Source organism: Thamnophis elegans, chromosome 2 (assembly GCF_009769535.1).
Source record: "Thamnophis elegans isolate rThaEle1 chromosome 2, rThaEle1.pri, whole genome shotgun sequence".
Lineage (NCBI taxonomy): Eukaryota > Metazoa > Chordata > Lepidosauria > Squamata > Colubridae > Thamnophis > Thamnophis elegans.
In genome coordinates, this window is record NC_045542.1 from 50287129 (window position 1) to 50431307 (window position 144179).

General features: G+C 40.7%; 2 protein-coding genes across 6 annotated transcripts in view; one reads left to right on the forward strand and one right to left on the reverse strand.

Moving 5' to 3' along the window:
- ANKRD40 (ankyrin repeat domain 40) overlaps positions 1–9036 on the forward strand; it is an 18206-nt gene extending 9170 nt beyond the window's left edge. Inside the window, exons 4-6 of one of the 2 annotated variants that reach the window (XR_004254862.1) lie at positions 2636–2817; positions 5734–5871; positions 6176–6262. Coding sequence is in view for 1 of the 2 variants with exons in the window: in XM_032212069.1 (XP_032067960.1) it covers positions 2636–2817; positions 6176–6322 (329 nt within the window). In the remaining variant the exon portion in view is untranslated. Of the gene's footprint in view, positions 1–2635; positions 2818–5733; positions 5872–6175 lie in introns of both variants that reach the window. The other variant, XM_032212069.1, reaches the window with a different exon arrangement.
- Positions 9037–17899: 8863 nt separating this feature from the next.
- ABCC3 (ATP binding cassette subfamily C member 3) lies at positions 17900–103683 on the reverse strand. 4 transcript variants are annotated; one of them, XM_032210243.1, is made up of 31 exons: positions 103218–103683; positions 81356–81532; positions 77472–77597; positions 75555–75692; positions 72589–72714; positions 70391–70452; positions 68534–68665; positions 63313–63531; positions 61938–62115; positions 55510–55671; positions 54114–54206; positions 52202–52405; positions 50560–50706; positions 48847–48934; positions 46671–46737; positions 42632–42758; positions 42358–42534; positions 39078–39245; positions 36758–36941; positions 34607–34712; positions 34352–34496; positions 32869–33076; positions 31108–31418; positions 29808–30007; positions 29585–29711; positions 26732–26833; positions 23139–23285; positions 22323–22481; positions 21198–21364; positions 19357–19551; positions 17900–18313 (listed from the first exon to the last, which is right to left on the reverse strand). In XM_032210243.1, exons 1-31 carry the CDS (start codon positions 103245–103247, stop codon positions 18205–18207), a joined length of 4581 nt encoding a protein of 1526 aa, XP_032066134.1. In that variant the 5' UTR covers positions 103248–103683; the 3' UTR covers positions 17900–18204. The 4 variants fall into 4 exon arrangements, with proteins under 4 accessions (XP_032066134.1, XP_032066135.1, XP_032066136.1 ...); XM_032210244.1 differs by lacking the exons at positions 17900–18313; positions 19357–19551; positions 21198–21364; ... (8 more) ...; positions 34607–34712; positions 36758–36941 and having other exon boundaries at positions 39091–39245; positions 42366–42534; XM_032210245.1 differs by lacking the exons at positions 17900–18313; positions 19357–19551; positions 21198–21364; ... (9 more) ...; positions 36758–36941; positions 39078–39245 and having other exon boundaries at positions 42380–42559.
- Between the last annotated feature and the right edge of the window lie 40496 nt (positions 103684–144179).

Below are 144179 nucleotides of genomic sequence, written 5' to 3' on the forward strand. Positions count from 1 at the left end.
GCTAATTGCCAATTAAGTCTTTGGCAGTGTTTCAAGGAAGATAAAGGTGGGCACTTATCAGCCTTATCCCAAATGTGAATGAACATAATTCACAGCCTTTGAAATAAAAAGAGGGTTTTTGGGACTAAGCGTGTGCTTTTCACTGTATCAGGAAGCCTAGGTCAGAACAGTTTGCTTCCTGCCCCTAATTACAAACAATTACAACATTTAAAAGAAATGCTGCATAACACATGTAAGTATTAATAAGTAATTTTCTTAAAGAGGATCTCTATAGTGTTTTTGCAAGGCTATCCTGGTTGCTTTGAAATGTATACATGGTTGGTGCACAGGAAACCAGCTGCTTAGTGTTGCAAAATATTTTTTTCAGACACCTTGCTTAGCACTTCAATGCAATTTTCTTTTAGCACGCGATGTCACTCTTCACCTACTTATCAGAATTAGTTAGGACCTCCCAAATTAATCAGAGTGTATTTGTGGAGTGCTATTTTCTATATTTTATTGCTTTTGTCATTTCAATACATGCCCTTGGTTTTTGGTCAAAAAAATGAACCGTACTTTAAAAAAAATGGCAGCAATGATTTTTGCTGGAAGCATTCCTGATAGAAAGTAGAAATAAATTTGGTTATGTTTATTTAAAGGTTATTTGTTCACTTACCTGCTACAAAAGGTCATAGCAGCTACTGTGAGGAGCTCCCTTCAATTTATCCCTATAATAGCAATTCTGGGAGGCAGTTTGAACTGAGAGGGAATGATTAACCTCCAAGTCATCCATTGAATATACATCACTAAGGGTGATTTTAACCTGGGCCTTCCTAGTCACAATCAGCACAGCAATCTATTTATGAATTGGATCAGTAATGGTTTTCTCATAACTTCGCTACTGGTTCTGAACTGGGAGTGCTTGCGCACGGCGTCTGGGTGCCGGGGCGAACCAGCAGAATACCACCTCTGAATTGGATCTCATAGCAGAAAGGAAAAAAGGAATCCAGCTCACTGCTTTTAAATATCTTTAATCTAAAATCTGCTCCCGACAGTAGCAAGGGACAAAAGGGGGAAAACTGGATTATAAAATATAAAATATTTTAGCTTGCTTTTTTATTGTGCTACAAGATTTACAATAATTAAAACATTTAAAAAACATATTAAAATCTAGGTTTCTTTACAAAAGTTGTACAAGCAATACAATCTCGTAAAAAACTAGTACTGAAAAACGTTAAATGAAACCTCTTTGGGAAGCCCATTCTGAAGTCTGAGCACAAATGTGACATGATTTTTGTTATCGAAGATAACCACTTGGACTATTGTGTATTTGATAGATAAGATGTTGGTATTAAATGCTGTTCAGTTAAGATAGCTATCATCTTCTGTAGGAACTCAATTTTCAGAGCTTTTAATAAAATATTTATGGCCAACTTCTAAATTGAAGACTGTCAAGGTGCCAGTGATTCATTGCAGTGATTTTCCATTTCTCCAAAGAGCAAAGCTCACAAGTCTTTATTACTGTTGTTTAAATTTGAGTCACATTTCTGAAGTGCAACCTTTTTCCTACTAAGAACAGAGTTAGACTAACAATCAAAGGAATGATTCACCCCCATTCCCACCCCACCATAATGCTTGCCAAGCACTATCCTTGTAGGATCCACATTTCCTTCTGTGAATTGTGGGCTCCCATTGCTGCCACGATAAGCCATCAAATGTCAACCAATGAATTGGGCCAACTGAAAGCATCAGATGTACTTTGACATCATGATCAATGCTTGCTTTAAACACCATGGATGTTATTACAGGTAGTCCTCGACTTAACAGCCACAACAGAGCCCACAATTTAAGTTGTTAAAGGAGACATTTGATAAGTGAGTTTTGCTCCATTTTATGACCTTTCCAGACACAGTTGTTAAGTGAATCATTGCTGTTGTTAAGTTAGTAACACGTTTGTTAAGCGAATCTGGCTTCCCCATTGACTTTGCTTGTCAGAAAGTCACAAAATCTGTTCAGATGACCTTAGGACACTGCAACTGTCATAAATATGAGTCAGTTGCCAAGCATCCAAATTTTGATCAGATGACCATGGGCAGTGGTAGGATTCAATTCATTTAACAACCGGTTCTGTACCCTAATGATTTCTTCCAATAACCAGTTCACCAAACTGCTCAGAAAGTTAACAACCGGTTCTCCCTCCGGGAATAGGGCGGCATATAAATGAAATAAACCTTTAAATAAACCTTTAAACCTCCCGAAGTGGTGTGAACTGCCTGAATCCCACATCTGACCAAGGGGATGCTGCAACGGTTGTAAGTGTGAAAAATGGTCATAAGTTGCTTTTTTCAGTGCCGTTGTAGCAGTCACTAAACGAACTGCTGTAAGTAGAGGACTATCTGTTCTACAAATATAACCTCTTCTCCCCCACCGCCCACTCCAGTTAGAGAAACTGATTTTTTTTCATATGTTGCTGATCCACAACATAACCCAAGAGTGAGTCCCACGGCCCGCTTTCTATGGTCTAAGGTTGTTTTGGGAATCTCACTGGCATGCCCTTGTCAGAATAAATAGGGCAAATTGTTAAAATGGAATCCAGATTGAGAAAACCGCTACATGTCTACTAATGGCAGTCTTTCTATGTGTGTATTTTAATTAGAACTGGTACTTAAGGTCAGAATTCAAAATCGTACCCTGAAGGAGAATGACTTCATTGAAATTGAATTGGATCGACAAGAATTGACCTACAAAGAACTGCTTAGGGTGAGCTGCTGTGAATTGGGTGTTAACCCCGAACATGTGGAGAAAATCAGGAAGCTTCCAAACACAGTGTTAAGAAAGGTACTTTGTTTATTTCAGGTTATTTATGAGTAGCTTGGAGAATTTATGACTTTCAAAGTCAAATTCAATCCAGTCCAGCAGATATGCATTTTGGTCTGTTTAGTATTTCACAACTGCCTTGCTTTAGAAATCTCAAGAAGATTGCACAAACCTAGAAGCATTTGGCTAGTCTAGCCAAAACGTCTAGCTGGAGAGCTGCATTTCACTTAGTGAATCTCATTTGGCAGCTTTTGTTATATATTTAAGGGCTACATTGAATATATATGTGAGTCTGAATGTATGAATAGGTAACAGCATTTTGATTCCTCCTTTATATGAGGGGAAATCTCTTTGAATTGTTTATTAAGATATTTTCAATAATATAAGTGCAAGTAGTCCTCCACTTACGACCACAGTTGGGCCCAGAATTTGATTGTTGAGTGAAGTGGTTGTTAAATAGGATGCTACATGATCACTTGGCTCAACAACCACAATCTTGATTCTCCCAGTTGTGGTCATTAAGTGACCATGCAAGTTGTTAAACAGTGCGCAGGAGAGAGCCCCGGTTTCCCTGGCATGGTGGAGGGGGAGAGGACCTAGGCCTCCAATCACACCTGAGAGGTCTGGGATCCCTCTCTGCCCACATGAGAATGATCATAGCAATAGCATTTAGACTTATATGTCACTTTAGTGTGTTTTACAGCCCTCTCCCAGCGGTTTACAGAGTCAGCTTATTGCCTCCAACAATCTGGGTCCTCATTTTATCCTCCTTGGAAGAATGGAAGGCCGAGTGAGCCTGGTGAGATTCGAACTGCCAAATTGCAGGCAGCTGGCAGTCAGCAGAAGTAGCCTGCAGTAGTGCATTCTAACCACTGTGCCACCATGGCACATGAGAAGTTCATGAGGGTAAAGATGATGGCATTTGCTCAGATGCTAGCAAATGTTAAGTTTTCTGAGTTTTTCCAACTGTAGCGTTTGCTGACATTTTCCCTTCTAGTGAATGCCAGAATTCTGAGCCTTCAGAGTGAAACACATTCACTAGTATTTTTGTCAGATTTAAGGTCAGTTTTCATTGGGATGGAGGGCAAGGAAATTTTGGCTTGCTGGAGAAATGGACCTCAAAACTGGCAAAAATGCTAGTGAAATGTCATTGTTCCGGAAGACTCAGAATGCTGGCATTTGCTAATACTTTGGTGAATGCTCTCATCTCTGCACCTCCAGAAGAAAAAATGCTAATGAACTCCAGTATTCTGAGTCTTCTAAAATAATGGCATTAGCTAGCATTTTCACCAGATTTGAGCTGTGTTCCTCCAGTGCCTGAAAAGATATCCTCTCCCTGCACAGAGAGGCATGTTAATCCTTCAGTGTGCTGGGGGAATTAATCTAAAATTCATTGTCTCCTCTGCTCGCATTCTTCCCTGCCTGCTTCCCCATTGTTTTGCTGGGGAAGCTGGCAGAGAAGATTGCAAATGACAATCACATGGTTGCAGGCCACTTGACAACTGGTCCTAAATGTGAATAGTTTGCCGAATGCCCAAAATGTGGCTACGTGATGGAAAGGAGGGGAGACATTTTGCAATGGCTAGAAGTGTTGTAAACTGTGAAGCACCCATTCTGAATGCTTTTATGGACGGAAAACCATCTGTTCGGAAGCTGGTATGATTGTGAATGGTCATTAAACAACTGGTTGTAGGTCATGAGCTACTTGTATATGACTGCTCTATTGGTCTTTTTGTCAGTCTCACAATAGATAACACTGCACTTTGTCATTACAAGCAACCTAAAGTTGAATTTTATACATAGTTGCTGCCATGGGAAACAAATCAGTATGTCAAAGATTGTTTACCAGTAATTAGTTGCATATAGTGAGGCATTTCCCACACAGAAATGGATTAATTAAATATCAATGTAATGGATTACTAATAAACCTAATTTCTTCCTTAGTGATCACTGATCACTTTGGAGCTCATAATGTTTGGTGATAATGCCAAATGTCAGTATCCAAAATACTGTGATATACATAGCACCTCAGTTTATAAAGTCTAGAAATGGAATTCTTCTATAAAAGTAGCTAAAAGCTGAAAGATTGGGATGCAGTCTCAGTAAACATTCCTTTTTTTTAATGAGTGGATTTGTTAGGCATCAATATTACAATCTTTTGCTCTGCTCAAGCTCTATTTTATTTTCAGTGAACTCTGTAAGGGATTTGTGGATATGCGAAATGCTGCAACCTATGAGCATGAAAATTCTCAGCAATTATTCCCAGAGAAATAGACTTGACATTTGCAAATGCTGCAAAATTAGAAGACATGGGAGAAATATTGTCATGGGAATAATAATAATGTTTGTTCTGTGTTGTCCAGTACAGACTAAGCTGTACACAATACACCCATCTTTTAAAGAAATGTTGTCCTTCAGCAGTATCTGGAGTTATTGTCTATGGTGATACTTACAGGGCTCTTTTAAGGTTTTGCAAGCATCTCCTTCCAGATAAAGCTCATAACTTGTAAGAACAACAGATCAAAGAGCTGAAACTAACCCCAAAGGCATTCACAATAACTAGTGCATATCTGCATAGCTATCCTTTTTTGGTTATATTCCACCAAAATCTTGCTTCAGTTATTGCTTTCCAACTCCTATTAAAATCCATAGGCTAAATTTGCCATTTGTTTGACTCCAAATTAATTTCGCTGAAAACTTCTTAGAAATTCATTTAATCACAACTAAGTTTTTCATATTGATTTCAGGAGGATCTAAGTGCAAATTCCTAAATACCTAATCTTTGTATTTATGAAGAACATAAAACTTATTACAAAAGCTCCTAAAAATTGGAAAAATCTAGTTCAGAAAAATCTAGGCTTGCAAAAGGAGAAGGGGACAGAAAGAAGATGGCAACAAGCAATGTTTTTTTTTTCTAATTATTTAATATTCTTCTAGATCAGTGGTTACCTGTGGTCCATGGAGCCCTGGGGGAGGCTGCAATGTTGTCACAGGGGGTCCGCAAAGACCTGAAGGAATGTATGATTTAAATCTTAAATCTTGGGGGTCCATGGCCTTGGCCCCTGACCACAAAAGGTATTTAAAGGGGGTTGTTGAAGAAAAGATTGATAACCACTCTTCTAGATTGCCAGGCTCCAATAAGACTCCCAGAGATTTATAATTTTCCAATTAAAATAAAAATTAAACCTCTTTAATTATACACAGAGTATAATTAAAAGTCTAACTAAGAACAACTGCTGAATTAAAAGAGTTTAAAGAGGTGCAAAATGTCTGTTCAAGCCAAGCAGATCATGAAAAAATTGGGTCAAATGTTTTGGTACTGTGTGCCTTGTGATGACTCTAGGCATTGCTTCTAATTTCCTCTGTTTATTTCTTTAAGGACAAAGACGTCTCGAGGCTTCAAGATTTCCAAGAACTGGAGCTTGTTCTAATGATGAGTGATAATGACTTTATGTTTAAAAATGCAGCACCAGCACTGACCGAAAGGCCTTGTTATAACAAGAAAGCATCAAAACTAACTTACTGAATATTGAATTAAAAGTTTCATTCTAGTATTTAACTATTAAACCTAGAACGCTCTAAGGGCTATAACCATTAACTTCTACTGTACCGTGGAAAGTATAATTAAACAGACTGAGCATATATCTTTGAAAACAAGCTGAAACAGTTGGACTTGTTTTTAATTTAATATGCTAAAGGTGAAGATATCATACTTGCATTTCATAAACTGACAGGTGGAATACCCTAACCTATGAATGATCTTTCTTAAAAGGAAATTGTTTCTTCTTGGAGTACAACAAAATAAAAGTTCTCAGGGAAATAAATTAATTGTCCTAATAATTGCTACTAGTAAAAAGGAGGCATTGAAAGACTGAATATGTAACGCATTTAATGCTGATAACAGGATATTTCAAATGCAGTTAGTTGTCTAAGTAGATCTGAATGTGCAACTTGAGAAAACGTGAGACAATTTTACAGGAAGGAGAAAGGAGAGATGTAGACTTTTGGACAATAGCCTATTAAATCGAGAATTACTTTTACAGTAATCACACTAATGCATATTTACATATTGTTGGCAGCAGCACCTTGCAAATATATAAGTGAGGTGTGCCTTGCCATTGCTGATGGCAAGAGGAGCAGCTAATTTTGTGATCCCAGAGAAAGACCTATTTTGCTACCTTTTCCTGCTTGGGGCAAAGCATCGAAGAGCTTCTGTAAGAGACAGAGGCTGTACAATTTAGAAATTAAGGAAGCGGTTCCTTCCACTTGTTGATATAACAGTGGTATAAGGGATGCTGCCAATGTTCTTAGGAAAATCTGTATTTCAGAAAGAAGCACATTGACTGGTTAAAAAATCTAGCCAAGTAAGTTAAATCAGCTGTGATTTCTTCGAAATGGTGCTCAGATAAAATACTAGAAAATATACTTTACTGTATTAATCCAGACTTTAAGGGTAGTGTTAACCAAAACTCTGTGTATGTGAGTGTAACCAAGAACTGCTTAGCAGTAAACAATGCAGAATGTTTGGTACTGATTTTCCTTCTTTGCTTTTCTTTTGTCTATTTAACCTTGAGAATTTTCCTGAGGAACAATCAGGATGTCTACTTGGTAGCCTGGTTCCAAGGTGACATTAGCACAAGTTCTTCTGCCTCTAATTTTTATCCTATTTATCCTCAGGTTCTTTAAAACTGTTACTTATTTAAAGGAAAGCTTGTAGCATCTTAGATAGGAGAAATATTTTAATATCGAGATAAATAATACATCTTGGAATTTCTATGCATTTTTGACAGTCTTGCTTGCATTTCATATACGCATGTGTAAACTTTTCATCATCCTGCTAGTTCAAGTTGTGTAATAATATTTTGATGCCAAATTCCAGGGGGGTGGGTGGGTGGAACAGTATGAAAAAGCATGGGAGGCAGTATTACAATTAAGAATTAATTATTAACCTAGTTTTAGGATTCTGTATAGCTAGTGGATTGATATCAATTCATTTATTTGTAGTCCAACGAATACATGCTATAATATAGATGGATTATACAGCTACCTGGGCAGTTAGGATTTAACAGGTGTATTGAGTTGCTAATTTCAGTTGCCAGATGTCAGAGTTCCTTGTCTACAGATTCAGGAGTGTGTGCACAAGTGCTGTGAACTTAAATTTAAGCCATTGGTGTCTGGAAAAAAAAAGATTGATCCAGAACATAAGGAATTAAGATAGACTGAAAGAAGTAACCTGTATAACATTTTTTAGAATACCCAGTGAAAAAAACAACAAATGTCAGAATTGCCAATCCAAGTCCTGAGTTGTGATTATATTTGCCAGGTTTTAAATAATGAATTTGGAAAACTAATTCAATCCATGTCTTCGTAGTAGGAAGAGTTACACTGTATGCTCTGCAGGATTAAATTCGGTTTTCTCCTTGTGCTGAGTTTTCCAGTTTCTATCCTCTCCATTCTACCTTAAAAAAGGAGTGGGAAGGAAGAGTGCCTTGGAGGGGAGAAAGTAGAGATTCTTAGATCTTGTCTATCCCTCCCCCCTCCCATTGATTTTGGGGAAGTAGAGCCAGAAAGAACTTTGAGAATCTAGGTTTTTTTACATTACATGGCAAGCTGGCTGGTGTAACCCTCTGTTCTGTGGTCATTGCTTTTGTTTACCTCTGCCTGAATTTAACCTGATGGTAAAACTGATTGAATATATTTTATAGAATCAGTTCTTTGAACCTACAGTGTCAAAATGTGCGCTGTGTCACTTTTTCCCCTTTGGATCCTATAAGGAACAGTCTACAATGTTTTCCAAACAGTTCATTTATATATGGGTGCTCCATCACTGGAGGCTTTCAAAATTAGACTGGACAGCCATTTGACCAGGATGGTATAAGGCAATGATGGCGAACCTTTTCAGCACCAAGTGCCAAAAAGGGAGCATGCGCAATGCTTGCATGTTTCACAAGCATGCTCAGTTGGCCCACAACCCGGAAGAGGAGCTGCCCAGGGCGCATGCATAACCCTGAAAATAAACTTCTGGTTTCCAACATACGCATGCACGCTGGCCAGCTAGTCCTCCAGTTACTGGCACGCATACGCGCATGACAATCAGCTGGCCAATGTGCATGCTCATGCATGAAAATGGAAGACCAGCTCTTCCAGTTTCTGGTACTGCTGCACGTACAAAGGCCAGCTAATAGTTGTGTGCACGCCAGAAACCCAGAAGAGGAACAGGTGATGCCACACGTGCCCAATGACATGGCTCTGCATGCCACTTCGGGTATGCGTGCCATAGGTTCACCATCACGGGTATAAGGTCTCCTGCCTTGAACAGGGAGTTGGACTAAAACTGACGTCCCTTCCAGCCCTATGATTCTATGTTTGCCACTTCATTATGAAGAGGCTCTTTATTATTCAGCTTGATTTGCTAGCGGAGAAATATAGTTTGTCTAACAGTAGCTTAAGACTTTTCCCTATTCTGGGCAGAGTTTTTAGAGAAGTTGAATTCTGTTCTTGATTTCTGCACTTTCATCCCCTCCTCTCATGCTTTTGAGCAGATGTCTTCAAACTTGGCAACTTTAAGACTTGTAGATTTCAACTCTCAGAATTCCCCAGCCAGCAGAGCTCTTAAAGTTGCCAAGTTTGGGGACCCCTGCTTTTGACAAACATATTGATGAAACAGTATCATTTACCTTCAATGACCCATATTGGTCGTGTGATCTGTTTACGATCAGGCCTAAAAGGATAGGTAATCCATAGGCTCGAGTGTCACTTTCCCCATCGCTGAGATCACATTGCCTTCCTAGCAAACTGATCACACTTCAGTGACAAAGATTTTTCTTCCTTCAAAATATAACTAAGATAAGGAAGCCCATTTTCATTCTTAAGAGTGCCCCCAAGCCCTTAAAAAGCTAGACAAAATCTTAAGTCGGGGATGCAGAATTTTCAGCTTTCCCAAATATTGCCCATCTCAAAATGGAACTTCAGAATGGCACGAATCACGGTGGTGGATAAAATTTGACGGTTAATTTTATCTTTAAAATCTGAGAGGTCTTTTATGAAGGCAGCTTAAAGTTGACAAACCATCAGTCTATTAAACAGTTTTTGATTTTAAATATCAAACTCACTTTGGGATTGGTCTAATAATGAATGTGTAGGCTAGACATTTTTAAGGAGAATGACCATTGGCTTACCTGAAGGGTCCTTTTCTGTACGCTGCGAGGAGAGTCCAAGCATGGGTTAAATTCTGCCTGACTGCCCTGGACTGAATTGAAAGATCTTTAGCCACGCCTCCTCCTCTGACTTCTCAGATTTTTTCGATGAAGGCGTGGGCCTGTAACATTGTTCAAAGGTGGTTCCATTGAATCAGTCATTAGTTCAAGTCAAATAGATTGCATAAGTCAAATTCGGAAACGAAAATCACAAATCCACATCAAGTAAGTCCAAATCAAATACAAATGGAAGCTGTGTGAGAGAGAGTGATCCTAGGGTGGGGTTGGACTCTTCGCAGCGTACAGAAAAGGACCCTTCAGGTAAGCCAATGGCCATTTTCCTGTACGCTGCTTGGAGAGTCCAAGCATGGGACATACCCAAGCTAGGGTGGGAAGAACATGATTCGGTGGTCTCTCCAGAGGCATGGATACCCTGAAGGACCCGTCTCCCAAACGCTGCCTCCGCTGACACAAACTTGTCCAATTTGTAAGCTCTAACAAATTGGGATGGTGAGGCCCACGTAGCCGCTCTGCAGATCTTTTCTATGGATGCTTGGGTTGCCCAGGTTGTTGTGGATGCGGCGCTTCTTGTAGAGTGGGCCGTGATGTGGTGTGGTACTTGTTTAGACTGGAGCTGATAGGTAAGGGTGATGCAAGCACGCACCCATCGGCCGATGGTGGTGGAGGTGACTTTGCACCCCATGGTAGCAGGTTGAAAGGAAATGAAAAGCGATTCCAATTGCCTGAACGCCGCAGTGCGCTTGATGTATTTGCGAATGGTTCGACGCACATCCAGTTTGTGCCATCTGCGTTCCGTAGGATGTCTTGGGTGAGGACAAAAGTCCGGAAGAATGACTTCCTGACTCCGATGAAACCAAGAGTTGACCTTCGGGAGAAACGAAGAATCTAATCGGAGAACGACCCTGTCTGGATGGATGACACACAAGTCCTCTCTGACTGACAAGGCTGCCATCTTCGAAATCCTACGTGCAGAAGTGATTGCAGTCAGGAATACTGTCTTGAAAGTTAGTTGCTTCAGGTCACAGGTTCGAATGGGCTCAAACAGAAACTCGACTAGAGCCCAGAGTACCACATTCAACTCCCAGGTTGGGTATCAATGAATGACCGGGGGCCGCAAGTTGGAGGCTCCCTTCAGGAAGCTGCGAACCCTGGAATGACGTGCTAGGGATAGGTGGTCATTGGGAGCGAGGACAGTGGACAGCGCCGCCACTTGGCGACGGAGCGTGTTTGCCGCCAAGCCCTGATCCAATCCATCTTGTAAACAATCCTAAATTTGCGGTATAGAGGCGCAAGAGGGGCTTATCTGCCTAGGTACACACCATTACACACCATCTTGCGAAGGCTGCCCACGTGGCCTCATAAATTCTGGTAGTCGATGGTTGATGTGCTGCCTGGATGGTTTGGATGACCTTGGAGGAGAGCCTGTCTCTCTTTAGGAGGTCCCTCTCAAGTGCCAGACAGCCAACTGCAACCATTGGGACTCCAGATGTGATAGAGCCCCCTGGCTGAGAGAGACCTCCCCTGGAGCAATCCTCCACAGCTTGGTGATGGAGAGGCTCACGAGGTCGGCAAACCAGGCCTGTCTGGGCCAGAATGGTGCTATGAGAATTACCTCTGCCTTTTCTGTGAGAATCTTGCAGATGATGCTGGGAAGGAGAGGCAATGGTGGGAATGCGTAGAGCAGGCTGGGTGGCCAGCAGCAAAGAAGGGTGTTGACCCCTTCTGCTCTCAGAGACCTGTACCTGGAGAAGAAGCGAGGGAGGTGAGTGTTCTCTGGGGTGGCGAACTGGTCGACTGAAGGGCAGCCGAACCTCTGTGTGATCTTGAGGAAGATGTCCGGGTGCAGGTGCCACTCTGAGTGATCCGCCTGGACATTGCTCACCCTGGAGATGTGCTCCACTCGAAGGGATGATAGATGCTTCTCCGCCCACTTCCCCAGGTGCTCTGCCTCCACCATCAAGGACTTGGAGTGAGTTCCCCCCTGGCGGTTGACATGTGACTTGGTGGCCACATTGTCCATTAACAGCATCATGTGCTAGCTTTGGATGGTTATCTGAAAGTGAAGAAGGGCTAGTCTCACCGCTTTTAGCTCCAACCAATTTATGCTGTGCTTGAGATCGCTGTCGGACCACCTGCCTTGGGCAATCTGATTGTCCAGATGTGCCCCCCATCTGAAAAGGCTGGCATCTGTGGTGATGGTTAGGCGATTCAGCTCACAGAAGAGACTGCCCTTGGTCAGTGCAGGAGAGTCCCTCAGGGACTGTTGGACCTTGAGGGGAACCGGGATCGGAGAAGGGGAGTTGCTCTTCTTGGCCCTTTGATGTAGTAGAAGACACCATTGCAATTGTCATGAATGCAGCCTTCCCCACAGTACTATCGAGAGGCAAGAGATCATCTTGCCCAGCAGCTTCGACAACAGGACAATGGGCGCGGTCTGCGAGGCTCTCACCTGAAGGATCAGTTGTCTGAGGCTGGAGATCCGCACCTGCGACAGAAAGACTTGGCAATTTACAGTGTCTATTATGGCACCGAGATGCAGCAACCTGGTGGTGGGAGTGAGATGGCTTTTGTCCATGTTGATGGAGAACCGGTGGTCTTGCATGGCTCTCATGGTCACCCAGAGGTCTCAGACCACTTGCTGTCACGACAGTGACTGGATGATGATGTCATCCAGGTACGCTTGAAGTCTCACTGGACCATGGCTGCCAGAACTTTTATAATGTCTTGGGGGCCAATGAGAGGCTGAATGGTAGTGCCCGGTATTGATAATGTGTTCCTGCATAATAAAATCTCCAGAACCTGCGGTGGGCCTTGCAAACAGGGATATGAAGGTACGCTTCTCAGAGATCTATTGATGTTAGTCGATCCCCTGGCCTGATGCAGCTCAAGATCGACTGGAGAGACTGCATTTTGAAGCGTTTGTATGCTAGATGGTAATTTAGTCTTTTGAGGTCTAATAACCTCCTCCACCCTCCGGAGTTCTTTGGGACAAGGAACGGGATCGAGTAAAAACCTGACCCCTCTTGACCTGCTGGTACTGGTTCTATAGCCCTGATCTCCCGAAGGTGCTGGATCTCTTGCTCCATTAGGGACGGTTTGGCTGGAGAGGAGGGAGTTGGGCAGCGGATGAAGTGGCAGGGAGGGGGGGAAATAAATTCTAGAGTCAGGCCCAGGCAGATTGTTTGAAGTACCCACTGGTCTGAAGTGGTCTGCTCCCATTGGTCCTGAAATAAGTGCAGGCGCCCTCCGATGGGAGCCATCAGCTGGCTGTCACTTATAGCGATGGAAAGGCCTAGAGCCTGATCTGCCACAAAAGGGTCGTTTAGAGAAGGATTGCTGACTGGCCCTGTTTCGAAAGTGTTGACAGTCTTGTGACCGGTCTGGTCCCTGACTGTACGGGCGGTGGTACTGACCGATGCTAGTGGACGGTTCTAAAGAATGAAAGGGCTGCTTTGTAAAATAACCAGAGCCTTTGTGCTCTGTTTTCTTGGTGATGGACGGCATAACTTTCTTTTTGTCCTTGTTTTCGACTAGGACAGGGTCCAAGGCCTCCCCGAAAAGCTTCTCTCCTTTAAAGGGGGCAGAGGCCAACTTCCATTTGGACTTCATGTCAGCATTCCAGTGGCGAAGCCACAAGAGCCGCCTGGTGGTGACATTTGAGGCTAGGGCCCTGGAGGCGAACTTAGCGGAGTTGTGGGTGGCATCCGCAGTGTATTCTGCTGCCGCTAAGACCTTATTGAACTCCTGCCTCAGTTTGGTGTCACCTGTTGGAAGCTTGGCAGATATCTGTCTGAGCCAGAGGAGAGATGCCCTGGACATGAAAGATGCTGAGGTGGCCGTCTTAATGGCCCAGGTAACCGCCTGATGGGTCTTGTGACATGCCCTCTCTGATCTCTTGTCCTCTGCCTTCAAGCCCTCTAATAGGTCAGGGCGACAAAATTCAAATCTGCAAAGCGATGGCACGAACGGCTGGGTCCTCACACCATTGGCTGTTGTGCCAAATGCTCAAGTATAGCACAAGCGGCTGGGCCCTCTCGCCGCTGACCACTACGCGAAGATAAAGGGCGATCGCGGTGGCTCCCAAGCCGGCTCGCATTGCCCAGCAGTTTAAAGGGACCGCGTGCGCCCAGAGGAGCCCGGGACAAATGCCGGCAGCAAATAGCAGCAATAGACTCAAATACAAGAACTGAAAGGCAGACCTTATTTCTTTGCAGGATGAAGAAGAATTTGGTTGGAAAGTCCAAGTTAAGGTTAAATTTCTGTTGATAGTCTGGAACCACTTAAAACATGTCCTTCGGCTAGGCTGAAGTGAATAAAATCTGAGGAGCAGGAAGATGAGGCATGGCTAGAGATCTTTCAATTCAGTCCAGGGCAGTCAGGCAGAATTTAACCCATGCTTGGACTCTCCAAGCAGCGTACAGGAAAAAGTAGGAAGACATGGTTTGCTTAGATTAAAGGTAATTAACAATATTTGGCATGCCAGCTTGATATATATTAAAATGGAAAAAAACATATAGGTAAAGTTTTTTTTATTAAAATGTTTAACAGCTAAGCCATTTAAATGAGGTTTTGCCCCAGCTGAGAATCTGCCTTGGTCTTCAGGAGCCTTGCTCTCCAAGTTTCTGGCTGTGAGACCCCGTACCTGAAGCTGGGTTCACAAGATCAGTTGGGAGTGTTGCTACTATACCAGTATCCCTGTTGCATAGCAACCTCCCTGCTTCAGCTGCAGGAGGCCATCTTGGGGCTGGCAATGGAGTTCCCCAGACTTATGGTCCTGGAGAACTTTAATCTATTATTCTTGGTTTTGGTTTTAGAAGCAGCTCAGGAGTTCATGACTACCATGGTAGCCATGGGCCTATCCCAGATCATCTCAGGTCTGGCTCAGGGCAGCAGCCACATGCCAGATATGATTTTCAAGTCAGAGCAATGACAACATGGCCTAGTGGGGGAAGTTGTCTTTTCCCCCCTTGTCATGGTTCAACCATGCCTTGGTGTTCCTGAGATTCTCTTATGCCACCCTCCCTCTGCAGGGAGGTGGGATCCATTCAAGCGGTCCTTCCCCTGCGACTGATGGACCTGAATAGATTCCAGAAGTATCTGGTGGATATCTCAGGGGCTTTGCTGCACAGTCCTGTCGAAACTCTGGTAATGTTCTGCAATCAAAAGACAGCCAAGGCGTTAAACCTTGTTTGTGCCTGTGTACTCTCTTTTAACCCTTCTCTCCCACCCGCTCCCTGTGTTTCATGGAGGAGCTGTAGGTTTAGAAAAGACTTAAAAGATGCCTAGAGAAGGAAGACAAGGGATGACTGTGACTACTACTTACAGCTGCCATTGAGGCTTTTCTCGTGGCAATAAAAGTGGCGAAACATTTCCCCACTTTTAACAGCGTCCTCAGAGCATTGCCCAATGGCCCTGTTCAAGATTACCCAGTCCCTCCTGGGACAAGGGGGCTCAGATATTCATCTTAAGGGTCACACAGAGGAATTTGTTCAACACTTACAAAGTTGCTCAGATTCATTCCCAGGTAGAACCCATGCATTGCGCTCGATGCTTAGGAAGCAGTTATCTGGGAAGAGTTTCAGTCCTGTTGGACCTGATGAAGTGGACAGGATCCTCAATGCTATCAGTGTCAATTAGATCCATATATCTCTTGGTTGGGGAAAACCTCCAGGATGGTAACTGTCAGGTGGGTTCAGGCAGTGATTAATTCTTCACTGCGGGAGGGGACATTCCTGGGGCCAATCTTAGAGGTCCTGATTTGCCCTCCTAAAAATACCATCTCTTGATCCCACCTGCTTGGACAATTTTCACCCAGTTTCCAATCTTCTCTTTTTAGAGAAGGTGGTTGTTTGGCAACTTCAGAAGTTCCTACATGAAATGGATTATCTGGAGCCCTTCCAATCAGGATTCAACCCCAATTATGGGACAGAAACAACATTGGTCACCCCTGATGGGGTCCAGGAGAAGAGCTTTTTCTTCCGTAGCTCTTGCCGTTTGAAAATTGTACCTCCAGAGGTGAGATCCGCACCCACCCTTTTAATTGGCCTAGGGCTCCAAGGGGGGGGGGGGACTGATCTGGAAATGGCTATTGGATTAAGAAAGACCGCTCTCATCTCTCCCTGCATACTTCGTATTCCTCTCCTCCCTGTCTTTTAATGGTATTTATTTTTTGTTATTTATTGTTTTATTATTTTAATATGTACTAGTTTTAATGTTTGTAAGCCACCCAGAGTAATTTCTGGATGAAATAGGTGGCACATCAATTCAATAAATAATAAGTTCTGGAATTTTTACAAGCTTCAGAGAGTAGCCTGGTGGAAAGAGATCCATATTTAACTTTGGAATAGATTGTAATTTAAACGCTTAACAGGGTCCTTGTTTCTCCTAGGAACTGGAGTTTGCAGCTCCACAGAGAAAGCCAATTGATTTATGACAATCAGTGATAGCCACCAAAGGTGCAAAGCTGAAGTATCCTTCAGTTTATGTTTGCCTAGAGCAGTGTTGTTGCAAGGTTACAGCTTCTCATCTAAGTGTTCCTGAGTCTTGATTCAATAATCAAAGATGTCTCTTTAGATGTTTTGTCAGCTTAAATATTCATCTACCTAATTTAGAAGCTAATAGACTGACATATTCAATACCAATTGAGTTTAGAGCCCCCTGCCATTCTCTTAAAACACAAAATGTGTTACATCAGTGAAATAATTGAGGGCAATAGAGCCATTTTGTGACATAGCCTAAATGTGGGAGATTAAGCCATATTCTATCACTAGATTGCAAGTATTTAGACCTACTAAAACACAGATAAATGAAAGGATACTGACTGCCATTGATCAAATTTGCTTAGGGCATATTAATTAGGATGTAAAGAAACTAGTTTTACTGGACCCCTTTTGTTGCTATTTAAAAGGCTTAGGACTTAATCCTTGACAGTGTAAAACAAGTAAATGCCCAATTAAAATCAGAGTTGATTATGGGCTGCAGTTTGAAGTCTGGGAAGAAAAATGTGTCATTTCAGATAATAGATTCAACTTACACATTTCAACATCTTTTAGGAAGAAGTAATGGAAAGAGAGAGGCCACAACCCAGCATAGAATCCGTGTGATTAGGAATGCTCTATTATGTGTTGGTAAAGGGTTGGAAATGTATTAGGCTAATAAGCAGGTATCAACATAGATCTAGTATGTTGTTGAATAATCATTGTTTTAGTAAATACAGTACAAGTCACTCGATCATAATGCACAATTGCTGACATCTTTCTATGCACTCTGAGAAATATTTTTATATTGTGTAACTTCTGCAATTTATAACAGATGATTTTATTAGCTTTGCTAACCAAATATATCTTATCTATTGAGTAATCCTTTCTTGACATCATTGGATATAAGGGAATCAGGACTTCCTGCACTGTTACATAAATAACCTGCTTAAAATAAAGAATTACCTACATGTTTTAGGTTTAATATTATTTCTTTTGGGTTGTATCCTTTTTATAGTTAATAAAATGTTATTGCACATAAAATGAGTGATTTTCTTTTTTCATCTTAAAAGATTGGTTCACCTTTAATTAGAATCATTGTATGCTAGTTTTGTTGTGGAAAATTAACAATCCCAGCTAAAAGTTCAATTTTGAATTAAAATTTGTACCTTAAAAAATTCATTGTCTGCCATGCCATGGTTCTCAACCAACTGATCAAACACACAGCTTTTTGACTGGTTAACTTCATAAAAAAATATATAAAGAAACCAAAGGAGAGTTGCTGTGGTTATTGATTAGACATTCTAGCTGATTAAACAATTGTGGCCCCAATTAGTTATTTCTGAGTTAAAAAATAAAGTATTTTTTCAGATGCCACCTTTAATATACATATCCACTAGAAATGGGAACTAATAGGAAGACTTTAGTATTTTTATATCATCAAATGTAATTTATTAGAAATGAAATAGAGTACAGGTATGCATATGTACTTGTATCCAATTACTTAAGATGTTTCTCAATTAAAAATAGTTCAGTATGTAGAAAATATATTTTAAAATAGAAAATGACATTTTCTGTTTCTCAGTCCTATGAAGTTTTGCTTCTCTATCGCTAAATCTGATAGAGAAAAACACAGTTCATTCAGGATGCTATTTTGGAGTGAAAAATATCACAGCCCAATAATCACTCCTTCAATGGAGCAGAGTAGCTTGCTGTTATGCCAATCCGGCATCTTTAGCCATACCATAAAAAATCCCTCTGGATGCAATAAGACTTGAAGGAGAGTCAAATTCTGCAATTCTTCCTCTGTCCAGAACTAGGACTCTGCAAAGCAAACAAGCAAAGAAAAAAATTGATTGCTGAAGAGATGCTGGTGGCTATAAAACCATTCCGCTCCTAATTGTGTAATCCAACAGAATCCTTTTCAGTTCTACAAAGGCTCTGAAACATCATTGGCTAAACCACATGAGCAAAAAAAATGACATGAGAAAGGAAAAACCAAATGTGCAAAATAATTGGGTCCGCTTTAGTACAAACGTTTGTTTTTTTGAAGAGTACAGGAATATATCAGAACAGACAGTCCAACGTAACACTTTTTAAACCACTGACAGTTGGAGGTAATGTGAAAAACATTTAACTGTTAAAAGTTATAAACAATGAATCTGGGAACACTCCTAAACACATTGATCTCCTATCTCCATGATGGCAAACCTATGGCACGCATGCCACAGGTGGCACTCTGAGGACACACCAGCCTCGCCCCAGCCCAGCTCTACCACGCAGGCACCTCCTGCTGGCCAGCTGGTCTTCAGGTCTCTGTCGCACATGCAGGGGGGCAAGCGTGGGATGCACACATGCATGTGTGGGGAGCAGGGTGCATGCGGGGAAGAACTCGCATTGCATTTTGGGGATTCATGTGTGTGTGCCCCCAGTGCCCCGTTTTGGAACTGGAAGGCCGCCTGCACCAACCTGGAAGCCAAAAATGGGCGGGGCCAGGGCACATGCGCGGGGTGCATGCAAGACGGGGTGCATGTGCAGGGGCGGGGAGCATGTGCAAAAGGCACTCACATTGCATTTTGGGGATTTGCACGCACGCACGCACATGCACTTTGGGTGCTCAGCACCAAAAAGATTAGCCATCACTGCCCTATCTCAACTCTGACAGCCTGTCCAGGAGGTTATCATGTCTATCTGCAGGGAGACTGGATGGCATGAGAGTTGACCAGACACTAACCAAATCCCCAGTCTATCGCAATTGTCCAATAAAACGTACGCCCTTTCCTCAACTGGAGAGGAAGCCTGGGGGGAAAAAAACTCCCTCTCCCTAACCCCCAAATTAGTGTTACGTATTGGTCATACTTAATTACCTGGTGTAATCCATAATTGTATTCAGTCTATGAGCAATTGTTAGTACAGTACAGTCTTCAAACTGTGTTCTTATTGTCATCTGAATGAGATCATCTGTCTCAAGGTCAATTGCTGCCGTGGCTTCATCCAAAATAAGTATCCTTGTTTTGCGAAGGAGAGCTCTTGCCAAGCAAACAAGCTGCCTTTGGCCAACGCTGGAAAAAAGTAGGTGAAAGTTTTTCTTTCAATCAATGGGCATGTGAAGGATGTGGCATTAAGAAAACCTAATGTTGTGCCAAAGAATGATTCAGGGCAGAAACAATTGTTAAGCAGTGGCATCTGGCTGCTGATACTGTATATCCCATGGAAACTCTTTAAAAAAGAGGAAGCATGGCATGGTGTAATTTTTATTCAGCATGCTCTTTCCTGCTTTAGGCGACAGTCTCATAAATCTCAGCCTCCTCCCCCCCCCCCGCCCCGGTCTCTGTCTCTCATCTAGTCCCAGTTCAAACAAAAATATTTTAGTAAGAAATCTTATTCATATCATTCCTTATTTGCTGTAACTCTTGTTCTTCCTCTTCTAGCATGTAGGATCTTAGTTAACACATTCTTAAAAATAGAAAAATATAGTTCCATAAAAAACAACACTGCTCTTAACATTTTTCTTAATGCGCCCCCCCCAAACAAATGTGAGATTCTGATAAGCTATTTCATTTTGTCTCCACCTTGCCTCTACCATGTTTTGGTTGTGATTAGCACCAAGACCTGTATTGTGAATATAAAGAGGGTACCTCAAGACAGTGCATTATCTATCACGAAAACAGCTTCATAGGACCACAAACATTTCTTTTGTGCATAGAAGGAGAGCAAGAGAAGAAAGAAGTCTCTTCCAATAATGTAGAAACACAGGCAAAGAGGAGGACTTAACACAAACAGTCCCAACCCTGCAGTATATTCTAATGTTACATTTTATATTGTTTCCCTCAATTTATTTATTGATGATGTGCACCCATGAAGTCAGCATGAAATTGGTGCTGCTGACTCTTAGAAATCACATTAGATTTTCTCCAGGAGGATCTGTTTTCCAGCTGGGTATTTCAGGTTTTTCCAACAGTGCACCCAACTTGCTGCAATAGAATCATTCATCCTGCTGCTGGTTTTCTTCTTTTCTTTCCTTCTACCTATCATGTTCTGTCCTTATTTATGGCTTCCTGAGCTGTCTGTAGGTTTCACATGAGGACAACGAGATGTTCTGTGATTCCTATCTTTCAAAGCACATTCCACAGCTTGACCGTATTGAAGACCTTTTTATAAACATCGGAAAACGTTGTCTTAAACAAAACAAAACAATTCAATAGTGTGAAATGTTGCGACACCCAAGAGGAAACAACCTCGATGCTAAGGCTGATAAAATGGGGTGCCTGGGGGAGAAATGAAAATCATGAAATGTCTGGGGAAAGAAGAAAGGAAAATGGGAGAGAATCCGATTGGGGAAAGACAGTGGAAAAGATTGGGATAAAAAAGTAGAATAACTAATTGACTAGATAGGTTACTTTTGGTTCAAGCTGACAGCTGTTTTAAACTATTTCCAGGAGTAAGAACTGCCCCCAGATACTGTATTAATAGTTAGACAGTATTCATGTGCATGCACACACATACACAGTTTGCAACAAAGAGTAGGGCAGGAGTTGATGAGATCCGAACATAAAAAAATCTAATGAGAACTGAGCATAGACAATAAATTGCCGGGAGAAAGGGGATAGGAATGCAGTTGCTGGAACTCATAAGAGAGATATTTCAACATTCTTCTTGAAATGCCTCCTTGTTACACTTAAATCTTCCAAATCAGAACAGTAATTACCTCAGATTTTCTCCTCCTTCTGAACATTCAAATTCGAGCATAGCAGGCTGACTGCTGACAAACCTCTTCAGATGGGACAGTTCAAGAGCTTTCCATATTTCTTCCTCAGAATATTTATTAAAGGGATCCAAATTCATTCGCAGTGTTCCAGAAAAAAGAACAGGGTCCTTAAGAAAATGATCAAACTGGGTTTAGAATACAGTTCTAAAGAAAAATGAATTACCTAGCCATACAGAAATGTGCGTTAGGATTTTTCTGAAGTAAATTCTAACTCAAAGAGACACTGAAACAAGGTTGGGTCTATAATCTGCACTCTGAGAGTGAGCAGCCATACCTGTAATATACCCAACCTGCTGGATCAAATAGTAAGGCAGAAGAAGATGGGGGAAGCTGGTCCCATAGGTGACCCAGCATCAAACCATGATGGGCTTTAAAGGTGATCACCAACACATTGAACTATACTTGGAGAATCACAGGCATTTTATTTATTAAATTTATATGCTGCACCTCTCCCTGATAAGGTGTCTCTCTGTAGCTCACAGAGTAGTGGTGTTACATATGCTGAATATCTGATACTATCCATGCAGCCATGTTTTGTACCATATACCAATTCACTTGTATTGTTTATTTTGCTATTTTAATATTCATTTTAATTGTTTGTAAGCTGCACCGAGTCATATGTATAAGATGGGTAGCTATTTTAATAATAAATAAAGCTTCCGCTTGCAGGAACAACTATTTTCTGGCATAGGAAATGATACAACTCTCTTATGCCCCAAAATCTTTTCAGATCAAAAACTTTAGGTCCAAAAGATATAGAAATAGAATATCTTGTTTTTAGGCATCCTGAAAAATCCTTTCGCAAAATAAATGGGCAAGATACATTGATTCTACGTGCAAAGATCATTGTCATTCCATTTCTACATCTCATTTAAACTATGGTGTTTGGTTCCCAACTTACACCTGCCCTGTGACATAAGGCAATTATTCTAACACAAAAATCTGCAATTGCTATTGTTGGGTATACATTTGCAATCCAAAATCCACTGGAGTTCGGCAGCCAATACATTATATACAAACAAATAATCCCCATTAGAATGGTTTAATGCATAAAAGTAGGCTTACTTGGGGAATTATAGTCAGCTTGGATCGCAAGTCATGAAGGCCAATATCTGCAATTTTCACCCCATCAATGGTAATCTCCCCCTTTGTGGCTTCTAGTATCCTGAAGAGGCAGAGGGTCATTGAGGATTTGCCAGCTCCAGTTCGTCCAACAATTCCAACCTAGTTTACAGGTTTGAAGAATCAGCAATGATTAAAATGATGGTCCCACTGAAAGATGGCATGAAACTTGTTCAGGTTATGGTTTATATGCAGTGTTCTTTTTCTTCTTTATGTTATGCTTACAAGACCCTTATCTGTGATCACATGATTGCTATTTTTCATGAAAAAAAGAATAGTCAGAAATCCTATATCAGAAAAGTTGGGAAATAAAGTCAAGGGAACACACACACACACACACATACATGTGTGTGTGCGTGTGCACACACACACACAAAATAACCTTTACGAGAGCTATATCAAATATTAATGCCTTTTACATAAGAACTTAATTCCTTTGTACAGTTGATATTTAAATTACATAATTAATTAATTTAATTAATTTAATTGCATAAAAGCAAAGATTCCAAGAAAAAAAAGAAAGAATGGACAATTCTTTGGTTGCCCCATTGAAATAACAACAACAAAGCATCAATTCTACGATTAAGGATACTGAGGACAAAGTAGGTAATGACTTTGATTTAATTTTATTTGGGACGGCGTTTTTTTAAAAAATACTCAACTATCTTATTAAGTCAAAAGTTACAAAACTGAACTCTTCCTTTTTAAATGCAGGTAACAGAAAATAAAGATTGATTCACTGCTATGTTAGAAACATACCTTTTCTCCACCTTTTACACTCAAACTGAGGTCTTTCAGCACCAAATCGAGTCCTTTCCTATACCTGACAGAATACTTTGTAAAGACCACTTCTCCCTGGGTGGGCCATTCCTCTGGAGGTCTTTTATCCTCTATGATCCAGGGTGCCTGAATGTGGAAGGAGTTACAGGATACCATGTTAGCACTCGAACCATGCTTTCAATTCTGACAAAATATATTGCACTAAAAGCTCCACAAGTATAGTTGTATTTAGTCTTCTGCTAAATATTAACATCAAGTGGCTTGTTTACTGAATCATCTAAAAGAGTTGGTAGGGTGGTAAGGTCTTGGATTGGGTTTCAAATTATTTTTTTGCAAATTTCATGGAGGTATCTGAAAATCGGTCACAAAGGAGGAGAAGGGTAGCCTCACAGTTATAAAAGTAACCAAGCTTTCTAACAATAAGTAGTACAAAGTTAATTTGCCATTGTGTATACAGTTGGCATTTTAGAAACACATGTGAAACAATTTCAGCCTCTGCATCTGCGTGTAAACTTTTCTGATGCATGTAAGGGAGGCCAGTATATCTGCCTGATGTCACACAAATTGATTGTGGGGATAAAACAAAGGTGTAAAATGCCATGAGCTCTAACAGGAAAGGCCAGCTGTAAATTTAATGAATCAATATGTAAACAAATAAACCTTTCTTGAATACAAAGCATTTTGTACATAATTTCGTTAAGGATAAGACTCACAAAGGCTGAAATATATGCTACTTTGCTAATGAATATGCCTGGTGGATCTCATTAGCTACACAATCGCTTCCTGTGATGTGCAGCCATATATCTTCTTTTTCTAGCTTCAGACTCTTTTTGTTTTTGTGCCTTCAAGCCAGACTTGATTCCTAGCAACTATTTGGGTCTTTTTTTTTTTGGGGGGGGGGGGGGGGAGGTAGTATTTTCAGAAGTGGTTTGCCACGGCCTACTTCCTAAGGCTCAGCAACAGTGACTGGCTCAAAGTCTTTCAGTTGGGTTTGTGCCTAAGGTAGGACTAGAATTCAGTTTCCTGTTTTCTCCTCCTGAGTGCCTTTAATCACTGCATCAAACTGACTCGTAGCTTGAATAAGTATAAAATATACAAACTTTCAGAGCATTCTACACTTACTGGAATGGTAGGTGGGATTGACCCTGGGAGATAGGGCAATGAGACATAGCCAAGGGAACATCCAGATAAAAGGCATCTTAGCCCATAGCAGGGCTGTGAGCAGGACAAGTGGCTCAGAAAAGACCCTGCCTAGTTTCTTGGGGTGTAAAGGGGATGGGGTGGAGAAAGGGATGTACTTTCAGACTTGTAAGATTCTATTAATATAACCTTACTACAAAATAGAATTAGTTTGTCTATTCCTTGTATACCAGATAGGAAATTTGTAAAAAGATTTGTAAAAAGGAACGTGGTGACTCAGTGGCTAAGATGCTGAGCTTGTCAATCAGAAAGGTCAGCAGTTCGGCGGTTCGAATCCCTAGCGCCATGTAATGGACTGAGTTCCCATTATTTGTCCCAGCTTCTGCCAACCTAGAAGTCCGAAAGCATGTAAAAAATGCAAGTAGAAAAATAGGGACCATCTTTGTTGGGAAGGTAACAGCGTTTTGTGTGCCTTCAGCGTTTAGTCATGCCGGCCACATGACCACGGAGACGTCTTTGGACAGCACTGGCTCTTCAGCTTTGTAATGGAGATTAGCACTGCCCCCTAGAGTCGGGAATGACTAGCACATATGTGCAAGAGAAACCTTTACCTTTACACGTAAAGCTGACCCAGATGTCCTCATTTTTCTTAAATATTACAGATATGCATAGCACTAGAGCTTCCATTATATAAATTATCTGTAAATATCTGTTGAACACATCTGTTGATCACATAAATTATCTGTTGCATGAAAACATGCAAACATTCAAGTTACGTCTCTTTGTCAGGCAAAATAGAATATAACATTTTACTTAGATTATTTTTGGAGCAGATTGCCACACACATGGCTTTGTACGGTCTCAGTGCCATAACAGCATGATTACAAGGATGCCAAATATAAACACCCAAAAACTTCTATTTCTATCAACTAGAAAGTTAAACATTTGAAAATGCCTCACTAAAAATAGTGAAGCTTCAAATAGTTAACAGTTCCAGCACTGAGATATTAATGTCCAAGAAGAGATGCATTACATTCTTTGGGTAATGTGAGTAAAATCAATTGTATTTACAACAATTTTTAATCTTCCTTGGAATAACAGAACTCCTAGCATCCTAGTTAGTGCCAATGGCAAAGAATTCTGGGAGGAATTATGTCAATAACATTAAAAGGTTCATGGGGATGGCAAACTTGCATGTTACGTACTGTATTGAATAATATAGTAACAATGAATGACATTGAATAACAATGATAGCACTAATTTTTACCAAGAAAAACATATTGCCATATACTGTTATATCTTTCATTGTTGCAACTCAATGAAAGCAAAACAACAATAGTTAAGGTGCAGGCTGAAGCCACTCTATATTATGTATGGAATAGTCTATAGCAGCGATGGCTAACCTTTTTATGGATCATGTGCCAAAAGCGGGGGGAGTGCAGGGGGGTTGTGTGTGGGCTTGCCAAGTGACTTCCGGTTTGCTCGTAGAGTCGTTTTTTGCCCTCCGGAGCCTTCACCTGAAGGCTCCAGAGGGTGAAGAACAGCCCTACAAGCAAACAGGAAGTGACTTCTGGTTTGCTCGTAGGGCCATTTTTTGCCCTCTGGAGCCTTCAGGGAAGCCTCCTGAAGGCTCCGGAACGAGCAAACCAGAACAAGCAAACCAGCCCCTAGGAGCAAACCGGACGTCGGTTCCCAAACATCTGGTTTGCCTGTAGGGCTGGTTTTTTGTGCTCCGGAAACCTCCAGAGGGTAAAAAAACGGCCTTAAAAGAAGGCCAAAGCCAGCTGGCCAGCGCACACATGAGTTAACAGGGCAACACCTCACATACCCTACCAAATGGCTCCGCATGCCACCTGTGGCATGCATGCCATAGGTTCGCCATCACGGGTCTACAAAATAAATGCTCTTCCTTAATTTAGGAGTGAATGTATTTTCCAATACTGTGTTATTTCTGAAATGAAAGCAAAAATATGATATGTAACCCATTAATCTTGTGTGGGTTCCATTCAGGGCTAGAGTATCTCAGGGCAGAAATATGAGTTAAGTCAACCACCAAAAATCACTTCATGGTTGAAGAATGCAAGGTTGGATATCTGTGCAACTGTGGAAAAAGTATAATTAAACCACCCTGGTTCTAAAAAGATTTCTACTTCATGTTGATAGAGGGTAACAGTCTCTTAATGGAACTTCATTCCATTATGAAGAATGATGTTCTATATATAGAGTCTTATCTAGCTATAGATAGAACCAGAGTCTTATCTAGCTATTTTGGGTCAAAAGTCTGAGTAGATTATGCTGAGTTCAGTCTGAGGAACCTGAAATATGTAGCACCAAATTAATCCAAGTCAATAGAGGAATTATATATTTACATTGCAGCTTGGGGTTTTTTTTTTTTTTTTTGAGAAAAAAAATCCCCCCCCAGAGAAACTCACCTCAGTTTCATTTTCAGAGTATTCTTTCACTCTTTCTACAGCCACAATATTGCTTTCCAGATCAGATGTCATTCGTACCATCCAGTTCAGAGACATTGTCACCTACACAATGATCAAAAAAGTATTACCTTGTGACAGAAGGTAATCATGGCTACAAAAAGTAACCCAGGTACTGTAGCTACCATTGGCAGAGATATTTCTAATACTAAGCAGTATTTTTCCATAGCATGTCTTTAAAAGAGAAGGCCGAAAATCCAGATGTTATGCAGTGATCAACATTCCCAATACTTATGATCTATCTTCTTTGTAGAGAAAGATAATTCTTTACTTGGAAAGGCCGTGCTGATACTGTGTTTTGACCCCCAAAATAAGTGCTTGGTGTGGAGGTCTTATTATTTTTGAGGTGGAGGAGGAGGTGAGTGTGGTCACCTCATAGCTGCTGCTGTGTTGCAATATTTTCAGGGAGGACTTATTTTCTGGAGAGAGCTTATTTTAGTGCATGCGCTCAAAAGCCCAATTGGGCTTATTATCTGGGGAGGTTTTATTTTTGTGGAAACAAGGTATCAAGATTATCTGTAGGGAGGACAATGTCACAAGAGGATCAAAGCTGAAACCAGATTGGAAGACCAAGTAGCTTCCAGTTATATGACAGCAAAGTTGAGGAAATAATCCTTAGGAGCTTTTTATTCAACTTTCCACGAGAGGTACTTATAATACTTTAAAGGTTAAGAACTGATATCTGAGTTTGTATTTTTTTTTTCTACATTTGGGTCTATTTTGAACTTGTATGGTGCTCTGGCTTAAATGCAGAATAAAAATAAAAACTAAATAAGGAAAAGGCACCGAAACTTTTTCTAAACCACAGTATCTTTACTACTGTATCTTTAATTATACTGAAACTACCTAAGGCTTGTATTGTTTCTTACATTCCATTTAAAAATACGTAAGACTAGAATTAGTTGCTATGCCAATCTGAATGTGTAACCTTATTGTTACCTGGGATAGAGATTCAATCGATCTGCTTCCTATTGCCGTAATCTCAACTTTAATAGCTTTTAAGGCTGCATGGCCCAATTCAAATCCTTTGATCTTCCCAGATGCTGTAAGTCCCAAAGTTCACAAACAATTTTACTACTGCAGATTGCTGTTTCTAAATGCACATTGTCAATGTTGTGCACATTTTAAAGTGAAGCCCAATCTTTTGCTTTTCAATTTCAGGGCCACATAATCCACCCTGCTCTTAGCCAAACAGATGTCTTCTCTCCCCACCTCCCTTCATACTAAAAGTGAAGTTAAATCCCTGACAGATTGTGCAGTCTGATAGCTTTTGTAATATGCTGTTGTTAACTAAAGGCCTTTTGTTAGAAAAGATGTGGAAGCAAGCAGTATATCTTAACATGGTTTCTCCTCAAATACAAGCAGAACACAGCCTTAGAAAGGCCCCGTTAAAGGAGGAAACCCCCCCCCCTATGCATTCTGGTTTATTTACCACCACTGGTTGCCATCTTAGTCTGCAATAATCATTGTCGCTTCCTACTAACTTGCATGTGAAGCCTGCACAGCTGGGCAAGATCAAAGAAAAAAGGACAACCCAGAGTCTAGGAAGATTGTGAAATGTCCCCACCCCCAATTTCTTTCCATCTGGACCAAGTTGTTGTTTATAAGATACGCTGTCAAATGACTTACCCATTATCTCTTGACTACTGATATCTGATCTTTCTTCCCCTCCGTTCCCAGCCTCCTCACAATATTTCACTCTGCAACTGCTTCTAATATTGCCATTGGCTTTCTCTTCCCAAAAGCAACTCTACCTTGATTTGAGTCTAGACTACTTATTGTTTATGATTATCTCTTCTGTTGGACTGAGGCTAGACAAAGACTCTGATTTCTAAGCCCAGGAAACATGGTTAGCAACCAGGCTGGGCATGCATGCTGATGGCAAGAAGGCATTATCAAACAACAGCACAGTAAGAACCACAATTGCAGCTACATCTCCAAAATGGGACAACATGTCCAAAAGATGGCAGAGGAGAGACATTTTCAGATATATTATCATCTGCATGGAGAACTCCCTCCACAAGATGCACAGTTACTTGGTACCTGTGTTAATGTCTCTTGGATACCAAGCAAACATTTCATTTTCCCAAATGTTCAATCTGTGCTTAACATGCCTCTCATGTACATGATACAGCCGTGTTCCCTTCACTGTCCTGCTCATTAAAGGTAAAGGTTCCTCTCGCACATATGTGCTAGTTATTCCCAACTCTAGGGGGCGGTGCTCATCTCTGTTTCAAAGCTGAAGAGCTAGTGCTGTCTGAAGATGTCTCCATGGTCATGTGGCTGGCATGACTAAATGGCGAAGGTGCACGGAACATTGTTAACTTCCCACCAAAGGTGGTCCCTATTTTTCTACTTGCGTTTTTACATGATTTAGAACTGCTAGGTTGGCAGTAGCTGGGACAAGTAACGGGAGCTCACTCTGTTACATGGCACTAGGGATTCGGACCGCCGAACTGCCAATCTTTCTGATCAACAAGTTCAGCGTCTTAGCTACTGAGCCACCTTGTCCCTCGTCCTGCTCATTACTGCTTCCTAAATCAGCACAACCCAAGACATAAGAGGCAACCCACTGCTGTTCATTCCATATCTTCTTATATTCTTACTTTGCCACAAAAAAGGAGAGGGAGGGAGGGAGGGAGGGAGGGAGGGAGGGAGGGAGGGAGAGAGAGAGAGAGAGAGAGAGAGAGAGAGAGAGAGAGAGAGATGCAATTAAAATCAGAATGTCAAATGAAAGGATCACATTACAATGAGGGTTCACTTTCAGTTCTAATATAAGCAATGTATTATACACACCTGAAGTGCGTAAGATACAGAAAGTCCAACGAGGCCAGCACTCAAACTGTTTTTACTTAGTACGGCAAAAAGGGCTGCAAAGAATACTACGCAGTTTCCCACAAATTCAACTCTAACTCCCAGCCACCTAGTAAATGAGAAAACATTTTTAGTACAGAATCCTCACTTCATTTGGAACTATTTGTCTTTTCCAATAAGAGGCTGAGATTAAAAACAACTTTACCTGTTGGCTACAATTCCAGGATAGTAACTTTTCTGATTGTCATTCACCTTTGTGTCATTGGTGTAAATAAAAGACGTCTCTCTTTTGTAGGCTCGGATGATGCTGGCTCCTGTGACTGTTTCCGAAAAATTCGAATATATGGGGGATCTGCTAACGGATTCCAGTCGCTTTAATTGACGAGAGGTAGCTACATAGAACCGCTGCCATTGCAGGTTCAAAAGCATTATGTTGCCGGGGGGGGGGGGGGACACAGAACAAAAGCTCTTAAAACATTTTACAAATTTGATCTCAAGATTGTGACATCATAGATAACCAATACAGTTCCCAAAGGAGAAAAGCCTTGGAAAAAGAAGCTGTATCTAATTCTCTGGGATTGTCTCACTAAATCTTGGGAAAGCCTATGAGACATCAGAATCAATAGTAAAGCTGTTCCTGAGCTGTGCCATTTTAGCTTCAGGTGATGTTTACATGCTTGGATGCTCTAAGTATGAAAATGTCTTATGTCTTATAGACTGAAAAACAACTTCTGAGGAAAAGCTAGTCTGACCTTGATTATGAAGGTATAATCTATTTTCTGGAAGAGATTTCAAATATAGATTTCACCATCACCCCACTCCATCCTAATATACTAGCTGCATCAATATCACTTTAAAAACAGTGATTTTGAACACAAGCCTTCCAATCAGGAGGCAGGAAAAGAAGCCTTAACCTATCATGATAAGATCCTTTTTCCATTGTTAATGTCAAATCCCCACTGCATTATAAATATATATTAAAAAAACATGCCAAAATAGTACTAAAGTGATCTACACCAGTAGAGATTAAAATTATCTTCTATTTTTCTTCTGAACTGTTTCTGGTTTGTTAAATGTTTTTTAAATGCTAACAACTGCTTTTACTTTGATGATGTTTAATGTTTTTTTATTATTATTATTATTTTGGTTTCTACTGGTAAGCGTTTTCTACCATTGCTGGAGCAGCTTATAGACAAAGGGCAGGCTATAATTATTTTAGGAAAGATCACAGCAGCAAAAATACTTGCAATAGGGAACTAAGTAAATGATTGTGAATAAGTTATTCAGTCTTGTAAACCTAACTGAGATTTCCTTCATACAGAAGAGCTGGCTTCTGTGTTTCAAAGGGACTGCACCCAGGAAAGTATGCAATTATGTAAGTATTAATTAACAGATTAATTCTTTCACATTGAAAGAGTGCATTACCTGCCCAGGTTTCTGGTACTTCAAAAGTAATCATGCAAATAATGAGGTGACAAAAAAAGAAGAAAAATGACGAGCGTTACCTGCGCAAAATAATACACAACTGCTAAAGGTATTATAACCACAGCAAATATCGGAGTGCTTGCTATGATCACAATCATTGTGGATACAGAATTAAAGAAGGTTCCAAGAAACATCAGTATGGTTGGCGGTATCACTTCATCAATCACATAGATGTCCTTAGAAAAGCGGTTAATGATTCGGCCTGTTGGAGTTGTATCGTAGAAAGACTGTGGAGTGTGGAGCTTATTTTCTAGCAGTGCTGCATGCAGAATACGGGCTGCCTTGATGCCGCCCATGGCTAGGGAAAAGGAAGAGATCAGAACAAACAGCCCTGTTGCAAAAGAGGAAACAATGGGAAGGAGATGTCAATCACATTGTATCCCAGAAGTTAGAAATTCTGTTTTATGCAACTTCACTACATTGTTAGTCTGTCTTCTATCAGGCCTGCACCCATCTTTTCTTTTGGGTCTTTGACCTGCCACACTTTCTATTATTCTGCTATGTATTTTCTATTGTGGGAAAATGGGAGCAGGGATTGTAAGGAGTCACATACTATGTAGTCACAACAAAATTCTTTCTAGGAAGCCAAGGTCATCCTTTGTCTCTGCACCTCTGCACCTGACCGGAGCTGGATGGGTGGAACTGCCAGAATTGCAGTGGGAGATTGGACCATGTGATGGACTTGTGGGTGTAGGGGCAAGATTTTGAACTTTCAACTGGATGAGAAAACCAGGAAGCTTTTGCATTCGGGTTTTCCCAGATGTGCCAACATGGCTCTTTTAATAAATTGGAACTTTGAGCAATACTTTGCCTTGGACTCTGATTTACTTTTGGATGCTATTTGGACCCCTTTGTGAGGGGTCTGTCAGCCTTGGAAGCCTTTTTTTGAGCTACCACATTTAGTGCCTGGGAAAGCAGAAGGGGGGATTTCAAGGAGCAGTGGAAGTTTAGCCACAACAACATTCTTTTCCCTGGGAATCAAGAACAATTGCCCTGCACCTGGAGGGGAGTGACTGGGGGTAGTCTCCAGTTAGGATGAAGACATAATTGGGCGATGTGATGGACTTGGGGGTGCAGGGGATGGAACTTTGACTTTCTTCTGGGTGGGGAAAACCTAAAACTCTCAGATTCGGGTTTTCCCAGATGTGCCAATATGACATCTCTCCTGGCCTCAGAGTCTTCTTTCATTGGTGGTGTTACTTAGAACCCTGACAGGGTCTTTGGTGCTCTTTGAGCTTGCTTGTTTTCTTGAAGACGTTTCATTACCCAAAGTAGGTAACATCATCACCGCTGATAATGTTACATAGTTTGGGTAATCAAAACTCTGCAAGAAAACAAGCAAGCTCTGAGAGCACTGAGGACCCCTGATTTCAACACTGAGCTACAAATATTCTCCTTTATTAGTGTCTCCTTTTTTTTTGCAGACCACAATATCTTCTCTCTTTTTATTCTATTACTACTGATACAGGCCTGTCGAGAGCACTGAAATGCTTCCGGGTTGAAAGCATTGAATGGGGACATTACCATTGCTTGGGGTAAAGGAAGGATACAAAAGGCCTGCAGATCAAAATGGGGTGCTGACACAATGCAATAAAACACAATGCCGTAGCAACATAACTGTTTAGTATTTTGTTCATTCTGTGCAAGGATTTTTTGAGTAAGTATTAAAGAATGCTAGAAACCACAATGATCACTATTTTAAAATAGTTATATCAACTCTCTTAACTAGGAATTTGAGTAATTGCCCTGTATAGATGGGCAGAAACATGTAATACAATTACCTTGCAAGATACCCAGGGCAGCATAGACTCCAATTCGCATTTTCACATTCTCTTGAGTCCCATTTATCACTTTATCGTTGGTCCACGCACTGAGCCATACATTGGCCCCAACTGCAGCACCATTTTGGCAGGAATACAGGAAGCATATCAACAAAGAAATAAGAGGACCAACAGACTTCATGTATTGCCAGAAAACAGTAAATTTGACCTGTAAATTGATGGAAAATAAATATTTACATATTGTACATGCAAAATTATTTTAATAATAATAATAATAGCAACTCACAAGAATAATTGAAAATTTGGAAATTAGAATATTTTACATGCAGATTATTTTGAGGGGAAAAAACCCAAAGCTGAAACAAAGGAAATTCCTGAATAGAAGTACATCAAAGATTTGGTCAGGAAAATACATTTGTTTACAAATCTAAATAAAGTACTTCTATAATATTTATGAAATTACCAAATTAAAGCATTAAAGAGATTTTAGATTGTATCTACATTCCACATCAAGACAAAGACAAACACTGCAGCGTGTCTATTTTCAAACTGGCCAAAAGCACCTTTTTAAATTCAGCAATAGTACAATATAATACTAAAGCAATCTCTAGCCTATTGTCTCAGAATATCACTGCATGAACTCTGCTGTAAATCCAGTTTACAGGATACACTTAAAGAACCTGCAAACCATAGCTTGATTCTTCATTTGTTACTGCTGTTACAAAAGTTGAATTATTCTTTTTTTCATCACAAAACAGCTGTAGGCGGCCTATAACCCCAACATCTCTGGATCACTTTTACAGCTTACAGAATCTCTTTGAACACTAATTAAGAAAATCAGTAAGGGAGTTTCTATCATCTTGACAGCAAAACATGAACAATGTGGCAGAAGGCTTTAAAAAGTTTATTTTTAAAAAAATCCCACCAAAAGTTTGGGCAAGAAATGTCGTAGTAAAAGGTATGTGTAAACCATACGAAATAATGAAAATGAAATGTTATAACTATGAGTAATAATATTATGTTTATTTGTATTCAAATGTATGATGCCCAGGCATCACAACATTCACACATTGATATCTATAAATAGTATAAAATAAAATAAAACTTGATGGAAAAAAAGCTGCTAAACCTCTCCGATAGCTGTATTCTTTTCTCTGTTCATATTCAAATCCCACATACATCTATGGAAATTCTTAAGTCATCTAAGTCATGGTTGTCCCAAAGATGTTTTTTTTTCCCCAAGAGGCAACTGGACTTTCTGGTTTTTCTTTGAAGATGTTTTGCTTCTCATCCAAGAAGTTTCTTCAGGTCCAAAGAAGCTTCTTGGATGAGAAGCGAAACATCTTCAAAAAAAAAAAAAAAAAAACAACCTAGAAAGTCCAGTTGCCTCTTGAAAAAAAGCACTTTTGGGATAGATCCCACATAGTTAATTAGACAGTTATTCTACCACAAAAAAAGTTAATGTTAAGCAAAAGTTCCTTACTGTGCCAGTTTCAGCAGTTTCTGCCTGGATGAGTTTCTCAGAAGTGCCTTTTACAGGAGGCTCCATGGACTTTTTGTCACACACCTTTCGTTTGGTAGACTTTTTGCTAGATAATTCACCATCTGAAGATATTACACTGAGTTGCCTGATTTTTTTTTCAGAAAAAAAAAACCCCAGAAAGATCCATTACTATGAAGTACACACACTTGATTTCAACTGTCAGCCTAGTCACTTAAAAAGCGATTCCAGGCTTACCTGAGGAACTGTTTGCGGACTTCATTTGTGACTGGTTCATTATCTGCCAGATCTGTGTGGTTGCTGAGAGTGTCTTCAGCAAGCAGAACCTCTTCATCCTCCATTACTAAAGAGGGACAAATATTTAATTATTTGGGTTTTCTAAAAGAATATCTTCTAGACAGTCCGAGTTCAGTGCTTTCTAAGTCACAAAAAATAAGGAGCAAAAATGAAACTCGGCTGAGGGTAGTCCTTAAGACCATAATGGAGTACAAAATTTATGTTGCTAAGTGAGACAGTTGTTAAGTGAATTTTTCCTCATTTTACAACCTTTCTTGCCACAATTGTTAAGTGAATCGCCGCAGGTGTTAAGTCAGGAACACGGCTGTTAAGTGAATCTGGCTTTCCCATTGACTTTGCTTATCAGAAGGTCGCAAAAGGGGATCACATGACTCCAGAACACCCAGGAATACACGCCAGTTGCCAAGTGTCTGAATTTTGATCACGTGACCATGGGGATGCTGCAATGGTCGTAAATATGAAAAACAATCATAAGTCACTTTTTTCAGTGCCTCCGTAACTTCAAACGATCACTAAATGAACTGTTGTAAGTTGAGGACTACCTGTATGCTTGCACTTAGGATTTCAGTGTATTGGGATTTTTAACGCATCCTTCCAGTTTCATCACCAAGTACAATGGGGGGGATATTTTTTGAGATACTGACTCTGCCACATTTGAGTGAGCCTATACTAAACGAAAGCAAGAAACTACAGACATTGAGATCTTTGGCTGCACTACAGAACAATTATTTCTGAAGTTACTTGGGAGTATCTTATTGTACTATGTCCTACTTTTGAAGATGGTAGTCATGGTGGAAGAAATAAGAAAAAGAGGTGGAAAAACAGAAAATAATATATCTAGTGGAAAAACTGGAATGTCCTATTTTTATCCCAAAGGTGCTTTTTCCAGAGGCAACTGGACTTTTCTGGGGGGATTTTCTTTGAAGATGTTTTGCTTCTCATCTAAGAAGCTTCTTCAACTCTGATTGAATTGTACGTGATTCTTCAGAACTGAAGAAGCTTCTTGGATGAGAAGTGAAATGTCTTCAAAGAAAAAAAACCAGAAAATCCAGTTGCCTTTGGAAAAAGCACCTTTGGGACAATCATGACTTGGATGACTGAGATTCTCCATTGACATTTAGCTTCCTATTTTTATCTTATTCGTTTTAAAAATTGATAAATTGGTGAAACTGTTTAGATCAGGGGTCCTCAAACTTTTTAAACAGGGGGCCAATTCACAATCACTCAGACTGTTGGAGGGCTAGACTGGCTGGCTGGGTATGGCTAGGTGGTTATGTGACTGGGTGGGCATGGGCAATTTAGCAGTCCATTAAACAATACACACAAATTAAACTTTAATTTGTTATGCTCCTGGGGGTGGAAAGCAGATTAGTGAAGAGATGCGGCTGCCTGGGGGCGGGGAGGGTGCATCTCTCTCTCTCTCTCTCTCTCTCTCTCTCTCTCTCTCTCTCTCTCTCTCTCCCTCCCTCCCTCCCTCCCTCCCTCCCTCCCTCCCTCCTTCCCTCTCTCTTTGGAGGCTGGGGAGTCCAAAAACGGGCCCATTTTTGGCTCCAGAACCACTCTGCCATCCAAAAGCAGGCCTGTTTTGGCTTCCTGGGGCATCTGTGCATCGTTTTTTGGGCCTCCTCAGCCTCCAGAATCATTCTGCTGCCCAAAATGGGCCCATTTTTGGCTTCCTGGGGCCTCCGTGCATCCTGTTTTTGGCCTCCTCGGCCTCCATAAGGTGGGTAGGGGGCGGTGGGACGATGTGGGTGAGGCAATGTGGGTGGGGCAGCCTTGTGGTCCCTCACAGGATGGATTAATGGCTTCGGTGGACTGTATTCGGCCCCCAGGCCATCGTTTGATGACTCCTGGTTTAGATCAATATGCAAGCATGTAGGCAGCTTTAAACATTTCTGAATGTTTAAATTGAATTGAATTGTTATACCTTCCCTTTGTAGTGCACATTCTGATGTTTTTCAAAGAGAGAGAGAGGGAGGGAGGGAGGGAGGGAGGGAGGGAGGGAGAGATTGATTGATTCCTGCATAATCTAACAGACTGAGCATGTCAATAGAAAAAGAACTAAAACAGCAACAATAAAAGTGTTATCACTTGTTGGCTCATCTTCTTCTATATCTTCATCAGGTGCATAATTGCGGAGGAATTCTGCAAAAGCCCCGTTTTGTTGCAAAAGCTCTTGATAGGATCCCATTTCAGAGATTCTACCATCCACAACAACTACAATGTAGTCCACCTGAGGTAAAAAATGAACGCCATGGGTCACCAAAATTCGAGTCTGAAAATAAAAACAGTATAGTGGTCAGAAGTGCTGTCTTGCTAGAATTAAAACATTCTTAAAATACAGATATATTTAATTTTAATAGTTACAATTAAGACAAGCTTGATTACATCTTATGAAATAAACACTGCTGCAAACTTTAAGAAATGAACAACACCTCTCATATTACCAGCAGTGGCAAAATTCTGTGTTTCTGCAATGTCCACAAGAAAAAAATTGGTTACAGAATTATAGTTGTCAACTTGAACCTATTTTTTGGAGATACCTCTAATAATCTTTGGAACATTTTAGTTACTCACATACTTATTGGCCTTCACCCATGTAAACTAGGGAGTGACCTAAACAGTTTGAGAACTTGTATTTTCTTAACAGGGATATTATTATCCACTATTAATGTCAGTACTATTTTTTTAAAAAAAATATTGTAAAAAGTGATGTCTATTGCTGGTCTATGACCGTATTAAAGTTATATTCTTCTTAGCACATATTACCAGCCGGTCTCATAACAAACAATGGCAGAGGCATCTTGTCAATCTGACTTTCAAGCATCATTTAGAACTGATCAGATGGTAATCAGAGAGAGAAGATATAGCTAGTCCTTGACGTACGACCACAAATGAGCCCAAAATTTTGTTGCCAAGTGAGATATTTGTTAAGTGAGTTTTCCACATGTATTTTGGATGATTTCTTGTACACAGCAGATGATGTCTAGGCGCAAGGAAGATAACATTGAAAGGGGGGGGAATCATATTTCAAGCCAGGTGTAGGGAATTTGCAGCCCTCCAGATGGTGCTCAATGACAACCTGCAGCAATCCCAGCCAACATGATGATTGGTGAGGAATGATAGGAGTGGTGATTCAGCAATATCGGGAAGGGTGTGGGTTTCTGCTTCCTGCCCAAAGATGATTAAACATAGTAGAAAAATCTACCAGAAAAATATCAAAGGTCAACCAACCAACCAACAGTAACTGAGGACCAGAGGCGGTAAATACCACCTCTGACTGGCCCTGCCCCCATCTATTCTCTGCCTCCCGAGCCCCAGCTGATTGGGAGGGAATGGGGATTTGACAGTATCCTTACCCTGCCACTCCCATCAAGCCATGGCCACAGAACCAGTAGTAAAAAAAAATTGAATCCCACCACTGCTGAGGACTAGTGTAATGTAAAGATTAGAGCCTTGGGTCAGGAGGTAGGAAATCCAGGGTCAAATCAAGCTTCAACCATAGAGGTTCACTGGGTGACTTTGAGCCAGCCACTATCTTCTAATCCAGGTTCAAACATCAATGAGGATGATCTTTGCACAATATTGGAAAGATGAAGAACATTACATGATGAAGAGATAATTACTAAGATACTAGACTGTGCAGAAATGGATATACTTACATTGAAAACCAAACACAAAGAAGACACAAAATATTATCAAACCTGGAACTTATTTTACCAGTGCTTGGAAAAAAGGAATGGCGACAGTGGTGTATTAACCATTAAACAGACTAAGCACGTGTTTAGGGCACCGTGCCCAAAGAGGGCACTACAAAGTTGAGAAAGAAAAAAAACAATGAAGATTTTTACAGTATGTACAAAGGAGGAGGGCACCAAGATTTGTCACTGCTTAGGGCACCAGTGAGCCTTAATCCGCCAATGAGTGGAGAGTAAGGATTGGAGTCTGTATTGTTAAGTAAATTAAATACCCAGACAACACAATGTTTATTAAGCACTAAGAAACGTGATTAATAGAAAATTAATAAATGTAATTTTTTTAAAAGGGTTCTTGTTCTGAGTGTAAAATATGAGGAGCGACTATGCCACCTTGAACTTCAAGAAAAAAGTATGATGTACATCAAACGATTGAATGATTCAAGAAAAACAGGACTGGATTTCTAGGATGGAATGGATGAGCAGTAATGGACTGCAAATTCCATTGTATTGCATAGCTTATAGCTGTACCAAGAACAGCCTATCCCTGGACTGGCATCATTGTGGTCCATTGGATCAGGTAAGTAAAACACTGAAAAAGTCTGACTTATTAGACTTTTAAAAAAATAATAAATTTTACGACTAGCAGTGAGAATCTCTCTTTCAAAAGGGATATGTGCCAATAAATACGCAATTTTACATCTCTTTGGGCTCACCTTTCCTTTAAGTATTCCTTCCGGTCCAACAACATTGTCAAAGATGTGTTTTGCCACATGAGAATCTACTGCTGAAAGAGGATCATCTAACAAATAAACATCAGTGTTGCTGAACACAGCACGGGCAAGGCTCACTCGTTGCCGCTGGCCACCTGAAAGATTGATGCCCTGTGGGGTGAAAAGAGGAGAAAAGAGGGGAGGAATATATCACGCCTTTCAAATGCAACAATGAATGGTGCCAGTTCTACCAAAACCTACCATATCTGCAGGGAGAGCTCAAACATGGGGAAACCTAAGGTGCAATTCAGATACCTGTGACCTGGAAAGACAATAATAGTTGGTGCCCTATTGGCTGCATGCTCCCAGATATAGTATCCAATTGATTCAAAGAATTACAGAAGGGAAGGTCTGGAAGGGTTCTAGATCACTGTCCTAGTTCGCCCTTCTGCTCATTGTAGGAATCCACTATTATAGCATCTCTGTGTTCTGACTGAAGCTTCCCAAGAGCATGAAGCAAACTTCTTGTCCTAACAAAAACCTCTTTTATTAATATACTGTGAATTCTGTTCAGTCACATTCAGCAAAGTCTTTCAAGGGAGGATTTACAGTCATAGACCTTATCTGGCTTGGAGAGCTGACAGGCTGATATCTGCAAAACCTGGCAAGGAGTGTTGAGTCACAAACCAATTCAGCAAACTAATTGTCTCCTGCAAACTCCACTCCCCTTTCACTCCTCTTTTATTTCCTCTGGGAGAGGCCATTCATCATCCCCCTATGGCCTTACTCCCAAGCTGATCCCTGTTCTTTAGCTGTTCCCTTCATCTGGTAACTCTGTGCTTGCACACACTGGGAATAGACTCCAGCTGTTTGTCTGCCTCACTGATTTCTGACACTGAAGGCAGCTGATGACTGGCATATGGCTCTGGCCCCCTTTCTGCCTCCGACACAGAGCCCTCATCAGAGCCCTCCCCAGACTCCAGGACTGGCCCATGTTCCTCCCCAACCTCCTCACTGTCTGAATCTTCTGCCAGCTCTGCTGGCAGGCCACAACACTCTGTGAGATGCCCCTCCAGCTTCTGTTTATATCCTGCCAGAAAAAGAGAGCCCAATATTTCTTGAGGGAATCTGTTCCATTATTGCATCAATTAATTACACCTAGATTGATATGCAGCTTCAGCCTTGGCACATAATCTTTCTGTTAGTTGGCTAATGGGAGTTATAGAGGTCACTGGTTACATGACAAAAAAACCCCAAAGCAGTATGGTCTTGGGGCTGGCAGGACAATGGGGAAATGACCAAGATAAATGACTCCTTCTTTCTAAGGGAGTGACACCTCCGGAAGTGCAGAAAAGGGCAACCAGTGTGCTCAGGAGCTGGTTGAGGAAAGGCTGAATTGCAGGAAAACAGATCACACCGTAAAGCAGCTGGAAAGTTATGAAGCTAGAATTTCTCTCCCCCCCCCTTCTTTTTCTCCCTAAATTAATCCACTGAGGTTGCATGATGGAAATTCTCTGATATAAGATCTCTGGTACTGCCTATATCAAGTTGAATGAGTTTCAAAGGAATCAACTTGAACTGACTTTCAAGGATTAGACAAATCTGTGGAAGGGAAAGCTATAACACACTTCATTGCTCAACTGAAATTTTATATATTTCCCAACAATCTGCTATAAATAAATAAACTAAATGAGGGTCCCTGTACTGCCTCAGACCAACATTTAATTAATGGGTCCAGGAGAGGCTTGCTTAATACATGCTCTACTTGTGGCTTCTCCAAGGCATCGGAAAAATAGTGTGAAAAATGGATACTGGCCTAGGTAAATCCTTGCTCTAATCCAGCCTCAGGGGCTCTTTTTCTCTGCGAAAAATTAAAGAGCTTAAAAAATGCTGAGAAATTGGAACCACTGTTCCATTTTCAGGATCTTTCTTATCTTTTAGACTGGTAATAAGAAAATACTATCAGTCTTCCTCTGAATCAATCAATCAACCATTCATACATGCTTTGGTAATTTGAATTTAAATAAAAGGTAATTGTTTGGAAAATCCCACAATCTTTTTCAAAATGATGAGTGGAAAGCTTTAAATCCACTACATTATTCAAATGTCACTGCTTCCCATTTACTCTTCTCTTTCATTCTATCTTTTCCTCAACTCTGACTTTATATACAAACCTCATTTCTATCCCAATTAGTCCTCTGCTTAGCATACTTTCATAGCCTGGTATGTTCCACCACGTTGCTTTTTCCCCACAGTGCTTTCTTCCCTAGCTATATAAATTTGCAGAATAAATAAATATAAAAGCTCAAGCTCATTACAGCCATTCCTCATTTAGTGGTTTGCTTTATTAAGTGACCATTTGCAAATAAAATGATAAGAAACAATAGTAAACAGTAGTAAAAAAAATCATTTTTCAATCAATTCATGTACTTACGACCAAATTTCTACACCTGATAACAATGCACACTGCAGTGAGGCTGGTGTTGCTGCATGAGGGAATTTTATCTAAATTAGATGGCATCATCTCTCTCTCTCTCTCACACACACACACACAGACACACACAGACAGACAGACAGACACACACACACGGTTTGCATTTTGTCGGAGATGAATTGCAGTTGCTAAGTAAGGAGAAAATATTTAGCTTTCTTTCATTCTCACTATACATAAGGAGTTGATTGTCCTTCTTCTATCTAATCTTATTTATCCTTGACTCCTGTGAAATGGGTAACTGTTACGTTTTATGGGATGAAATTACTTAATTTGACTTAGATTTGACAACTGACCTGTACTTCTTTCTGGATCACGTTACGGGCTTCCGAATCTCATTATGCAAAAGATTTGGTAGAATTCAACAATGTAGATTCAGGTTCTGGAACATAGTCCCCACTTTTGCTTTGCTTTTTGTCTCACCCATTTGTATTTTGAGAAGAAAGTACTGATGTCCATGCTCACCCCCAAATTATTTATTTCATGAATAGAATGAATAATGAGATGGACATTTTGGGAGTGTCCCTGGCATGGTCAAACTGTATTCACCAGTGGTGGGTTTCCTATTTTTTTTACTACTGGTTCACTCATGCATGTGTGCAACGCTTCTGCGCATGCACAGAAGCATCCGGGTGGGTGGATGGAGCCTCCCGCTGCCACTACTACTGGTTCCCCCCATTCAGGCTGAACCGGGAGCATCCCACCTCTGGTATTTACCCCCAAAGCCTTGCTGTGATGATAGTGGAGAGGATTCAGAGAGGCAACTATTGCATGTCTTGCTAAAGGTCTTACCTTCTCACCTATTTCTGTTTGATCTCCTCCAGGAAGCATCTCAAGATCTTGTTTCAAGGCACATCCCTCTAACACAGTCTGATATTTCAGCTCTTTAAGAGGGTGGCCAAACAAAATATTATCTTTCAAAGTAGCATTCTGGATCCAAGGTAGCTGGGGTACATAAGCAACCGAACCCTAAAAGCAGTAACATAAGACAAATCTGATTAGAAGCTACACAGATATTTCAAATATTCAGATTGTCAGAATATTTTTCAAACTGCTGAAAACCAACCTTCACTGCCACATCTCCACTGAGTTTCTCCATTTCACCAAGAAGAGCTGACACCAAGGAAGACTTCCCGCAGCCAACCTGGCCCACTACGGCCACCAAAGAACCAGTGGGGACTAGCCAATTTATACTGGAGGAGAGGACAAAGGCAAAACCAAGAGATTTGTTCAGAAGTGGAACTGATTTAAAATGTAAGCATTACAGCAAAATCAACAAAGAACTCAACAAACAACAAAGAAGGATTCTTAAAGGCTAACTGATATTTTGTAACATACACTTGAGTGGACTACAGCTTAATTTGTCAGAGCTTGAAAGTGAAAATAGACTGCTATTGCTGAAACAGACCAAGACATGTTTTCTGGAGTCCGTCATAAGAAAAACACCTAGCATGCCTGCCTATTTTTCCTTTACGTGAAAGTTCAGTGCAAAATTCTAACAGGAACCTTTATTTAATCAACCTTGACCTCATTCATGTTTCAGTAATCTGAGAAAGAATGAAGAACACGAGCTGCAGAATTCATGACTACAGAAGAGGAAGGCATGAAAGATATTTTGATGTCACTCAAGTGCCACCTTAAGAAATTAAGGAACAGAAAGTACAAATGCAACCAGCTGTTTTCTCTCTCCGCATTGATTCTTAAGGTCAGTGCTAAACAGAATGGGGTTGATTTTTTCATGCAAGCTAACTGTTCACAGCCACAGTATATGGAAGTTTGTGACCTAAATTGTAAAGGAAGCAGTGATAATGGATTAAGAAATGAAATGAAAAAGATAAAAACATATATTTGTACATCTGTGAAATTAAAAAAGGAGAAGGAAGAAATAGGTCTGAATGAAGGTGATTTGACTTGAATAAAAGAAAATAATTGGCCCTTTGGAGATATTCAAACAAATTAGAATGGTAACAGTTACTTCCTTAAAAATATATGATTTGAATATATGATTTAAGAATCTCTGTTTATACATATTCAATCTAAAAGAACAATTGATTCCAGATGATTCTAGATCAGTGGTCCGTAACCGTTGTGACTTGGTGCCCAGCTGGGGCGGGGGGGAACCTAGGCGCAGGAATGGTGGGATGGTGCGCAAACAGTTCAACTTGCGCAAGCATGAGCTGCATGCAAGTCGACCCACCGTTCACATGGCCTGGTTGCAAATAGGCCAAGGCCCAGTAGTCAGTCACAGCCCAAGAGTTGGGGACCTTTGTTCTATATGGCTGATACTTTAAAAAGGAAAGAACAATACAATAAAGATCATGCATGTTCAGAAAAACAAATGCAGCACACCAAAGAAAAACTGACAAGGGGACAACCACTATTCTTTTTCCAGGCTTACGAGAACAGCCAGGTTTTCAGTGATGTTTGGAATTTCATTAGAGTGGGAATCATATAGAACTCTGGGGAGAAATGGTTCCAGATAGCAGATATTATGACAGAGAAGGTAGACTTCCTAGATTCCGATAGAATTATTTGATTGAAGGGAATGTAATGTATCCACACTGCCTAATCTTACTAGACTGGCAGAAAGTACTGGACATGGTGGCCTATCAATAGCACTAGCACTTAGACTTATATACCACTTCATAGTGCTTTAAAGCCTTCTCTAAGCGTTTTACAGAATCAGCATCTTGCCCCCAACAATCTGGGTCCTCATTTTACCCACCTCGGAAGGATGGAAGGCTGAGTCAACCCTAAGCCTGGTGAGATTTGAACTGCCAAACTGCAGGCAGCTGGCAGTCAGCAGAAGTAGCCTGCAGTACTGCATTCTAACCACTGTGCCACCGTGGCTCAAATAACTAGGCTCTGTGTCCTGAAGGGCTTTATGATCTTTTACTTTGAATTCTACCTGGAAGCTACTGGCAATCAATGTAACAAGAGGCTGTGACTTTGGGAGAGACCATTTTTTGACACAGTCAAGAGTGGATCTTGAGGGGGAAAATGGATAATAAAGAAAGAAGAATAAAATAAATAAGAGTAAAAGTAGAATGACTGCAGGAAGAAAAGTACAAATTCTGCATGAAAAGGTATTAAAAGCCAGATTAATCACCTCAAAGAATGAATAAGTGGATATAAGGTATATAGGTTGTGGACGCTGCTTGCAACAGAGTGAAAAGAAGACCTCTGAAGTTACAGAGTGCCTTCCAAATAAGTGAATTTACATTGATGGGGCACTCCCCTCCCCCAAAAGAAAGCTTGATAGAATGAAGAAGTGAAAAAAGAGACTGAGAATGAGGGTGGAAAGGAACTCATAGAATGATTTTTGGAAAAAAACATGATGAAAGGGCTATAAAAAGAAAAGGATCTAGTTACAAAGAACAGTGTCAAGGAGAGGAAGAAATGGTTAAAATTAAAAGAGGAAGAGAAAATGCAGAGTAGTAGCTAAGGAAATAAAAAGCTATTTTGGAAGGGTTAAAAAGGGTTAAAAAAATAACCCTCTAGAAGAGGAGTAAAATTTAAGGATTAATATAGATTCAAAAATTTCCTCAAAATATTCCTTGAAGTAATTTGTGCCAACATGGATGAGTAGGAAGGGCCTATGATTGGAAGGTCTAATAAGAATTTTCAGTCTTTTTTCACATCAACAAATCATCAGTGCATATGCCCTGTATATTGAAATACTGTTAAGAAATTACATTTTGATTAAGAATATTATAATAGATATAATGTGATAACTATATACTGGAATATGAGTGTTTTTTTAAAGAATATACTGTGGCACTGGCCTACTTAATTGCAAAAGACAGCTATTTAAGGAGGCACAGGCAATAAATCAGAGTTGCTCTGGGCTACAGAACACTAGAGATGGAGAAATATTTGATGTAATTTTATACTGCTGGACAAGACAGTTATCAAGGACATTTGAAATTCCGAGATAAGGAAAATGATATTTGAAAGCCCAAAATCAGATTCTTAGGACTTGGATCAATCAGAAAGGAAAGATAGAAAGAAAGAACTTAGACCTAGAACATAAAAGAACCCTAAAGCCCTGACACAGGAGAGAAGACCTCATTAAACTTGGGCTTACATTTTCCACTCCCTGTTTGCTGGTGTTCTTCATCTCAGTTGCATAGGAAAACATCTCACGGAGCAATGATCAGCCTGGTTTTGCATCTTGCTAATCATTTATCCTCATGCCTTTGCTTTCAGTTTTGTTCATGTTAGAAGAAAAGCTTAGCAGAGCTGGATTTGTTTAGTTTATTTGCCGCTGCTTTATTGTAATATATTGTATGCATGTAGCTTTTGTCAGAAGTAAAATCTCTTTAGTGAATTGTGTATATTTGTTTATGCCTACAGAGTCAGAATTAATAAACAGGCCTCTGAGCATATAAGAGCTTTGTAAAACATGCACATGTCTGAATCTTCTGACTGCCCAATGAAGATGAGTCAGTTTGATCCTAGATATGAATTGAGCAAGAAAGCTTTAAGAACTGACAGCAATTTGCTACTTAAGGAGTGCCGTCCATCAAGGCATGGGACTGAACCAAAGAAGTTGCAGATTGGCTCCTAATATCACTGTTGTCCACAGTGAGCATTTAGAATTGTTCTACACAACTGATGAATATACAAAACCACTGTGCCATTTATGAGAGGGATGTAAAACTGCAGAATCCATTCTGGCCCGAGATAATTTATTGAAATGGTAGAGCCAACATTGTAAAGTCTGCATTCTCTTAATAAGCAATGGGAGAAGGCGCAGCAGCAGCCTGTAACATATTTCCATTTTGCAAAATCCCAACTGCAGCTCACTGAGAATTATGTCACATGCTGTGTAAAGAAAATAACAAGCTGTTTAGTGACATTTAAGAGCATTTTGCTCTTCAGTAACCATTCAAGAAGTAGTTGAGATTGAAAAATAGTAAAAACTTTGCAAAGTTGGAAAGGACTAATTTTCACTTACATAAGTCATCAGTTCCAAGTAAAAATATAAATTGGGAGGGGGGGGGGCTTTCAAATAACATTTAAAAACTGCATTAGCTGCTCACTCCCAGAGAGACAAGATGCCAGAAAATGTCAACAAATACAATTGAAAAAAGTTTCCTTACTCTTTCAGAGCTGGGTCAAGATCCTTTGCCCAGCTGAATGTTCCATGCCTTATGGTAACTGCATATCCTATAAACACAACAAAACATGAAGGAAAAAAATGAAGCTGCAATTCTATCCATCAGCTTTCCCCAATATGGAGCCTTCCAGATAGGTTGAAATGTAACTTCACCCAAAGCCTGCAAGTCCTGCAACATTTGGAGAGCAACTTCTGGGAAGAGTCCTATGCATGCATCCTGGTCGAAGGCAGTATGATTTATTTCAGAATAGACATGCACAGAATTATACTGGAAAGAGTATAGAAAAAGGCGAACCTTTTTGGCACTGCACATGGGGAGCACCGGAAACCGGAAGACCAGCTGGCCGGCATACATACTTACGCTGGAACCCAGAAGAGCAATGGACAATGGCTGGCGTGCCCTGGGAGATGGCTCTGCGTGCCACTTCCGGCACATGTGCCATAGGTTCGCCATCACAGATATATATATGTTTAATGCCAAAGAAGTAGTAAACTGATTGGATGAATTTACTAAGGAGATTTGAGGAACTCCCATGAAAGGTTTACTCTTATTTTTCCCCAACTCTTTAAGCAATGTCTTGTTAAGTGCGTAATCACAAGTCATGATGCTGGGGTCAGATCAACAGAAAGCAGATTTTGGAAAGTTAAAATGTTATAGAATGTCAGAAGTTTCTGTAGCCTCTTCCAAGTTGCTCTCTGAAACCACACTGTTTATGAGATAAGGAGAAATGGTTTTAACATAAGCAACCTTAGCTTAAATATTTATCCACTAGCTCAGGCTTGTTTATCAGCCAGTTATAGCTGCTCCCTAAAGAGACTATGCTCAATACTTGCCCCCTATCCCACACCTTTACTTTTCCTACAAATGGAAAAGCCTCTCAAAAATAAGGGCTAAGGGAAGAGTCATCAGGATGGCAAGGCATCAGTGGAAACTCTGACAAGCTTTCAAGTTGAACAGATGGAAAGATGCAGGCTTCGTCTGTGGAGCTGCACGCAATACAGTAAGCCTTTATTCACTCCTGCTTCTTTTATTCAGATACATGCCACGGAAGCTAGATCTCTCAAAAGGGAAGCAACCTAGAATCTCCCTGCACATCTAATTGGGCCTGGAGGCTTTTCCATAGAGCTACAAGCAATCCAGTGAGCCACTTGAAACCTTCTTTCTCATTTTGGCTCCTTTTTCAAGCCTTCAAATTAAAAACACCCTGGGCAGAAAAGAACCTGGGACAGCCACCACTTGTCTTTCAGTCTGTGTTTGGATGTCACAGCAAAACCAAGGTTTATCCAATGCCCTTGGACTTCCTCAGCCCTCAGTTGACTCCCACTTTCTACCCTCTCTCCCAGAATCCTTGGTTTTATTAAATGCCATCTCATCCAAGACTGGGGAAAAATGATTAATCTGAACTACAGTTTGTTTGAAATAAATCAGCTTTAAACTATGATTGCATTCACACAAACAAAAATCTCATCTACTTCTACCAGCAGGAATAATGAGCCCAGAAGACATCCTTCCTGTTACACAAAATTATGGCTTGTGATATCAAGTTGCAATAGAGATAAATCAATTAAGATTTCAGACACATGAAAAAACAGTTGTTAAGCTCCATATTAACCCCACATATATAAATTATCCAACAATAGGATTAGTTAGTATAGAAATCCATATGTCCTATGAGAAAAGATGGCAGAATAATTATTCTTAATTATTCTTATTCTGAATAATTATTAATGAAGAATAATTATTCTTATTCTATTAGAAATAACTCAGGTGGTAAAATCAATTTTGCAGTTTACAGAAGGAATGTGTAAAAGTTTAAAGATATCATATGGCAAGCAAAATGAACCAGATTATCTCTCTTATATATTACCATATCTCAAAGTGAGAAGCATCTATGCACGAGGCCTAAACTGTGAATTTATCTAATTATATTTTTAAACTGCCCAAGGAACAGTATTCTCTTTTTAAAGCTGAAAATTCCCATGCCAGAATCGCTTGCAAATTATGGAAATTGCAATCCTAATGCACCTGTCAATTTGTGTTAAGGGTTTTCTGTGTAACATTTAGAAGTTACAAACTAGCCCTTGCTCCCCCCACATCCTATGTAAACAAACCCAATTTCACCTTCCATGCTTCTATATCAACCAAAGTAGAGTGTTACCTGGAGTAATTGACTTGGTTTCCACACAGTTTGGATCAAGCTCATCATGTGACAAGAAGTGTTGAATCCTTTGCAGTGAAACATTTGTCTGGGGAATACATGGGAAAACTGTCTGGTTTAATATGAGATGGGATATTCTGAGAATCCTCCCAAGGGGAAACAGCAGCTCATGGTCACGGTGGTTCTTAGTCTATGTCTCAAACTGTTAGGTTGTTGAAGATATTAGACTAGGCCTGGGGAGACCCAAGTTCAAGGCCAACATCAGCCATGGAAGCTCATGGGATAACTTATTGGAGGACTCTGGACCAGCCACCATCAAAATTGAGGAGGGAATTGGAGAGAAAGGCAACCTATACATTTGGAGGGGTATATATATATATATATATATATATATATATATATATATATATATATATATATATATATATATATATATATATATATATATATATATATATATAAAATTGGAGAGATGGGCAGATTATAAATTTAACATGTGAAATTTGTTGGTGCAAATGTTTGTCATAATTTATCTCAATTCAGCAGAATATATCTGCGTATGATCCAGACTAGATCCAAGATAAAGTAGACACACTACAGTGGCAGATTCCCTTGGCAGGAATTCAATGTATGATTTATAACAATTTGCTGATTTTATAACAATTTGCAAATTTGTCCATCAGAGTTTGGGTCCCTCCTATAGTCCTTTTCTCTTTCAGCTACAAATGCAACAACACAAGTGAACATAATTGAGATTAGAAAGGGAAATAAAGCACAAACAAGGAAAGCAGAGGGATGAATTAAATTTATCTTACTACTAGGCTGTTGGTGTAAAATTGGATACTTTATCCCTATTTTATATTCATTTATTAACATTTGCTTTCAACTTCTCATTAAATATTAGCTGGCTAAAAGACAATCAAATATCGAATACATAAATTTCAATATCAGCAAAATAATCCCACTCTTATTTCCCAACAAAAAAAGAACATCAAGAATAATAACCGTCCACATCAGTTTCCCCAAATATTTCAAAGTTTCTCACAACAATACTGCAATACTAATCTACCAAAAAAGGAAGTGAGATATTCTAGGGAGGAAATTTAAAACATTGGGGCCATGAATGTAAAGACCTTGTTATAGGTGGTTGCCCGTCATATACTAGTGAGAGTCAGTCATCTTATTTTTAATTGTAAAAACTGATGCACAAAAGTTTGTAACCAAACGACATGCTTGATGAAATTGAGGAAAGTTTTTAGTATGTGTTGTTTTGTTTTTGTTTGTTTTAAAAATATAAAAAAATATTTTTTTAAAAAAATCTTTGAGACGTTCTTAATGTAACAAGTTAGCTACTAAAAAGTAGGAAATGATGGCATTTCCAAGTTAAAAGTAGCACTCTGGGTTACAACCAGAAAGGAATTCAGTGGTTGCATTATTAGTAAAACTGAGTTAATATTCTCCAAGTAACCAAGTCCAGTGATCAATCAGTCAGCATATTGCCCAAGTTTTTTTTTTAAATGATTCCTAGAAGAAGCTGTGTAGAAAGTAAGAACTGTAACAAGAGTTAAATTTGGGTGTGCTCAAGACATATATTGCTATAGGCATATTGTGATAGTGGCAACCCAGCCATTGGTCTTAATTATAGGGGACAAGAGAGCCAGTCTTACAGTCCTCTGTGCATTCAGTGCAATTTTTTTTAAAGTCCATTCTTACCTGTACAATATTACTAATGACCTGAGGAAGCATGTTGAGTGGGAACCTTAAGAGATTAAATAGGGAGAGTGACACAAAGGCTTTCTCGGCATCAAGAACATTCTTCTCATCCACACTGACATAGACAGCAAAGGTGGTCAAGGCAACCTGGAAACCAGAAAGCACAGACTGGTTAAACAATAAATCAACAACCCTTGGCTTTGAATTTTTACTTTTTGAGACTGGAAATGTAAGAATGAAAATTAACCCCCTGTCTTACGTTGCTCTGTTATAAAGGAAGAAAGATGGGGCCACTTCAAAGAAACTTGGAGAACTTCTCCAAAAGCTGGAGAAAGTAAGGTGAGGCATGATTGTTATGATTTATCAAGGAAGGTTTTCCCTGTTACAGTTTCCTCACTAGATAAGTAAAAGTTAAAATAGGCAATTGGGATGATCAGCTTGCACAAAATAGAGGCTTGGCATTGAATTATATTAGCGTAACTTTTTTATTCCATCAAATGGATGCAACAACAGACACTCCAGTTTACAGTTTCTATTTAAATCTCTTAAGCAAGCTGATGCCTTCTTAAAGGCTGGGTACAATCCCTGAAGATTCTTTCTCATCCGACACCTACATTTTCATGATGCTGCTCTTGGCTAAATTTGGTGGGAAGCTGGTTAGAGGAAAGACAAAAAAAGTTAAGAACTGAAAATTGGTTTTTGCTAGTTTAAATATAAAACTGATGTATAAACTTAAATTAACATTGAATTTCAGAAATGTTTTAGCATTTAGTTAACTTTTCAAGTAGTTTTCTTAAAACAATCATGCACTTCTTTCCGACCAGGATCTTGAAGAGAAGAAAATTGGGCATTCATATCCTGTATGGATTTGGGGAAGCATTTGGCTAGCCATTGCAAGAGGTAGACTGATTATGGCTACTGCTAATTCATTTATTTCACTTCCAAATCTACATTTCTTCAGGGTTTTCAAACAATTATATCTGAGGTCTATTAGCAATGCTATTCTATTTTGATTATCTGATAAATAGTTGTCAGAATTTGGCAGAAGAAAAAGTCCACCGAGATAATGGTCTCTCTCTGTTTATCCCTCATGATTATATTTCAGTTATGAGAAAAATTATCTACAATGGTAGATTGCTCTGCTAAGAGACCTACTTAAGTCCAGCCATCTTCTGTTTCTGTCAAATTGCAATTTTGTTTAGGTAGCTCAGAATTTCCTTCTCGTAGTCCCTTCAAAGATGGAACCAATCTTCAAATACTTCCTGCCTTCCATGAAGAGTATCTAAGTATGGATGAGTCAACTTGCCACAGCTAACTCACCATGGGACAATTTGCCACAGGACAATTCAACAAATACAAAAGTTAAATTAATTTCAATGGAACTGTGTGGCCAATAATAATAAAGTAAAGAAAGTTATTCCAGAAATACAAGAGTTAAACTAATTTTGATGAAAACATGGTCACCAATAATAGAAGTAACTTAATGAAATAAATAATACAATGTTGAATTGTCCCACGGCAAGTTATTCTGCAGCAATTTGTCCATGGTGAGTGGTCCAAGATCTATCTAAGCAACCCTTTCTAAAACCGACCTTGAATGTATTTGGGAAAGCACAAGAATAGTTGTTCATACAAGACCTACCAGAAATGGTGCGCTGATCCATGCAAAGGTTGATATAGAATTTAAATAGGCAGATTTCTTCAAAACCCGAAGTTCATTCTTCCGAATCTCTAGTACTTTTTCTGCAAAGGATGGTTCCCAAGCATAGAGCTTGAGTACTTTTATGCCACTTAGAATTTCATTCATGAGCTTAATGCGGGCATCTTTGTACTTCATCTGTTCTACCTAAGCGAATATAAAGAATATCATTACTCAGTGCCTTTTAAGAGCCGAGGTGGCGCAGTGGTTAAATGCAGCACTGCAGGATACTTCAGCTGACTGCAGTTCTGCAGTTTGGCTGTTCAAATCTCACCGACTCAGGGTTGACTCAGCCTTCCATCCTTCCGAGGTGGGTAAAATGAGGACCCGGATTGTTGTTGGGGGCAATATGCTGACTCTGTAAACCGCTTAGAGAGGGCTGAAAGCCCTATGAAGAGGTATATAAGTCTAACTGCTATTGCTATTGCTATTCTTTCTCCCGTGCTTCTTACAGAGAGGTTTCTATAAAATCAGATGGAAAAGAATCTTGAAGAGGAAACTGGTACTTTAAAAATATCACCACATGCTTTGTGCAAGCATGGCATTTTTGTCTAGTATTGGAAGCAGCTGTATTGGTTACCAGAAAAAATAAACATTTCTATGGAGGAAAAGGAAGTAAAATCTCTACTTTTCATAGGAGAGTACCACAGCTTGATAGATCAGGAACAGTAAGTCATTCAGTCTTTTCAGTACAAATTCTATACTGTTCTACAGGAGTTTAATATTTCTTTTTTTTAATTGACATGTTAGATGGGCATCTTGGTGACAAAAACATGTGCTTTGCAGTCCTTGACAGGATAGACTGACTTAAATTGAAAAAATTTAAATCTCAGATGTGAATTAACAAGGGGGAGAAAAGATAATTTCAATCAATGATTTAAATGAGGTTTATCACTATAGCTTCATGTATCTACCAGATAGTAGTGCAAATCACAAATTAAATATTATAGACTATAAAAATTAATATTTGAGATATGATCAAATTGTACCCTCCCTGGCATAGATAACTTTTTAACACACTATAACTGCTAAAGGTATGGATTCTCTTTACAGATTTGCACACAAATATGAACTTACTTATCATGGTCAAATTACTTTGTAAGAAAAATTTAAGATTAGGATTTAAATTTATTTTTAAAATTGAAATTAAATTTAATTGAAAAATTAGCTTTTAAATATTTTTTTATTTATAAGATCACTTTTCCATTTTTGACCTGAAACATTGTGTACAATGTATGCACCCAATTAGTTATCACTGTGCATCCAATTGGGTCCACAGAATAGGTGGACTGGGTGGTATAATTGTTTACCTCTGACCACTTTAACAGTTCTAGTTTACAAAATGGCCTTAGTGGAGATGCTTGCTTGATTCTTTCTCCTGTTCAGGTGTATGCTAACCATTTTAATCCAATAAACCTTGAAAAGACGATGGAGCTTTTACATAGAAATATTATGTTGATTTTATTGCTTTAAGACTGTATTTCATGTGATCTTGAAAAATTATGCAAATTACCAGGAAATCCTAGGACTATAGTCTAGACTAGGAAATTGAAAAAAATATCCTGAAGAAAGATAAGGCAAACCAACTGTATACAGTGCAGAAAATAAACAAGTTCATAGTTAAGTACAGCTTAATTTGTTATCAGACTAGTGAAGAGCCACCAACAGACTAAGGTCAAGGAACAGCCTAGATCTAAAACCATGAAAGGAGATGCATGGACAAGCTCTCCATGATAAAGGCACGTTGCTCTTCTGATCAGTATGAAAACAATTGTCCTGCCTTTTTAAAAAAAAAAAAATAGATTCATTTGGGGCAGAACTTCATTAGGAATGATATCTATGGACAGATACATACCTGGAAAGCTCTAGTTTTCATAGCAATCACAGCATTCAGTGGGATGAGTAGAACCATCACAGCAACTCCCGCCAACACAGAAGGCCCTAAAGTCTTAAAAGAATGTAAGATACACCTGTTATTATTCAGGTCACTTGAATTGAAAACATGGTGGAAGTCATCATTTGCTACTCTTCAGAAAAACTTGTAGGCTTTAAATCATCAGGAGCTCTTCAACAACAAGGGCTGTTGTTGGTCACAAACACTCTTGCCTTCTCACAAAGGATTTTCATTTTCTCTCTACAGTGTAGAATAGGAATATAAAAACTTGGTGTTTTTGTTTTGCTTTTTCAAAACAGGCCTTGGCTGCTTTTCATTGGCACTCTAGACGGAAACATGTTGCTGTTTTCACTTTTAAAAATATAACAACAAACAAATATACCCTTTGGTGGCAAGCAAGGTACTGTACAGAGATGACAGCACAACATGTGCCGCCCAAAGCTGTTTTTCTGTTTGAGATAACTTTCACAGTAGTGAATAAACCAGAGATTATAATGGTGCCAAGAATGTGCCAAAACAATGGTGTATTTTTAGCTGTTGTGTAGAACTTGTATTTTTTTTATCCTGATTCTTTCCAGTCACCATTAGTAGCTTTTCAATGGAATACTTTTATTTGCATGGGACTTTCATAATGGTATTACAAAACAGATACGATGTCAACCACTAGCTAAGTATAAATATTTTAATGAACAGGAAGAATGGGGTAAGAATTCTCCCTATCTCCCATTCCTAAAACCATTTCTCTTTTACCAGCACTACGGCCATACCTTCCATATTCCAGTTGCAGCTCTTGGAATCTAACCCTATTGCTACTAATCTCCATAGGGCAGTGATCCGGCCTTTTCCGGATCAAGTGTCCAAAGTGTGTGTGCACGTGCGAATGCGCATGCGTGCCCAAACCCCCAAAATGCAATGCATGTGCAACCCCTATGCATGCACCCCCGAACATGAGCCCTGTGCATGCACATTTGCCCACCCATGCATACGCCCCACCCCCAATGTATTCATGCACGCTCCCCACAGGCCCCCTCCCTCTGTGCATGAGCAGCAGAAACCTGATGACCATCTGGCTGGCAGGAAGTGTGTGCGCATGCGCAATGGAACTGAACTAGGGCGATGGCTCGTGTGCCCACAGAGAGGTCACTGCATTCCACCTGTTTACCATCACGGCCATAGGGTATTGTATCCTCAGTTAACCACTTTATTATTAAGAAAGTTGCAAAAACACATGATTTTCATTATACCGGAAGCAACCAGTTGCTGTGTGATGACTTCCTCTACTAGAGTTTCTCTAATACAAGGTCAGATTTAACGTGATAGTTTTACATGGCAATAAATCCAAGAGAAAGTTCTATACCTGCCAGAGAAAGTATAAAGCAAGGCAAATTTGAAGTGGTGCAGACCACAGCATGTTGAGGAAGGTAGTCAGGTCCATGAATCTCTGGGCATCCACTGACATCAGGTTGACAATTTCTCCAACCGTGGAAGAGCGCTTTGCTGAGTTGGTGATGACTAAAGACTAAGAAGACAGGGAGAAGAATTCCATTATGCATTCTCTTCTTCTTCCAAAAGGCTCATGATGATGCAAATACTCCTCTTCTCCACTGTTTAATCCTGAGAAATAATTATTGGTCCTGGCTTATCCAGTGAACTTCATGGCCATGTAGGGATTTGAATCTGGCTTTCTCTCTATGTTGACCTTCCAACAGACTGCAGCAGACTGAACCTCATATCAATTATTATAGCATATAGCATAGCCTTTCATATAATTTGCCTGTCAAGGGATCGGGACAGTGATTCAGTATGTTTTCAGCTATATTCTGCATGTTCTGCAACCATCAGCAAAATCTTACACTACATTAATCCAAAGCAGCCCCCCAAAACTTGGATGTGGCCTTAGAGCATTCCAAAATTCTTCAACATATTGTAATTTTTAATGTAACAAAGGGAAAGATGATTAAATAATCATTTTAAATAAATGTAAACCAAACCCATTTATCTTTTTTGATCCCAATTCTTTCTTCTTTTTTGCCATATTCCAGTTACTGGTTTTGGAATGTAATTGGGTGACTTAACTTTTGAATTAAAAGGATCAGAAAGAAAACAGAAAAAAATTTCTTTTAGGAGCAATTGGCCAACATGGTAAATGATCAACAAGGTACTGATAATCTCTGTTTTATCTATTAAAAAAGGTAAAGTTTTCCCCTATCGAATTGTGTCTAACTGCAGGGAGACTTTACTCATCTTTGTTTCTTAGTCAAGGAGCCAGCATCGTCTGAAGACACTTCTATGGTCATATTGCCAGCATGATTATATGCTAAGGCACATAGAATGTTGCTCCCTTCCCACCAAAATGGTACCGATTTATCTACTCGCATTTGCATGCTTTTGAAATGCTATTCTGCCTTTCAGAAAGAGTATAATTTCGAAAAAGTATTCTATAATACAAATGATTTAGGAAAATATTTCAACTATATGTTTTTACTCCCACCCACGAAATGCGTTTTCTACAACATGGCTTAAGGGGATTTGGGTAGATTTCCCCCCCCACTGACTTCTATATGTATTTTCCATCTTTTAGTTACCTACATCTGGTGAAACAATTCCCTCCATCTCCCCAGCTATAATAACAAAAGAACAGGGGCTGCTATATAGGATTGTTGCATGAACGTCCGAGATACAATATAGAAATATGAAAGAGAAAGTAAGACTTTAGGACAGAGAGATTTTGTTCAGTCTGCCTTTAGCTATTAAAGCTCACTTGGTTTGGTCACCCCTCAACTCAGTCCAAATTATTTTCCATGATGAAATTAGGCAGTAAAATTGCAGCAGGCAGTAACATACATGCTGCCTTGAGAATCTGACAAAAAAGGATATACATCTAATATGATAAAATAATATTTGAAACACATTATTTTGTTTTTGGCGGGGAATGTAATGACTTTTATAATAAGGCAGTCATTTGGTCTAGTGGGTACCAGGCTAGAAACTGGGAGACTGTGAGTTTTAGAGTGATGAAAGCCAGTTACTCTCTTTCAGCTCAATCACCTTTTATTGTTATTGGGGAAAGGAGAAGCAAGGAATATTAGATATGTTTGCTGTCTTGAATTATGTATAAAAATAATAAAGGTGAATATAAAATAGGTAAAAATTAAGCAATAATAAAATATTTATCACTCTACTTATTGATCCCCATAATATGATATTCCAAACACATCCAATGTCCACTGATCTGTGGCTTATAAACTACCTAAGATATGTTGTTTGCAGTAAAGTTTCTCTACCACATCAGTTATTTATTTGAATGCATAAACATAAGCCCATTAACTCTAGCCAGTATCATGGCTTAAGATATATCTGACAGTTATTCTCTAGAATAATCATGAAAAAAAAACCCAGCTTCTTTCTTGCGTTAGTCATTCATTTGTATATACAAACATAAGCCCACTTATCTAAATACAATCTTAGTTATACAAATAGCTTGGAAAACATGCAAAACATCTGAATAATTGAATGGGGGACATTCAAAACATCTGAATAATTGAATGGGAAGCATGCAAAACATCTGAATAATAAAATTGTTTTACTCAAAGGAGAGTCATTTATGAAGCTTTCAGAAGCAGCTGTGAAGGCTACTAAGAACTTTACGCATATATGAACATACCTTAGAATATGTGTTGATGTTAAATCTCATTACAAAGATGCATTGCTCACTTATTCATGAGGGGCTGACTAATCATTCAAGAGTGATTTTCAGTTGCCAAAAACTTATTTTTCTAGATACACAATTTGAGATAGACAGATAGACAGACAGACAGACGTGTATTGTGTGCGTGAACGGTAATAGGAATGGATAAAAGTGTGCTCAGTCTGGATGAAAGAATGGGTTTTCCTGAAGAAATAAGAGAATTTTAGAATTAAAAGAGCACAATCTGAGATTCAGATAGCATGGTTTTCTATATTATGATAAAGTCAGTGTAATTTTAAGAATCATAGTATTGGAAGTGCCATATTGAGAATATGGAACAGATGTAAACCCACATGGTTCATGGAAAAGCCTTTATGGATGTCAGCACAAGAAGTATTTTATAGGAAAGAAACAGTAGGTAAAGAAAAGTAGTTATCTTATTAAGAACTGTTAGAGCAGGAATATTGAAAAAAATAAGATGAAATCAAGAGAGCAATTGGTTGCAGAGGGATTCAGTTTTAAATGGTTTTTGGATGCACAGTTAAGGGAAATAGCAGATTTTATATACCGCTTCATAGGGCTTTCAGCCCTCTCTAAGCGGTTTACAGAGTCAGCATATTGCCCCCAACAACAATCTGGGTCCTCATTTTACCCACCTCGGAAGGATGGAAGGCTGAGTCAACCCTGAAGAATTAAGACCATTTGGAACTGAGTGGCACAAGACAGAATCTGAAGTTGAACTATGTAGAAAGAGTGAACACCTAAACTGTTATTGAAATTTGAAATGGAAGAACAAGTGAAAGTGTGCTGTATGATAAAATGGGCTAACAATCTTGGACACAATGTATTGATGAACAGTGAGAAAATATATGAGTAAAAGATTGAAATTTACATTATGTTATAATCTGAAAGAGATTTTTTATAATGATGTCCTGCTGCTTTATGACTGCAGAAAAATTATTTAGAATGTAGTAAAATTGTTCAAATTTATCCTAGAAATATGGACAAGGTCAAGGGTTGTTTTATCATGCCTAGTGGACTTGTAAAAAAAAAGCCAGAAATTTCTGAGTTTAGAAGCAAAGAATTTTAAAGATCAACATTCAACTAAAACCAGATTTTTTTTCTTGCTGGGATTAATGGACAGTCAATTAGAAAAGATCGATTTTTTATATATATAACTAGTCGTTAGCCTAGTGCTGTCCGGGTATTTATTTATAGGGGGGAAATGTCCAGACGAAATGTAATTTCTAAAGTTGGATTTTCCCACTTACCAGAGGGAGCTCCCTGTGGAATATTGTGAAGCCTTTATCATGGCAACTCCACTGTACAGTAGAAGCCATTTTACAGCAATACAGTAGAAGCCATTTAAAGGCACACCAGGCACACCAGAACACACATACCAAAGGGTGTTAGGGGTATCTTACCCACACAGCATTTTTTCTCCAGAGAGTAAGTCATCTGTGTAGCAAGTTTGGTTGAAATTGCTCGAGGTATTCCAGAGTTACACTGGAACATACACACAAAGACACACACAGAGCCATTTTTATATAGATAGATTACTGCTGCGAGAAGATGGGTCATGATTCTGTTGTGTCCCCATTCAGGAATGTTGTGAAAGGCATTATTTCCATTTGACTTGAAGTGAGGCTCTACCATAAGCCTTTTATCAGGAGGTTATAGAAAAGCATCCTGGTTGAACTGCTTTTAGAATACCAGCCAGGCAAAACATGATTATTAGATGAAAAGATAAACAAGGTGCATGTCAACATCAAGAAAATCAAGAGAGAACAAAGTTCTGGAACTGTCTGTCTCCTTGACTGGAGTGGTGTCACTGGTTCAGAGACCACAGTTGAGAGATAGATTAAGGAATCTTCAGTAACAATGAATAGACTACCTCAGGAGAAATTCATGTAAGCATGGAATGCATTTCTGAGTAGACTGCAAACACCAGCAATCGCACTTAGACTTAAATACTGCTTCACAGTGCTTCACAGCCCTCCCTAAGTGGTATACAAAGTCAGCATATTGCCCCCAACAATGTGGGTCCTCATTCAAGGCTGAATCAACCTTGAGCCTAATGAGATTTGAACTGCCAAATTGCAGGCAGCCGTCAGGCAGCAGAAGTAGCCTGCAGTACTGCACTCTAACTACTGCACCACCATGGCTCATAACTAGACCAGTGTTTTCAATCCTGGCAACTTAAAAGATGTGTGGACTTCCAATTTCCAGAATTCCTCAGCCAGCAAAACTGCCTTCAAGCTGCCAAGGATGAGAAACACTGAACTAGGCCATGGAGCAGAGCAGAGCAGAATTAGAAATGGCAGAGGCAGTGTATAGCCTCACATTTCCCCCAAAAATCCATTCCCCAAAGCCTTCCGCCTCTGCTTGGCTCCCTCTGTTTTAGCCTTAACCCATTCAGATTGTTCTTCTTTTGCCACAAAGCCAAACGTAGCCTTTCCATTCTACCCACTTAGCAAAATCTCTGGATTATATGCTGTTTATGTTCAACATGCAATAAGTTCACATGGTGGAAGTTCACCCATGGAAGGGTGTTCGTTAGTAGGATTCACTGGGCTAGGGATTTTTTGTCTTTCATTGTGAGTTGTATTGTGTTGGGGGGGGTATGTGCACGAAGGGAGGCTCAGCCAATCTCATTGTACGCATATTGTACTCTGACAATAAAGGTTTGAATTTGAATTCATCTTGCACAGTAATAACAATGGTTATATTTGGTTTTCCTTTTGGTTGCACCTGATTCACCTCTTGTCACTCTGACCTGGGTCAGCTACGGTACTACTAGTTAGTCTTAATATAAATCCTGCACAAAATGGTTTGTCTTTAGTTTTAAAGTCTTCCTTGGCCTTGCCCTATAGGCCCAGGTTGGCACATTCATAGCTGTTTGGTCTCAAATTCAATCTATACCTGCAAAGCAGGGAAAGTTTTCCAATGTTCCATGTTTGGCTATACAAAAGCCTTTTACTCTGTTAAATGACTTGATTGGTTTTATTTGCTTAGAAAGCCTCTGCTAAAACCTCTGCAAATATTTCTCTTCTTAAATTCTACAACTTGAAGAAAAGTTTGTTTCCTTCAAAAAACCTGCCTCAAAACCTTTTTTGAGACCAATCTTACAAAGCCAATTTTCATTTCCCGTTGAAATTAACACTGGATTTATGTAATTAAAGTGAATGCATCTTCCTGTACTCATCTCTCTTTTTCATCTTTTCTCATGGCTGGGACAGAAATTTAAAATTATAAACTTCTTGGGGGAGGGCCCTACCGTGTCAGTATTTGTGCAAAGCATCATTTTCTAAACTATTTTATTATTATAGTTTTGCCTAATCTAATTATTTCCATTCCTTTTTATAGTGGTGCATACCAGAGATGGTATTCAGCCATTCTCTCCGGTTCGGGTGAACTGGTAGCAGTGGCTGTGGGAGGCTCCGTCCACCTGCCCCGATGTAATGCGCGAGCACTGCGCATGTACAGAAGGCGCTGTGCATGTGCAGACGCGGCATGCGCTCACATTTGCGAACCCGTACGGAAGGGAAGTGAATCCCAACTACTGGCGCATGCCATTTATAGATTCTGATGTAGCAGCATTTGGTGAACAATTGATCTTTAAATTATTTGCAACATAATTAGCTCTTCCTTAAAGCTCTTGATGCTTTTCTGTACTAAGCAGCAGCTGGTAGATGGAAGAGTATTTTGAAACAGAACAGTGCTGGAGTAATAAATAGCTGAATATGACACACAGTTTAAAATCCAAAAATTGCTCTAATTTGGCAAACTAGCTCTAGGGTTGACTCATTAATTTATCAAAAAGCAGCAAAATTCTATCAGGATGAACTTTATATGCACAGTTATCCAACACTCATTTGTCATTTGTTGACTGTACTTGCAGCAGGAAAGTCAACTAAATATTAAACCACTTCACTCCCTGCGAGAGCGTATATACACACAGAGATAAATATTTGATCTATAGCCAACAGTTCTAGTGTACTCATTCTTATTTTAAGAGAAAACACAACCCAAAGGTCTCTGGGCTCTAGACTGTCTGTGACCTCTCCTGTTATGTTAGGATACACGCTTACTCTTACCTTTCTATAGACCATCCCTATGATGCCAGTTCTCAGCCTCATTCCAGTAATGAAGCAGTACTGGAAATGGTGGTGAAGGATTATTGTCTGTAGCACAGCAGAGAGGAACATCAATGCCGCAATCAGGTATCCCCACCATAAGGGAGCATTTTTATTCTTCACAAAGCTAATTAACATGCTGTTTAAATAGAAGATTGAAATAAACAGTTAACACAGGGAGGAAAATAAAATAAAAAAAGATTAATGGGGCAGAGGGAAATATCACTTTCTTTTAGCCCGCTGGTAGGATAGCCCGCCAGGGGTGGGTTGCTCCCGACATTACTGCCGGTTCAGTGAGTACCCTGCACGTGTGCACATTTGCACAAAAATAGGTCTGCATATGCACAAAACGTTAAAAAAAGAAAAACAAATAAATTTGTGCAATTACAAAATACTGAAAATCGAGAGGGTGGCCCCGTAGAACCAGTTTGGGGGTGTGGCAGGCCTGGGTCACTGCCGGTTCTAGCGACCCAGGCTGCCAAACCACTACTGGTTCAGCCAAACCGGTCCGAACCGGTAGGAACCCACCTCTGGAACCCCCAAACAAACAAACTTTACCTCTGTGAAAGAACCAAAACTTTATTCATGTGTACAATTATGGTCAAAATATAATCTCAAACGCTTTCTTTATTTTGTAATGCTTTTGCTTTCCATTAAAACATTTAAAGTGAAAAAGACATACATTCATAAAGCAGAGATCGGCAAGCTATGATCTTTGAAATATTGTTCAATTGCCAAATATTCACTTTTCTAAATCCCTTACTTCTCCGCTGTGCTGGCCGGAGTTGCAGAAATCTGCAATTTGGCACTGTCTGGAGGGCCACAGTTTGTCCATTTCAACATATGAAAATAAGAAAAGTATAAGGTTTCCTTGGATTCATATGGAGGGTGCAGATGCTGAGAACTGAAGCCAATTACAGCTTCACAATATCACAATTGCAGCGAAGTATGCACATGTGTAATTTTTACACTTAACAACTTACATTTGGGAATCTGAACAGCGATTCCAAACAGAATTGATTTCCCCTTAGAAAATGCATTTTGAATATGAGCAAGTCTAACAGTGAATTGGAGAGAAACATAGGGTAAGGAGAATATTATGTCACCTCCTACTCATGTTATTAGGAGGTCTAGAGGGAAAACCTGCACATATTCCATTCAATCTATCATTTTTATTCACAAGTAATCTTCTCCAATTTGGCCTCCCCCACCATGTCTCGGGGATCATGTTCCCAGATTCCCCAAATGACTGCAGAAGGCTGTACTAACACATAATCTTAAAAAGAGTGTGGAAATTCTCTTGCCCGTGAGAACGAAGGTTGAAAATGGAGCTCACCTTAACAACTGGGGATTGACAAAAGACAACAGATCTTGGATTAATTTGAAGAAGGAGCCAATTAAAAAATAAGGGCCAAAACTTCTGAGTAAGGCTTTTAAAAAGGAAGGCTCTTTCTGCTTAGTGGGAATATTTAACATGAGTTCTGTTTCTCCTGGACTTTCATCCATGTGATTCATCTCCTGATTAGAGTCCTTTGCATAAGATACATCGTGTTTCCTAAAATAAAGACAGACATTATTTCAGTCAATTGAAAAGAAGAGTCCTGTTACAAATAAGAAACTTGAACAACAGGACAAGCAGTCTTAGAATCTGCAAATGTAGTTTTGGAGCAGCTCTAGTAAGAACATTACTATGGCACAACGCTGTCCAGAAATGAAAAGGTGTTTGCTCCTTAAAAAAAAAAAGAGAGAGAAACCAATTGTGTTCAAAAGAAGTTTCACTTTAGTAATGTTATTCCAATGTTACTGAAAGAGGCAGGGTCACAAAGAGCTTTTGTTTTGTGAAACAGAAAAAAAAATGCCATAAAATAAGCTCGACTAGCTCAAATTTTATACCTTCAGAACAGTGGTGAAATCTAATTTTTTTGCCCACCAGTTCTCTGGGTGTGGCTTGGCGTGGCTGGTCATGTGACTGGGTGGGCGTAGCCAACTTTTTTTCACTTTTTAAAAACATTTTTTGTATGTATGTATGTTGTTGTATGTTTATTAGTATTGTATGCCGCCCACTCCCGGAGGACTCCGGGCGGCTTACAATAAAAAGGGGAAAGGGAATAAATAAGACAAACAACAATTTAAAATACAACAACATTCATAGATTACCGTGGGGCTGGGTACTTCAACAGCCCCCCGGCCTGCTGGAGCAGCCAGGACTTCGTGGCTTTGCGGAAGGCCGGGAGAGTAGTAAGGGTCCGGATCTCCACGGGGAGGTCGTTCCAGAGGGCCGGAGCTGCAACAGAGAAGGCTTCCCCCCGGGGGGTCGCCAGCCGACATTGGCTGGCAGATGGGATCCGGAGAAGGCCTAGTCTGTGCGATCAAATCGGTCTTTGGGAGGTAATTGGCAGGAGGCGGTCTCTCAAGTACCCAGGTCCGATGCCATGCAGGGCTTTATAAGTAACAACTAGCACCTTGAAGCGTGTCCAGAGACCAATGGGCAGCCAGTGCAGCTCGCGGAGGATAGGTGTAACGTGGGTGTACCTAGGTGCACCCACAATCACTCGCGCGGCTACGTTCTGGACTAACTGAAGTCTTTGGACACTCTTCAAGGGCAGCCCCAAGGGCAGGGGGAGCTTCCAACGATCGCATGGCTCACAACTGATCCGTGTGATCACCGGAAGCCCTTTTCCCCCCACTTTTTAAAGCATTTTTTTTCTTGCTTATTCACCCGAACTGGCAGGAAAAAAATGCTTTAAAAAGCAGGAAAAAAAGCTTCCCACAATCGCGCGCCTCACAACTGGGCCGCACAGTCCTTAGAAACTTTTTTTTTTACTACCAGTTCACAGAACCAGGGACAATTGTCCCTACCGATTCGGCCGAACTGTGCCGAACCGGGAGAATTTCACCCCACTTCAGAAGTCTCATGGAATTTTTAAAGCAAAGCAACTTCCTCATTATGTCATCAGGGTGAAATGCTGGCTGTGAAGGCTTTCTGCATTACAAATATTCTCAGATAGGCCATTTTATTCTCAGACTTCATTAATCAAGGTCTGTATGCTTGCCAAAATGTGGCCTTCTTCTTGGAAACATAAAAAGTCATCTCTCTTGCAGCCCCTTTGCAAGGTTCATCCAGATAGTGGCTTCTATTCCTCGGAGTCTTTGTTTCATCTTTATAAGCACAGAATTTAGTCTTGGTTGTTGTTTTTTTCCCCATCAATAAAATGGGGAAATGCAAAAGGAAAGCACAGGCTTGGATCCCAAAATGCCAATCTCTCGGAGAAGGTCGGAAAGTTGAATATCAAAAAAGGAAGGGAAGGAAAGGGGAAAGAAATTTGGTTGAAAAGAGCCTGAACCATAGTTAAAAAGTTCCTTTTATCCCAGTGATAAGAAAAAGGAAACAGCCAGGTATCTATTCTATGTCCAGCCAATCCAGAAGCCTCAATCTCAGTACCAATTGTGTCCTTGGGTTTTTTGTTGTTGGTTTTTTTTTTGGCTCTATTGAAATAACTTTCCAAAGTTCACGCAGAGACAGTTCCAGAAGCTAACTAGATGAGCTGCAGTATAATTCCTCTTCTTTATTAAGCATTAAAGCCCCATGGCTATAATGCTTAACTTCTTCTGAAATTCAAATCACCAGTTTATACAACAGGTTTTTAATTTTCTTGGTCCAAAAAAAGGGTAAATAGGCATTTTGTGAACTCAGTAACCTTAATACATTGATTTTAGTACCATCCATTTGAAACTTCATCAAAAGAAGCAAAAATGCTAAGGCTGCTCCTCTGGTAAGGGCATCAAACCTCTCTAGTCCCCTATAGCCATGATGACGAACCTATGACATGTGAGCCAGCTCAGCTCCACCGTGCATGCGCATCCACCTCCCACCAGCCAGTTGGTTTTCGGTCTCTGGGGTGCATGTGGGAGACACGCATGCATGCGTGGGGGGCAGGGCACATGTTTGGGGGTCATGCATGCATGCATGGGGTGGCGCGTGTGTGGGATCATGCATGCATGTGCAGGGGTGAGGGAGTATGGGGGGTCACACGCACATATGCAGGGGAGCATGGGGGTGGGTGTGCACATGCGCAGGGGGCATGTAGGGGGTTGTGTGCGCATTGCATTTTGGGTGCACAAGTGCTTTTGGCACATGGTGATAAAAAGGTTAGCCATCACTGCCCTAGAGGCTGAAAAAAGTTTGTTTTTAAGTGTGATCTGTGACTGTGGAGAGATTTCCCACCTCTGTGGAAATTTAGATGATAATTCCCTCATTTTCTAACTTTTTTTTGACAAGATGTGAAGTTGAGATGCTTTCACAGATTGCAAGGCAGGAGGATAATTCAGATAACATAGAGATTATGGTCACAATTAACTTGAAGGTCACCTTTTGGGATTACATTGGCAGAAATGTAAGGGATGAAATAATATTTGGTTTAAGACATCAATTTGACCCTTAAATCCTTCCAAACCTTCATAAATGCAAAATGAACAAAAAAAAAAAAAAACCCAGCCTGAAAATTCAGGTTTTCTTCATTTAGTTCAGTGTTTTTCAAACTCAGTAACTTTAAGATGCGCGGACCCTCCCAAAATTCCTCAGCCAGCATGTTTAATTTAGCTTAATACAGAATTGCATTTAGTATCCTCAAAGCATTCTATCACTGTTCGGTTTCAATGATTTTGCTGAGAAAAATCTATTTCCTTTCCAATTTGCCACACAAAGGATGAAGTCTGAGAGTTGTAGAAGATAGAATCTTTAATACAAGATAAAATCTGATCAAGTACAATGCAGTTGGATAAGATGTTCTAGAAGTAAAAGTATGCAATTCTGTGCATCTCCTACAACTAGACAAGGTGATGCAAATTATGCAGAAAAGCAAACATGCCTAGTAAATTAATCTGCACAATACTTTCAGCACTCAGAGTCTGTATTTTCTCAACAAAGAATGTGGATTATTATGACATACAATCTGCCCTTTCAAGAAGTCCTTAGCCTGTGCACAGTATTTCCCCTTGGTTTTGCTGTTTACAAAGACATTCTTCTATAAAATTGTATTCCTCATCAGAAAACTGCTACTTCTGAGGAAATTCAAAAGAGGAAACACTCCAGAAAGTATATTAATAGTTTCTTCAATGGAACGAGCCATTAATTTCTTTTTAAATGAAATAAAAAGGTTAAATCAGTGGAGTATATAAAATTAAGAAAGGCAAATGGGGTGGTGGAGGGTATCCATGAAAGAAAGCAAACACTAGGGACTACTATGTTTCCCTGAAAATAAGACCCAACTGGAAAATAAACCCTAATGCCAGGATGGCGAATCTATGGCACACGTGCCACAGGTGGCACGCAGAGCCATTTGTCACGGCACGTGAGGCGTTGCCCTGTCAGCTGCCCAGCGTGCATGCATGCGCTGGCCAGCTGAGTTCAGCCTTTTTTAAAGCCATTTTTCGCCCTCCCTAGGCTCCAGAAGCTTTATAGGCGTCCGGGGAGGGCAAAAAGAGCCTTCCCCGCCCCTCCAGAAGCCCCCCGGAGGCTTGAGGCTTCAGGAACTTGCCGGAAGCATCCGGAGCATAAAAAACCAGGCCTATGGGCAAACAGGAAGTTTGGGAACGGACTTCTGGTTTGCTTGTATGGTCGCTTTTTGCCCTTTGGAGGCTTCAGGGAAGGGACTGGTTGGGACAAAACTCAGCAGCACTTTTTTGTGCGGCTGTTGATAAAAATAGGATCGCCAACATCCAATGACAGATATGGCAAAAGAAGAAGAGAAGATAGATGGGAAGTACCAAAAACAGGGGAATGATCTATCACATAGATCCTCAAACTATGGCCTGCGGGCCGATATGGCCTGCAAATGCAAATATCTGGCCAGCAAAGTGGTGGGATTTAGCCCTACCCCTCATCTGGCTCCTTACCATCGGCCTTATCTTCCAGCGAGCATTTATTCCAGCTGCACTTCTGGTTAGTTATTTCACCGGTTGAGCTGAATTTCTGATCACATTGCTGCTGCTGAAGGTAAGGCCAAATGGTGTGGGGGAGGGCCAGCCGACTGAGGGGTGATCTCACCAGTGCAGCCACCTGATCCAGGGCTGGTGGGTGAGTAGGGGAGGGCTTGAAAAGCAGCTGCCAGCTTGTAAAGTAGTGCTTTAAAAGTCTTTAAAAACACTTTAAAAGCAGCCTTTCAGGGTATTTTTCACAGCCATATGATCCAGGTAGGTTGAGTAGGGGAGGGGCAAATACAGCAAGGACAAAGGCAAAATGGGACTGCTAAATTGACCACGCCCATCCAGTCACATGACCACCTAGCCACGCCCACCCAGCTGGTTCAGGCCCCCAACTGTCTATGGGACCATGAATCACCCCCTGTTTAAAAAGTTTGAGGACCCCTGACCTATCAGGTCCTGCATTGGCCTGAGTATGAACTGAGCAACAGCCCAATCCTGCTATCAACCCACAGCATGTTGGAAGCCATACAGTGACTGAGGGCTTAGGCTACCATACAGAAATGCTCTGTATTGTATTCATAAAAACAAAGCAAAGAAATGGCGAACAAACGAACAAAACGAAGCCAACTTACAATTTCCCACGCTGTTTTTGTTTGTCCCACTCTTTCTGGAGGTTTTGGACTATCACTTCAGATTTATCATCATCATTCAGAGACCATAAATCTTTGTCTTCAAGAGGCTTCTTATAGCCTTGTATTGCCAAGCTAGACAACAGAAACAAAAGCACATTAATAACTCTGAGTCAGTCTGGACAAACAACCTTTTTGTACATTAAATGGGCAAATACCTCTACTGACGGCAGGCATTTATCTTAATTTCTCTCTCCACTACTCCAAGGGCAAACCTACAGAGCATGCAAAGCATCTGAAAGAACTATTCCACAATGCACGTTAACAAGCAGCGAAGCCCCTCTCTTCCAAATGCCAAAGCAGTTTATCTCCTGCAAGGCTCACGGAGCTGTTTCCAATGTTATCCTAGTTGTCTCTGTGTACACAATACTGTAATGAGAAGGTCCCATGGGCCATATGTGAGCTTTGCAGGGGATGCGGCTGCTTTCAAAAGTTGTAAAAGTATTGCAACATTAATTTTTCAAATGTTTTGTACGGTCCTAATAACGTATCCATCTGCTGCTTATTTTCTTGCCCTTGGCCAATATCATTTGCTTCTAGTATATGGGGAAGGAGTATGCAGGACATTGGTCAGTTCACAGTGCAAACCAACTATGTTGTAAATTTAAGAGGGAGGAGGATTACCTCTCAACGTACGAATGGTTTGCAAGGGTGTTCATGTATTTAACCAAGCATGTAGCCAAATAAAACATGGATTGGTTGTAACTACAGGAAGACTATCGAAGTTGGCATATTCAAAGAGAAAGGGCAGGGCTTTATCCAGCATAACAACCCATTTCTCTTTTTCCACAGCCGCAACAATATTCAATAGGGCTCTGCTAGTCATCCCATGAAATATTTCACTCGCCAATGAGGTATCATTCTGAATCTGCTCCCTGACCAAAAAAGGCTCATTGAGGCTGTTTCAAGACTCCCCTGAAGTCTCCTAGGTAAACCTAGCCATGCCTAGAACAGGCCTCTCCTGGGACAACTGGTGAAAAATTCAGGAGGGCTTTGAAGCAGCCATGCTGAGTCTTATTCGAACAGCTGTTTCCTGGCCTCAAGATCCAGAAGGGTTGTCTTGCAGTTTGCTTTGCACAGTGGTAATATGCAAAACGGCCTCTAAAAAAACCAGCCTCCTGTCTCATCTCTCAAATACAGTGCTTCAAATAAGTTGTCCACTTTTTAATTAGATGTACACCTCACCATTCCTTCAAAAGAATGGGATTCCCCTTCATTTTATCCCCATAATAGGAATTCCTGAAAATAGGTTGGGAGGTGAGAGGGAGGGAGGGAGAGGGGGAGAGGGAGGGAGGGAGAGAGAGTGAGTTTGGGAGATTTTTGAGGTAAACCTGAATTTCTGTCTCCCTAGTCTTAATCTTAATACCTTCATGTTCCTCTCTCTTTCTCCCTCTCCCTCCCTCCCTCCCCCCCTCTCTCTCTGTGTAACTTTCTATAAATCAGGGCCTTGTGGGGATTTATAAGATTAATCCAGGTTGCATCATTGTGTTTGAAACTGAAAAATTGGTTTAAAGGTTGCCAATTTTAATAATGCCTAAGGCAGGAGTAGAATTCACACTCTCCCGGTTGCTAGCCTGGTGCCTTGGCCACAATACTAAACTGGCTCTCACCTCTTCCCTACCAAGATGTAACTTCTAGCAAAAGGAGGAAATGGCATGAAATAAAAATGAATGGCACGCCAAACAGAACTTCTATATAGGAATGCAGCTGGATCACCAGGAACACAAAGGATAGCTTTTCAACTGGCACTTCCCCAGTAATATCAAAGGAGCACAATAAAATGTGAAAAATTATGCTTACCTTGTGAACCACCAAAATGTTATCCTTGAAAGAAAACCAGAATTTAATTCTGGGCAGGGATTCTATGACAAATTGTGGAAGGTTTGAGAGGAAAACAAAAGAAAAAAACAAAAAGTCAGTTATTTTTTTAGCTAAACTTGCCGTGAAAGATCCCATTACACAAAATAATTTGAATGTAAATATGTACGAAATGAATCTATGTATGAAATGAAGGATTTGCCTCCAACTTCCAGTTCCTTCCCCCTGAATCCTGAGCAGTGGTTGAATGCAATGGTTGGGTTCCAAATCACAACTTCTACTCTATCAACCCCCACAAACAAAGTGTGAAAGTCTAGTTCTGTTATGTCTGTCTTAGGAAACACAAGAGAGTCTTGTATCTGAGGATAAGGAACTTCTCTGACCAGCTTCCAGAAGACTTTATTAAGGCCAGGTGGGTCAGAGTAAAAGGAAACATTCTGCTCTTAGCTCTTGCACAGCTTTTTGGAGAATACGGAAATAATGTTTGATTAGCCCAATATTTTCTACACACCCATACACCTTTCAAAGAGGAGGTATAAAATACACCTGACCTATTGCTGCTTTCTAAAAGATATTTCATGAAGTCTAACTACCATCATAATGGACGTTGTGGATGGATTAGGTTCTCTGTGAGTCCCTGTGTTTTCAAAACCTGCTCCCGAGAAATGGAAACTTTCAGGGGGGGGGGGGGGGGACATAAGCACATATAGTAAGGAGAAAGGGAAAGGAAATTCCTCATGGGGTGAGTAGAAGTCCTCTTGAACCAAAATGGATTAGCTCTTTGTTCTCCAAATCAACATTCTGCCCTGGGGATTTTACATGGTTTGCAGTGAATCTCATTAAACAAGGATAAGCATTTCTGTAAACAAACTGCACAGATGCTCTTCTATTTACCGATTTTCCTTGCTAATTACCCTTTCTGCAGAAACTAAACATGTTCACTCCTAGATCAGCTATGCAAACTCCTGCTCCACTTTCCCTGTGGTTGGGTGTGTGGTTTTTTTAAAAAACAAGGAGTGTTGCAGCAAAATTAATCCATCTTTAATTAGATGCAAACCCTATCCTTCCAGAAAGCTCATAAAAATGAAGATAGCCAGTCTCTACAATCTGCCTTCTGTCTTCAGCTAGTCCCACCCTCATTCCTCATTCCTTTCCTGCATCTGAATGGTCAATGGGTTATTGGTAATCAAAGGACAATAAATATTGTGAATTTTATTGGGGGGGGGGGGTTCTCATGATCACTGAGAGGCAAACTTCACTCTAATACTGGCTAGAAACAGAGCAATAAACTGAGACTGGGCTGTGTGATCTTTTGGCAGCCAAAAACTACATTTTACAGTTTACAAGAACAGAGAATGAAATCATATTAGCAGGCAATGATTTACACTGAATGGGTGGGTGTGAAATACATGGAACTCTCTCATGCTGTTCCTCCCCCCTCTTTTCTTTTTGGAGGACATTTGGTAGTAGTTCTTTGTTTTTATAAAAGGTATTTTATTCATTCTAGGGTTTACACAGCACTATCATTGTGTTTTTCAATTAAAAATAGCAGGAAACCGTGGCACTGAGTTTTAGCAAATCTGCCTGGGGGCTCAAGCAGCTGCAAAACTAAGGTTTCAAAAGCAAGAAGTGAGGCCAGGATCATAGGCTATCCTCTCCCAATTAGTATAAGATGCAGCCTACACAAAGTTGAGACGGAAGATGGGTTTTGACGAGCATCTCAGGAAAACAAAACTGGCATGAATAAAAAAATCAGAGGTGGGTTTCACAGACATTTAGCACCGGTTTGCCGCACCTGTGCCTGCTCACTTTGTGAGCGTGCACACCTTCCACGAATGCACTTTACTCACGTGTGTAGCTTGCACACATGTACACAGCTTCGAAAACATGGCTAAATACAATATAATATAATCGCAGAGTTGGAAGGGACCTTGGAGGTCTTCTAGTCCAACCCCCTGCCTAGGCAGGAAACCCTATACCATTTCAGACAAATGACTATCCAACATATTTTTAAAGACTTCCAGTGTTGGGACATTCACAACTTCTGGATACGATGGCATAGAGCCGGGACAGCTACCAGTTCATCTGAATCAGTCCGAACCGGTTGAAAACTAACCTCTGAAACTAACTATTCAGCACTCATGAAAATCTAAGGGGGGGAAACCTAAAAATGTACTTACCGGATCTAAATTCACAGGAGAAAAGAACGGAGGCTTTTCTTTGAAACACGAAAGAATAAATTCAATAAGGATCAGTGCAAAGTAGATATAAAACACGATCTTCCTAAATCTGCCTTCCGTTTGGTCCTAAAAAGAGACAGTGGCAGTGGGAAAGGGAAAAGTAAAACAACAAACTAATACAATGCTGCTTTCTCCATACATATTGAAATTGTATATTTGAGGCAACTGTTACAATGAACTAGAACAATAGAATATTACCCTAAAACAATTAATGGGTGGACTTCATTAAGATGGTGAATAACATCATGAAGGGTGAAACATGACTATTCTGATTTGGCATATCAGGGGTCTCCAAACTTGGCAGCTTTAAGATTTGTGGACTTCAGCTGCCAGAATTCGCCAGCCAGCCAAGCTGTCCACAACTCTTAAAGGAAGCAGACTCACTCTTAATAGCCCCCACCTTTGTCAATGAGCCATTAAAGCCTGAACTAGTCTACTCTACATAACAAAGGTAGGATTAGCCTTCCACAGAAACTCACCACAAGGCACCTGGGAAAATTATATCAGCCAGCAAGGCAACCAAATGTGGTCTCAAAGCACAGCCTACAGAGTTGCCTCTGCATGGCTCCATGGAAGTCTGACAAACTCAAGATCAAAGGCCAGAGAGGACATAAAACCAGGAACTTTCAGCATCTCGCTTTTTTTTCTTCTTCACCCAACATCTGAAAGTATATGATGCCCCTTTTCTGTTCAGGAGCTCAAGCCATGTGATCCTGCCCCCCATTAAACCATCTTTCCAAGCAGCCTCCATGTTTCCAGTGTCTTTTTCCCCACTTGGAACTGAACCTGGAAGGACATTTCTTCCAACACTCTCAAAGTGCACGGGCCCTTTTTGTAATGCTTTGGAAAGTCTTCAGAGAGTTTCAGAGTCCTTCTAGAGCATCAGTACAGTCAGCAATTGTCTTGCATAGGGCCAGGCCAGGTGCAACTCCTCAGCAGAGGGAGGTAGATGTTAAAGACAGCTGGGGGCAGCAGGGCCCCAGCAAGCACAAGGTGGCAAGGCTGGCAGAATGGCAGCGCCCCCCCCCCCCCCGTGTACAGGGTGACAAGGGTGGAAGAGGCAGAGGAGTGCAAGCCAGCTAAAATGATAGAGTTGAGAGGAGTGGAAGGCAGGGAAGTTGAACAGGAAGCAGTCCCTTGCCTTACCCAGGCTTGGGGCTGTGAGAGAGCAAGCCGGGAGTGGCTTGGATCAGGATGGGTCCTTACCTAGTGACTGCAGGATTTGCTTAACAATGGCAACAGAGAAGGTTCCACCACAAAACCGCGTCCGACTAAACCGCGTAGCTGACGTCATCAACAGGGCGACAACAGCGCGGAGACAGAAGCACGCTGTAAACCCTAAACCTAAAATTAACCCTTAAACCTAAACCTAACCCCCCTAAACCTAATCCTAAACCTAACCCTAAACCTAACCCTAAACCTAACCCTTAACTTAACCCTAAACCTAATCCTAACCCTTAACCTAACCCTAACCCTAAACCTAACCCTAACCCTTAACCTAACCCTAAACCTAACCCTAACCCTTAACCTAACCCTAAACCTAACCCTAAACCTAACCCTAAAGCTAACCCTTACCTTAAGTTGAATTGGCTTGCTTTCAAAGCGCTATTTAAAGCACCCTTCTTTCTCCGCGCTGGCTGTTGTCGCCCTGTTGATGACATCAGTGACGCAGTTTAATTGGGCGCGGTTTAGTCGAGCGCGGTTTTGACAGGTCACGACAGAGAATGCCAGGATTGATGTGGCTGAGTGACATGGTCGCATGATGTCACGCTTCATGACCACATTGGTTAGCAATGAAAATTCCTGTCCCAATTACCATTGTAATTCAAGAACTACCTTTATTTGCTTTCAAGTTTTGTCTAGTTCATATACGATGGGTGAAAGAAGATTGTATATTAAATAAGAAAACTTAGGATGAATAATTAAATATTGCTAGAGGCGCTCCCATCACAAAGGTGACTTCCCATGTCCTACCCTCGAACATTATACCCACTGTTACTGTTATATCAGATACAGTAGGCAGCTGCATCACAGCACCCAGTCTGCATGAAAATGCCCTTTCCAAGGTAAACTCCCAGGAACCAGAGTTTTGTTTTTTCCAAGCATTTGGCCAGAAGCTTTCTCTTACTACACTGCTGCTTTAGTGCAACATTTTGAAAAGCCAACCATGAGCTACCTCTCCCTCTGTGGTTTAATAGTTCTCAAAGACTTCTAGGTATTTAAGCTTCAAAATGACTTTCCCTTCATGATCCTAGGAAGAAGAATCTCGTTATTCCCATATCACAATAAAAATGTATTAGGTAAAGATTCCCCCACACATGCGTGCTAAAAAACTATTAAGGTAATGGTAAAGGTTCCCTTTGCACATATGTGCTAGTCGTTCCCGACTCTAGGGGGTGGTGCTGATCTCCATTTCAAAGCCAGCACTGTCAGGAGACGTCTCTGTGGTCATGCGGCCGCGCGACTAAATGGACGACTAAACGACTATACGGAACTCTGTTACCTTCCCACCAAAGGTGGTTCCTATTTTTCTACTTGCATTTTTACGTGCTTTCAAACTGCTGAGTTGGCAGAAGCTGGGACAAATAACAGGAGCTCACTCCATTACGCAACACTAGGGATTTGAACTGCTGAACTGCCAACCTTTCAGATCGACAAGTTCAGCGTCTTAGCCACTGAGCCGCCACGTCCCACTAAAATCTATTAGTGTGCTAATAGATTTTATCTCAGTCTGAAACACCATCTATTCTAATCTAGGTGGCTGGATAAATTATTCATCTGCCACATACTCAGCCTATAAGTAGCCCTTCACTCATAACTCCCACAAATGGACCGTCAAGCATCTTCCTTCCAGCATTAACTCTGTGGAAATATGGCATAATTCAACACAAGCACACTTAATTTACCTGAGCTGGAGAACCAAGGATTTTGGATCTCAAAGGACCAACAGCACACAGCACACACAAGAACCAGAAGATGATTAGTATCCCTGAGGATTGGACACCATGGAGTCTTTCATACTGGATGAGCAACATGGCTGCCAGCTGCAAAGAAAGGCAGTGGAGATCCAGTGAAATGGAATGATGAGAATTTGATTAAATTCCCTAAAGGTTTTTTTCCCAAGATTAATTCCTAGTGACCTGATGGATTACCTCCATATCATGTTGTTGACAAAAAATAGAAAAGCAGTTAGCTGAAACAGTCTGTTTTTATATGGTATTGGGTGTTATTATTTTTGTGCTGGGACTAGGTAGCTAATGTTTTTGTCTCCTTTATGAAAAACAATTTGGTGATGGTGAATGGTATCTTCATTTGTGCAAATAAGAAAACTGCTTTTCTTTCTCTGTCCTGGTATTCATATATCAAATTCCTATGCTTAACTCAATATTTATTATATTAGTGTTGGGTTTTTAATATTTTTTTCTCAAAACATTATTTGAATTTTTAGAGAATAAAGCAATGAAAAGATTCTCTGGAGCCTAAGGAAAGATTTTTCCCCACGTTACAGCGGCAACACTGTAACTTTGTTGCTTGTATCCTTATAATTTACTGTACATTGATATTGTTTCCTGATTGCTTATTTGTATGACTATCATTAAGTGCTGTACCTTATGATTCTTGACGAATGTATCTTGTCTTTTTATGTACCCTGAGAGCAGATGCACCAAAGACAAATACCTTGTGTGTCCAATCACACTTGACCAATAAAGAATTCTATTCTATTCTATTCTGTTCTGTTATTCTATTCTATTCTTTTCCAACATGGTTTTAGGCAGAAGAATAGATAATATTAAAGGATGAAGGAACAGTTATGTTATTCAACATTTTGGTTTGCCCAAAGCAGAAATCATAATATTTTTTAATTTAGTTCCTCTTAAATATATAGCCAAATTTCTTCCTTCTCTACAGAACTAAAATAATATTTCAGTACTGTAGATGTTGAGTGATCCAAGAAACTGTTATCTTTTTTTTTCTTTTTTAAGTGAATCTCAGAGCTGCAGACAAAAAGCAAATGAGGACCAATCAGCAGCTCAAAATCAGCAGTTTGCATCTCACATCTTCCACTCTTGCCAAGATCTATTTGTCTTTTCTTCTTTAAATTAAAGCATGCACATACAAGACAGATCTTCAATATCTCTCCTTTTTATTGGACAGTAGAAGATGTAATTCATTATCCCACTTTATGATAGAGGATGATCAAATCCCAAATCCAACTGGGGAAAGGAAGACAAATTCCAAGGATTGAGAATTTATTCTCTGTGCATTAGAGCTGTACTAACAAATGCAGCTTGCAAAAGCTTGTTGGCTTTCCCTCGTGTTTTCCACATGCGTGCATAGTACATTTCCACTGAAACTGCCAATGAAACACAATGGCTATATGTACACATATATGTGCAGACAGCTGGGGAAGGCCTTCAAAACACCATTCCCAGTCTTCCAAAAGTTGCAGGTACTTTAATGATCCACAGAAAGATTCTTTGCTCGTGCCATCAAACTTTGCAATATATATCCCTTTAAAACGCTTTCACTGCTTTTTCCCACCCCCTCCTAGTCCAGCTTCCTGTTTGGAAGATGGAAGTGGGTTACCAGACCCAAAACCTTCTTTGTTAAATGCTCCAGAATGTTTTCCTTTTTGGTTGATATCACTGAACAGCAGCACAAACACTTCTGCTACTAAGGAAATGAATGGGCTGTGAAAACTACCCCCTATCTGTGTTTTTTCCATGGCTACGCAGTAATTGAGCTATGCATAAATATTTCCCATCATCACATGTCTTTTCAACATGTAAATAGTAACCGCAAAAAGAGAAAGGCACACTTACCATTGTGATGCCCGCAATTAAAGGCGTTATAAAATACACAGGTGATGGAGTTCTGTTCTGAGTGATTTCATGGAAAGCATAGAAAAGATTGGACCAGCAAACCCCCCAAAGCACAAAAGCAAAGGCCTGTAATAAGGAGAGAAAAAGACAATCACAGTTAAGGATCCAAAAGCACAAAACGTATCAAAAGCAGTTATATTTCAGCAAATATGCAAATATTTACAGCACTAGTAGCCTGTAACACATACTTTATTTTAGTTTTACAAGTCTTTCTTTGCTGGCTATCTAGGGGTTATACTCACTTGCCATTCCTAGCTTGTCTTTTTCCAGCTAAGGGTTTTAATAAAGTTGATCTCCTACCTACAGTAGCTTATCTTAAAACAGGGGCGGGCCAAATGTGTCACATACTGGCCACGCCCACCCTGGTTTAGCAAAGGGGGGGTCACGATAAGTCATGTGACAATGACATGATGATGTGAGTTTGACACCCTTGTCTTAAAATAATAATACTTGTTATGGTGTCAAAGGAGCAGTTTGGTAATTTGGTAATTTTATTGAAATTTTCCTGCAATATTCTTGCACATTTGAAGGTACTGATACAGCATCTAGTCGGTATACCTTACTAAGGAAACTGTATTACTCCTCATGTGTGCCTTCTAATGCAAGAAAAATAATCTCAGCAGATGGTCATAGAAAGTAAATCACTGCTTAAGTGAAAGAAGAGGGCAAAATAACATGTTGGTGGAAGAATTAATCTTACTGATGTTACTATCAACAATCAAAATGCAAGTCCTCTGATACTAAAATAGAGAAGGATAGACACATCTCCTAAATTTTAAAATGTAGATGCAGTGGCATAAATCTGCAAGGGGAACTTGGTCCGCTATTATCAATTACATCATAAGCAATAACAAGCAAAAATCACAATTTGGGTGCATGGGGGAGCTGTTAGGCAATTTCATTAGGTTTGCAGATTCAAATTAATAGAATTAATTTACAGTCCCTGAACCACCATGTTTATTTGACACAATTTTCTTTCAAATACCGGATTTTTTGTTTTGTTATGCAATTCTCTTGTACAAGAATGACTCACTCTCTCTCTCTCTCTCTCTCTCTCTCTCTCTCTCTCTCTCTCTCTCTCTCTCTCCCCTCCCTCCCTCCCTCTCTCTCCCTCTCCCCCTCTCTCCCTCCCTCCCTCTCTCTCTCTCATGATACAAGTCCTGAACAAGCCACAGGTGGATCAGGCTCTTTGGCAGTTGTCTAAAAACAGGAAGTGATTCTTTCCAAGCATTATTATCACAGAATTATCCTTAGCAAGGTTTATTGAGATGGAGGGGTTGAGGTTACACTATTTTCTAGTGAGAACCAATATAATAGCATGTACTTGGGGGTGAGGACTCCTCTTTTTCTTTCTAGCAACCTTCCTGTGATCATCATTAGGAAGGAAGAAGCTTGCAGTTAACCTAAGGGAATCCCGAATCTTTATCACTCAGCAAATCAACCCTTAAGGCAAACAGATATAGACTCATGACAAACACAAACTGTTTCTCTGTTTAATAGCTACCTATGGCAAACCATAATCTTTCAACAATGGGATTCTGTTTTGATGCCATTCACCTTGCCTCCTTGGTGAACTCACCCAAATCAAATACACTTGGTAAATCAGGGCTAACATGTTCAGAGGCTCCTATTTATCCATGTGTTTTTTACATTGTGATATTTTAATGCCTGGAATCATCATGCACAAGTTGGGCAGCCTTATAAATTTGTTGCACACACACATGCATATGTACATACATATACAAGTAAGCCTGCAAAAGCATCCTCAGAATCCGTGAGCTACCAATCAAGCTGTACAAATGGCACGGAGGAGGCTTAGTTAAGTTGGACTCCACTTTAAAAATCTGTTCAGCACAAAGATTAGAGCTTTACATCATTCCACAACAGTGTTTTAAACAAAGGGGATAAGAGAATGAGAAAAAAAGGGCTGTGAGGAAAAGTTGGCTCTAATTTGCAAATGAGAAGAACACTCTGGTTTTGATCCGCTAGCATGGGGTGCATTTGGATGTTGTCATTTAGAGCCCAAGATCAGAATTTTGGCCCACCATTCATATGAAGCAGCCCAGCATCTAGCTGACTTAGTAGCACCTAGCAATATTGGAGCTAGTGGGAGACTATTAAGAATAAATCACAAAACCACAGGCTAGGCTAGAAAACCGAGAAAACATTTGGGCTGGAAAAGGATACAGATTGCAAACCACTCACGTACTTGCTTTCAAGAAAAGTACATGAACTCAAAGGAAATTATCTCAATAAGGTGTGTTTTTTTTTAAAAAAAAATGCAAATGTAGTTTCTTACTTCAATGGGATGAAAATATCACCACAAGCTTCTGTATTAGATGGTGAATACATTTAGATTACTGCTGTAAAATGTTGGAGCGGGTAAAGTTTTTTTAATCAATTTGGTGTTCATTTCTTTGACAAGTTACTGAAGTGATTAAAAAACCCCTGGATATTTCAGTACAGAAAATATCACTAAAAAAAAAATCACAAAATTATCACACAAAAATACCCGTATGAGCTGAAGTTAAGCTTCCCCTTCTCTTTTGACTATTGTCCCAGATGAATCCCGATAAGCTTTTAGAAATAAAAACAACTACCTGAGAGATTCTTAATTCCTAAGAATGTCACAGAAAGAGAGGAATGAAAGAGGGCAGGCAAGACCAAAGTCCAATTCTAAATTCAGTTCCTTAATCTGTGAGGGAATGTTTAGACACTTATATTTGATAGCTAAAGGGAGCATTTATAGAGGGAGTTGAAGAGGAGGCAGTCCCTTACCGTACCAATGTTTGGGGCTGGGGGAGACCAAGTTAGGAGATGTGTAGATCAAGGTATATCCTCAGATAATGACTGGATGGGATTTGGTTAATAGCAGCAACCAGGACTGACAGGATTGTCATTGTTAAGTGATGTGGTCATGTTACACTCCGCTTTGAATTGTTTGACAGCAGAAATCCTGATCCCAATTACCTTCATTAATGGAGGACAACCTGTATCTTATATACTACTCATTTAAGAATTGTTGAAAATGACAACAAATTTTAAAATAAAAGTTTTGCACCTGATCCTATTTACAACTGTTACAGGGTCTCTTAGTGTGATTACCGTTTGCCTGGAACCCATTTATTATGAGCCATGGTGGCGCAGTGGTTAGAATGCAGTATTGCAGGCTACTTCTGCTACCTGCCAATTGCCAGCAGTTCAGCAGTTCGAATCTCACCAGGCTCAAGTTTGACTCAGCTTTCCATCCTTCCGAGGTGGGTAGAATGAGGACTCAGATTGTTAGGGGCTGATTCTACAAACTGCTTAGAGAGGGCTGTAAAGCACTGTGAAGCAGTATATAAATCTAAGTGCTATTGGTATTGCAACTCCTCATAGTCATACAATCACCATTTGCATGCTTCCCAACCAGCTTCCAACAAGCAGAGTTAATGAAGAATGCGGAAATAAAAGTCACGATCATGTGATGTCATGCATGTCCAATTCATTATGCAGGGTGCAAAAGAATTCTAAGATCTTTTATTCTTCAGAAACAGCTGACATATAGTTGGAAAGCTGTTCTCTGACTTATTAGTGGCAGGAGTGGTAAAAACATCGCAGCCATTTTAATAAAATTAACCTCTATTTCAGTGTTTCCCAGTACATCTATTGCTCAATCGCTGTTGCGCTTGAAACATAAGCTTCAAAATATAAGATAAGATTGGATGCTGTTCATTTTAACTCATTTGGAACAATACTTTATCTATTGCTTGTAAGTTAATTGTTTAAAAGATTGCCACATCTGCCACTGTCTATATAGTGCCTCGGGGAAGCAAAGATCTTACCGTTTTGAACCTGTTCAGCACAGACAATACAATGTAGCCTCGGTTATTGTATTTTAGATAAAGGAGGTAAAATGGCAAGATGCAGCCAAGATAGAAGCATGGGATCCAAGCCAAGACAGTGTTTTGGAAACACAATGTTAAGTCTGGATTTTCGGTGTACACTGTAAGATTCGAATCCTGTGGGGAGAAAAACACAAGTAGAAAAGTATTACTAAATAACTTGGGGAATATTGCTCCAAAATTTTATGCACTATAATATGTTTTTAAAAGGACACAAAACCATTGTTGCTACCCCATTGATCCTTATGCAAGACCTCAGTATATTTATTGGAATCTCCTTGTAGACTTTTTGACTAAAAACAAAGAAACAATGAATTTGTGGTTTTTGGTTCTGATGGTGAGAAAAGAGACATTACAGATTATAGAAAGAAGAAAGTCATGATGTAACATTAGAGAGGTTAAAATCTAATTTTACTTATAACTGTTGTGAAGAATATTGGAAGCTACTTCTTTATGTCTTTATATCTTGCTCTTGGTCTTTTCTGTTTTCTTTTATTTCTGTTTCTTATTCCATTTTTAGCCTTTTATGTTATTTCTTTTTTCCACTGTTTCTATTTAGTTTGTTGTATTTTTTATTATTGTTCTTCAAACTTTTAATGAAAATTATACATAATGCAAGAACTTATCAGAACAAGCACATTTGTCCAAACAAAGTACAATACAGGTAGTCCTTGAGTTAGAACATTATTGAGCCTGAAGTGGTCATTAAGCGGGTCACCACATGACTGTGCCTGATTTTAAGACCTTTTTTTGGCAGTTGTTAACAAACTTGACAATTGTTAAGCAAATCTGCTTTATCCAATGGATATATTTTGCCAGAAACCAGAAGTAAACGCTGGAAACTGGAAAAAGACATTGAAAATAGTTGTCATGTGATTGCAGAATACTGCAGTAACCGCAGGTATGTGTGATTGTGCAACCATCAGAATGAGGTTGCAAGTACTTTTGGGGAGGGGTGTCTGTTGTAACTTTGAATGATTGCTAAGCAACTGATTACAAATCAAGGACTACCTTGTAATCTAATCTACTTTCTGCCTTTCCATATCTTCAGAATACACTACTGTAGTACCAAAATGCAAATACACACGCTAACATACAACCGATAAGGCTCTTCAACTTAATAAGAATCTTAATAAAGGTATGAGTAGATCTGTCAGTTTTGCTCATAGTCTCTATTGCCTGCAAGTTCCATGTTAAGAGTTATTTTGAGGACAAAATAAAGCTTACAGGAAAGTCAGCTATCTCAAAGCCATTTTCATTGCCTTCATTTGCAAATGTCACAGAATACCTCACGTTATTTTTGGATGGGTTGGCAAAAAGTATTCACTTTTGTATTGTATTTTTGTAAGTATTTTTGTTTAGCAGCATACAGGAAATTCATTGCAACTGAGTCTAATATTACAGTTTTTATTCTTTGTTTTTCATGTTTGGAATACCTCACTTTCCAGTTTCTGCACCAGAAAGAAACCATAGCAGCGGTAGGAAGCCTTTATTGGCTGTGTCCATAAAAGTCATTGCGAGATAAAATAAAGCTAGGGAAATCAACAAGAATGAAAAGGAAACGTGCAGCTATAAATCTGTCATAGGACCAGCTGTGAATGCAGGTCTGCTAGCGGTCAAAGTATAAAATAGAGGAACTTAAAAATATTTCTCAGTACTTAACCTTTTTAAAAAAATAAATAAGTGTCCTCGATATGGCCTGTAACTTTGGTATATATACCAACAGACTTAAATATTTCAAAGTACCTTCATCTAGAAAGGTCAGTGTTAAGTCATAACATCAAATATCCTATTTATTGTGCATAGTGACCGTATTTGTGGAAGGAAATGATCTTCTCCAACTGAAGCAGTTCTGTTCCCAACAGCCCTGGAAAAACATTTTGTCTCTAAATCATAAAAGGACAAAGAAAAACACCTCTCTATATACAGCAGATCAATTTATTTCACAAAGGCTGCTCTGTTTTGTTAAGGTGACAGTGTCAACAACCAATGAACACGAATCGTACAGAGCAATTGCCTCTCAAAGTTCACACGTATTGCAATTTAGTCTTGTCTAAGAGAGCTGTATTATAATTTAAAATTATTTTTAAAATGATAGGGGGTAAGATGTGCCCCAGAAAACCCAATTAGCTCCAGATATACTCTGGAAATTGGTACAGAAGAGGAATAACATACACCAAATTGCCAAAAGTATTCACTCATCTGCCTTTACTCGCATATGAATTTACTGTAAGTGACATCCCATTCCTAATCCATAGGTTTCAATATGACGTCGGTCCACCCTTTGCAACTGTAACAGCTTCAACTCTTCTGGGAAGGCTGTCCACAAGGTTTAGGAGTGTGTTTATGGGAATTTTTGACCATTCTTCCAGAAGCGCATTTGTGAGGTCACACACTGATGTTGGACGAGTTTACATGGCCTACCACTTTGTGGCTGAGTTGCTGTCATTCCCAAACACTTCCACGTTCTTATAATACAGCTGACAGTTGACTGTGGAATATTTAGGAGCGAGGAGATTTCACGACTGGATTTGTTGCACAGGTGGCATCCTATCACAGTTCCATACTGGAATTCACTGAGCTCCTGAGAGCGACCCATTCTTTCACAAATGTTTGTAAAAACAGTCTGCATGCCTAGGTACTTGATTTTATACACCTGTGGCCATGGAAGTGATTGGGTCACCTGATTCTGATTATTTGGATGGGTGAGTGAATACTTTTGGCAATATAGTGTATTATGATTACAGGTTGGCAGAAGCTGAAAGTTTCCCATTAATTTTAACTTCTCATACAGTATATTGCCTTTCACCATTATTAATTACTGAAAATACATCCCACTATGGGTAGCTATGCCAATGACAGAAATGAGTACAACTGACAATTAAAACTTAACAAATGATTCTAAGACTGTCAGCCGGATATTTTAGTCCCCATCCTCAATATTACCAAGCTTAGGTTTTTAGCTTGATTTCTATGCTGTCAAATGAGCAATTCTTCTCACCAAAATGGATTTTATCTTATTTTTAGGTCGATATGATACTGTGAATTTGAGCAAGAATGGAATATGAGACTGTATAATGAATGAGAACTCCAGAGGCAGTGCATATCTCCATTAAAATAAAAAGACACATCCAGGCAATTCAATAGATTTTGGATGAGCAGTGGGTATAGAAGTATTTTCAGAATTCATTTCTAGTTGTGTTGATGACAAATATGAAAGGTTGATGTTGTTCACAGAGCTTCCTTGCTGAGTTTAAGCTGTACTGTTTAAAAGAAATGTTATAGAAGGTGTTTAAAAAAAAACTGGCCCTTTGATAGAAGATAACAGAAATGGCAAGGTTAGCCTCTTCACTTCACTCTCCCCAGTGATCCAGATATTCCTAATGTTCCTAAAATTGCATTCCTAATGTTCCTAAAAATTCATTCAATTGTCCCACCAGAATAATTGGCTAGCAACCTAAACACAACTTTGATCTTCAATCTATCTGGCACATAATTGATCAAACCAGATAGATGAACTGCTTTTGTCTTGCCAACAGCCACTACATATTCAATATTTGTCAACATAGTATCCAAAAACTGCACAGAATTGGTAGTGATGAAGTCACCATTTTGGTTTTTTAAGTTCAGCCCCAAATGCTGTTGTTAAACAAACTGTACTAAATCTCAAAAAGATATTGGAAGGGAACAAAATCAGCTCTAACATTAGTGTCTTGAAGCAGCAGTTCAATTTGTTAGCAAATTGCTACCAGGGTGTTGCAAAACAGAAAACCAACATCAATATAACCCTGATTTTATATCATGAAAACCTGAGTATTGCATTTATTTATTTTTTGGTAAATTTTACAGTTCAGGTAATTTTTCATTGGTTCCATTTCTTTATTTCATAAACTTTTACTTCTCACAGGCATGAAAATAATGGCAGGCTTTCCGGCTTTATGTCTATGCTGTTTTCTATCCTACAGGGTTTCTCTCTCCAATTTCTTTTTTGAAACAAACAAATAAAAAAAGTTCAAGTTTCTCAGCATTATTGAATGTTGGCAAATAAAAACAAACGGTGTGCTATTCTGTGCAGAACCACAAACCACAATGCATAGTGACATTCTGTAGTAAAAAGCACAACTGACTTTGTTCACCTAGGCTTACTCACTAAAGGATTCTAGTAAATTTACAGCATGCTCTGTGCATGAAATCAAAATTTTCAACGTTTCCAGTGCCAAGAGTTGCTTCTTTAAACTTCCATAAAAATTAGGAAAAAAATAGTTGCAGAGTAAATATCTAAGGATAGCTTTATGCTTTAGAAGACAAACCATGACCTCTTGGGTCAACCTTATCAGATGCCTCAACGCTTCTACAAAATGAAAGAGCTTCTTCACTGGAAAAGCTGGGCTACAATCAGAGATGTATTTGCCTTGAAGGTGGCCCATGCTGAACCATATAGGGTGGGGATGGCTAACCTTTTCCGGACTGAGTGCCCAAAGTGCACCCGAACCTCCAAAATGCAATGCACATGTGGCACATAAACACACACGCTACGGCCCCCATGCACATGCCCCACTTCCTTTGCATGCCTGCATGGCCTCACATATGCTTCCCACCCCTCCACACCCCTCCACACATGCACCCACGCCCCCCACACCCCACCCCCATGCACACATGCACCACCCATGTATGCCCCATGCATGCCCCATGCCCCATTCATAGCCCCCCTATGTGCACAGCAGAGACCTGATGACCAGCCAGCCGGCGGGAGGTGCATGCACATGCGTGGTGGAGCTGAACTAAGGCAACAGTTTGTGTGCCCATAGAGAGGGCGCTCATGCCAACTGTGGCACACGTGGCATAGGCTTGCTGTCATGCATATAGGGCAATATCCAGGCATCAGCACAGGAAATGTTTTATGATATTTTGCATTATGTCATAAATTGTTTTATAACCATTTTTATGTCATAAAATGTTTCAATTATAGAGGAGTTCTGGGTCCCAGATTTTGGACACATTCTATAAATTAGCTCATACTGAGATACCTTGGTTCAAAATTTTTGTCTTATGATACATTGTTTCATCCAGTCAAAGGTTATGGCAATGATACTTTTAGTCGTGTATAGAATATTATAGATCCGTGATGGCGAACTATGGCACACCATTTGTCAGGGCACGCGAGGCGTTGCCCTGTTAGCTGCCTAGTATGCATGCACCCGCTGGCCAGATGACTTTGGCCTTCTTTTGAGGCCGTTTTTCACCCTCCGGAGCGCGAAAAACTGGCCTTATGGACAAACCAGAAGTTTGATAATAGACTTTCAGTTTGCTCATAGGACCATTTTTCACCCTCCAGAGCCTTCAGGAGGCTTCCCCGAAGACTCCGGAGGGCAAAAAATGGCCCTACAGATAAACCGGAAGTCACCATTCCCAAACTTCCGGGTTCCCCATAGGTCCGTTTTTTGCCCTCCGGAGGCTTCAGGGAAGCCTCCTAAGGCTTCTGGAGGGCATCTGGTGGTGGTGGGAGGGTGTTTTCACACTTCCCAGGCTCCTAGAAAGCCTCTGGAGCCTGGGGAGGGTGAAAAAACCACGGCAAAAGTAGGGGGGTCATGCATGCATGCGCACACGGGGGTCGCGTGCTTAGCATTATGGATGTGGCGCACCGGTGCACAGCTGCCCTGTGCTCCCACTGCTTTTTGAATGGGAGCCAAAAAAAGGTTTGCAATCACTGTTATAGATAGATTAGATTAACAGAGTTGGAAAAGACCTTGTAGGTCATCTAGTCCAACCACCTGCCCAAGCAATAGACCCTACACCATTTCTGACAAATGGCAGTCCAGTCTCTTCTTGAAAGCCTCCATGGACGAAGCTCCCACAACTTCTGAAGGCAATTTCTGTTCCATGGGTTGATTGCTCTCACTGTGGTAATATAGAATACTACATATATTCCATATTCAGTATTAATACACCTTACACGTTATTCCTCTTTTGTTTTATAACTCACACTGTCAATGTTCTTGTCACACCAGTTTGTTTACTGGGATTTGCTGCTTTCAACAAAAACTCTTTTTGTCCAAAAGAATATTTTGAAAATCTTATTCACTGGACAATGTATGTATCCATGTCCTTCAGTTTTCCTTGAGCTAGTAGTTCTCCAAACATGCCAAAACCTGGAGGTCACAGTGGGGGAAAAGTTAAACTAATTTGTGTAGAATTGAAAATGCCCTGGGACTAGTTGGTTCACAGATAAGTCGATTTTTGACTTAGCATGCTGTGTAAACACATCCATGATGGATTCATATTATATGTGTTCTCTGAGCTTGATTGTTTATTTGCAGATGTTTTCGTTACCTGACTAGTAACATCTTCAGTGCTAGAAGGGAATGGGGTTTGCTCTCTCTTTATATAGCTTAACTAAGTATTAGATAATCAAGCAGTAAACAATACTCTAATCAAGGAACTACCAACTCAAATAACAATCAAGCAGTAAACAACAGCCTAATCAAGGAACTCTCAAGGAGAAAACAATACCACCATCAATGCAAGCTACTGCATATAAATAGAAAGCAAACCCCACATCCTTCTAACACTGAAGATATACCATAGTCAGGCAATGAAAACATCTACAAGCAAACAATCAAGCTTAGCACCAGGGACTTCACAGATAACAATCTGGGCTGCAAAATTCTAGATATTTTTAAGTGACAACAAAGAGTTAGCATTTTCTGTACTACCGCGTTTCCCTGAAAATAAGACATGGTCTTATTCCCTCCCCTCAAATAAGTGCTTGGTGTTATTTTTGGGGAGGTCTTATTATTTTTGAGGTGCAGGAGACAGCGAGCGTGGTCACCTCATGGCTGCTATTGTGTTGCAAATATATTTGGGGAGGGCTTATTTTGGGGGGAGGGCTTATTTTAGCACATGCACTCAAAAGCCTGATTGGGCTTATTATTCGGGGAGGTCTCATTTTCAGGGAAACTGAAATATGATAGTCATCCAGATTTTCAGTCTGGGTATGGTAGTTCTCATGCACCATAAACTCCTTTTAATAAATACAACGGTTGTTTTGTTGTTATATGCATGTTGCTTTTAGACTGCTTTAGTTGGGGCTGTCTACATGGTTTTAGGTCTATCAATTTTAGGATTTGGGGGATAATGCACTGCTCAGAATCTATTGGAGTTAGGCTAACAACAACAACAGCCTTCAGCATTCTTCCCCCCGCCCCAAACCTCTATATATCCCAGAAATTACATAGCAGGCAACAACACAAGGCCCAGGGATGGTGCAGAAACTCTTCTGGTATTGTTGGATCTCTCAGTGGTTTTTGAGAACTTTGGTAGAGACCAAAACAATCAGTTATTCTGCAGAGGATGGCATGTAGAGGTCCTGTGGCCTCTGGCCATGTCTGATAGCACCAAAATTGTTTCAGGGGCTGAAAAAGATACTGGAGATGGAGATCAGCTACTCAAGGACAGAAACAGCAACTACTACATGCTTGTAGGGGACGTGCCGCCAATCAACTCATTGACATTTTGCTACAGAAGTGGCAGTGGGAGGTTTTGTGTTTGTAAGTGGCAACAATCCCTTCTCCTGAGTGCTTAATGCTAGTGGTGACCTAGATGCCCCAGTGCTGGTGGAGAACCAGATCAGTCACATACTGGTCGGAATCTGGTGGTTTCTATGGAGTGCATCACCCAGGACAGTGATCATTTTGTTTCCTTCACATTGTGCTGTACGGAGAGTGATGAAGTGAACTTTAAGCTGCCTGTCCCAAAGGTGCTTTTTCAAGAGGCAACTGGACTTTCTGGTTTTTCTTTGAAGACGTTTCGCTTCTCATTCAAGAAGGTTCTTCAGCTCTGACTGGATGGTGGGGAATGGAGCACCTTTGGGACAACCATGACCTAGATGACTGAGAATCTCCACAGACATTTAAGCTGCCTGCTTTGACTGCTGGAAATGCTTTTACATTATTTATATCTCCAGTATCGGAGGAAGTTGGGACTGCGAGGTGTAAAAATTATGAGCCACTTCTGAAAGACTGAAATGGACATTTTTTTTAAAGAGTTCATAAAGAACTCAAATTCATTCTGGATATTTTCTCTCTGGATACAAGATGGGATACTGGATGGGAAGAACAATATCCCTCTTAGGATCACTCTAGTTGGTAGCTGGGTTGAAGTGGTTTCTTTCTACATTTCTGAGGCTTAGTTGCACATTGTAGTCCCTAGTTGCTCAAGTATATCATGCAGGTTTTGTCTCAGTGTCTGGAGGCTGAGGGAGAACTGGATGAGGAAGAAACAACTCAACGTCAATCCTAGCAAGACTGACTTTGGGTGTGGATTTTGAGATTTCCAAATAACTGGTGCTGAATGGAGTTGCACTGTCTCTGGCAATCTTGGGATAATTAGTCTTCACTTAACCACAGTAACTAGGAGCAATAATTCCATTGCTCAACAATATTGTAAAGTACAGTGTCATATGACTTCGCCAATATACAATGGCAGTTGCGACATAACCAGTTGCCATCATTAAGCAAATCCCACTTGGTCACTGCATCCCATGGTCATGTGATTGCCATTTGTGGCCTCCTGCTAGCTTTCCTTTTACACATTGTTTCTCTGAAGTTGGCAGTGAAGAGTGTAAATGGCAAATAAACGACCACAGGATGCTGGGATCATTGTAACTGCAAACCCATTGCCAAGCATTAGAACCATAACCATCTGACTATGGGAACACTACAACAGTCACGATTACAAGGAACAGTTGGAAGTCCCCTCACTCAGCGGCAGTGTAACTTGAAATGGTTGTTGAACAAGTGGTTGCTGAACAAGGACCACCTGCGATAAGTGGGGACCTTCCTAGATTCACAGCTGCTGCTTGAAGAGCAGGTAGCCACTGCAGCTCAAAGCACGAATCCACCTTTTGTGTTTAGTCCATTCCTGAATTGGGAGGTCTTGTTTACAATCACCGGTTATCTCTTATCTGGATTGTAGCAATGCACTCCATATGGAGCTGCCCTTGAAGAAATTACAACTGGTCTAGAAAGTACTGATAGAAGGTATTAATACTTAGTGGTATGCACACTAATTACATCCATCTAAGTCTAATATTTCATAAGCTTGCCAGAGGGCTCCCAGCTGGCCCTTAAGGTGCTGGATATCACTTTTAAAGTCCTTCATGGCCTGGTTATTTGCAGAACCACCTGCAAATTACCACCTGTTTCACATTATCTCTGATGTCTGATAAGATCTGACAGAGTCACCATGCTCTGGTCCCAGCATTATCATCTTTTATCAAAAGCAAAATAGTTCTATCACTTGAGTACTCTCAAAAGAGTGTTTTCTCTGTTGCTGCATTTCCCTGTATTTGAACTTGCATTCTTTCCAAGATCTGGTTGGCCCTGAATCCTGCCTACCTTTCCTAAGGGCTTTGGACATCTGATTTTTGCCCCAAGGCGGAGGGCTAGGTGATCTTCTGAGCCTATCCAGATTGTCTTTGGTGAGAGGCAAGATTATGTCCCATTGTATTTTACATTGTTCTATTTTGTAGTCTTATTTGTTGTTTCAGCTATGCTGACTTTCATGCCAAGCGCTCAGCTATGTAAGTAGCCTATATAAATAAACAAGCACAGTATTGTAGTTTCTTAGAACTGATACAAAACAATAAATAATCACAAGATAGATGCATATCTTCTTTGAGTCATCAGAATCTAAACATACCAGTATAATAAAATTGCCTGCAACCAACTTTTGATTGCACTAGTAATATCCTCCTTTCAGTATTACAATAGTTGAGTAAGGATGAGAAACTGGACGGATGGAGAATATAGTGTGAGAGAAATGCTTAATCATGAAGCAATGGTTGCAGCTATCACTTGTCCTGATATAACATCACGGCTATATGAAAAATGCCATGACAAACTTTGAGTCAGTGGAGATGCACAAAGAAGTCTTCCGCAGAGATTCACACTCTAAGCCACAGTTTTAAATGATCCAGAAATAATTAATAGACCACAAACAGCTATAAAGGTTGGTTGAAGCCTGTAGGATCACTAATTTTGGAGTGTTTACTTGAAAAATCTGGATAATCAAGTTTTTCTGCATCTGCCTTTATTTGGCCAAAGATCCCTGCCACCTACACATGCTTCTAATGCAGTGTTTCACAACCACAGCAAGTTCAAGAAACATAGACTTCAATTCCCAGAATTCCTCAGCCAGTATGCTGGGAATTGAAAGCCACACATTTTAAAATTGCAGAGGTTGAGAAACACTGCTCTGATGCATATTATTTTAATACAAATGGCGAAATATACATACAGGGGAGTGCAGAATATTCCCCTACCGCCAAATGTAAAGACTCATGCCATACCAGTGCTACTATCCCATGGGAACACTTGCAGGATTTATAGAGCCATGCTGTTCATCTTTCATAATTATGTCCAAACATATGTTGTGGTACATTTGTTTGAACATAAGTGAAACACATTGCATTAAAGACATGCATCTGAAACATGAATGCCTGTAACCTCCACAGCAGTACCAACTAAATTACATATTTCATCAAATCCTGCCAGAAATCTAAAACTTGTTTCCTTAAAAAAAATGCCTAGCAAAAACAAAGCAAAAGACAAAAACTAAACCCCTACATCAGGAGTGTCAAACTTGCAGGCCGCGGGCCGGATGTGTCAAGTGCTGGCCACCCCCTTTAGAGAAGGGGGGACTTGCAACACGTCACATGACAATGTGTCATGGTGAGTTTGACACCCCTGCCCGATATCTATTTCTCAGACTTAGGAAGGCTTAATAGCCATTAAGATGTTATCTCCAATCCATTTTTCTATTTGTCACAGCCATATATCTGCTTATTAATTTTCACTGATAAATCAACATCAAGATGGGGATGATGGGGGGATTGGAAGTCCAAAAATCTGATCAAAAGGAATAACAGAATATTTCACTCCTACAAATATTTTACATTTTATTAATTTAGCACTTCTTCCATTAGATTTTAGTAAGCATCACTTTAAATGTCCCTTAATGCAGTGGTCCCCAACCCCCGGTCCGCGGAGTACCTGGCACCGGGCTGCGCAGCGGCCGGGGGCCATGATCGCTGCAGCGGCCGGGGGACATGATCGCTGCAACGCAAAGGCTCCTGGGCTGTGCGCAAAAGCTCCTGGGCCGTGCGCAAAGGCTCCAGGGAAGAGAGCCCCGCGCTGGTACGCACGTGATATATAAACAATCAATGTGTCGTCGCGAACAACGCCCCCCCACCCCTGCACGCGCTCAGCGGGCCACGGTAAAATTATCAAAGGCTGACTGGTCCGCGGCGATAAAAAGGTTGGGGACCACTGCCTTAGTGTACTGCATATACCCACTAACTGGTAGATTATCAGGTTGCAAGATAACCTAGCAAGGAATCCTAGCGTGATGCAATAGTGTGTGGGGTAGGGTGTGACTGGATGGATTTGATGAAATCATGAAGAAGATGTGAGAAGTTAAAACAAGTAAAGGAACCAGGTGAATGAAGTTAAAAACAAGGGTGGTTTGTAAGCACTGAAAGATATGGTTTAGTGAATGGTAAACTAGTTTTAGCTATTTCCTTTTCTCGTTTCAAGCCTTTAATTTCTTTGGCTTACTCCTTCAAGGTGTAGCCCTGAAAGGAAACAGCATAATGGGTAGGTATATAGCTACATTTAGAAGAGATCTGGGCATCTGCATCTGAAGCTGCAGGAGCTTCAGGAGGCCTCCAATTATACATCCTTATGCTAATATCAAGGCTTGCTTATTTTTAGCTCAGCATATTTGAATCTATTCTCTTTGATATAGACACCATAATTCTTCCTTGAGACAGTTCACATATCATGCAAAGTGACAACCAAATCAAGTTGTAGTTTAGCCCTGTGGTTTTCAAACTGTGTGCCATGGCCTGTAATAAATTCACAGAGGTGCTGTAGAGTATTTTAAATTTTTTGTTGTGAAGCTGAATTTGGAGTGGTCTTCTGGCCTAGGGCACCATAAGAGATTACTGAGACTCTAAAATAGGAGTGTCAAACTCATGTCATCAGACTTTTTTCCCCTTCGCTAAACCGGGCGTGGGCATGGCCAGCATGTGACACATCCAGCCCATGGGCCAGGAGTTTGACAGCCCTGCTCCAAGGGTATCATGAACCACGAAGGTTTGGGACATTCTAGCTTAATATGATAGGAAAAAAAGTGATCCTCATCCTTATTTAAAAGCCCAATAACAACTTCAAACATGTATGGTGCTGAGCTCTTGACCGATAATCTGCCAATGTAATCGGTTGGAGCAGGAGAGATTTCTATCAGCCCCTCATCATGGGCAGATCACTTTCATTTCTGCTGGAAGGATGTACCTATAAAGTGGCCCACCATAGGCAGCTAAAGTAGTTGTGGGCTTTCAAAGATATTTGTGAAATTTTCCTAAGGATCTGTGGAAAGATCTATTGAGCACCTATTTGAAACCCATGAAAGTTGTTAGGTTTGCTCTTGAGTGGGCTTTTCCTGCTCACCAAATCTTGGAAGTTAAGCTAGTATGCTAAAGAGATGCATGAAATGGAGTGATTTATAGCATATTGGCAGAAAAAAAAATGAATATTACTAGATACAGTCACTGCTTAAACTCAAGTTTGAAGCCCTTATTGCGTTTACCACATATTGCCATCTGGTGGTACTTTCCCCTTTTTGTGAATGATGCGCTGGAAGAATCTATAGCAGAGCATTGTGATGAGTCAGCAGGACATGTTGCAGATAAAACCTCTCAAATTTGCCGAGAGGTGGAAAGTTACACTGAATAGGTAACAGTGGTGACATTGGGTGATACTATAGTCTAGAGAAGAGAAGAGAAGAGAAGGAGCAGGGGAGACATGATAGCAGTGTTCCAATATTTGAGGGGCTGCCACAGAGAGGAGGGGGTCAAGCTATTTTCCAAAGCACCCAAAGGCTAGACAAGGATGGAAACTGATCAAGGAGAGATTCAACCTAGAAATAAGGAGAAATTTTCTGACAGTGAGATCAATCAACCAATGGAACAGAAGTTGTTTTCAGAAGCTGTGGGAGCTTCATCACTGGAAGCTTTCAAGAAGAGCCTGGACTGCCATTTGTCAGAAATGTTGTGGGGGCTCCAGCTTCAGCGGGTGTGGGGGGGTTGGACCAGATGATCCCTTCCAACTCTATTAATCTGTTAAAAGTATCTGAGCCTGTGGAGCTTAAGGAAATGGATAGTATTCCTTGTGAGTCCACCTCTGCCACATGTGAGCTTTATTCCAAAGACGCACCAGCATGGCCCTTGCTCAAGAAGACATCCTTAAATCTGGCTGTATTAGATGACAAGTGCCCAGTCTTCACTGTTTCCTTTTTAGTAGAAGTGGCGGCTCACTAGGTTAGGATGCTGGGCTGACAATCAGCAGGCTCACCTTTGAGACCTGGTGCAGCTGTGGGACGGGGTGAGCTCCCACCACGTGCTCCAGCTCCTGCTGACCCAGCAGTTCAAATGCAGGCAACTGCAAGTAGATAAATGGGTACCACTTTGGTGGGCAACTTAATGGGGACATGAAAAGAGCCCCCAAATGGGCGTCCCCCGGGCAACAGTGATGTCACCATTCAATCCTTTCAACCCGTAAGTGCTTTGGCACTCCTGACACGACTGTGGTAGTAGAGGTGTTGTGGTGATAGTTAAAAAGGAGAAAACAGATTACCTAAGATCCATTTCAGGCAAGAGTCAGGCCTATATATAGGATGAAAACCAAACTCCCTTTGCTCATGGATGATGTGGCAGGATTGAGGTTACTTCCCTCTTAGAGGGAACATTGTTCCATAGGATAGGTAGCAAGACAAAGATTGCACAACATCTGGGTTCCTTAGATCAGTGGTCCCCAACCTTGGCAACTTTAAGACTTGTGGACTTCAACTCCCAGAGTTCCTCAGCCAGCTTTGCTGGCTGAGGAACTCTGGGAGTTGAAGTCCACAAGTCTTAAAGTTGCCAAGGTTGGAGACCACTGCCTTAGATGATACTACCTCTTATTTGGGACTCAATGCATACACACTCTGCCAAAGTTTGGAGACAGGTGATCCTAGCCTCTTTTTTCATGAACGAGGATACCCAAGACCTTGAATTGCATCTGGAAACCCATTAGAAGCAAAGCAATAGTGTTGGGCTATAGATAGGAAAATCAAGACCAAGCTTAGTCCATGCAGAATGGAGTAGCTATGGCTTCAGAAGCTCAATAGTTACAAGATGTTTTAGCTCATATGGGATTATGCTGCTAGAATAAAAGTGTAGACCAGTGGTGGGCAATTAATTTTTTCCAAGGGACCACAAGAAAAATTGGTGATGTATAGGTGGCTTTTACCAGAAGGGTTATCTTTTTTCTGGCAAGGCCAGAGGTTTCGGATTGAATCATTGCAAGATGCACAAGACTTTATGGAAAGCCAGTTGAAGAGGGGAACTCAGAATAACGATGGAGAATTGGATAACAAGAGCCGAGGAGAGGAGCGAAAGAATAGTGTCCCGGGAGATGAGAAAGGGGGAAATGAGAAACAAAGCAGAGATGAGAGACCGCAAACGAGGCAGACAACAAAAGCCAAAGCCTTAAACAAATAAACATGGCGGATGAACTCCACTTAATTTCTTTAAATGTAAATGGTTTGAATTCACTAAGAAAGAGAAATAAAATATTGAATGCTCTACGGAAAAAGAATTGTGATTTGACATGCCTGCAAGAAGTACATATAGTGAACCACCAGCAAAATGTGTTGTATTACCCCCGGCTGGGTATAATGTATACAAGTTTAGCAGATGAAAAGAAAAGGGGCATTGTGTTGTATGTTAAAGACCATATCGATTCTAAATTGGTGTATACTGATGGAGAGGGTAGACTTTTAATGGTTGAATTGAAATTTGGTCGATATAAAATTTTGCTGGTGGCCATATACGCACCGAATGACAACCAAAGTACTTTCTTTAGAAAGTTGCATCTAAAAATTGCAGAGTTAGGCTATGACCACATATGTGTGGTGGGTGATTATAACGCGGTGGCAGATAGGACAATGGATTATAACCCAGGAAACATCCAAAAGGGGGGGAAATTAAGAGAAAGGAGGAGAGTTCTCCCCAAAACCTTTGAAGACATGAGGGAGGAATATGAATTAAAGGATGTATGGCGTGAACTCCACCCACAGAAACAACAATTTACTTTCTTTTCACATAGACATCAATCCTGTTCTAGGATCGACATGGCCTGGTTGACACCAGAAATTGGGGACTTGATTAAGGAAGCAGCAATTGAGGTTAATACCTGGGCTGATCATAATCCACTCTTATTGGTGTGGAAAGGAGTAAGGCAGGGGAGGAAGAGAAGGTGGATGATGAATACAGAGATAGTGAAAGAACAGGAATTTCAGCAAATGTTTAAAAGGGAAATGAGGTTTTTTTTTTGAAGAAAATAGGAAAGGAGTAACTCCACAAATACTTTGGGATACGGCCAAGGCTTATATGAGAGGCCTAGCTATTAAATATACAACAGGCACACACAGGAAAAAATTAGAAGAGAGGGCAAAATGGGTAGCTAAACTGGAGGTGGTAGAAAAAGCCTTGCAACAGAACCCACTAGATAATGGGAAAAAAGAAGAAATGGCTAGAATTAAGCACGGGATCTCTCTTCTAGACCAGGAGGATGTCGCTCGGAAACTTAGGGGGATTAAGCAAAACTTTTTTGAGCATGCTAACAAACCGGGTCGTTGGCTCTCTTATAGACTTCAAAAAGAAAGAGAGAGCAGACATATAGCTCAACTGCAGAATAGTAAAGGGGAATTAGTAGAAACCAAGGGGGAGAAACAGGAAATTATCCAAGGTTTTTTTCAGCAACTATATAGTAGGGAAGAAGTTTCTGAGGACCAAATTAAGGAATTTTTAGACAATGCAAATCTACCCAAGATCTCAAATGAAGCAAAAGGGGTACTGAACCAAAAGATAACAATAGATGAATTAGAAAAGGCAGTCAAAAAAATGGAAAACAACAAAACTCCTGGCATGGATGGTTTGCCAGTTGAAATCTATAAATCTTTTTTGGAAATCTTAGGACAAGAGATGATAGTAATATTTAATGTTGTCTTGACGGATTCTATCGCACCGAAATCATGGGCTGAGGCCTATATAACCCTTTTGCCTAAAGCTGGAGCTGACCGCACCCAAATTAAAAACTATAGGCCCATTTCACTTTTGAATGTGGATTATAAAATCTTTGCAGCTATACTGGCAGATAGACTTAAATTCTTCCTTAATAAATTTATACACCCTGATCAGAACGGCTTCCTGCCGTCAAGGCATTTGAAAGATAATGTTAGAATTATTTTGGATGCCTTAGAATATTATGAAGCTCGGCCGGATAAACAAGTGGCCTTTATGTTTCTTGACGCACAAAAGGCTTTTGATCGGGTAAATTGGAACTTTATGTTGTCACAACTAGAAAATATGAAGTTTGGAGAAAATTTCTTAAATGCAATTCGGGCAATTTATGTACGACAAACTGCGACATTATTGGTAAATGGAGAAGAGGCGGGTGATATTGAGATTGGTAAAGGCACAAGACAAGGATGCCCGTTATCCCCCCTACTGTTTATCCTCACATTAGAACCCCTTCTTAGAATAGTGAGGAGTGACACACAAATTAAAGGGTTACGAGCTAAAGCTCAGGAATTTAAGGTCCAGGCTTTCGCCGATGACCTTGTTTTTATCCTGGAGGATCCTATGGCTTCTGGGATACAACTTTTACGTAAAATAGAGGAGTACGGTAGGATAGCGGGGCTACGTATAAACAAAGAGAAGACAAAACTGTTAATTAAGAATATGACTCTGAACCAGAAAAGGGAAGTACAAAGCCTGCTAGGGATTAACATGGCCCATAAAATACAATACTTGGGAATTTGGCTCATGGAGAGATGTTCCTCTATCAAGGTAGATAACTATATGAAATTGCTACAGCAGGTATCTAAAGATATGACTAATTGGAGTGGTAAACAACTGTCTCTGATGGGCAGGATTGCGACAGTCAAGACATATGTATTACCAAAATTTTTGTTTCTGTTTCAAACGGCACCAACTAAATTGGACAAATTTTTAAAAAAATCTTTGGAGACAATAGTGGCCCAATTTATATGGCAAGGCAAGAAAGCACGAATTAAAGCCCAAATATTGCAAAAATGTAGAGAACTGGGAGGCTTCGGAGTACCCAACTGGGAAGCATACTATAATGCAGCAATTATGACATGGGTGAAGGATTGTGTGATGTTGAGCAGAAGGCGCCTATTGGCTATAGAGGGACATGACCTCCCTCAGGGATGGCATGCCTCCCTCTGGCAAAAAAGAGACACCCCCCATAGGTACTTCATGGGACATTATATTCGGAAGATTTTGATGGGGGTCTGGGAAAAGATGAGGAAAAAATACTATCTTAGGGTTCTGTGCTGGTTGGCACCATTAGAGGCCTTAACGCATCCCAGTGTATTTAATTGGACAAGAAACATAACATATAAAGACATCATGACAGAAGATGGCAACATAAAAACAAAGATGGAATTAGAGCAGCAGGGCAGGAATCTGGAATGGTGGGAATATTTACAGGTTAGAAACAGGTTTAAAAGCGATAAGGTACGGTTTGGGATCTACCCAAACCCTCAGGGGCTAGATAAGATTTTGTTTGGTGGAGACAAGAAAATGTTATCGAAGATTTACCAATTTTCGACCTGCCAAGATGCTAATGAAGAGATGGACAAAAGCCTTCTAATAGCATGGGAGAGAAACTTTGGCTATGAAATGAAATGGGCAAATGGTGGGATCTATGGAGTAAGACCATTAAACTTACAATATCTACAGCATTCAAAGAAAACATATACAAGATGGTTTATAGGTGGCACTTCCCCCCAACGAGGTTAGCCAAGATGTTCCCTGGGTTATCTCCATTGTGTTGGAAATGTGGAAGAAAGGATGGCACATTCTACCATATTTGGTGGTCCTGTACTGAGGCCACAAAATATTGGAAAAGGATTAAAAAATGGCTAAAAGAGGTTACCGGGGCAAACATCGAATGGAGACCCGAGAACCTTCTACTAAGCATTAAACCAGAAAACATAGGCAGTTCAATATGGCATCTGAGCCTACATATAATTGTGGCCGCAAGAATAACCTATGCACAATTTTGGAAATCCACTACCATACCGTCGGAAGATGCTATAATTAAAAAGATCTATGAATGTGCAGAAATGGACAGAATGACGGGTTGGCTGAGGGACAAAGGAGAAACGGAACATTATCTTAGCTGGAACCTATGATATATGTGGGCGACAAGGAGAACAGCAGGGACTTAAAATGGGGAAAGTTAACATGGGTACTGTAATAGATCCCTGAACTTTGTAATGAGAAGATGTGGCTTAGAGACCTAACAATGAGGAAGGAAAGAAAAAAGTTGGGCTGTGAATGACTGTCACCGCGGGGGGGGGGGGGGGAGGAGGGGGGGTTGTATGTTTAAAATTGTATTTGTATCTGTATGTTTTACTCTAAAAAAAATTTATAACTAATGAATGCCGATACAAAAGGCTGTATATCTACTTTATATTGTTATGTATGTTTTGTCTTTTCTTATGTTGTTGTGTTTTTCTTTCTGTTTTTAAAGGTAATAATGTTTAATAAAAACTATTTTAAAAAAAATTGGGACTGTTGCAGAAGGCTGCCGCCACTACTCACTCTGCCTCCATTCTGCCGTTTGTCACCCCACCCTCCTGTCACCATCCCACCACCTGCCCTCGGTCACTGCCACTCTACCCCACTCCCTCCAATGATGCTCCATAACCAACCTCCTGCCCCTCCCCCCACCAATGATGCTGATGCTGGGAAATAAAACATCCAGGTCTCATGTAGGCTCATAATCTGGGAATAGAACTGATATCATGGCTCCCATTAGTACAACAGGTAAAGGCTGCAGCCAGGAACACTTTTGGCCAGTCTCAGCAAATGTACCTATTTCAGTTTTTCTTGGAACCCTCTGGTTATTAATGGCTTTGTTGAGTTAATAGAATGCAGCTGTTTATTAAAGAGTCAACCCCATTATTGCCCTAAACATGAGTTTCAGTCTTGCCTTGTTTACAAACGCCAGCTGGGTGACTTTGGGCCAGTTACTCCCCTCTTCAGCTCTGAAAAGACAACGATGGCAAACATTCCCAAAACTACTGGCTAGAAAACTGCATGGACTGTTGTCAAGAATCAGTTCTCTCGAGGATATATTGTTACAGTGCACACACAAACCAACCAGTACATCTTTGGTGGGTAAAATGTACAGGTAGTCCCTGACTTACAACCAGTTGCTTAGTGACCATTCAAAGTTATGATGGTCCCAGGGGTGGGATTCAGCCGGTTCATGCGAACCTGTAGTTACGGCGATCAGTTGGCCCCGCCCACGCACCCCTGCGCTAGTCTGTCCTATATTTCCTTTGTTTGAAGCCCAGTTGATAGGTGTGGCAGAGCTGATTGCCCTGCCTCAGCTGCTTTAATCACCGGGGCTGCAGTAGAAGGTAAGCTTTAGAGCTGTTTTGAAACAAACTGCACATGCGCGGAGCATGTGAAGTGGGTGCTCAGCGAACCAGTTGTTACACCAGTTGAATCCCACCACTGGATGGACCTCCCTGGGGGTACCAAAGATCCAGTTCTGAAGTTTTGACACACAAACACACACACACACACACAACCATGTTCATGTGACACCCAGCTGACATTTAGGGCTATTTGCAGACTCCCATTCTCACATGACTGCGTTTTATGATGGTTTTGCTGAAAACCAGCATTTACTTCCAGTTTTTTGGGGAAAAAACTGGCCCATAGTGAACAATAAGTTCACTTTAAGATTGCAGTGTTTGCTTTATGACTGGAAAAAGATCATAAAATCAGGTCAGTCATGTGGGTGACCTGCTTTACAACTGTTATGACTTATATCTTAAGTAGGCTCCATTGCAGTCATAAATCAAGGACCACCTGCGTCCATCCATCCAATGTAGGACTGAGTGAAATTCCAATAATAATGATGAGTCATTTGTAATCATTGGTGAATAGATGCCAAGTTTCTTGTTCAAACTTGTATTGGTTCTACACAGCACCGCAATAAAATAGAATTGTAGTGAGAGGAAAAATACCTGTTTAGTCAGGTATCCTATAGTTAATCTGCAGTGCTAGGGAGTAACCTCACTTGCCTTTATAAAGGCAATCAACAGGTGAAAGAGTCGTGTTTCTATTCATCTTAAAATGCAGTTTGATGTTTCTGGAATCTGAAACAGGTTTGCACGTGCTTTGTTACATCATTTGGAAGAGAGGCATATACATATCTGTGAGAAGTGTTACAAGTTTTGGATAGATACATTTCTTAAACTTCTAACATCTTTCCCAGTACATGGAGTATGCACTACAACACCTGTGGTGAAACTCAATTTTCAAAGAACAAAGAATAAGAATTTATTATTTCCCCATCACATTTCACTTCTATAATACAAGACACACTACAATGCCTCATTTTTCATTTATTCTACCGGTAGCTGAAAGTAAGACTATTTTGCTGCACTGTTTAGCCTCCTTCTAGTGAAATGCAGGATACTTAAGAAGGACCAGGGACACCCAACATCTCAGAAGCTTAGCTGGTGATTTTGGGTTGACCACGCACACCTACTTCACAGGATTATTGTAGGGTTAAAGCAATGGTTCCCAATATGGGGCCCATGCCCCACAGTGGGGGGGGGGGGATTTGAACCTTGTTTAAACCAAGTTAATGGCCTTTTAGGCTTCCTCTGCGTGAGTAGAGTTCACTTTTTGAGTAAAATAAGAATTATATGCCACAGGGGAGGCATCGGGATTTTAGAGATGCTTAGGTGGGGCATGACCAAAAAAAGGTTGGGAACCACTGGGTTAAAATAAGAAGGCTGAAATCAATGCATCACAAGAATTCTCCAGATGTACCTTAAACTTTATTTTTAAGCAGCTCTACAACCCGGACATTAGAGGCACCTCAGTCCTGCCTGCCTTACTCCAGCGGAAAGTCTGTATGGCATGTTATTCAGAGGTAGCAATATATAGAAGAGTTTCGGAACTTCAGTTCCCATCTGCCCTAGACAGCACGGCCGGTAACTATAGGAATTGTGTGAGATGAGCACCAGGATGGTGTAAGAGGTAAACTACCACCTGCGAAATAAAAGGTGTAATATAAAGGTATAAATAAAAACCTTCAACCAGGAAAAGAAAGCTCAAGGACGGACTTCGGGTAAGTTATTCCCTCTCAGGCCCACGGAACTTTCCCTGTTGCTGCTCTGGAGATAAAACGGGGAAGAGACCCCAGGCGAAATCCTTTAAACTCTAGGAAAAAAGGTGCCACAGAACTCGAGTCTTAACACCCAGCAAAAACACCACTCAAGACCTGGAGCAGAGCGGCTTGCTAACCTCCGAGCCACACGCTTTTCTTTTCTCCATCCCCAACCACCGAATCGCGCAGCTCACCCAAAGCTTGGCTGAAGGAGTTTAGCGGAGGTTTGAAACCCGGACACCCTTCCACACACCTCATTCCCTCCCTTTTTAAACTCAATTTGCGCGGCCGAATGTCGCCACCCGGCTCGGGCTGGGAGACGCGATCCGGTTGTTTTGCAATTCCTCCCCTTTCGAAGGAGCCGCGTTTTCCACGTTGGGGCATTCCGGAAACTCCCTTCCCACCCCGGGAAACCCGCACTTCGCCACGCGCCCGACCGCCTCAATACCCGGGACGGGCGCTTGCTCTCTTACCCAAAAGCTGGAGCCGCAGAAAGCCTCCATAATCGCGCCGGGTCCAGCCGCTCAGCGACACCTCCCCCCCGGCTCTCCTTTTTCCCGACCACTTCTCTGCTGACTCGCCCGGAGTCCCCGATGCCACCGCTTTCCTTTCGTCACGAGTGGCGGATGTTCGCTTCACGCAGGAAGGTGGGCGGGAAAGGCTTTGCCCAGGCAGTGTCCGCATTTGCCGCCGCCGCCGGGAAAAGCTGAGGTCCTGCTTTGCATAGGCCACGATTTCCCGATATGGAGGGGTTGTGTGTGAGCGGTTCCCGGTCGGGGAGAGTTGGCCCCTCCTGAAGATGCTGCGGAGCCTTTTTCCCCCCGATCCCGGCTCTTTTCGGCCACCTTCTACGGAGACGCGCGCATCGTCCCGGCCTTTCCCTCTTGGCTTGAAAGGGCGGCAGCCAGCGGCACCCCTGGGCTAATTTTGCTTTGCCTGGCTGAGCGCCACAAGAGGAAGCGGGAGGAGTGTCTATGCGAGGGAGAGGCCTCTGCTGCCTCCGCTGCTTTACTTAAGGCTCCTTCGGGTCCCATTACTGTAATGAAAAAAAATTCCACATTTACCCATGCTTGGCTTGTAAATGGAATATATGTTTTTTTTCCTGCTTGTAATATTTGTATCAATGCAATTGGCAATTATATACACGGTTTTGCTTTGAATGTAATTTTATATACATTTTGTTAATGGATACAGAAATACAAAAAAGAATAGAAAAGAAAAGCATATAAGAAAACAAGAAAAAAGACAAGGCATGAGAATATAAAGACTTCCGATATCTCTCTAGGCAGTTATATATACAGTTCTAATCGAACCGCTTTCTCTAATTTAATCCTAATCTTTCCATAACTTTCTAATTATCAAAACCACAAATCACACACACACACAAATATGTCAGGTTTCACTGCAGTAAATGGTAAGTGAAAACTACCTCTGTTTTCACTATGTCCAGGTAGTTGCACACTTGTGTTAACAACTCACCTGATTCCACCAAGTATAATGTGGGATACAGGGGTGGGATTCAATTTTTTTTACTACTGGTTCTGTGGGTGTGGCTTGGTGGGTGTGGCATGGCTTGGTGGGCATGGCAGGGGAAGGTTACTGCAAAATCCCCATTCCCTCCCTATCAGCTGGGACTCAGCAGGCAGAGAATAGATGGGGGCATGGCCAGTCAGAGGTGGTATTTACTGGTTCTTCAAACTACTCAAAATTTCTGCTACCAATTCTCCAGAATGGTCAGAACCTGTAGAATGCCACCTTTGTGTGGGAAACACTATGAAAAACAGTCTTCTCTCCTTCCAAAGACATGGAAACTTTTTGGAAATTACTCTTGTTTGCTCAAAAATGCTGGTCTCTCTTAAAGCTTGTTTGGGTTTCTGCATCGCTCTGTAATTCAACAAGTCGTGTCCCATCACCCCCTAATGTAGCAGGAACATCGTCAGCATTCACCTGAAATGGATCCAGGCTGCAATAGCTGCATTTAGCAGGTCGCAGAAACAAACTTCTGTATCATTATGCAACTGCTTCAAAATGACCCAGATACACAAGGTTTTCATCTTTCCATTCAAGACTTAGTTGCTGCCCCCCCCCCAAAAAAAACTGGGCAAATTCCCAACACTGTTTGCATACAGCTTCTGCTTTCTAAGAGACCCCATAATAATCTCTTTACATGATAAAAGGTTATACTTTCTTCTCTTCAACTACTTATCTAACAAATGTCTTGACACTAGTCCATGGGTAGAAACACTCTTAGTGGAGGTAATCTACTTTTTGTTTACTACAGGGGAGGGACAAGGACCCACAACTGTCTCCCACAAAGCAACAAGACAACAAAGGCAGTTCCCCTTTGATAACCACCAAAGTTTTTTTTTAATAATGAGTTTAAAAGTCTTCCTCATTTGCAAAGCTCTCAAAGCATGATCTTGAAGTGGATTCAATTTTATACCGTTGACTACTTTTATTACAACACTTAGAGACTCATGCAAACATCCTGCCAATTTTTTAAAAAATCAAATGTTGCTAGTGAACCAAGCGGTGAACACAAAATACTAAATGCACACAGCAACTTTCAAAAATAAATCCTCCATATCCACCTGTCATGGAAATAGCACCACCAGTAGCATAAGCCACAATGTGCTTGAAAGATTCTCCCCGAAATAACTCTCTACTACTTCAAAAGTAATTTCGCCTTTAGGATCTGTTTTAAACTTTTGAGTGAAAAGCATTTCTTCTCTAAACGAGTTAATAGAGTTTATTATTAACAAAACCATTAGTAACAAAAGCCATCAACAGGGGTTGCATTATCTGGTAATTATGTTTCATTCATTTACAGAGCAAACTATTTAACTGGGAGACTGTTTTTCAAAATTGTCAGCCATTTCATCAAAGTATTTTAATCTCTGGCCTCCTTGAAATATCCTATGCCTCCAATTTGAAAACTACAGGATCTCCCAATATTTTCAAGCCATGGAACCTGTTATTTTTTAAAAAAACCAACAGTCCAAGGTCCCCTGATCCAGAGATTCTAATGATAGAAAAACAATTGTGTTCAAATGAATTATTATTTTTTTGTCTTTCCCATCCAGTTTGGGGGGAAAAACTGATTGGGTACAGCATTGTATGGTCCGTACATAGTTCATTGTTTCTTGTGAACCCAGAATATTGGGTTAATTGAATAAACAATGGTTGAATTAATCCTTGGTAAAAGAGCACAGTCCTTTGTTGCTGTGTTTACACAGTATGTTTTCAGTTTTTGCAACACATTGAACCAAGTAGCCAAATAGTGGAAGTTGCATAACATCCCAGGATAAAATTTAGTTGAGTGGCTTTGGCTGTTGTTGTATCTTAGTCCCATTGTTTTGTGAACTATGGGCATTAAATTTAGGGAAAATTGCAGACAGGATTATTTTGATGGGTCCACAGAATGTGCTAGGATAAAATAGGATTTGCTAGTTTGAATTTAGCATGTAGTAAGAACTTAGTTGGTGTGTTTATAAATTATGATTTATAAATTTTAAAATATTGAAGTGTGCTGCGGTTAGTGCAGTAAGCAATTGATACCTTGACATGAACACAACCAAATTTATATGAACAGCTGAGATTTAGCTGACAAAGTTGATGAGTTTTTCCATTTGATATTCTTATGGAAACACGAAAAATAGAGATCTTTTACTTGAAGTAAAAGAATGACATTGTTGAACCTTCTAAGCTAGCATAGGACTAATGCAATTTCCAACTAAGATAAAGTGTGTATTTTTGTACGCAGTTATCTGTTCCATTTCCTGTTGAAGCCATTGTCCTGTTAGTACCTAATTATTATAAAGTCAAATGTGAATATTGAAAGCCAACAATGATACACATTCTTTGAACGAATTCAAATGTAATGAATGGGGCAGTTTTCACCTAAGATGCTACTGTACTGTAACATGATATCTAGCAGCTCCCTTATTTTACTGGAGGAAATATGTACGTAGATAATCCTAAAACAGTTTTCATGTTTTTATTTTCATGACAAAGGATAATTTTATGCAAATGGAAATAAATTTATTCCTTTGATTTTAAAGATTGACTGCAGAATGTGGATATCTATTTTTGAAAAGTCTTACTTTTTTACCGTCAGAATGATAAGTTGATGCAATATGTTCCTACATGTTCTAGATTTAATGATAAACATAAGAACTGAATTAACTTTATATTGTTAAATTATCTATAGATATTATAGCATCTTCTTTCCCTTGGCTTTTTTTCTTTTGTCACATTATTTAATTTTATTCACCATAATATATCTAGAGTGTTTTCCTCCACTGCATAATTGCTATTCTTTCTTTTGCTTGTGATGTGGGTTTTAGAAATTTCGCCATTAAAAATAAAATAAAGCAAATTAAATTTAATGTGATTATGAAGCTAAATTTAATTTAATGTAATTAAAAAAGCGGTTCACCTCTAACCAGAGTCCATTTTCCATATTCATAATCTCTTGAGTCATAATAGTAATACCTGTTTTAATTTTACATTTTATTAATGACAAGCCGCTTTTAAACATATGTCAACTTTTCTTCCTGTTTTTTCCCGTTTAGTGCAACATGACTTTGTTATGGGGGCTGCAGGGGAAGGGAAAAAGAATGAAAATGACTTCCAGTACAAGAGGTACCAGATTGCAATAATTTTGGTTTCCTGGACTTTTGCTTGAGATCAAGAAGGTGTAATACTTTTATATTTAGAGAAAGGCAACTCTAGACCCAGCTCATGTTAAATTATGTGACATAATAGATAAAATCAATGCTCCCCCCCCCCGTGTAACATACTTATAATTTATAATTCATGCATTTTAAAGTTATCAAATCATGTTTTATATATTTCTGGCTTGAGAGAGGTTTAAAAATCACTGTTAGCTAAGTAGCCTGATTGCTGACTAGAATATTTTCTCTATAAGGAAAACATATGAACCCAACTAATAGGAGGCATTAGCTGCAGGACAAGTTTCTGGAACATGTCGCGACTGTATCTTCAGAGATACTACATAAGATTATAACTTTAGAGCTATTCTCTATCTCTAAAGATATTTAAAGACATTTCTTTAGAAAATTTACTCATTTATAGATACTAGCAGGAAAATTCCAATTAAATCAGTTCCAGAATTACATAAAAGTACATAAAAATATCAAGGGAAATTGCAAATAGGACTATATATGTGCAATCACTTTGCCTTCTCAAATTACCCTAGTATTTATCTTCTATTTCTGCCACTGAAATTCGTATATAGGTCCCGTTGTATGATTTGATGAGTAGATTAGGGACCTAACATTGGAGGCATTCAATACACATTTTTGTCCATGAAGTTGTGTGTACCTAAATGGAAATTATCCTAAATTCATTGTGAAGAAACATAGGCAAGCGCCTGCTGGGATAAATTCCAAAACAAAAGTGTAAAATATCAAGCTGGAATTACACGAAAAATCATGTTTTTATTTAAAATTTCTAGCCATCTTTACTAGTGGTAGGATTCACTTATCTTCCCTACTGACTTGCAAATGTGAGCATCGCACATGCACGCTTCGCTTGCATGCGCCACATCTGCGCATGCACACCACCTGTGCATGTGCAGTGCTTGCGCATTATGTCGGGGTGGGTGGGCAGAGCCTCCCGCAACTGCCACTACCGGTTTGCCAGAACTTGAGAGAACTGGCTGAATATCACCTCTGATCTTTACCCTTGCCCTAGTTTTCAGAGCTAGATTAAAAATAAAAATTACTTGAGTTTACTACCGTAGTAGCTCTATGGACACAATTCAGTCAAGGACATGGAAGGTGGTTGCCACTGTCTTCTTCCAGGTCTCCTGGGAAATGTCTCAGTTTAGCCTAGAGCCCTTGGATTTTCTAGTGGCCTCCCATTCAAATGCTGAATTCAGTGACTCTGAATTTTCTTAAGGATGGGCCAAGATTAGCTAGGTGGTGCCACCTGCTGTAAATCAGGACTAACTAGGATGAGAAATACCATCTAAGAGTACCTGTACATATACTTCTGAAACAATTGCATAAAGGTTGCATCTAGCAAGCTAACAACCAATGTAGCATTTTACAGAAATTAATTTCACTCTTCTGAAAAAGTCACTGTTCTGAAAAACTGAACATGTTACTTGAGAAAAAGTCATTAAAAACTAATGTCAGGCTCAAAGAACCAAGAACTGCTTGTGGAGTTACTTCTCAGTAGTTTTTTTAATTGTTGTCATCTTACAAACTGTCTGCATAACACTTAGATATACTCTGTGAATTCCTAGGGTGACTGCGTCTTTTCCTCTTCCTGCCTACCAGATTTTCCAAGCTCCACTATGTCTTTGCCCTCTGGGAAACAGCCCCTCCCACCTGAGACTGGACTATATTCAATGGTGGGATTCAAATTTTTTTACTACCAGTTATGTGGGTGTGGCTTGGTAGGCATGGCAGCGGAAGGATACTGCAGAATCCCCATTCCCTCCTGATCAGCTGGGACTCGGGAGGCAGAGAATAGATGGGGGTGGGGCCAGTCAGAGGTGGTATTTACTACTCAACTACTCAAAATGTCCGCTACATGTTCTCCAGAACTGGTCAGAACCTGCTGAATATCACCTCTGACTATATTCCACCACATCTATCATTTCATAACAAGCCGGTTCTGAATGCTGCATCTCTGACATACAGATCTCCAGAAACTTTTAAAAATATATTTTTATCTGTCTTTATTATTCTGGTCACCTTGTGGTGAGATAAATAGCAAATAAATTTAATAAAAATGAAATAATAAAATAAAAATAAAATAATAAAATAAAAATAAAATAATAAAATAATAAAAATAAAATAAAAATAAAATAAAAATAATATAAAAATAATAAAATATGATATAATATAAAAGAAAATCTCAAAAAGACAAAGATATCTAATGCTTCTTCCTCCACCTCCTATTTCCCCACAGCAACAACCCAAGTGTGGTCTTACCAAGGCACATTAATTAATGCGCCTAGAATTGTGGATTTTTTTTAACAACTGCAACCCACTGTTGCCTCATATTTAAGTGATAGCAAAATCCCTCTCACAGTTGCTACTATTGAGCCAGGTACCACATATACGGTACTTGTGCATTTTGTTTTTCTTGCCTAAATGTAGAACTTTACTTTTTTCACCACTGAATTTTATTTTCTTAGATAGCACCCAATATTTAAGTCTGTCAACATCCTCCTGTATCTTAAACTTATCTTCGGGAGTGTTGGCTATTCCTGTCAGCTTAGTGTCATCTGCAAATTTGATGAGTTCCCCATATATCCCCTCATCTAAATAATTGATGAAGATATTGAAGATTACTGGGTCTAAGACTGGGGTACCCTACAACCAACTATGTATTCCCTGAGAGAGCTGTAGTTCAAAAGTGATTCCATCTCTCAACACTTGCTTCGAATGTTCATGCCCAGAAAACACCTGGTGGCACACATTGCATACTTAAGTTTTTGAGGTAAAGGTGAAACAGAGTTATCTTGATGTAAATGTTTCCCGAAACTACTGTTTGGACAGCTCTGTGTGGCTGTTTTATTATTAACCTGAAAAATAGAGATATAGCTTAAGTAGCCAAACAATCTGAGTATAATTTTTACCTGGGACGCTTTGCTTCAAGAAGAATAAAAAAAAAGTTTGTTTAAAGAATAATCAGACTCTCTTTGGTTTTATGGTCTCCTCAGGCCACACCTAAAGAATACCAGAGGCTGATGTATATTTCTTTTCGTATGAGATCTCATAAAAACAGCCTTCTCTCTTTTGTGCCTTCTAAAAGTTCTAAGTTCTAGTTCAAATCCCAAGCCAGTCTGGCCATCAGACTTTGCACTACTTGTAAATGTAGTAAATGTGAACAATCCTGCTGTAGAAAAAGGAAGCTGAAAACGAAGGTAGTAGGTCAAAGTTAATTAATGTTTTTGGCAGTCCAAGCAATTTCTACCCATTGCCTAAAAAAGTGTGGTGATTTTGTAGCTGGTGAACGTTAAAATCTGAACAACATTCACAAGTGTTCATACAGTGTTATGTCGTTTGTGGGCCTCTCCAGAAGTTATGGACCATAGTACCCATTATCCCTTGTCAATGAACAGGTCTAATAGACAGAAGTCCCAAATATATGGAGAGCAAATATCTCCCTCCGTGTGGCGTTATTAGAGTTTGTACTATGAGGTATCCAATCCAGTCAGTATTCTGCTCCTCAATATTTAGGAAAGAATTTGTTTGTATCAAAGGCTTCACCATTGCAAATAGATTACATATTCTGTTCCAGATGCCAGTTGTCATGAAAATGCCTATTGTTGTGCACCACCCAAAGTTGCCTTCATTGAGAAGGGTGTGTAAATTTGATTAATAATTAAATAAAATAAAAGACAAGTTGAATGGAGTGTCTGTTCTACTGTGAGCGTCAGCTGTGCTGGTGAGCAGTTTCTAGTTGCTTAGGTTGATCTTTTTTTTTTTTTTTCTCCTGCTAGGTTAATGAGGCCAGGTGTTCCAGGCTGGCAGCAGCCTTCCAGGTGGTTCAGACTGAAGCACATTTCCCCAGGTGACTTCAGTGAGAGAAAACATCAGGAGCTGACTTCAGTGCAGCTATAGTTGGGAGGGCATCTCTTCTCTTAAACTTCTGCCTTTGCAGGTGGCTGCTAAAATTATGCAGTAAAGGAGTCAGTGCTTACTGAACCTTTATGGGATGTTCAAGAGTGCCTCCTGTTGGCCATATGTCTTGCCTCTTGGGCAGGAACCCCTCAGTGAATCAGGGTCATGTTCTCCTGGAAAGTTGCAAAAAGACCAAGACACAGCAGGAAAGCAACGCAACACTCAAAGTCTGTAGAGATGCTCAGTCATCCAGGTCATGGTTGTCCCAAAGGTGCTTTTTCAGGAGGCAACTGAACTTTCTTTCTTTTTTCTTTGAAGACTTCTAGCTATACAATTTGGGATGAACACTCTTTGAATGGTGTGGGAGTAGGAATGGGTTTCAGAGGAAAGACTGCAGACTACAGGAACCAGGAGCACTACTCAGGTGACACCCCCCCCCAGGATACAGTTAAACCTCCAAGTGTTTCAATGACCCTCTAAAAGGATGCAGACCAGCTGTCTGCTAATAATATAAATCCTTACATTCCCCACTATCCTGTCAGAGCTGAAGAAGCTTCTTGGATGAGAAGCAAAACGTCTTCAAAAACAACAACAACAACAAGAAAGTCCAGTTGCCTCCTGGAAAAGCACATTTGGGACAGTCCTGCCAAATCCTAAAAAGTGATTAATAAGAAGAAAGCAGGCTTCAGGCTTCCTGATGGGATCCCCTGTTGCATAAGATGCCTGGTGCCATTTCATGTGTAAATATACATCAAGGGCTTAATGCACATTGTTTTCTTGAACATTCTCTCTGCTCTTCTGCACTTTTGATTACAGTGTCTTGCTGAAACCACTGTCAAACCATCTGGCTTTCATTTAACATTTTCTTGAGAAGAAAATGATGAGACTCTTGGCTACAAATGTTCCAGAATTCTCCACAGCCATTTAAAGAACAAAGCAGGTGCGCCATATATCTTTCCAAGAAAGAGAAGATTCCAATAGAAGAGAATATTGGTAGGTCAAAGTTGAACTGTGGAGACCTTGATACTCTCTGAGCTTCGTGTTTGACTTGCAGATGTTTCATTACCCAACCAGGTAAATCATCAGATACTGAAATGTCTGCAAGCAAACTGCCAGGTTTAGAAATCACCAAGGACTCTAAAGAGAAAATTGTATGAAATGTTTCTATGCTGATTTGTATATATTAATAAAAAGGGTAGCATTAACATAGAATTGTATTTAGATGCTTAATATTTGTGTGCCATTCTTCATGATAAATTGAAACAAAGTACACAAGGTAAAATAATTAACTAAATTAGCCTTAATAGAGAATAAAAGTAATAGATTGGGACAGAGGTCAATAAGTCCATCTGATGGAAAAAGTTTGTAGTTTGGAATGCCAGAGACAAAAATGGATGAAATGAGATAAAGAAAAATATTGCATGGCTGGGAAACTAAGAAGGGGAGAGATGCAATAGATGTGAATGAGGCTGGCCTGATCTTTTGGACTGGAGTTGTGGAACGTAAGCAAAAAAAACAACGCCCAATAGTTATACACTCTAGGAAAAAAGGAAGGGCTAAAATTGTAGGTTGAATAATATGTACTTGTGTCACCTGTTTTACTTTGAGTAGATATGATGGTAATGCAAAGAACTGAGGTTCCCCACGGAATCAGTACTTTTGGGACCTTAACACTGTAAATATGCAGAAAAACAGAGATAAGGTTGGCAATGATATACAGGAGGTGTTTGCAGTTGAAAGATAACCTCACCTGGACTCTGTAAAGTGTAACAGGGAAACTCAGGACAGCTTTCAAGGTAACCTTGTACTCTACACATCAAATGAAGTTCTAGTAGTTCTGGTGTATTTCCTGATGTAGCCTACCTTGAAGGGCTGACAATGGTAATTAAACAAAGGTACAGATTAAGAAGTCCAAAAATAAAGGTATAATTAATAAGCAATCAATAGAGTTTAAGGCTGTACAAGGCAATTACATGATCATTTATTGAATGTTTAGGTTAACATTTATAGTCTAACCCAGAGATGTGAGCTAGTGGTTTCAAGGCTAAGGTAGAAATCTTGGTAATAGAGATTAATAGATTAAGCAACAATGATTAGTTGCATTAAATTGACTGAAAGTAGCAAGGCGTGCACAAAATAAGCTTTCAAAGAAGGAACTGGATGTTGTTCAGTTCATGAAGAAAATTCAAGAAAAGAATGTATACAGAGAGGTTTTTATTTAGTTCCGTGATGGCGAACCTATGGCACACGTGCCACAGGTGGCATGCAGAGCCCCCTCTGAGGGCATGCCAGCCATTGCCTCAGCTCAAGTTCATTGCACAAGCACATCCCACTGGCTAGTTGGCTTTTGGGTCTCTGTTGCGCGTGTATGGGGGGGGGGATGCAATTGTGGAGTGTGCATGCGCATGCACGGGGATCACACATGCATGTGTGTGGGTGGGGAAAGTGCAGGGGGTCATGCATGCATATGCATGGCAGTGCATGGGGTGGGGCACACGGGGATTGCATGCAAATGTGCAGGAGGGTGGGATGCATGGGGGGAATGCACACATTGCATTATGGGTGCATGCACATTTTTGGCACGCGGCGACAAAAAGGTTAGTCATCACTGACTTAGTTTCTAAATCATTTTGGAAAGTGGGAAAAAAGGAGTTTACCTGTCCTTGGCTGTTGGTTTGGTTTGAATGGAATCTGAAGTAGCTTCTGTGTGATTGTAGAAGTGAGGGAGAGAGAAGACCGAGGTGCTCATTTGAACAAGAATATCTTCTCTTCTGGATAAAAATAAGAGATCATAGTTTTTCTGTGAATAAGAAGAAATGAGACAGAGAATGAGGAGAGGGGTTGGCTGCCATGGTCTTATCTATGTGAAAAACGGGGATTTCTATGTTGTGGCCATCTTTTTATATCCTCCTTGGAAAATTTAGCAAATGAGAAAACCAAAACCAAGTTTTTACTACAGAAGTTTGGGAATCATTTGTAAGCTGTTATACAGAAAGAAGAAAGGGAACAGTATATTTTCCTTTCTTTTTTCCTAGGCTGGGAAAAGGGGAACACAAAGATTCTTTAGTACAATTAGTGCTCGCCAGTGAAAGGCAAGTCCTGTAAATTATCTTATGCTTAGGCAGGAAATCCTACACCAGACAAATGGATATCCAACATCTTCTTTAAAATGTCCAGTGTTGGAGCATTCACAACTTCTGGAGGCAAGTTGTTCCATTGATTAATTGTTCTAACTGTCAGAAAATTTCTCCTTAGTTCTAAGTTGCTTGTCTCCTTGATTAGTTTCCACCCATTGCTTCTTGTCCTGCCCTCAGGTGCTTTGGAGAATAGCTTGCCTCCATTTCTTTATGGCAACCCCTGAGATATTGGAACACTGCTATCATGTTGCCCCTAGTCCTTCTTTTCACTAAACTAGACATACCCAGTTCCTGCAGCCGTTCTTCATATGTTTTAGCCTCCAGTCCCCTAATCATCTTTGTTACTCTTCTCAAGAGTCTCAACATCTTTTTTACATCATGGTGACCAAAACTGGATGCAGTATTCCAAATATGGTCTCACCAAGGCATTATAAAAGGTTGAACACACTGGATTAAAGCATAAAGAAAGGTTGGAGTGGAAACTTTAATGGTGGGGAAAATGAATAGTTCGTTGTCTGTTTTGGTTAATTTTTTTTTCTGGTGTAACCAAGATTGCCAAGACAGTTGATAGTATTAGGTAAGATTTTTTAAGCTTCTTCCCTTTTTTTGGCCAAAAAGATGTCACAGGTTTATGTAAGAAAACTTTTGTTACTATGTTACTAACTATGTTACTAACAATAAGGAAGAGCTATTTGTACAGTCTGAGTCACATCCTCCTTATTGCTGGCAGAAGTTTGCTGTGCAAAAAGAGAGAGAGAGAGAGAGAGAGAGAGAGAGAGAGAGAGAGAGAGAGAGAGAGAGAGAGAGAGAAAGTGAGTTCTCAGGACATTTCTTTTTGTGTGCTTGGCAGATATAAGAGATGGCCAGACTGAGCCCAAAGGAAGGGGGTCAAGTGCTTCATCAGTTTGGAGACTTTTATGCCCAAATGGTATCTATGTCTACACTCCCCCCCCCAATTCTGTTGACTGCTATCTGTTGCCAATTTCCCTGACCTTTAGCAGTTCAGGTTCTTGTTTAGAGATGGCATGGAATAAACTTGTACTCATTTGAACAACCCTGGTTCCTGAGTTCTTTTGTCACTCCTTTTCAAGCATTGAGGGGTACTGCTTTTCCCTATAGGGCTGAGCTACATGTTGCAAACAGTTTGTAGCTGTGATGTTACGCAGGAAAGTCCTTGGGAGACAGGACAAAAGAAATTTGTCTAGGGAACAGTCAGATAAAAGACAGGGTAGCCTGCAGCTGGTTAATGGGTGGGGGCAAGATGCTCAGAAGAGACCCTCCCTAGTTTTTCAGGCTCTAAAGAAGATGGAATGTGTGTGTGTGTGGGGGGGGTAGAATTGTCCTTTCAGACTTACAAGATTCTGTTAGTGTAAAGGTAAAAAGGTAAAGGTTCCCCTTGCACATATGTACTAGTTGTTCCTGACTGTAGGGGGCAGTGCTCATATCAGTTTCAAAGCCAAAGAGCCAGTGCTGTCCGAAGACGTCTCTGTGGTCACGTTACCTTCCTACCAAAAGTGGTTCCCATTTTTCTACTTGCATTTTTACATGCTTTTGAACTGCTAGGTTGGCAGAAGCTGGGACAAGTAATGGGAGCTCACTCTGTTACACGGCACTAGGGATTCGAACCACCAAACTGCCGACCTTTCTGATAGACAAGCTCAGCCTCTTAGCCACTGAGCCACCACGTCCCTCACATTACATTAAAGCAGAATTAGATAATTTGGTCTGTTTGGCCAATCTGATAAGGCTGACAGTAGCCTCAAAGCTGTGAAGAGATTGACTGTCAAAACCCCGAGTTATTTAGGATTGCTGTTTAATCACCTGACAACTGATGGTGGCAGTTGCATGTTACATTCTGGTGAAAGTTTGGGAAATAATCGAGCCATTTTATGAATGAGCATGATCTAAAATGGAAAAGCAGGAACAAAACCCAAATGTTTGGGAAAAAAGTTCTGGGCTGTCTGGAGATTCAAGAATGAATAAGAATGACAGTCTGGTGAACATCCGCTTAGAAAAAGCTGTTTTTGAACACACAGTTTGGCAACAGACTTGTTTAACCTATGTGAAGGCTCTATCGGTGCTTGACAGTTGGAAATAATAGCCTTCTTCTTGTGCTCAGCAATTTTAGAGGTGGTCTTCATTAATGCAAGTCCTGGAAGAAGTAAACCTAACTTCAGGCAGAAATGGTGATGGTTGTTTTATGCATGCATTTGACATCTGATGTATTATGAAAACATTGGAAGGCTCAGATAACTATTAAACTGCCAAACCTCTTAAGAGTCTTAAAAATGTTCCAAGCATAAAAATGCATTCCAATGGGCATCTTTGGTGTTTGAGTTTTCCAAAAGCCTACTTCCTATCAGGGGCACCCGTAAATAATAATTTAAAAAACCCTCACTAATTGCACTAGGGCTTTGGTTTAAGTAGGTGATTCCAATGAGAACTTAAGCAGGGGTGGGTGGGCTGCTGCAGGTTTGCATGGGTTCGGACGATCCTCTAGCTAAGATCTGCCCAGTTCAGCAAACCCGCAAATCCCACTCCTGGCCGCCCCCTCACCCTATGCCTCCCTGCCCCCACCCTGCTCCTCCCACCCAGGAGTCTCCATGTGGCCCATTTGGGATGCCAGGTAAGTACAGGGCCCAGACGGAGGTTCAGGGAGGGGGAAAAATGGTCTTCCCTGAAGTTCCAGAATGCTAGAAATGGACCTTCACCGGGAGGGTGAAAATGGCCAGGGGAGGCCATTCTCATCCTCCTGGAGACTCGAGGAAAGCATCCAGAGCTCGGGGAGGGGGAAAGAGGAGGCTGACTAGTCCATGCCCACCATGCCAACACCGCCCAGCAACTGGGTACAGAACCCGTTGCTAAAATTTTTGAAGCCCACCCCTGGACTTAAGCACCACCTGTAAAGAGAAAACCTGAGCAAATCCTTGAATAAGGAACTGCCAGTCTCACTGTCACTGGATAGATTAATTGCTTTCTTGTCGCAATGGTCATAAGAGGTTAATTAAACTCACAGCAATTGTAGCCTACCTTGGGTCTGTAGTGGTTCTTGCTTCTGAGAAAGGAGATTAATTGGATGAGCGAGCAATTGTAAATCAATAGAGCGGATCACTTCTGCATGTTTGAAAGGCTTCCTTCACGTCATCTGTGAAAGGCATCTCAGTTACACTAACCTGGAAGGGCAGGTTTGATTTCTATTTTCCCAGCTGCCTGGCCAGAACTGATTTCATTAGCAGCCTGGTACAGGAACTCCTCCACTTACAACCATTCATTTAGTGACCAATGTCACTGGAAAAAGCAACTTATGATTGTTTTTCATACTTACAACCATTGCAGCTCAGCATTCCCACGATCACAATTTGGATGCTCATATTTATGACGGTTGCAGTGTCCCAGGGTCATGTGAATCCTTTTTTGTAACCTTCTGACAAACAAAGTTAATGAGGAAGCCAGATTCACTTAACAACCAGGTTATTAACTTAACAACTACATTTAACAACAGTGGCACGAAAGATCGTAAAATGTGTCAAAGCCCATTTAACAACTATCTTACTTAGTAATATAACTTTTGGTCCCAATTATGGCTGTAGATCAAGCAGTACCTGTAGTGCAATGGAAAACTGCAGTGATATCCCACAAGCAATGTTCACACATGCAAAGATAATTTTCTCAGTTTATTTTTTTTTTCAGTTCGCGGAGCACACCAAATATAAACTAATAACATGAACTAAATGTAATATAAACTTGATATAAGAAGCTTCCCGTATCCCTGTATGGGAGCATTAGACCATTTTCAGAATACATCACAATGTAAATTATCACATTTATGAGAAGTTGTCAAAACTATCCAATATATATATCCCCAAGGCTGCTACATTCTAATTCTGTCACAGTATAGAAACTAAACAATAAAGCACCCATACAAGAAAAATAGACAGCTGTGTGGCAACAATGTATCTCAAATATGTAATTACCGTAACATCCTGTATTGCAAGTTCTCCCCTCCATAAATCAAAATAAATTCCTGCAGATGCCCACCCGCTTAGACTGATGGAAGAACTCCATGGGTCTATTTGCACATCACAACTGACTCACCAGGAGAATCAAGCAATGTGATTAATAGTGACCCAGTTAACTGTGTGTTTGTGTGTGGGGGGGGGGGGACATCATCATTTCCTAAGTCCTCCCCTCCACCATAAAAGTACCCTGCCTTTTAAACAGTGGTGGGTTCCGGATCCTGTTCCAACCAGTACGGTTGGAATGGGCCCGGCGTCGCCCACATGGATGCACGTGGTGCGCGCAAGCATCGTACCTGCCTGCAATGCCTCCGCAGGCCTCTGTGATGCTCCAGCTGCTCAGCAGAGCATCGCGCAGGCGCCGTACGAGCCATGCATATGCGTGGAAGCCCCAAAGGCTTAAAGGACAGGTAAGGAGCTCGGGCGGGCGGGCAGGCCTCTGGAGCAATGTACTGGAACACTACCTGGTGCTCCAGGCAGACTCCGGTACGCCCGTACTGGTGTATACCGCCTGCAACCCACCACCTCTTTTAAATGACCCCACCCCCCAATTTTTGATGACGAAAAAAATCTGCATTGGTACAATTGAGGCTAGACTTCAGAATAAGGCTCAGCAGTAATTCACAGTTACTCTTAATCTCTTCAGTACTTGGCTTGACATGGTAGATGTCTCCTAAAGATAATTTAGCTATGTAAGAATTTTACTGCAGATAACAATGAAGTTTTAAAAACAATAGTGGATTAATGCCCACTGTAATTCAAAGCCTTCAGAATTTGCCTATTTGCCTATCTGCATTTCCGTTTAAATTGTAAGCTTTCTCCTCTTGCCCTTTTGAGTTGAATCAGGGGGCCCCCACCACTGTTCCTCCTGTTGGATCCTTTTCTCCCCTCCCCTCAGTGCAGTGGGAGAGCAAGCTGGTACAAAATAAGAGAAACCAGAGACATAAAGTTATCATAAGGCTGCTCCAAGTATCATATTTTTCAGAGTATAAGACACACCGGAGTATAAGACACACCAAGATTTTGAAGAGGTACATTAAAAAAAATTCAACTCTGCAGACTTCCCAAAGCCCTGCACACCTCATTTTTTGTGGCCTGCAAAAATGAACAAAAAACAGCCCATTTTTTGTGAAAACGGCCCTGTTTTTTGCCCCAAAAAGGGCATGCATAGCCTTTAGGAGGCTTGTAGAGTGCTCCTGAAGACTGATGGGGGGGCGGGCAAAAATGAGGAAAAATGGCCTGGTTTTTTTTGCTTGTTTTTGCCCTTTCTAGCCCCCAGGAGCACTTTGCAAGCTTCCCAAACCTTCTGCATGTCCATTTTTGTGAAGTGGGCGGGATTTGGGGAGGCCAAAAATGCTATATTCTGTGTATAAGTTGCACCCAGATTTTCACCCTCTTTTTCGGTGGAAAAAGATGTGTCTTATACTCCGAAAAATTTGGTAGTCATTGGCTCAAACAGGAGTGGGTTGCTAATCCCGTTCCAACCGGTTTGGTTGGAATGGGGCCGGCGGCATCCTCGTACACGCGCGCAGTTCACGCATGCGTCTTAGTGTCTGCGCGATGCTCCAGCTGCTCATGGAGACTCGCGCAGGCGCTCTATGTGCCATCCAGCTACTCGTGGAGAATCGCGCAGGCACTGTATGTGCCATACGCCTGCGTGGAAGCGCAGAAGCCTTCAAAGACCGGTAAGGAGTGCGGGCGGGCGGGTGGGCCCTTCGCCGTTCCCGGAAGTTACTTAATTCCGGGTTCGCCGACCAACCGGTTCGCGGGGACCGCCGCGAACCGGTTGAAACCCACCCCTGGCTCACAACCACAACTGACTCCGTAAAATTCATTGTTAAGCGTGGTAGTCATTAAGCCAGGCATCATGTAATCGCACATGATTTTATGCCCTTTTTTTGCTTTGGTCATTAAGCAAATCAACACAGTTGTTAAGTGGGACATCATAAGGGTGCGACTTGCAACCTGGGAAGGCCACAAATGGCGATCATATGACACTGCAACAGTTGTAAACGCAAGCCGATTATTGAGACCCTGAATTGCAAGCACCTGACTGCAGGGACATTGCATTGATCAATACATTTAAGGACTGGTTCTAAATAACTTTTTTTTAAAGTGCTGTTGTAACTTGGAACAGTTGCTAACTGGTTGTAACTTGAGAACTACCTATATAGGACTTTGTCTCTCTTTTACGTGGAAAGATGTAGTAAATCTTCTGTTACCCCTAGTTCAGTGTTGTCAAACTAGTGGCCTGCAGGCTGGATGCATCATGCGCTGGCTACGCCCACACCTGACTTAGCAAAGGAGAAAAAAGTCCTGATACGTCACGTGAGGCTGCTGTGACGATGCAAGTTTGACACCCTTGCCCTAGTTCCTGTTCCTACAAAATGTTCAACTCAGTGGTGGGATTCAAATAATTTTAACAACCGGTTCTCTGCCCTAATGACCAGCTGGGTAGGTGGGGCTCAGTGGTCATGTGACTGGGTGGGCATGACCAACTCAATGTCACTCACGTCAATGGGCGCTTCGCCTTAGCTGTTACAATGCAATAAGGGTTAACCGGAGAGGCAGTTTCTGGGCAATAAAGATTAGGCTAGAAATAACACCAGAATGTTTCCTTCCTGCCTTCCTTACAGGATTAGCCCCGTAAAGTGGGAAAAAACAAAAGGAGATTTCTTCCAACAACCGGTTCTCCAAACTGCTTAGAAAGTTAACAACTGGTTCTCTCGAATAGGTGCGAACTGGCTGAATCCCACCACTGGTTCAACTAGAGAAAGCTACAACCAAGCCTTCCACTAAACTTTTCAGATGCACTAACTTTAACAAGCAAGCAAAAAGGAAGGCCACTTAAAGTTCTTGAAAAATCCTTTTAGTTTTAGTTTCTGACTCATGACTCATGACTCATGACTCAGAAAGTTAGCTAAAAGAATGACCTGACTGAGAAATAAATTATTAAACTATTATTCAAGAGAAGTTTCATGAAATAACAGTCCCTTCCTCAGTAGCCAGTGGCAGAATTCAGGCATTCAATCTCCATCGAGAAGACCAGGATAATTCAAGTGCAACTGTTTCCTTTATTAAAAGGAATTGAAATCTTGATTTTGTTGTTTATGTTAAATTTAACCTAAACAGCTGGGAGGAAGCTTCTTGTGAATCAAAGTGAGATGGTGCTGTGTATGTGAGGACAGACCTTGGGGCTTCTGCCTACTTTACAGCACAAAAATTTGGAATAACTGTAACAAACTTAAAAACATGGTGGCTCAGTAGCTAAGATGGTGAGCTTGTCAATCAGAAAGTTCGGCAGTTCGACAGTTTGAATCCCTAGCGCTGCATAACAGAGTGAGCTCCTGTTACTTGTCCCAGCTTCTGCCAACCTAGCAGTTTGGAAGCACGTAAAAAATGCAAGTAGAAAAATAGGAACCACCTTTGGTGGGAAGGTAACAGTGTTCCGTGCATCTTCGGCATTTAGTCATGCCAGCCACGGAGACGTCTTCGGACAGCGCTATCTCTTCAGCTTTTAAATGGAGATGAGCACCACTCCCTAGCGTTGGGAACAACTAGCACATATGTATGAGGGGAACCTTTACCTAACAAACTTCGGCATCATGGGTGACAGCTAATTGAAGTTCTTTTCAAGGTTTCTGATGTTTTTCCAGGATTTCACAAGGGAGATTGGAATATTAGGGAACATCACTTGGATAGCATAAGGATAGCTCAACTGACTGTCCCCTTTTGCAGAACATCATTGCTCTCCTATTTTTTTCCTGAAGTGCAGTATAACAATCACTTCAGTGACATGCAACCATCTCCTAGTCTTCACACAGGAGGGCAAACATCTTGTTGATATTGAGATCGTGGCAGGATAAAAACAATAAATAAGTAATTTATTGTTTTTATCCTGCTACAATCTCAACATCAACAAGATCTCCCCACAAACTGGGGTTGCAACATATAGTTGGGTAAAATCAGATACAGAGGATACAGCGTCTGATTGTTGGATTACTTCCTCCACTGTTTTCACACATGTTAAAAAGGAATGGGGCAAGAACTGACCCCTACAGAACACCCCCCCCAAAATGAGGAGCCCTCAAGTTGGCTTCTTCTTTCCACTGAAAGCATCTATAGAGGAAGGGATGGAACCATCGCAATCCAAATGCTTTCAGACTCCACTGTCTGCAGATAATCCAGAAGGGATACTATGGCTCAAAAGTTGCTGAGAGGTCCAACAGGGCAAGGAGAAGTGCATTGTCCCCATCCCTCTTCCAAACTTTCAGGAGGCTGATCTTTGCTTCCCTAGTCCTATGTCCAAGCCTGAATCCAGACTGAAAAGGTTACGGATAATTTGCTCCCCATAGGATGCCGTGTCATTGATCAATTACCATTGCTGCCACTGCCTCAACAATCTTTCACAAAAAAGTGAAGATTGGAGGCCAATTGGTAATTGTTGTGGCCCAGCAGGAGCCGTTGGAGCTGCCACCAGACTCCGACAGTGAGGGGCCCTATGAGTCGGCTCTGGAGGATGTGGAGGACCCTGGTCAGGATTCCGACTCCAAGCAGGTCTCAGAGAGGCTGGTTGGCCACCAGGAGGTGCCTGAGCCTTGGACCAGTGGGGAGGAGACAAGGGAGTGTGATCCGGACATCATGCATTGGAGCAGTGGGGAGGAGCCAAGGGAGTTGTTCCTGGATGCCCGGTGACAAAGAGCTAATAGGCGTAAGGAACAGTTGTGCAGTTACAGGAGATAATTGCACTCAGCTGGTGGTAATTAGGCTCCTCTCAAGACTATAAAAGGAATTATTGTGCACACGCCCTTTTGCAGGAGTCAACATATCCACTAAAGTTGGAGAACTTTCATGGCTAGCTTCGCAGGCTGGATTGCTGCCAAGGTTAGTCTGTGGTGGATTGCTGCCAACACCTTGTCTGTGCTGGCTTGCTGCCAAGGTCCTGTCTGTGTGTTAATAAATCCTTTCAGGATCTTTGTGTCGGTGTGCTTTGGTGTAGGACGAGGGGGGTCAGAACAGGTAATTATCCAAGACCGCAGGATAAAGAGATCAGCAAGATGTGCCAGGTGCTGCCTCTCATAAAAGGAGATGTTGACAATTTCATGGATCTATGTCAGGGGTGTCAAACTCACGTCATCGTGGCGTTGTCACATGACGTATCATGGCTTCCCCCCCTTTGCTAAACCAGGTGTGGGCGTGGCCAGTACATGATGCATCCAGCCCATGGGCCGTGAATTTGACAGCCCTGTTCTATGTGGTCATTCCTCCAGCCATTCCTCACATCAGCCAGGATAAATAGAGATCCAATCTATACGTGATAGAGAATAATCCAGAGACAGCATAGTATCCACTTCCTCAGAGCTTACAGGCCCAAAAGATGTCCAGATAGCAGGCAAATACATTGTTCCAGTCATGCTTTCATAGTCTGTAAGCGTTGAGGGTTTAATGATTCCAAGCAATCAGTCCTACCATCCTGCAAATGTTATGAGTAGCTCTTATTCTCAACTGGATCTCAGGGCATGATCTGACCATAGCAATGGAGTAATTGAAGATAGCCAGGTTTTGGTAGCTCTGCTGCTTTGTCCACTATCAAACCTTATTGTAAACAAATCTGGCCCTATGCCACAGCATTTTGAGGCCAATATCTCCAAATTATGTTGGGATATGAATTTGGATCTCCTTGATACATATCCTACTCTAATCAGTTGGGTCTCTCTCCTGACATGCTTTGTTTTGTTTCCTCTCCAGAAAGTACCAAATATTGTAACCAAGGTCAGCTCAGATAATTCATGCATCTCTTGAACGCCTTGGGGGGGGGGGGAGAGGAAGCCATAATTCCCTTCTCCTATCATAATATCTATATTCTTGTATTTGGTAACAATTACTTACAATTAATCTTTTAATGGTATTCATGGGGAGAGAAAGAGTGCAGATTAATGTGCAGATTAGCGTCTCTGGAGAGCAACAATCAGACTGTGCTGGAAAGAGTGTGAATTGTTTTACATATCTTTTGAACTCCTCAGGGTACTTCTACACTACCAGGAAACATCTCTATTAAATATTTGAAGTTGACAGGTGATTGGAAGCTGCAATAAACAGCCATCGCCTTCTGCAATGCCTATACCTGGAGCTCCAAAATTTTCTACCATTGCCAAAGGAAAAGATGATACATGCTACGAAGTGCTTTTAAGAAAGACTGAAAAATCAGTTTGGACCAGTTTGGCCGAATCGGTAGTCACTGGAACTGGCAGCAACCTAGGCCTGCCATGCCTGCGAACCAGTTACTCAGTCGGCATGGCATGTTCCCCCCTCATTTTTAAATGTCCTCTGCATGCGCAGAACCTATTTATGAGCAATTGCGCACGGGCGCGGAGCAAAATTGCACACACACCGAACTGGCAGTAATGCCGGCAGCAATCCACCCCTGGTTTTGACTAGATGACCTACAACGTCTCTTCCAACTCAGTTAATCTCTGTTAAAAGTTCCTTGGGGGGGGGAGTAGCTAGTGGTCAGTTTCATCTTGACCAAGATATCTGAATCACCTATCTCTGTACTTATTATAAATAGAAAAATATTCTTTCTATGATGAAATCTGGAAAAAAAGAGGAAGAAAAAGGGTGAAAGGCCAATTTCAAAATAGCAAAGTTGTAGTATTTTGAAGTTCTATTTATTTTACTTTGGGCTTCTGGAGGAAAGGTGGGATGTAAAACTTTGTAAGTAAATGGAATGGAATTCCTGAGAAATGCAAATCGTTCTTGAACATTATATGCATACAGATGTAGACTTATCCGGCTGTTCAATAGAGAGAGCAGTAGAACAGAGGAATGAAAATAATTTGTTAAAGCTGTAGGACCCAGAGTGTTATGAAGCCTCCTTACCTTTAGAGATTCGGTCCTCTGTTCCTAATCTTGTTGTCTAAACAAAGCATCTCCAGTTGTGACATCAGTATTTATCACTACACTGATCCCTGCACATGAAAAGATCCAATTGCAAGAGGTCTTCCATGCAAATGAAGTAAGTGTGTGCAGATGATGGTTTCAAAGATATCTGTTTGCTCTAGGTTGCTTTCCTCAATCTAGTGACCTCTAGATTTGTTGGGCAGCAGATCAGTGGTGGATTCCTACTGGTTTGGACCGGTTCAGCTGAACCAGTAGTGGTTTGGTGGCCTGGGTCACTGGAACTGGCAGTGACCCAGGCCTGCCACGCCTCTGAACTGGTTCTCCAGGTGACATTGTAGGCTCCGCCATCTTGTTTTTCGCTTCTGCACATGCACAGAACAATTTTTAAGCAGAACATCAAGCAGAACGTGAGTTTTAAGCAGAACATCAAGCGTGCACATGAGGAAACCGGAAGTAATACCTGCCGGAACCCACCCTTACAGCAGATCAGTAGATAATCTTTTCTCTCTCTAGAGAATAGCTTAAAGAGCTGAGTCCAAAACAGATGCCATGATGTTCACCTTAAAACACACTGACTTTTTCTACCTGTTTATTGTAATAGTGATGTATTCTATGTCATTTCTGATTTAAATAATATTAAGGCTTCTCAGCGTAATGTTGAAAATCTTTTTAAAAAAACTTTCTGCATTATGGAGGCACAAAGCAATTGAAAACACACTAATTAGACAGCCCCCTTTTAAAACCCTTCATTCTTCTACTGTAGCTCCAGGGGGATTTTTAAAAATTGTATTATACCATGTATGGAGTGAGTTAACAAAATGCATTCTACTCACACCCTCTGAATGGTTGCAAATTACAGTATACATTGACTTTGGCAATAATACAATAAAATTGCTCTGGAACTGTTGTGTTACATAATTTAATTTGCTTTGTATGCATCCAAAAGGACCGGATTTTCCACATTTTATCAAGTGCAAAAGGGATTTGGATTCCCATGGGGCTCAAATATCAGAGCATTTGATGGTCAGAACGTTTAAATAAAGGGCTGAGGGAGTCAGAGTGGAAGCATCATCTACTTAGGTAGATCTAGGAAAGCAGAAGTAGGATTCCATCAAAAAGCCTCCCTTTAGTTCATTACTGTGTTGCCCTCTAGCGATCAACATCTTCTTCAGCAGAATTGAATCCTTTTCCCATTGGCTTTATCACTTGTCTAGACACTGAAGAGAAGGAAGCAGGTGCTGTTTTAAACAGCCCAGAAAATGTATATTAGGATATGAGCACTTAAAGGACATATGCTTTGCTTTGGCACAAATATATTTCTCTTCCTCTCCCTTACTCTCTCTCTCCTTCCCTCCCTCCCTCCCCCCCTCTCTCTTTCACACACACACACCAAGTATAATAAACCAAGTTGCTTTACTAAGGCTATTCACTATTGGCAATGGGATTCCCAAAAGCAAAATTGGTCTGAGAAACAGGAAACCTTAATTGCAAGAACTGGATGATTTATAAGGCCAGGCTGAGATCCACTAGTTCTTTCGGTCATTTCTCTGTTGAACTAGCAGATGTTTCCTGCTCTCCGAAGGGTCGGTTTTGAACTATAGGATGAGAGTATACACCACTACTCCACAGCACATCTGGAGCTCTTTTCCTGGACCTGTATTCTATGTAGGGAAAACCGCATTCGGTTCTAATTGGCCTAGTTTATCCTTGCAGCAAATCATTTGTTCCGCAGACATTGAGTTATGTTGCCAAGGGCCAAGGTAGCAGAAAAAAAGAGATTTGTCAGTAAAGAAAAAAAAAGATTTATAATCCAGTACAATTCTCAATCATTTCAAGAGGGAGTGTGCCAGAAGACTTGGGGGTGGGTTGGAAACCTTATGTTTGCATTTGAGAGATTCCCTATTTTTCCACCCTCAAAGAAAATGTGCTTCATTATCTTAAAACATCCTCAGAGTGGAGAGACTGTTATGTTTAGCATGCCAAACGTAGTGGCACATCAAAAGGCAAATTGGGCAGATTTTCACTGTTTTACAGCTTGCTCGTAATGAGCATGTCAAGTTGATTTTCCGAGAACCTAAAAACAGCCACTGAGTCATAATGCATTAATGTGCATTAAAAAGCAAAGCATCAAGTGAACAATGAAACTTTGTCGGTGTTCCTTTTAAATGGGCCTTCATGGAAAGACCAAAACTTTAATGGGAATGAAATAGTAAATCCAATTACGATTAACAAATGGAAATGCTTATTTACTACACAGCTTTCCCCATTTTGCTACACAGCTAAATTGTGCTGTCAAGAAGCATTGATGGCTGCTGGAAGCTGCATTTAAGGGCTGAAGAGAAACTGTGGATTCAGGTGCTCAAATATCAATGTTTGGTTCATATGTGGTAAACATGTGTAGAAGCCAAAATATATTGGACAAAAATACATACATGGTTGAAGAAGATGATACAACAACATATTATTTGAAACCCAAAATATTTTTGCTGGGGTTTTTACCAGAAACTTATAGTAAAGAAAATGTATATTTGATTACCCATGTAATAACAGTAGCCAGGATTGTATTTACACAACACTGGAAAAGTGAAGAGATTCCTATGGATGAGAATGTGATTAGGAAAATATTAGAATGTGCAGAAATGAATAGATTAACACTTGCAATTAAAGAGAAGGAACAAACTGAATATTATATTATATGGGAACTATTCTACCAATGCTTAGAGAACAAATATGAAAGTTAGAAATGAAAGTAGATTAGTAAAATGTAGAAAATATATTAATAGATTTAAATAAATTAAGAACAGGATTGTTATAGTATCAAATACGTTATGTATAACATATAACACATAAATGTTATGTTATGTATAATATTAAGTCATGAGTAGATAAATAATGAACATGGTTGTAAATTCTAATTGGTAATGAACAAGATATTTGTACCCAGATGACACACTGTTTAATGGAAGATGGATTGTTTTAGAGGTGGTTATTCAGCAGATTCTGACCAATTCTGAAGAACTGATAGCGGAAATTTTGAGTAGTTTGGAGAACTGGCAAATAGCACCTCTGACTGGTCCCACTCCAGTCTATTCTCTGGTTCCCAAGTCCCAGCTGATCGGGAGGGAATGGGGATTTTGCAGTAACCTTCCTCTGGAGTGGGGAGGGAATTGAGATTTTACAATATTCTTCCCCTGCCATGCCCACCAAGCCACGCCCACCAAGCCATGCCGTAGAATAAGTAGTAATTTTTTTTTAATCCCACCACTGGATTGTTTGTATTAAAATTATTTTTTTTAAAAAAAGTATCAATGTATGAATGTAAAATCTGCAGAAAGGGATCTTTTCTTTAACATTGTTTTTAATTTGCGTGTGAAGAGGCCTCTTCAGACAAGGAGTCTCTGATCAGGTCATCTGTTTTGGAAAGGAAGACATTTCCCCAGCAGCCTCTTACAGCAACTCTTAATGTCATCCATCTATCACTGCAGCAATATAAAACCTGTTCTCATTATTATTATATGTCAGCACAATGATGGTTGGATGACTCTAGAAGATGCTATAAATTATTAGGAGGGATCCTGCCTGAGGCTTCTGACTCCCCCTCCTTTCTTTCTAGCAAAGCCATTACTCAGCAAGAAGATTACTTTTTGAAGGAAACTCCAGCTGTAGGAACATTTCCACACTGCCAAGTTGTGAATCCCAAGAACATTCCCGCCAGGCGAATGTTGTATGGGCAACATCGGTCTCTACTTGCCCTCAGCCCATTGCCAACATGGCTACTAGCCACATTTTCCTGCTCCACAATGAGAGTTTTCTGGTTTACATCAACTCAAGGTGCAGTTTATTTTTCACCTTATTGAACTGTGAAAAGGGACTCTGAGTGTACAATAAAATATAAAAGTGTAAATACAACTGAAAAATTTACAAGGATGATTATTATTAGGTTTGGTTTGCTTGCTGCACTTTTATGCTCTTCTAGGTGAATTGCTGCACATTCATTTGCTACTCCTCACTTGACTCCCTTGTCACCCATTGTTGCAGTCAGGGATGTGCAGTCACTAGAGGCAAGGGGAGGCGGAGCCTCACCAGTCTCCTCAGGAAAAAGAAAGAAATTTAAATATTTTTTTTAAATAATTAAAGCCAAGATAGTTGCTACCAGATTCCAGCTCACAGTGGCTTGGTGTCTGCTTAGTGTTAACCAAAGCAGGAGGTGAGAGAACTCGGGGCCTCTTTTCCATAAGGAATTTTTCGCCTTCTAAAAGTTAATAAAGAGTTAAAAGGCAAAGAAGTTCAGATGGAAAAGAGGCACTAATTCTCCCACCTCCTGATTTGGAAGCAGCCAATCGTGTCTTCTTGAGCACACTTACGTTGGGCGGGGCGTGCTTCAGAGGAGAGAGGAGTGGGCGAGAAGGAGGAGGCTGCCTCTTTGCTGCAGACCTGGGCGCTTGGCGGCTCCCGCGCTGCAAAGTGCCCCACCATCCCCAATGCTGCCGCCCGCTGCCCCGGCCTGCTTCTCCAGCCTCCACCGCTGGAAGTCCCGGATCGCCTCTGGGGGAAGGCTGGGTGAGAAGCGAAGCGAAGCTTCTCTGCGGCCTCCCGGCGCTGCCCAGAGGCTCTTGCAGGAGCACGTGTCAGTGGCCGGCGGCCTGGAGCGGCCCCGGCTGTGAGACAAGGGAGCACTTAAAGCAACCGCTGCCGCCGCCGCCACTGCCCCTCCTTCGCCTGGCGGGGCGGTGGTGGCGGCAGCGGCAGCGGCTACTTTAAGTGCTCCCTTGTCTCACAGCCGGGGCCGCTCCAGGCCACTGGCCGCTGACACGTGCTCCTGCAAGAGCCTCTGGGCAGCGCCGGGAGGCCGCAGAGAAGCTTCGCTCCGTTTTTCACTCAGCTTTCCCCCAGAGGCGATCAGGGACTTCCAGCGGCGGAGCTTGGAGAAGCAGCAGACGCAGGCCGGGACAGCGGGGGGGCAGCGGGGCACTTTGCATCGCGGGAGCCACCAAGCGCCTTTGCTGCAGACCCGGGCGCTTGGTTGCTCCCACGATGCAAATTCCCCCCCCCCCCCGAGGCCGACCGCTGCTCTGCTGAGCTTCACCAGGTATCAACCTCACCGCACGTCACTGGTTGCAGTGCAAGTAAGAAAAAAAAATCCTTTATTGCATTTCCCTAGATTTGCTCTGTAAATCTCAGTAGTTGACTACTTCTGCAATTACTATTAGCAGTAGTATTCAAGTAGCATAATGGTTAGCATTTTTTTTGAGTTATTAAAGCATTGCTGGTTTGAATCCTAGTAGTACCCTTTTTCTTTATTTTCCTGGGCTACTCACTTTTCCACTGGGCTTTTTTTTCAATACATAGGTCCATTGGTGAACCAGTGAAACAGGCAGAAAATTAGCAGAGAGCATCCCTGAACATCAACTAGTAGTCAGAAGACATGATGCAAACTGCTTAATTTCACAACACATGGACTGACTTAACCATAGTTTTGACTGGAAAATTGTGAGCATCCTAAATCAAGCCTTCGAAAAATCCTAGAGAATTACTGGAAGCCTGGAGCAGCTATCAACAGGCACATAGAGATAAACCATATCTATATGCCATTCAAAAGAGGTATTCAAAAAGGCAAAAAGGAAACAAAAAGACCAAAATACCTCTTCACTAGCAATTAGCATCCAGTTGAGCAAAGATTAACACCAATATTAATACTAGACGAACAATCAAGAGGTAAACAATGCCCCAATCAAGGAACCACCAATTCAGACAAACAAGTTAAAAGAAAACAAGAGCCTAATCAAGGAACCACCAAGATCACTCCCACCAACACCAATAGATCAAGCCACTTGGATAGAAAATGGGAGCAAACTCCACTCCTTATTAGCATTCATGATGTTATCTAATTTGGTAATATAACTTATGCAAGTAAACAACCAAATTCAGAGAGCACCAAGGACCCCACAGAACCAGTGAAATGCTGAAGTTTCTTTTCCTCTCCTTTCCTTTCCCCTCTCCTCTCTTCTCTTTCCCCTCCTCTCTCCTCTCTCCTCTCCTCTTCCCCTCCACTCCCCTCTCCTTTCTTCTCTTCTCCTCCCCATCCCCATCCCCATCCCCTCTCCTCTCCTTTGCAAGATTCTATTAAAGTAAATTTACAAAAAGTAGAATTAGATCATCTGGGTATGCTTCCTGTCTGAACTATCTTGGCAGGCTGATCAATCTTGCAATTCTGAAAGTACATTTCCCACCCCACCTGTCACCTATAGTTTACATTGTCTGGGATTAGTAGCAGAAGAGCTTCTAAGTTATTAAACCTCGGTGATCTCGATCCCCTCCAGTACAGCTAGACATTGGTCTGCTTCTCATGCTCCTGTCACCTGAAAGGCTTGGATTATCTGGGTGTTAAGACGTCCTCTGCAAATACACTTTCTGTACAAAGCACAAAGTGAACACGGAAGAGGCACTAGTTTTAAACAAGTGAACAGACAAGATATGAATGAATACCAAATGGAGAGGATTCTAGATAGGTTTTCCAGCAAGCTGAGAGTGAATATATTACAATGCATCTATGTGGCTGTCTGTTTCAGGCAACAGGAAGGAGGTGCCAATTGAAAGGCTCTGCTTATGTGACAGCAGTAATTACATTCATCTCACTCATCAACAAGACTGCAATTAGAATAGTATAACCCCTATTTTTTGCATTTGTGTAGCTCCACCTTACTCAAAGAGCTGTGATTAGCCAGCAGATGGCACCAGAGATGGGCTGGAGATGAATCTGAAAAGGACCGACAGATAAAGAGGGCAAGATATATTTTGCTCTCTAAATGAACAATTATTGATCTTGTCAATTAATTACATGAATGGAATTACAATTAATTATAAGAAGGGGGAATAACCTCCTTTCTTTTTGAACTCCTCCCCACCCCCAGGATATGGCAGAGTATTAGCTGTATAAGCAAGTTAGGTGTGGAAACAAGGGAAAGAGCATTTTTCAGAAGCCATGAATTGGACTAGCATCCCTTCTAGATTTTACAAGGGATGCTAGAAAAATGTCCTTATTCTGATAAGAGGATGGAGAAAGAACTAGTACATTGCATCAGGCTATCACTTTCATGTGTTAATAAGTATCTTCTAGTTTGGATGTTGCAAGAGGAGACACCTTTTACTTTAACTGCAATATTTGTCCTAAATATGATATGTTTATTTTACCAAAATTCTCATCCATTTACTTTGATGCTTCTACACCACCACCATCATTTTCATTTTTCAGTCCCTCAGAAACCATTGGGAGCTGACTTGCTTTCCTCTTTTCTATTGACTGTCATGAGCCAATCAATGCTCCTTCCAGCTGACCCATCATAGCAAGTAAAAAGGAATAACTGGATGGAAAGATGAAATATCCATTTCTCCATCTTTTAATTTCTATGCCCCTCTTTGGTGATTCCCTCACTACAAATCCAGATGATTGCTCTGGAAGCAGTGCTGGGATTCAAATAATTCAGTGTTTCTCAACCTTGGCAACTTGAAGATGTCCGGACTTCAACTCCCAGAATTCCCCAGCCAGCATAGGTTGAGAAACACTGAAATAATTTAACAACTGGTTCTCTGCCTTAATGACTGGCTGGGTGGCCATGGCCATGGTGGGCATGGAAAGGGGGTGTGACAGGCAGCACTTGCCTCCTGCACCCCCCTGGAAGCAAAAACAGGCAGTGAGGGGCCCTCCCTGCAGCTTCCTGGTAGCAAAAATAGGGCATGTGGCCACTCCTGGAGGGGGCAGGGTAGAAAGAGGCGGGGCCAGTCAGCAATTTAATAAGCAGTTTATCTGAACTGGCTGAATCTCGCCACTGTGGAAGGGTGTATGCAAAATTAACAAGGCAGTACCCTATTTCCCTGAAAATAAGACTTCTCGGGATAATAAGCCCAATCAGGCTTTTGAGGGCATGCACTAAAATAAGCCTTCCCCGATTATAAGCCCTCCCCAAAAATATTGTAACACAGCAGCAGCCATGAGGTGACCACGCTCGCCGCCTCCTGCACCTCAAAAATAATAAGATCTCCCCAAAAATAACGCCAAGCACTTTTTTTGGGGGGGGGTGTCGAAAGAAAATAAGACCCTATCTTATTTTCGGGGAAACATGGTAGTATCCTTTTATTCTGGGTTAAACTCTTATGAAAGACACAACACTACAAATGGTACAAATCACATTCACTTGTTCATCTATATTGGAGGAAGAGGCAGGAATAGGATGACATCCATTTGGGACTGCAGACAAGTCAGCATTCCAACTTCTACAACTGAGCCAGGAATGCACAGAAACACCATATTCACTGATACAGTGAAAGGGAACAGGGATGCAGGAGTTGTACTCGCAACTCACAGAATGAAGTGATGTACCTTAACTGTACTTTTTCCATACCAACAGAACGGTAGTAGTTGGTTTTATCACTTCCCCTGAAATGAATTCTTTCCCCCTTTTTCTACAGTATAGTGAAAGCCTCTGGATATTCTCAGAGGGAAAGGAGACACGGTTATATATTATTGCAACATTTTGGCCCGTGGCCAGCCAGCTAATGGAATGGAGGGCAAGAAGGTCCCATGGAGATTGCTCAGTTTGTGTTGTCACACCGTATAAGTGTACCACCAACACTCCAATAGGACTGAGGGATGGTGAAGGGAGCCCCCAGGCAACATGCTGTGTAAAGAGGCAGAAAACAATAATGAATCACGCTTCTCCTTTCTTGAAAGTCTATTTCATACGATTGTGGCATTACGCCTATGCATGAAGGGGTCACCCATTTGATTAATGTATGCTCCGGAGGTGGGTTGCTGCCAGTTGGCCAGGGATTGGGAGAACTGGTAGTAGGGGCAGAGAGAGGCTCTGCCCACCTGCATGCCCAGAAGCGTCGTGTGCACGCGTGAGCATGTGTGGGAGAGAACCGATAGTAAAAAAATTAGCAACCCACCTCTGGTGTGCTCGCCATTGTCTATTTACAAGGATTGCATGCAGACTGGGAGGCTCACAGGCAGTTGCTTTCCCAGTTTGAAGCAGCCAGGAGACGTACAACAAAGATAGGACCACAACAAAGTCCTCCTTGTGCGATCCATGTGTGTTTGCTGATTGATGACTGTGGCTGGGAGATTTATTTATTTTTTTTGCATAAAACCAGGAAGAGTTGTTCTCATTGACTAATGTTTTGAGACTTTATTGAGATGTATGGCCAGTCCAGAGCCATATACTATATGTATTTGAATGTTAGAAAGGCAGGAGTGAAACAAAAATGCCTTCTTGAGGCTACTAGCCAGAGGTGGGTTGCCAGTTTTTTTACTACCGGTTCAGGCACGCTCGCACGATGCTTCTGCACATGCACAGAAGCATCGGGGGTGTGTGTGTGGGGGGCAGAGCCTCCCACCTCTGCTACTACTGGTTCGGCTGATCCAGGCTGAACCAGCAGCAACCCACCTCTGCTGCTCGCTTGCCAAATTTTGTCCCAGGGGGATGTGACAAGAGACATTTCCACAGAGGCTTTGAGAAAGGAACAGGGTCCTCTAAATAGGAGAGACAGCTACTTTCAGGGCACAAAACCACCTGCTGTTAATCTGTTGTTGCTCCTAACCTACAAAGGGAAGATCCAATAGCAAAAGCAGCCCAGAAGGCCCCCCCAATAATTATGCTCTCTGTATTTGACAAAACCTAGATAAATTAGATGTGCAAGTAATCATATGATGATGTTTCCTTTTCTTTAGCTCTGCCCATTCCATACAAATGAATGGGACTTAACCTTTAGAACATATTGGAGAGGTAACAATATTTTAAAATTCTTCTGTTGGACATTTTAGAATTCCTTGGGTTTAGCAATAGCACTTAGACTTATATACCACTTCACAGTGCTTTTACAGCCCTCTCTAAGCAGTTTACAGAGTCAGCCTATTGCCCCCAACAATGTGGCTCCTCATTTTACCCACCTTGGAAGGATGGAAGGCTCAGTCAACCTTGAGCCTGGTGAGATTTGAACTGCCAAACTGCAGCTAGCAGTCAGCAGAAGTAGCCTGTAGTACTGCACTCTAACCACTGCGCCACCTCGACTTTATAAAACAGACCTTGAAAATTTATAGTTATTAAGCCATTGACTTCAACAAGATATCCCAGTGCTTTCTTAGTCCATGATTAGGTGACATCAAAGAATGATATCTTTACCATCTTGCCCTCTTTTACTTCATTTGATTATGAGTATAAATTGGGCTTATTGACATCAAAAACAATATATCCAGGACATTTCAAATGGCTGATCGAAGCTAGCCTTGGCCACATCATTCTGGATTCAGAATAGCAGGCCTTTTGAGTCAGGGATGGAGCAGAACTATACTAAGTATAGTATTGGCCCAAATCCACCACTCCTGCAGGTTTAAAGCACTTTGGAAGCATTGGTGGGCTACCAATTTTTTAACTACTGGTTTGGATGCTCTCCCACACGTACTCTCTCTCTCGTGCGACGCTTCTGCCTGGGCGGGTGGGCAGAGCAACTACTACCGGTTTGCCCAATCTGGGCCAAACCGGGAGCAACCCACCTCTGTTGGGAAGAAAGTTGGGAGCACTTTTCAGTAGAATCATTCCATTAAGGCAATAGTCGAATATCTATAATGCAAATTATACTATTATGTATTATAGTGTAATACATATAGTAAGATGGGGTCCCGCACGAATCCGAAAGCTTGGAAGACAAAACTTTTGGTCCTGATGACCGACCCAAGTTGGATCCTGCAGCATTATCCTGGGACCTCTACACTCGCCTTCATTCATTATAATGTAACTGGTCTTACTGTAAAAAAAAAGAGTATAGATTAAAATTATATGAATTTGCAAAAACATTGTGAAACAGGAACTACCGTTTCTCAGAAATTGCCTTAGCAATGCAGAACAGTAAATAATAAACGAACAGACTTTACAAAACTTTTGCTGAACTGTATTTATTTGAATAAAGATTGCATAAAGTATTTTCATTATGTGGAAGCACATTAGGTATTACAGGCAACATTATTGTGGCGCTTTTTCTTGGTAATTGTAGAACAATTGCTGGAGTTGTGCTAAATGAATAAATGAATAAATGTAAGTAATCTAACACAGGGGTCCCCAACCCCCTATCCATAAACCAGCATTGAGCCATGGCATGCCAGAAACCGGTCTGCGCAAATAAGTGAAACCCCATCCGCAGGATGCAGGCAGCACATGAAACCACGCTCTTTCCGGTCCACAGAAAAACCTCTCTCCACGGAACCAGTCCCTGGTGCCCAAAAGGTTGGGAACCACTGATCTAACAGATCTCAAAACTGGGTCAAGGACCCAAGAAACCAAAAGTATTTAATGTGCTTGTATGCCATTCATTTTCAATGGATCTGTACTGTAAGCCTGGAAATGATGTATATACTCTGGAAGCTGGTCAGAATGCAGAGGAAAAATAGCTCAAATGACACAGACCAAAATCCTACTCACAATATAACCATCTCATGCATTTCCTATTTCCATGAGGTCCTCAAGCCTGCTGAAAAAAATCATGTTTTAAGAGATGTTAAAGTTAGTAGACCTGGGCCTCACCTCATCTCAGGGGTGGGGAGTATGTTCTAGACCAGTGATTCCCAATGTGGGCCCCAGGCCCTACAGGGGGGCAATTTGATTTTTAATGAGGACAATTTGAATTTTTAAAAACCAAGTTAATGGCCTTTAAGGCTTCTTTTGTGAGTACACTTTTTGAGTAAAGTAAGAAATATATGTCATGGGGGGGGGGGGGCATCAGGATTTTAAAGATGCTTAGGTGGGGCATGGCCAAAAAAAGGTTGGGAGCCACTGCTCTAGAGGATAGGGCACTACAGCAGAAAAGGCTCACTACCTGGTCCTGTCAGATGGAGCTGTCTTGGCAGGAGAGAAGAAACCTTAAACCCTTCTTTGTTTGCATCGTAGATGCTGGTGGGTGGGAATCAGGCTTGTTATGGCATTCTCCGATAGATGTCCCATCAGATGGAAGTGTTTAGCAGATATGACCAGGATATTAAGGAGCCTCTTGCCAAGCAAAACTCCATCCACCAGCATCAGAGAAGGACCTCTCTCCAGTCAAGAGGTCATGGGGACAGAGACCAGGAAATGGGCCTTCTTAGTGGTCTCTCCTACTTTATGGAAAACATTCCTGCTGGAGGCACAATTAGCTTCATGCCTAATTCAGGACAACCTCAAAATAGTTTTATTTCAGAGACTTGGGAACCCTAGGATGTTACTGGTATACATTTTTGGGGGTTATTGTTTGTGATTGTTTTTCTCTTATAAGGATATTGAATATTTTTTATCTATGATGATATTCATTTGTTGCTGGACATAAATTGTTTCAACTTCTGACCTCAAAATGATGCTATAGAGCACTGCATACCAGGACAACTAGACACAAGGACAGTTTTTCCTGAATTCCATCACTCTGCTTAACAACTAATTCCCACATCACTGTCAATAATTTACTAAGACTGTATTACTATTATTCTTCTCTTCCTTCCTAATATCTATTTCTTCCAGTTGGTGAAATTCAATTTTTTTTACTACCGGTTCTATGGTCGTGGCTTGGTGAGCAGGGGAAGGAATGATGAATGTATTTTATTCTCCTTATGTACACTGAGAGCTTATGCACCAAAGACAAATTCCTTGTGTGTCCAATCACACTTGGCCAATAAAGAATTCTATGTACCTCATAGTAACAACTATGGAGTTGTTCGGACTGAGGTGGTGTACAATTTCTATCAAATTAAGGAATGGGTAAAGATTCATCCATTCTACCCTGGAGAGTAGCACAAGGCAGTTATTCTACACTGTCCATTCTTTTACTTTGGCTGTGGGGAACATTTTCTTTGCTCCAAAGCAAATTTTCCATTCATTTCAGATACGCCCCCACCCACAAAACAAAAGATAACCCCCCTTTCTTTGTTTGCCACTATCATACTGTCAACCCAAGAATCTTTCACACTGTTTGGCACTAACAGTGCCAAATTACACATTTTCATCTGGTTTTTGACTTTGATCTGGTTTGGTTGAAACCACAGCAAAGCTGTTATTTTCCTTTGGATCACTGTGGGCCTGCAGAACTTGTTGGGCAATTTCCCATAGCTCATTCCTCTTCCTGGTTCCTTGCTAAGCCAGCCGTTGCTTTCCCTTGTCCCATCCCTAAGTATATTGTTTCTAGAACTTCTCTTTCTATGTTTTTAGAAATCATCTTCTCCAGTTCCAACTGAGCTACCATCTCAACATGCAACCACAATTGTAGCTACGATGAGAAGCGCCTGGCTATTGAATTGCCAGCGGGGTATTTTTTTCATCTTCTTAACTCACAGGAGGTTGTAAGTACAATTGAGGAATAGTAGCCAGGCTGGCATGGTGTCATTAGATTATTTCAATGCATTACTTTATATGTTTAACTGACCTCCCATCAAATATCCCCACTTCATAGCAGTCTCTCAGATTGTTTTGCAGAGCACTGAAAAATAGACCAGAATACCATGCGCTGAAAAATACGAACAATAGAGGGCCTAACAATTTATTTCATTCTTGTGTAGAGTGAAGCGAAAGGATTTTTTAAAAAACTCCACCACTAGCAGTTGTTCAGGTCTTGAGGGAGGCTTTTCTTTGCACGCTCCAGTTAGCTGGCGGGAGAGACGAGGTCTATTGACTCAGCATTTTCTGGGTCTTCTCTGAGTTTGAGGACAGCAGGAATGAAATCAATTACAGGTTTCCTTTCAGAGTGGAATTGGAAAATGGTGTTGTGGAAATTTTCTATTTTAACAAAAAAATATTTGGAAAAAAGTTTTTTTCATTTGGATAAATACAATAACAGTGATCCCCCACCCCACCCAGTACAAAAGTAAGAGCAAACAGTACTTAAGCAATAATACCTTGGTGGCACAGTGGTTAGAATGCAGTACTGCAGGCTACTGCTAGATCAGCAGGTCAGCGGTTCAAATCTCACCGGCTCAGGGTTGACTCAGCCTTCCATCCTTCCGAGGTGGGTAAAATGAGGACCCAGATTGTTGGGGGCAATATGCTGACTCTCTGTAAACCGCTTAGAGAGGCCTGAAAGGCCTATGAAGCGGTATATAAGTCTACTGCTATTGCTATTGCTATTGCTATTACTTCTGCTGACAGCCGGCTGCCTGCAATTTGGCAGATCGAATCTCACCAGGCTCAAGGTTGACTCAGCCTCCCATCCTTCCGAGGTGGGTAAAATGAGGAGCCAGATTGTTGGGGCAATATCTGCTGACTCTGTAAACCACTTAGAGAGGGCAGTAAAAGCACTGTGAAATGGTATATAAGTCTAAGTGCTATTGCTATTGCCATTAAATCATAATCACTTCTACAGAATAGTAAAATTACAGAATACCTATTCTGAACAGATATCAGTTTTGAGGATTCAGCTTTAGACTAGACTAGACTAGACTAAAATACGAGTTGGAAGGGACCTTGAAGGTCTTCTAGTCCAACACCCTTCTTAGGCAGGCAACCCTATACCACTTCAGACAAATGGTTATCCAACCTCTTCTTAAAAAATATCCAATGTTGGAGCATCCACAATGTCTGGAGGCAAGTTGTTTCACTGATTAATTAACTAGACATACCCAGTTCTTGCAACCGTTCTTTATATGTTTTAGCCTCCAGTCCCCTAATCATCTTGATTTGAACCCATGGTTACAGACAATCATTACTACCAACTTCTCTCCAGGGATTCAGTTACTCTACTCAGCTCAAATCTGAGAAACGGGTGGCTCTCCATATTTTGCTAGTTTGCAACTCCCAGCAGCCCAAACCAACCTACTAAAGGATGCTGGGTGTGGCTGTTCAACAATATCTGGAAGCAAATGGGTTTCCCTGTCAGTGTCTTAAGACAACAAGGAAAGGTAGAAGCAAGCATGGGTAATCCAAAAATCCCCAGTGGAGCCATTTTCACTACTAGACATCAAACTATATTGGACAGTCAAGTATGGGGAATTGATGGCTTTGTCTCTGCTTAATATCCTAGTATAATTTCTTACTGGGGATGAGAGGAATTAAATTGTTTTGTCTGTCTAGAGCAGTTTATGCATTTATACATTCCTACATGTCATGAGAATTTCTTTTGAGTTGTATGCAAATCTTTCTGAGTTGAAGTTTTGTGAAGTGAATGCCTATGTTCCCATACATTATTTACAATTTGTAGATTGATATAAATCAAGCCAAATATTTAGGAAGGATCCCTCTTGGAATTTACACCAACTATAGCTAATAGCCCTGGAGGCTGAAACTTTTGTGGAATTATATTCCCAAATGCATTAAGGAAACCTTTAATAAATAAACTGATGTTCAGGATATCTGTTCTGTTAGATATATAGTTAAACGGATAGAGATGTTAGGAATAAAATAACAAAACTGCATATCTTTTACTTTCAAAATCTTTTAATAGTACACATTTGTCTTTGTCATTTGTAAAGTTTTACACTCATTTAAAAAAAAGATATTTTAATCCAATACTCCCCATTCATTTCACCTTTTGTTTCCCTGACCATATACCCAGTTTTCAGTCTCTGTACCTGATATGATATAACAATAAGTTGATTATTAAATACAAAGTTCTAAAATAGTTACTAGATTGTTTATGGACATTGGTACTGTGGCTACTCTAGTAATTTTTGTGAAAGATTCTACATGGGTTACTATAGTCAGGGGGCACAGAAGGAAAGAAGGGGCGCATTGTTAGCCCGTAAAACTTATTTTCTTTTTCAGTTGAGTACATTCTACAGAAGCCAAAAAAGTATTTATTGTTTTTCTTCTTCCAAATTATCTGCAGTTTAAATAACCTGTAATCTCTCTAAAAGGTATAGAAATACTATGTGCAATGTTTGCAAATATAGAATTTACATCGTCTCCCCCCCCCCTTTTGAGGTGGTAGCAAACCTTTACCCTCATAAATTACTATAACCTGGCAAAAACAGAATTGTCTCTTCTTACCAGCAGACACTAAGTCCATAGTATTAAAGTGCTGGTGTGCTTTGAAACAAACTGGATAGAACTTGCCATGGGGGATTAGGAACAGAAATATTTTTTTTTATTAATACATTTTAAAAAATAATGTAGAGCTGCAGCATTGGAGAGAGCTAGAGAAAAATCCAGTTCTAAACACACTCAGATGCACCAAAGTCTTAATGAACAAAATATATATCATATTCCTATAAATGATGATCAAATCACACAAGGTTTTCCCCCCTCTTCTATAATGATTACAACATTGAGTTAGCCTACTTACTTGTAGCATACATTATATCTCAGTAGGGCTGTTGATTTATTTAAGATTTTTATTTGATTAAAAATGGACATTTAAATCCAAAAGTCAATGTCTTAAACATTCATAAATTAGCCTATGACCAAAACTGTTAGCGTAACAAAATATTTCTTTCCATAACAATAATAAAAGCTATAATATTTCTTTCAAGATTACTCATTCAGGTGCTGCTTTGTCCTGTAATCAAGCTTTCCAATATACTAATGTATTAATATTAGCAGAGTTCAGACCTTAAACCAGTCTCATCTGTAGAGCCCTTTTCTTAAATGTCGTCCTCGTTCTTAATTTAGCATATATGTACTAAATATGTGCATAAAGCTATACAATGCAGCTGGGATCAACTATTTTAAGCTATACAACATAGAACAGACATCTCACTGGAATCATAGAAAGTGTATGTTAAGTTTGTAGCTTACTTTTTAAACTACATTGACAAACTGAAGTTTATAGTACGGCTTATCATGATCAAAGACAGACTAATGCACAGCTATATTAATTTCAGAATTCCATTCGTGCCATGGGTGTAAGACTCTTCCAACTGGAGGTACTGGCCAATTTTTTTTCCTCCCCCAGTCTGGCCTCAGCCACTTTCCTTTGGGAAAATCTCTTCCATAAAGAGAGAGACAACTGACCAAGAGCAGGGTCAGTAAGGATTGCATCTGTGAGCAACTACCCATCTTCCCCACCTCCTCAAAATGTGTTTAGAACTGGGCAATAAATTTTAATTGACCTTTGGGAAAGCAGGGAAAAAACCAAATCAAAACCTTAACATAGAACCAATCTTTCTCCTAAGTCTTCATTAAAAGGCAAGACCTCAGTTCACTTCTAGTACTAAGACGCTTGGCAGGAATAGACACTGCTCTAGTGATTTCTAAAAAAAATAAATACAAAAATTATGAACAGAACCATTCTACAGAATTGATGTACATCTCTTCAGAACCATTGTGTTTTGCTTTTTATAAAAAAGTCTAATGTTATTTAAAAAAGGCCCAACCCAAAGTTATTTAAAATCCCATGAAGATTATTGCACATACAGTAGTACTTCAATTCGATTTTTTCAAAAGGGCAAGTAGAAAATATTTGTATCACAAAGTATGCATGCTTTATTTTCCTGAATGCATTAGCTTACAGTAAGTTATGTATTGATTGGTCTTTATTGAATATAATTCCATGAAGCAACTCCTTAGTTTTATTAACATTCTTCCCAAGCACAATGCTTCCCAAGCACCGAAAATCTATTAATTTAAACCCTTTTTTAATTTGAGTGGTGATAGTTCCTCTCATTTCAAAGCAGGCTACATTTTTCATTCTAGTTTCTTCCTAATATATTGCACTTTACACCTTACTCAGAGATTAGGTATTGAAGGTGTAGGACACAATTGATTTCATATTACTAGACAACTAGTACACATTTTAACCACTGTAGATACTGCAGGCCTTTGGTTGCCTTAGCAAATTAGGCTGTTAGCAGAAGAGCTGATTCAGATGACTATGTAAAAGGTCTAGAAGAGGGGTCTAGGACAACTCACCCCAGCCAATTCACCATGGCCAAACTCGTTGTGGGACAATTGAATGTTATACTAATTGTTTCATTCAGTTACTTTTATTACTGATGACCATGTTTTCATTGAAACTATTGTAACTTTGGTATTTCTGCATTGAATTTATTTTGTTATCATTGGTCACACTTCTCTCAAAAATTAATTTAACTTTTGTACATTTGTATTTTGTATTGAATTGTCTTGCGGTGAGTTGTCCTTGGTGAGTTGACCATAGAGAGTTGTCCACGGCAAGTCGGCTGTGGTGAGTTGTCCCGCAGGGTCATATTGCCTAATTCTGATGCTTCTGCATTGCTCTGTCTCATTAACTTTATTGTCTTCACACGTCAAATTGATCTGAGTTCTATTTTGGGAAAGCCATACTGGATGCTGTAGGTGTACAGAGCTTGGGGATAAACATGATGGATGAATGGGCAAATGTTCAGAGGAGCATGATTACATGAGGGAGAGTGACAAAACAAGGGATACAATTCCTTCACTATACATAAGGTTGATTATCGGCAGCTGGCTTCGATGTAGAGAAACCAAGTAATTAAGCCAAAAATAAAGGACTGAAATCATTTAGATCATCATATTGTGCTTTTTCCTACATTTTACATGAGAAGATCACAACGAACTAATTTGTAAGAATCACACTAATTGCCTATATATTAAAATGATTCAAGAAGAGTAGTCTAATTTGAGTTGGTGACCTGGTTAGATTTCATTTCCTACTCAATGGACTGGAATAATGACAGTGTTATAAATTGAATGTTTCTAATTTTCCACAAGCAGGGTGGCACTAAAGTAAGAGTCTAATGGTATGGAGCATTTTGAAGACTCTGATAAACAATGCCCATTGTTTATTTAAACCATTACCAGTTGTCAAAAATCATTTGGAGTGTGTTTTTAGGAGTG

Coding starts and splice junctions, on each gene's coding strand:
- ABCC3 (XM_032210243.1), bottom strand. CDS start 103,247: ATGGAGGCTTTCTGCGGCTCCAGCTTTTGG. Junction 52,406..54,113: donor TGAAAACTAGAGCTTTCCAG/GTATGTATCTGT, acceptor ATATTCGCTTAG/GTAGAACAGATGAAGTACAA. Junction 42,535..42,631: donor GTGGAGATGTGGCAGTGAAG/GTTGGTTTTCAG, acceptor TACTGCTTTTAG/GGTTCGGTTGCTTATGTACC.